This window comes from Amblyomma maculatum, unplaced genomic scaffold, assembly GCF_055883805.1.
Source record: "Amblyomma maculatum isolate TAMU_Amacu unplaced genomic scaffold, ASM5588380v1 scaffold_22, whole genome shotgun sequence".
NCBI lineage: Eukaryota > Metazoa > Arthropoda > Arachnida > Ixodida > Ixodidae > Amblyomma > Amblyomma maculatum.
Window position 1 is genome coordinate 1,190,490 of NW_028146747.1, and position 144,179 is coordinate 1,334,668.

The 144,179-nt window shown below is 47.4% G+C and overlaps 1 non-coding gene across 1 annotated transcript; it reads right to left on the bottom strand.

The window, feature by feature from the left end:
* Positions 1 to 143,851: 143,851 nt before the first annotated feature.
* TRNAT-CGU (transfer RNA threonine (anticodon CGU)) lies at positions 143,852 to 143,924 on the bottom strand. Its single transcript has one exon. It is a non-coding gene; the product is annotated as a tRNA-Thr (tRNA).
* Between the last annotated feature and the right edge of the window lie 255 nt (positions 143,925 to 144,179).

A 144,179-nucleotide genomic window follows, 5' to 3' on the forward strand; every position in this document is an offset into this window, starting at 1 on the left:
CTTCCGGTTTGCTGCCGGTGTGGTGCCGCGGGTCACATTTCCCGCTACTGCAATCGGCGCACATCGTTCCAGAATCCCCCGACGGCACCGAACCGACGCATCGTCCAGCCCTACATCGACAACTGTCGGCCAGCACATCCCTCCTGGAGGGGCCGTTTTCAAAACGAAGGGCTCCACAGCCATTCGCCAGCGTCTGACCTTAGTGTGACACCACCTCAGTCATTTCGTGTGCGCCGCTCCACGTCTCCACGGCGCTGATCTCCACCACCAACGCAGGAAAACTAGCCAGCGCGGCCAATGGAGGTGAGGTCGCTGGACAATGTGCGCTGCTACCTATTATTCCTCCGTCTGTGTGCATGTTAAAGAACAAGGTCAATGTGATTGTTGATGGTTTGCCAACGATGGCGTTGGTAGACACTGGTGCGACAGTTTCAGTAATGAGTTTAGATTTTAAGAACCTTTTGAAGAATAAAGTTATGTTTGTTTGGGACAAAACTGCAAATTTTTATGGAGTAAGTGGAGAGTTATTGTATCCGGTTGGGGTATGCAGCGTTAAAGTTTCCTTGGGGGCACAGTATTTCCGGCGGAGTTTGCAGTACTGCCCCGATCTACACACGACGTAATCTTGGGAATTGACTTCCTGCGTATATGCGGCGCTACAGTTGACTGTCGAACGGCAGAGCTACGTGTTAGCGGTTCTCTTCCTCGTGAACTTTTGGAAGAGGCGTCAAATTATGAAGGCGTTCTGTGTGTGTGTGATGAAGTCGTCATACCGCCACATTCAGCAGTGTGTGTCCAGGTGTCCTTCTCCCGTGCTACTAACGACTCTTTTGAGGCTACTGCGGCGCCTCTTAATTTACAGTGCGTAAAGAAAAATGCGTTAGTGCCTCATTGTTTGGTTCGCGTGAAAGAGGGCCGTACCGAACTGTGGACTATGAATTGCTCATCGGAACCAGTTGTATTTCCAGCGGGCTCCAAACTAACTTCATGTAGCGCAACTCTCCCGAATTGTGTAGCTGTCGTTACTCCTTCCCTAGACAACCCCGCTACTAACTCACCTGCTGACGAAAAGCTTCTTCCAATGATCAGCGCATCGTTGAACACCTCACAGCGACAGATATTGAAGACCCTCTTGTCCCAGCACCTATCCGTCTTTGATCTCGCGCAGTCCGAGGGCTCGCAACGTTTTCCGCTGTCGCGCGCACGCCACAGGATTGACATGGGATCTGCCCATCCGATCCGTCAAAAGCCGTACCGTGTGTCACCATCAGAGCGTAAGATCATCAGCGAGCAAGTCGAAGACATGTTGAACAGGGGCGTAATACAGGAATCCTCCAGTCCTTGGGCTGCTCCCGTGATATTGGTGAAGAAAAAAGACGGAACATGGAGGTTCTGCATTGACTATCGTCGCATCAATTCCACTACTAAAAAGGATATGTATCCTCTCCAACGCATCGACGATGCCATAGATTGCCTTTTCTCTGCGTCTTATTTCTCTTCAGTTGATTTGCGATCGGGGTATTGGCAGATTCCGATGGACCCTGCTGACAAGGGAAAAACTGCATTTGTTACGCCGGGCGGCCTATTTGAATTTAACGTGATGCCCATCGGCCTTTGTAATGCGCCGGCCACATTTGAAAGATTTATGGACACAATACTTCGTGGCCTCAAGTGGGAAATCTGCATGTGCTATTTAGACGATGTTATTTTTGGCCGGACTTTTACTGAACATAACACACGACTCGCTGTTGTTTTAGATTGCCTACAGAAGGCTGGCCTTGTTCTGAATTCCAAAAAGTGCCGTTTTGGTGAACGTCAAGCGCTGGTACTCGGGCATCCCGTCGACCGCGATGGAGTTCGGCCAGATCCACAGAAGACTGCAGCAGTTGCAGCATTCCAACGACCACAGACTCAAAAGGAGCTCCGCAGTTTTCTGGGCCTGTATTCCTTCTTTCGACGATTCATCCCAAGGTTTGCCGACGTCGCCTACTCTCTGACATTCCTTCTACAAAAAGACGCCCCTTTCCGCCAACTAAAGTTTCTGCTTACGTCACATCCCATACTACGGCACTTCAACCCCTCCGCTCCGACTGAAGTCCACACTGATGCAAGTGGGATTCGTGTTGGCGCTGTGCTTGTGCAACGTTCGGCAACAGGCGAGCATGTAATTGCGTATGCAAGCCGTTCCCTCAGCAAACCTGAGCCTAACTACACTGTTACGGAGCAGGAGTGTCTCGCTGTAGTTTTCGCTGTTCAGCGGTTTCGGTGCTACCTATATGGACGCCATTTCACGGTTGTGACGAACCATCATGCCCTGTGTTGGCTTGTCAACCTTCGTGATCCATCTGGTCGTCTGGCACGCTGGGCCCTTCGTCTGCAAGAGCACGAATTCACTGTTTCGTACAAGAGTGGCCGCAAACACGCCGATGCAGACTGTCTTTCACGTCTTCCTCTTCCTACGACCGAATGTGACTCTGGTGATTTCGATCATTACATCGCCTCCGTCGTGCCCGAGTTTCCCGACGCCTCGGCTCTGAGGACTGCGCAGGAGACCGATATAAGCCTCGAGCCCCTGCTCGCGGAGGCGCGGGATTCCACTGCTTCCAGCCCATTTTGTCTCCGTGATGGTCTTTTGTACAAAAAAGGCTTACTCAAGCACTGGTACGAATTTTCTGCTTGTGGTTCCCGAGAGCTACCGCTCGGGCATCTTACGCGCCATGCACGACGACCCCACTTCCGGTCACCTGGGCTCTGCAAGAACGCTCCATCGTGCCCGCGACACGTTTTATTGGCCGAAGATGCGCCAGACGACTGAGCGATATGTGGCGAGCTGCACTGAGTGCCAACGACACAAACGCCCTACGTCCACGCCACTGGGCCTGCTGCATCCTGTGACTCCACCACGTGGCGCATTTGAGAAAATCTGAATCGACCTTATGGGTCCCTTCCCGAAGTCATCCGACGGAAATCGTTGGATCGTGGTTTATGCCGACTATCTCACCCGCTACTGCGAAACGGCAGCTCTTCCTTCAGCCACCGCTCACCACGTGTCCCTGTTCTTGCTCCGTTCTGGGATCCTCCGCCATGGACCTCCGCGAGTGATTATCAGTGACCGAGGTCGCCAGTTTATGGCAGATGTTGTGGAAGAGCTTCTTCGTTTGTGTGCGTCGCATTTTCGGCATTCCACACCATATCACCCTCAAAACAACGGCTTGACGGGGCGCACAAGCCGCACAGACCACAAGCATTGGGATACTACACTGCCCATGCCCAGCTTTCCCGGACACGGGTCTTTAGTTCGGCAAACTGGCACCACGCGGCGTACCACCGTGAACTCCTCCTTTCCCTTTTCTTCTGCCCTTCCCTCTCTCGCCTAAGGGAGGGCACGAGTACCGGCCAGAGCTGCGGGGCTCAGCGGTGGGGCTTTTTTACGTCGCTTCGCAAACGGGAGGGTGGGGAGAATAGAATGAGACTCTGCACCACGCACTTATTTTTTTTTCGCGCCCCCCCTTCTTTTTTTTGGGGCGCTCGACCACCGACCACCACCACCACAGGGGGTGGGGATGCATGGACACGGGGAGACGAAGCTCACGCGCGGGCACCAGTCCCTCGCTTTCTCGCCACTCGCATCGTCGCGCGGTTGCTCGCCGCAGTAGCCTCCACTGTCCGAGCGGAGCAGCGAGGAGTCGAGTCGGCAAGAAGGCTGGCACAAGGACAATCGCGTCAGCGCTGCACTGGCGCGTTGTATGTACCGCCCCAGGCATAATAATATGGAGCATGCCTCGGTGATAAAAACTCTCGCCACGCGTAACCTAGCGAATATTAGGAGGTATACAATTGCATATATTAGTACATGCCGCCGATGCAAACACGGGAAAATTGCGTTTCAAAAGGAATAAAATACAATCAATACCAATTACGGCTAAAAAGTATTCATATTAAATTACAATTACTTCCGATATGTAATTCATTTAGTCTCAGATTACTTTCCAGTTATACATTAAAAACCAAAACGAAAACTAAGTGAACGAAACTGCAACCACTCTCCAGATCGCATTTATTACCACTTTATTTAGGAAAAGCACAGTAGAGGCTTTTAAAACGTGCGTGAGGTGTGGAAAACGGCAGTAAGATATTTTCTGCAACGGCAACAAGCCGCCGAATCCATACTGCGCCGCAATATTAAAAATGCAATGCCAATTCAATAATGACGCTCGATGTCCCAAGAATTCGTCTAATTTCTACTTCTAACTTGAAATTTGGAGCTCACTGTTTCGAATTCCACATCTTGCATACGTTTTTTTTTTCTTCTTCTTTATAATAAGTTTTCCAATGACGCTGCATTATTTATTTCGCATTGATGAACTCACCCCCCACCCAAAAACACACACACATACACCCCTTGTTTTCATTTGTGTGGGTAGTGGCTGTTGGCTCCCCTTTTATGTATCTCATTGCGAGCCCCTCATTGTGCTTTAATTTTCATCGGCACACCATTGCATACAAACAAACCGGTTCTGTCTGGAGCTCCACCTGGAACCGAACTGCCATGACACTTTTCGTTGGGATACTATATGAGCAGTGGGTTATCGTTTAATTTTGCTGCCCTTTATCGTGAACTGCTGGTATCTGAGCGCTGCGCACTACTTTTTTTTTTTGCCAACTTTGAGCCATAGGCCTAGAGTGCTGCGGACCAGGCCGAGCACATAGGGTGTCTGTTTGGAGCACAACCTAGCGAACCAACAAAGAAACGAAACAAGTTGAGTCGCGTACGCGGAACTCCTTCTCAGTACGCCCCGCGAAGATAACCGCAAGGCGAAAAGAGGCGGGAGGGGGAGGGGGGGGGGGTAGAGAACGTAAGCAAACAAACGAAAAACGAACAGACAATTAAGGAAGGAAGAAAAGCGGACGCCACGCACGCGGAGTGCGCGTGAAAAAAAAAAAAAGAAAGAAGTACAGAAGAAACGAAACTGTTTGGGCGGCCATCAGCACACGAAGGGCGCGCGGCGGATGTGTGTGCACACACATTCCTGCGGTGTTCAGGGAGGCGATCATTAGGACACCTTTCAATTTGCTCTACATACTTTTTCCACAATATATCGGTATGCTATATGCCTCTGTGACTTGAAACAAATTGTTGCGAGTTAGCGCTCGTGCGTGTATCCTGTCCTTCCTGGTCCTCACTTATGATTCCATGTCATGTATTACAAGCAAGCCCAAAACTGATAGTCTCAAGAAGGCACCGAGCCCATCCCGGTGCCCCTAACCATTTCATGCTTACATTTACTGTCGATTATGGGAGAGGCAGATAATTGTTGACATCATCGTTCACATAATGTCATAAAAGGCATGGATATAACAGGTAGTCGGATATAAGAAACACCGTTCACCCAAATGAATGGCTGCCATGTGAAATTTATTAATGGGACCTTTGCTTTAACAGACATTCAATGTACAAGACAGTCGGCTATAAAGTACAAGTTAGCCTTGAATTTTGGTATACTCAGTCTCGCTTGTAACAGACATTTTTACATTATGTGCGGCACCATCCATCGCCAGGTTCAGTTACAGCTATAGTGAAAACAAAAAAGAGAGACACGTTTGCGTCATCACGATTAATTACAACTTCAGTAAAAAAAAAAAAAAAAAAAAAAGCAAGTCAGTCGCCTATCAAATGACAACAAGAAGCACCTGCAGTGGGAATGCAAAGTAGATGAGCTCCTCAGGCTTGCCGCGAGGAGCACAAGCACGACCGCACATGCGAGCTTACCGGGAGTGCCGTTGGGTTCTCCAATTATTGGAGCTTCCTATCAGGGATATACCGTAGATATTGTGTCCGCTAGTTAGAAGAATGCAGCGGGAATTGTCAATTACGTTGACTTTCAGTATGAACAACAATCTATCCTAAGAAGGATAGACAACTGCGTATTGGTTCACATTGGAAAGTTACAGCGCAAAAAGACACAAGGCGAAAAGAAGACGGATAGACGTACGCTGACTTGCAACTAAATTTATTGGAAAGAAACGCTTTTTTATACGTCTTTCAAGCGATTACAAGAAGCCTATAGCACTTGCGCGAAGCCCATTGCAAGGGGTCAAAAACGTATCATACGTCATAAACACCGGATGATAGATTTCTGGGGGCTGTTTTCCTCCCATCTCCCGTGAAAACTAAGGCCAAGATTATGAATTATCCAGGAACGACACCTCCTTATCTACTAATACAACCGAAGGCTGGCTTAAACATTGCGACTGTCTTTTTCGGATCAAGTAGGCTTCCATCAGCTCTCTTGTTGTTTTGTCTCGTTGTCGAAATAAAATCTTGTTAGTGTTCGCAACTAAAGGGCGACAGTTTTTTGTTTTCTTTCTCTTTTCATCTTTTACACAATTGCGACAGTTCGTCTTTTATCTTTTTGCGCTCTACCCTTCCAATATTAACAATCTATCCGGTAAATGCGAAGAAAGCGATCAGCTGGTGCTGCTGACGTAGACACACCATTGTGACTAGAAAGCAAGACATTGCCAAGCCAAATAAACAATAAATAAACAAGACAAATAAACTACTCTGGTTGCTATTCCACCATGGCTTCAACTTCACTCAGAAATGCCCTGTTGGCTTTTTATTTATTTTTCATCTCAGTAGCGACATTCAAAAGTTTGTTACTCACAGCCGATGTTAATTATTACCCGTTGACAAACAAGCAAAACTTTCCGAGTGATATTTCCGCTGGTGATGTTTTATAGTTCTGACTGCTTCTAGCACCTTGGTGGTAAGCTGGCTACATTCACAATAACGTGGCGCTTTTTTTTTACTTGAGTTCGTGTAGTATTACGAGACACATAACTTTTTCCGTAGTTAGGAATCGCTAGCTGCGGTGCCACGTCACATCGCGATGGCACTTTGCAATCGCTGCAAACGCAGTTCGCAAATATATAAGAAAGTTGCGAAGTGTGTTCAGTGTGTGGTGGTCCATTAAGGAAAGGCAGTATCTGAATGAAAGCGATAATAACGCTTATGCTAAAAGATATACATTTCCTTTTTGCGCATTTTACCCGTAGGATGCCTAGGTCGAAATAAGGTCTGGTTAGAAAATGGGATTGTATATTCTGCTTATAAGGGACCCTCTGATATTGCAGATAAAAAACCTGCTCCCCAGTGCACGTATCTTATAAAAGGGTTCAACTGTAGTTGTAAGATTTGCAAGAGGAGTCTCCAGGAGGTTGAGAAGTGATGAACCCGGGAAAGAAGGGCCCAGTTACAAACAGTGTGCCATGTCTCTCCACGTAGGGCTGTATATTTTCGTTGTGTAATACCAACTAGCCCAAAAGCGCCACTTTAGTAAACTCAGATTGACGCCCGAGATCAGAAGCCAAATTAAAGTTTATAAAAAGAATTATGCAGTCTATGATGCTGAAAGCAGGGATACCGAATGTTTGGGGAAGCATCTTTGGGTGAAGGAAATGAGGACGTCTAATGGACCAATCTCAAAAAGCATTCAGGGGAGCTGCAGGTTGCCGCTAATATTCTATAATTGCTTTCACCTGCCTTTGCTGTGGCTGAGTGAACTAGCTGTTTTATCGACGTAATGCTAGTACGGGTTTTGTGTCTGGAACTTAACTTATCTGATATTAGCCAACCATCACGGATAGCTGCGCTCTTCACGAATTTTGTGACGGGGTGAGAGACTCCGGTACAAGCTGAAGAAACAACGTTTTGTTAGACGATGTCTCTCGCTTTGTGCACGCTGAGCGTTCGTGAAATGAGCTGCCAGCAGTAACAAAAAAACACTCTCGAAGGTTTTCGTGAACTTTGGCTTTAGCGGAGTGTGGTAGAAACATGATCTTCAAGTTTAAGTACTCAGGTCGCGGAATAGCAGACAAACCAGAGTAAGGATAATCCCCCCCCATAGACACCACACCACTGCTTTCGCAAAAAGCTGCGCAGAGCACGAGTAGGATTATTCCTTAGTTCTTTTACATAGTTGTCAAACAGACACATGTACCATTGCTTGAGTTCGATTGTTCAATTTTAATTTAATTGCTGCAACGACAACATAAGCATGTAAACTTAATTCACTATCCCCGTACGACAGATATTACGTCATTACTCTGTTCCGCTGAAACAAATAATGTCTGTTTAAAATATAAGCTGCACTTTTCATAACTCCAGTGCTGTGTAGTCTTAAATTTACAATACAATGTTTTTCTGAAGTTAACCGCAATGCTGCGTGGTGCTAGAAGTAATTTTGTCACTGTGTCGCCAAGTGTCGTCCGCGGGTCCCTCGTTTGAGGGAAAAGGAGGGGAAACTACTGGGGTCAGAGTACAAATGTCTTTCTTTCCGAGCGCGTCATCTTTCTTCGCCTTCTCTGTGTTTATGAGCGCCTCAACCCTGCCGAGTCGGTCTGTAGATGTTCCGGCCTTGAGCGCGAGAAGCATCCAACAAAGGGGGCGAACAGAAAAAAAAAAAGAAAAAAAAACATAGACGGAAACCTGCAAGCAGTGTTTCGGAATGTAGGCTCGCTGGCAATTGTGCTAGTTTGTTTTCTCGCGGATCCTAACTGTTGGGCGTAACCCTGGTGGGAGGAGGGTTAGTGTTTTCGCAATTTTATTTTTGTCCTTTTTTGTAAAGTGGAGTCTCACATTTCAGCGGGTTCACAGTGGGCGGTGAATTGGCTTCCATTTTCAATATTTAGAATCTTGTTCGAATATTGTTTGTTATGGCTGTCGTTGGTCTCGGTGCCTGTTTGCCTCAGGGTTTGCGCACGTTTTCCGGGGTATGTATTGCGTTCTGGACGAAGTTGGTGCAATGGCTGTACTGCATGGCCGAGAACGATTCCGTCAGTTATATAACGTAGCCCCGACGGACTTCTCTTGAGCTTTGACATTGGTCACCTTACATGAGCTTTTGGTTTTGCGAAGTCTGACAGTATACAAGCTTGAATTCGGCTTTGCATGCACGAGTTGGAATGTTTAGTTGCACATGGTCCTATTTTGAGTAATTCCTGTCATGTTATCGTTATATTGGCAATGTTGTACAGCTTGAAGTGATGGTTGCGTAGTGTTTTGTGAATGTTAGTCGAAGTAACTGTCATGCGAGTGTCATTGAGAACGGAAGCAAGGCGGCAAGGCTCATTGCTGCATCTAGTGCAGTGAGTGTTGTACTGTCTTTAACGACCGTTGCTGTGCTTATTAACACACGAAGAACTTACGAAGTGGAGCATGAGATCATATTCTGCTTGATTGAGAGGGGAAGTGCGTGGTGAATTCTGAATGTGTGCCTTGAGCTTGCTCTCCGCCCTCAACTCTCGCGGTGTGGGTAAAAAGCACTTACACTTGCGGGCGCGCTCATCATTGCCATCAGGCCGGTGCATTCCCAATCTAAAGGGGTCTTATTGCTGACCAACGAGATTCATGTAGTCGCGAAGTGACGGATGCCCATGCTGCTTTCCGAGAAACAAACGGGAAAAATATTAGTGAAAAAGGAAAAAGTAAAGCTTTCTAGTGCGGTGCTGCGAGCTCGGCAGGCACAGGAAAGGCAAACTGAGGCTGCCGGCCTATGTTTGGCCGCCAAGTGGATGTTGGCCCTCTACGTGGATTTTTCGGTGTGGCGCTCAGGGACCGCTTCAGCGGGAAGCTTTCTTCCATTCTGTTCATTATTCGTTACAGCCTGCCCTGCCAGACTCCCTTATACGATGGTTATCGCGCGTAATTTTTCAGGGCTGTCTTTCCTGACAATTACCACGGCGAAAAACCTGCCATTTTCAAGCGTAAGCACCGTAATCTGAACGCAAATACCTCCATAATACAGCTCGTCAGAGTGCTGTTATTACTTAGTGAACTCTACCGGTCTAGTAGATCTCATTACGCCTTAAAAGATGCTACATACAGTCTACATCAAGGATCTTTTTTGGCATTTTTATTGTTAATAATACATAACAACACTATTGCTCACAAAAATTCACGCACAATTCGCTTGTACGCACAAGACTGCATCATGTGCACTCAACGAGTAAAACATTTGCGGCAAACAGTAAACGATCTAGACAGCTTCCACCAATTGACGCGTTATGGGGAAATGGACATCCAATTGAAATAAATGCAAATATACTCAATTGAATAGAAAACGTATACCAAGAAGCTCAACATACGGTTTAAATTCCAATCCTTTGGAAAAAGCTTCCGAATCGAAATTATTGGGCGTGCATACTGAATTATGACATTTCATGAAGAAATAATGTCGAATATTTAACTAGCAAAGCATACAGGATATTGAATTTCTCGGCAAAAAATTTCACACAGCCTGAGCTGTAAAAGAGCTGCTGTACCTCCCACTTAATACGCCAATTCTTAATAGTGTCAGCACAGTGTAACATCCGCGTACGGTAACATTATCAGACTCTTAGAACGCACACAGAACCGTGTAGCCGTTTTTTTCTTTTTTGTTAATGGCTACAATTTTCAACACAACGTTTCAGCAGTGATGGAATCTTTTGGCTGGGAATTTTATAGCACTGCTATTAGTAGGCGGATTTGTTGCGTTTTGATAAAACTGGGATTGATAAAGCTGTGTAGGCTGCTACTAGATCTACCAAGGATTAAACTCCCAGCCAAACTTCTGAAATGCTTTGTTGAAAATTGTAGAACAAAGCCGGTTACGAGGTTTACGCGTTCTAAGATATCTGATAATGTAGCCATACATGAATCCCACACGGCGCTGACATATTCAACAATCGATGTAATATATGTGTGAGGTGCAGCCGATATTTTACATGTAAGGCGGTGTGAAATTTTCATTAAGGTATTCAATACCATGTGTGCTTTGCTAGTTGCATATTCTATATGAGTTCTCCATGAAATGTAGTCTCTAATATACACTCTAGGGCATTTAAATTCGGAAGATTTTTCCAAAACATTGGAATTTAAACAGTATGCCGAGCTTCTTGGATTACGTTTTTTAGTCAGTGGAACATATTTGCATTCATTTCAATTAAGCGTCCATTTCTACGTGATGCGTCATTGGTGATGCTTTCTAGATTGTATAGATCGGTAGAGCTCAGTAAATAACAATAGCACTCTGATGAGTCGTATTATGAAGGCATTTGTTTTCAGCTTACGTTGCTAACGCTTGAAAATGGCGTGGTTTTTCATTGTGGTAATTGTCAGGAAAGACAACTGTAGAAATGACGCGCTGGGACCACCGTTTAAGCGAGTCACGCAGGGCAGGCTGTGAGTAATAATGACGAGAAAAAATGAAACAAAGCTTCCCGCTGAAGATGTATCTGGGCGCCGCGCGAACAAATCCAAGTGGAGAGCCAACATCCACTTGGATACCAAAGATAGGTCGGCATGCAGTCCTCAGTTCGCCTCTTCTGTGCGTCCCGACTGCCAACCACAATGCCCCAGAAAAGTTTGCTTCTTTCTTTTTTCGCCATTACTTTTTCCGTTTCTTGCTAGAAAAGTAGCACGGCCATCGGACACTTTCTTACTGCATGAACCTCACTGGTCAAGAACAAGATACTATTACATTGAGAATACACCGTCTTGCAAAGCCTTTGATTTTGACATTTTTTTCTATGTCGAAAACAGCAGCTGGTGGTTGTTAACCGACTAAGTGCATATAAGTAGTGGCGGTCCATGGCGTGTGAACACTGTAACAGAAGATACGTGAACATGTCATACGGCTACTACAAGTGTCTAATAAGCCTCCCGGCGTGTCAAAGTTCAACATGCTTTTTTTTTTTTTTTGAGAGAGTGCAACTGGATAAAAAAGAAAATAGCAAAGCTCAAGGTTTTTGTCGAATCTTAGCGGCACTGTCCGCTGCAATGAATAGAAGCTATCTTGAAACCAATTAAGAGGTTTCTTTTTTGTTTCGAAAAGAGCCAAATGCACCTTGGCGGAAAGAAAGCAAAATGCAGTTTTATTTTTTTTATCCACAGCAACACATTGGAAGGCTATAAGTGACAGCTTTGAAGATCTTTGAGCAGACTAAAAATTGCAGCTGAACTTCACCTAATTCGGTGCCCAGATCTGGCTCTTTTCGGGAAAAACAAATGCGTTCTTAGTAGGGTCTTTCTATTTTTTCCTTGCTTTTCTTCGCGCTTTAAAATTACAGACAACTCGCTTTGCGAAAACTTTTGCTTGGGAACAATACTGTGTATCTTAGGAAATGACAATTATATAAGAATCGCATATTTGAAGATTCACATTCCTTGAACATTGGATTAAAGCGCTTTTTGAAAAGTAGCTGCCGCTTTCTTGAGTGACATGGACACCAGGCCATCATACAGCCGCAAGAATGGGCGCTCCCGGCTCTCCTCCGCGAGCGCTCTACGGCCCCATGGCCGAAAACAAACTAACCAACACTAACAAAAAGCAAAAAAAAGAGTAGCACGCCCTCCTTACCCTCCCTCCTTCTCCTCCCGCCCATCCTCTCCCAACCCTCTCCAATGTTCCAAGGCGTGAGGAGGGGTGCGTGGTCAAGAGGGGTTGTCCGCAGTGGGAGAAGGAGAAAGGGATTCTAAAGCGCTGGGACTCGAAAGCGGGGGAGATAACGCATCTACAATACTGCATGGGAATAGTGACCTGGGTTTCGACACTTTCTTTTTCGTGCACACCCCTTGATGTTGATGATGAGCGCCTCGCACGTGTCAGTGCTTTTTACTCACGCAGCGCAGGTTCGGGGTGGAGCATGCCCAAGGCACACAGTCAGAATTCTCCATGCAATTACGCTCTCAATCAAGCGGACAATGTCCGCATGCTCCATGTTTTAAATTATCTGCGAGTTAGCAATCATAGCGACGGTCATTAAAGATAGCACGACAGTCGCTGCACTCGCTGCAGATGGATGCAGCAATGAGTCTTGCCGCCTCTCCACCCTCTTGGCACTCTTTCGACTTAGCACTCTTTCACACTCTTGGCACTCTTTCACACCCTCTTGGCACTTATTTCGACTTAGTGCTAGCATTTACAAAACACTACGTAACCAGCACCTCAGGCCTTAGAGCACTGCCAACATGTTGATAACATGAGATGATTATTCAAAATAGAACCGCGTGCATCGAAAACGAGAACTAAACATTCTAACTGTATATGCAAAGCCGAAGTCAAGCTTTGGCAGTGTCGGACTCGCGCAAGACCAGAAGCTCATGAAAGGTGACCAGCGTCAAACTTCAAGAAAATTCCGTCGGGGCTACGTTATATATATGATGGAATCGTTCTCAACCACGCAGTACAGCCATTGCACCAACCTCGTCCAGCACGCACTGCACACCATGCAAGTAGCACGTGCGCAAGCCCTGGGGCAAGAAGGTGAGACCAGCGACAGCCATCACAAACAAAATTCGAACAGTACTCTAGATATTGAAAGTAGCAGCCAACTGAACGCCTACTGTGAGCTTACTGAAGAGCAAGACTCTACAAAAACGAACAAAAGTGAAATAACGAAAACACCGACCCTCGCCCAACAAGTTTACGCCCAACTGTAGGATTCGCTTGAAAACAAACGTGCCCTTCCCAACATGTGCATATTCCGAACCGCTGCTCGCAGGTTTCCCTCTCTCTTTTTTTTTTTTCCGCCCCCTCTGGGGATGCCTCTCGCGCACAAAGCCTGAGCATCTCTAGACCGACCCGGCAGGAACAAGGCGCTCGCAAGCCTAGAAAGACAGCGCGCTCGGAAGAAAAGAGCTTTGTACTCCGACCCAAGTAGCTCCCCCTACTTTTCCCAGAAACAAGGCACCCCCGGACGACACTTGAAGTGAGGGAAAGTTACTTCTTTAGCCTCACGCAGCTTTGGGATTAACTTCACTGTAACCTTGTATTGTAAATTTAGGACTACATACCACTGGAGTCATGAAAAGTGCAGCCTACATTTATACAAGCGACATGCTTTGATTCAGCGGAACATAGTAATGACGTAATGTCGTAGGGGAAAGCTGAATTAAGTTTACATGCTTATGTTGTCATTGGAACCGTTAAATTAAAATTGAACAATTGAACGCAAGCAAGGGTACATGCATCTGTTTGAGAACTATGTAGAAGAACTAAGGAATAATCCTACTCTTGCTCTGTGCAGCTTTTTGCGAAAGCAGTGGTCGCGAGAGACGTCGCTTAACAAAACGTTGTTTCCTCAGCTTGTACCGGAGTGTCTCACTCCCGTCACAAAATTCGTGAAGAGCGTAGCTATCCGTGATGGTTGGTTCATATCAGAAAAGTTAAGTTCCGGACACAAACCTCGTACCAGCATTACGTCGATGAAACAGCTGGGTCACTCAGCCGCAGCAAAGGGAGGCGAAAGCAATTATAAAATCTTAGCGGCAGCCTGCAGCTCCCCTGAATGATTTTTGACATTGGTCCGTTAGACGCTTTTATTGCCTTCACGAAAAGATGCTTCTCCACACACCCGGTATCCCAGCTTTCAGCATCATTGACTGCGTAAATCTTTTAATAAACTTTAATTTGGCTTCTGATCAGGAGTGTAAATCTGAGTTTACTAAGGTGGCGCTTTGGGCTAGTTGGTATTACACAACGAAAATATACAGCCCTACGTGGAGAGACATGTCACACTGTGTGCCACTGCGCCCTTTTTTCCTGGGGTGCATCACTTCTCAACCTCCTGGGGACTCATTTTGCAAATCTTACGACTACAGTTGAACCGTTTTATAAGATACGTGCACTGGGGAGCAGGTTTTTTATCTCCAATATCAGAGGGTCCCTTATAAGCAGAATATACAATCCCATTTTCTAACCAGACCTTATTTCGACCTAGGCATCCTAAGAGTAAAATGCGCAAAAAGGAAATGTATATCCTTTAGCATAGGCGTTATTATCGCTTTCATTCAGATACTGCATTTCCTTAATGGACCACCACACACTGAACACACTTCGCAACTTTCTTATATATTTGCGAACTGCGTTTGCAGCGATTGCAAAGTGCCATCGCGATGTGACGTGGCACCACAGCTAGCGATTCCTAACTATGGAAAAAGTTATGTGTCTCGTAACACTACACGAACTCAAGTAAAAAAAAAAAAGCGCCACGATATTGTGAATGTAGCCAGCTTACCACCAAGGTGCTAGAAGCAGCCGGAACTATAAAACATCATCAGAAGAAATATCACTCTGAAAGTTTTGCATTTTTGTCAAAAGGTAACATCGGCTTTGAGTAACAAACTTGTGAATGTCGCTACTGAGACGAAAAATAAATAAAACACCAACAGGGCATTTCTGAGTGAAGTTCAAACCATGTTTGTATAGCAATCAGAGAACTTTATTTGTCTTGGCTAGAACAGAACCACTTCTGATATGTTGTTTGTTTTGGTCTTGGCTTTGCTATTTCTTGCTTTCTAGACCAATGGTTTGTTTACGTCAGCAGCACCAGCTGATCGCTTCCTTCGCATTTACCGGATAGATTGTAGTTTATACTGAAATGCAACGTATTTTTTTCCCGCAATATTTGTTATTCTATCTAGCGGACACACCATCTACAGTACGTCCTAATAGGCAGCTCCAATAAAAAAAAAATTGCGGTTTAGCTCTAGTTAACCCTAGTTGAATTGCGAAAGCAACGGCGGAAGCTTCTTTCTACATTATTTGCCTATCACGATCTGTAAGTGTAAGGTGCTACAATATTGGGGACGCTTAAGCTCATTCTTTAAGGGTATGAATGAGCTCTTAGTGAGCTCTGAATATCACGTTCGAGGCAGAAATTATCTATTTCTTGGAAAATCAACATTTATGCACTCTGTGTACCGTCGTACAGGTTCCATATCTGCTCTGATGGCGTCCAACAACATTCACGCGCTCCACACAAGGCGAAAGTTCTTACGCCAAAAAAAGTTTTGTACTTGCTATAGAATCAGGTAAAAGCGCAAAAAAAAAACATAGACGGGACACAAGAGCAAGAACACACAACGAGATTTCGGGTAAGTCCGAGCATGTGCAGTGCTCGAAACCCCCCATCCGCGTGGAACAGGGATGCGAACACAGTGTGCGGGTGGCATTCTTCGCTTGTTTTTGTTTCTTGCACATAGTTTTGAATAACGTAATTAGTGCATATATAGTTCTGCGCTTGCTTTTCTTGGTGTTATTCTCCTACTAACCTCTTCAGTTTCTTTTATTTACCATTGACCGCAGCTCATGTGCTTGCGGAGTAAAACAGCAGCTTCTACGGTCGACAAACACATTTTTTTTTCGTGTTTATCCTTCTGTGTAACAGCCGCTTCAGAACCTGTAGCGGTTCCTGAGGCTTTCAGTGCCGTGAGTGAATTGCCGGCGCAGTGACTGTCAGTCACCAATTAAGCTCCTGTTCTAAACAAAGCTTTCCATTGAAAATATACTCTGCTTTCCGCTTGTAAAAAGCGAACGTTTGGACCGGTCCTCTTTGGGTTGTCACGACTGCTACTGAACAAACACAATCTCCCATTGTTCAGCAATAGAGCAAAGATGCAGGCCGGCCGCTCTCTCCAAACGGTCGCACCCTCTTTCTGCCTGACTATTCTTTGCTCTTGTGGGACCCCAGACCTCCGTCACCCGCTTAGTGTGAAGAGGGGGACAGAAAGAGAAAGAAATGGGGAGTCTTCTTACTAAAGAAGCTTCGCTGCCTGTATTTTTTGTGCCCGTTGGCTCTGTGCGGGACCAAGCTTTCGCCACTGACTCCTTTCCGCTGGCCTGCGCCCCTCGTGTGTCCTACAAAGGAAGAAAGCATTTGCAGCCGAGACAGGCAATAAAACTGCCATCTCTTGATTTAAAGCCCAGCTTATTGCTCGCCTGACGAGTCTGAAACATCGGAAGCCCAAGTAAAGAATGTGGGGCCGAAACGTCTGCGCTTGACCTGAAGCTACAGAACTGGTGTACAAACTTCCTCCTTGCAGCTACCAAAAATTCGAGCACGCGACCAGCTGCACGAAGAGGTCGTCTGCATTTCCATAAAGGCCCACTGTCCACCCTCCGGTCGAAAATATTTTTTTCCCCGGTGACTGTGAGACTTCGCCCCTAGAACGCAAGGCCGCAAAATGTTTTTGAAAAGAGTAACTAATAACGCAGTTACAGCCACCGCAATCACCCGATTTTGTCATGCCTCTCTCCTTCCGTTCCCTCGCAAAGGTTTTTCACTCTCCTGCCCGAGGTCGTCTAGCCTCCGCAATACAAATTCCCCTTCCTCCTCCGCGTTTGGCGGGAGGTGGGGCGTGGCTCTCCGCGAGCGCGAAAAAAAAAACGGTCGAGGGAGCGCGCGCCGCTGGATTCAGTCTGGCCGTGGCGAGGGAAAAGCGCGCTGCGAGCTGGCTGCGAGCGGTAGACGCCCATCCTTCTCCCGTCAGTCAGCGAGACGGACCAATGGACGTCGTTCACGGTACGTACGTCATTATCGGGGCCCGTCGGGCCAGCGCAGGAAGCGGTGAAGCTGGCTTCTCAAAGGAGAGCATGAGAGAGCTTTGAATTGTATTTTCGATGCTTTGCGGCGCGCGTGTCGCTGTAGAATTTTGCACAGACTATCTCCGGTACCTGATTGAAACACTGGGCTCCTTTGCCTAAAAGGGCCTTCCCTGGACAGTGGCCCTTTAAGTTCACGAAGGCTATATTAAAAAAAGACACAAAAAAAAAAAACGGAGATGTCTGTCTCCGCAAAGTGGGGTTCGGACACTTGGGCCACTGCGGGCAGGAGAATTGCTTTTTTCTTGGAAGCCTGTATTCGCACATTCTGAGATTCCCTGCTGAACGCATGGTAAAGGGGCTTATCCTCGGGTCTTGGTTTATTCTTTTTTTTTTCACTTTAAAACCCAGCTACGCCTGTCACAGGCACCAGAACAAAGAGCACCATCATCATCATCATCATCATCATCATCAGCCTGATTATACCCACTGCAGGGCGAAGGCCTCTCCCATATTTCTCCACTTAACCCGGTTCTGTGCTAGCTGCATCCACTTGACCCCTGCGAACTTCTTAATCTCATCCGCCCACCTAACTTTCTGCCTCCCCCTGCTACGCTTTCCTTCCCTTGGAATCCAGTTTGTTACCCTCAGCGACCATCGGTTATCCTCTCTTCGCACTACATGTCCTGCCCATGTCCATTTCTTCTTCTTAATTTCCACTAGAATGTCATTAACTTGAGTTATTTCTCTGACCCACTCTGCACGCTTTCTATCTCTTAATGTTACCCCTACCATTTTTCGTTCCATAGCCCTCTGGGTTGTCCTCAACTTAAGTAGAACTCTCTTGGTTAGCCTCCACGTTTCAGCCCCATAGGTGAGTACAGGCAAGATGCAACTGTTGTACACTTTCCTCTTGAGCGATACCGGTAAGTTGCTAGTCATAATCTGCGAGTGCTTGCCAAATGCGCTCCATCCCAATCTTATTCTTCTTGATATTTCCTTTTCATGGTCTGGATCTGCGGTTACTACCTGTCCTAAGTAGACATATTCGCCTACTATTTCCAGTATTTCGCTACCTAATGTAAACTGCTGTTCCTTCCCGAGGCTGTTAAACATTACCTTAGTCTTCTGCATATTGATTTTCAAGCCTACCATTCTACTTTTTCTGTCTAGGTCATCAATCATTATTTGCAGTTCATCCCCCGAGTTGCTTAGCAAGGCAATGTCATCAGCAAATCGCAGATTACTGAGGTATTCTCCATCTACCCTTATCCCTAACTGCTCCCATTCCAAGTCTCTAAATACTTCCTCTAAACAAGCTGTGAATAGTACTGGGGAGATTGTGTCTCCTTGCCTAACACCTTTCTTTATGGGAATTTTATTGCTTTCTTTATGTAGAACTATGGTTGCTGTGCAGCCACTATATATATCTTCCAGCACTTTCACGTACGGCTCGTCTACCCCCTGATTTCGCAATGCCTGCATCACCGCCGAGGTTTCAACTGAGTCAAATGCTTTTTCGTAATCAATGAATGCTATGTATAAGGGCTGGTTATATTCCGAGCATTTTTCTATCACCTGATTGATGGTATGGATATGATCGATAGTAGAGTACCATTTCCGAAACCCTGCTTGATCCTTTGCTTGATTGCAGTCTAAGGTTGTCCTGATTCTATTGGCGATTACCTTAGTAAATACCTTATACGTAACAGACAGTAAGCTGATTGGTCTGTAATTTTTAAGGTCCTTAGAGTCCCCTTTCTTGTGAATGAGGATAATGTTTGCATTCTTCCATGCTTCCGGTACCGTCGATGACACCAGGCACTGCGTATACAGGGTGGCCAGTTTTTCTAGCACGATATCCCCCCCGTCCTTCAGCAAATCTGTAGTTATCTGATCCTCTCCAGCTGATTTCCCCCTTTTCATAGTTTCTAGTGCTTTCTTGACCTCGTCCTTCGTCACTGGTGGAACGTCTGACTGTTTTTCCCTACCGCCAATCTCACTACGGTCCTGACTACTTTGGCTACTGTAGAGATCTGTATAGAACTCCTCGGCTACTTTGACTATCTTGTCCATATTAGTGATGACGTTGCCCGCCTTGTCCCTTATCGCATACATCTGGTTTTTGCCTATGCCCAATTTCTTCTTTACCGCTTTAAGGCTTCCCCCGTTCTTTACAGCATGCTCAATTTTCTCCATGTTATACTTCCTTATATCGGCCACCTTGCGCTTATTGATTAGCTTTGATATCTCGGCCAATTCGATCTGGTCTGTTGGATTGGAAGCTTTCATACTCTGCCGTTTCTTAATCAAATCTTTCGTCTCCTTAGACAGCTTACCGGTATCCTCTTTAACTATCCTACCGCCTACTTCTACTGCGCACTCAGTAATGATATCTCTGAAATTATTGTTCATTGCCTCTAGGGTAATGTCGCCATCCTCAGTTAGAGCTGAAAACCTATTCTGTAGCGAGATTCTGAACTCTTCTGCCCTCCCCCTCACCGCTAATTCGTTGATGGGTTTCTTTCTTACTAATCTATTGCGTTCCTTCTTCAGATTTAGGCTAATTCGGGACCTCACCATCCTATGGTCACTACATCGAACTTTCCCGATTACCTCTACATCCTGCACAATGGCGGGGGTTGAACACATTATGAAGTCGATTTCATTTTTAGTCTCTCCGTTAGGACTTTTCCATGTCCATTTCCGGTTCTTCCGTTTGCTGAAGAAGGTATTCATGATTCGTAAGTTATTGCGCTCTGCAAACTCAACTAGTAACTCCCCCCTGCTATTCCTAGAACCAATGCCATAGTCACCTACTGCCTTGTCTCCTGCCTGTTTTTTCCCTACCTTGGCATTGAAGTCGCCCATTAGTACAGTATACTGCGTCTTTACTTTTCGCATTGCCGATTCTACATCTTCATAGAAGCTTTCAACTGCCTGGTCATCATAACTACATGTAGGTGCATAGGCCTGTACAACCTTCAGTTTATACCGCTTATTAAGCCTAATTACGATGCCTGCAACCCTCTCATTAATGCTATAGAATTCATCTATATTACCCGCTATATACTTATTGACAAGAAAACCTACCCCTAGTTGTCGCCTCTCTGGTAAACCTCGATAACACAGTACATGCCCATCCTTCAATACAGTATATGCCTCATTCGGCCTCCTAACCTCACTAAGCCCTATGACATCCCATTTCATGCCCTCTAGTTCCTCTAACAGCACTGCTAAACTAGCTTCACTAGCAAGGGTTCTAGCATTAAACGTTGCCAGGGTCAGTTTCCAATGGCGGCCTGTCCAGCGGAGCCAGGCTTTCTTAGCACCCCCTGCTGCGTCACAGGTCTGACCGCCGCCGTGGTCAGTTGTTCCGCAGCCGCTGGTGACTGAGGGCCGGGGTATTATGGAGCTTATCATAGGAGGTTGTGGCCAATTACTGCACCAGGGTGGCCAACTCCTGTTCTGGTGAGGGAGTGCGTTGCCGGAGGTGTTCACCGGCATCAGGTCGCACCCCAAACCTGTATATGCAATTCCATCGACACGCGGATTCTTTTTTTTTTTTTTTTTTTTTTTTCATCCGGTGGAGAATTGCGCGGCACCGGGATTTGAACCCCGGTCCTCTTGCATGCGAGGCGGATGTTCTACCGCTACGCCACCGCTGCAACTGCAAGAGGACCGGGGTTCAAATCCCGGTGCCGCGCAATTCTCCACCGGATGAAAAAAAAAAAAAAAAAAAAAGAATCCGCGTGTCGACTGCAACTGCAAGAGCACCATACTGTCGCTTTTTTCTTCCCTGCATCGCCATTCGTTTTGTCAGTTCTATGTGACTGACATGGCTGCCTGACTTGGCCTTCCCGATGACATATTGATGTATGACACCAAGAGTCAGGACAAATGCGCGAAGAGAACGAAGAGTGCAGCGTTCGAGTGCTTTAAGTAGGCACGATTTACTGCCCAGTTTTTATGGGTGGAGAGGGGCGCTTCATGTACACATACGGAGAAACGAAATGGAACGTGGGGCTGAATCGTGCTTTTGGGAGTAGCGAACGTGCAGTGTGTATATTTAGATCCTCTAAAGAAGCATTCTAAGCTACACACGCCTGTCCTCCTTGCTCATAGCGTAGCACAGGGGCGCACTAAATTTGAGACCAAGAAGAAAACTCTCTCTCGTCTGTGCAGTGGATAAATAAACATATACATATATTAGTCTGCAGGGCCGCGCGACACACACACACACACACACTTGCGATGCCGAAAACTAAATATCTAAAGTCAGTGAGACTGCGGAGACGTCTCCGGCGAGGGAAAATACACCAATGAGGTACAGCAGGACTGAAGATATATAGAAGAAAGCACTCCTGTCAGGCAAAAAAGGCGCCAAAACTACGCCCGAGGTTATTTAAGAGGGCCTGAAGTCTTTGTCCGCTTATTCCTGCATGTGATAGTCTGCCGTTCTGTGCCGTTGTTTCTGCACCATCTGGGGGGCTCAAGTCACAACATTCGAAATTCTCAAGGATATTGCTACATTGTCCGACATAAGCTGCATCTGTATAAACCGTGAGCATATTTATATTCAAATTACGTCAACCTTTGCTGACTGATATTCCTTGCTAACTGACGAGAAGTTTGCCTTCCTTTTTTTTTTCTTAAAGCATTGCTTCTTTTATGTGTCCTGTCTGTTGTGAAATGTTTATAGCTACATTCATATTATAGCGACATCTGTAGTGGACTGTTTAGGTTGTATATGTAACAGCAATACATTGTAATGACGCGGTGATTCTGGTTGCACAAATTTTGTTTCGAATTGTTGCGTAGGACAGTGTGTATTAAAATATTTTATGTTCGCACTATATTGCCCTTTTCAAAACGAACTGCCTTTTTTTAGTAAAGCTAGCAGCTAGCGTAACAGGGGCGATGCGGTTGACTGCGACGGCATGGACAGAGACCTATTCCACTGCTTCGAGTGCCTCCTCCAGTAGAACGAAATGTAACTTTCAGAGCTTGAAATGTTTGTAAATCATAATTATGCGCGTTTTATTTACATTAAATAATCTATATGTGCACTCATTTTAAACATGTTCGTTTTATTTGCATGAAAAAGTTTAAAAGTTGTGCGTAAAGAACTTTAATTTTACAAATTTGATTGTGCGGCTAGGTTTCGCTCCGTTTGCAAACGGCGGCCACGTTGGAAAATGTTTTCCGCTAAAACAAGGCCAGGATAATATTCATCACAGTAATACAACCGGCCATAATTTTTTAAAAAGAAATCGACGATGGTCGAGTGCAATGTCTGGATGCGTTGGCTTGGAATGACCCCGTAGACTCTACAATCCGCATTGCGCGCTGAGCCTTGCGGAGGGACCTCATTAAAGAAGCCGTAACTATTAGTGCAATGAAATTACGCAATAAGTTTTTAGTGATTATGAAAGTTGATGTAGAGGATAATATGTGGACTAATTTTAAGAAATACAAAGTATTTTCATTGTTGTTCGAATTTTCCATTGCGCAGCGTTTGTTGAAGTTAGCCCGATCAAAGCACTTAATCGGAAACGTTAGATAGGAGCGCTGGCAGTTTGATAGATAAGTTAACATGAAACATAATGCACATTTCTGTTGCTTTGTAGTAACCTTTTTTTTAGATACGCAAAATAGCAAAAAAAAGTCGTTTTCTTGGGTTGACGTTTCGCTAAATATTTCGCTATAAAAAACAAAAATAAAAATAATTGAGCGGAAATAAAAACATTTTGATATGTAGTCAAACGATTTTATTTACATAACTCAAACGATTTTATTTACATAACTTTAACATTTTATGTCATTCATAAAAACTTAGCCAAACACCAGAGCTAGACCTCGTGGACAATAATTATACCCGGTGCTTATAGAAAACAAAAATGGATTAAAACCAGTTGCAGATATTTTTTTATTTAAACATCAGGAAACATCATATAAAAATTTCGACAAGCCACGCTTTGATCCATCTGATGTGGAATCACCCAACCAAATTTTCTGCGTAACTGCCCACTGCAGGCGCCGTGTTTCATATGCGAGGCGACATCAGGTTGCACATAAAACGGCCCCGGGAAGCTGCATGAATAAATCTATGCCAGATTGACGCAAACCATTTTAATCAGCATAAGTTAGGGTACCTAAAACCGGGAATTATTTTCGATATCTATGCGCGTTACGACGCTATACAGTTTCAAAGTCTGAAAAAAAGGGAAATTTTGGTGCCTTGCCATAGGAAGCAATGCATAATGTTGAGACGCGCTGGGAAGCTCGCATAATAAGAGCACAGAGCTGAAACTTCGGCACAATCTTCGGCTAACTCTATATTATATAAATCCCGGAATCATTTTGCGTACGTGCTTTTGTTCACGTTTTACGTGTTCTTCTGTACCCGTTCCCATTAAGTAACGCGCTCTGTCGCCGCCACCTGCCGGTAGATGGCGTGAGTAGTACATGTCCCAAAAAGCTGGGCATTCGTTTGCATTCAACACTGCAACACATGAGACTACTGGCTACAGCCCGTTCTTCCTGCTATATGCTCGTCCTCCTCGGTATTGTCTAGACAACATTTTTCCTTACTCCGCCCATGACGAACCGTGCATCGCGGAAACTTTTTGTCGAGCCGAAGAAACTCGCCGTCTCACCCGTTTGCGAATTCTCGCTTCGCAAGAGCGTTCAAAAGCTCGGTACGACAGCCGGCATAACTATGTGTTTTACGCCCCTGGAGATTTAGTGTGGCTTTAACGACCTTTTCGAAAGCGTGGTTTAGCCCAGAAAATGTTGGCGCGTTACGCTGGCCCTTACGTTGTGCTTGAAGGCGTCAGTGAAGTGAACTACCAAATAGCACGTATGACAGCAAGTGGTCGTGATTCAGTCAGAACTGAAGTTGCCCATGTCGCCCGGATGAAGCCGTGTCACTCTCGTGGAAACGAATAACTACCTCGCCCGGGGGGCTTCGTCTGCCCAGGGGGAAAATGTAACAGCACAGAAGAAGATGAAGTTTAGAACACAAGTGAAGGAGAAAGACGTTGGAAAAAGACTCTCGTACCGGACGCGCTGCCGTTGACCAGCTGAGCTCCCTACCCTATCGTTTTGTTGTTCTGCGCTCTGACGTCTTACCCGCGTCCTAACAATATATATAATATAAACAAAAAGAAAAATGAATGTTGGCCCTTACGTGACACAGCAAGCGGTGGCATTTAGCAAGAGTTTCTGCCTGCACTTGTGATTGCAGTTGAGGTTTCTGTCTGTTAAGACGACTGAGGAAGGTGCTACGAAAGCTATGTGCTAAAGCCATGTCAATTGATATCAAAGATGTGTATTAACCTCAGACTCAAAATATGCTCTTAGAGTGTGTGCTGTCCTTTTAGAATTTTGCAAAAATAACGGCTAGTGGCCATTTAGAGATTTAAACTTTTTATCTGAATTCATCATATGCCAAATGCTACGATAGCTTTTATCGTCAAAAAGACGGCATTTTCATTGGCCCATGCATTGCGCCTATCCTTAGTGACTTACGTTTAGCTAAATACGGTCGACTATATACTGATGGAAAAATCTTGAGGGATGTAGTGTTGTTTTGTTTTCATATTTGTTGACCGCTACTTATTTATTTTAAACACTAAATACACTAAATTTCACGCACGAACTTCTAGAACCTGGAATGATTCATTTTTTTTTTAGAATTAGAGATGGTATTTTCTGGCGACGACATGTGCTGGTCAAAGAAATGACTACTGCCGGTTCAATCGGCCTATTCGAAACTAATAAAGAGAGACATATGTGAATTCATATTTAAAGAATGCCCTCAAGAAATCGTGTGAGCACCTAGCAGACTACGTTTCGCCCGAAAATCAACTAGACTGATGGCTGCAGGCTGCCCGATTCAGTTATATTTCTAACTGCATCCGTGCTCGGGGAGGAAAAGAAAATGTGGACTTAGCCAGCTTACTGATAACTACAACAAGCAGTGAGACAGCTGTTATTCAGTACATACAGACGTTGTCATATAACCTGAAAAAGATAGCGCAACGTTTTGAGATGCGAGTATCCTTCTCTGCTTTTTGCAAATCGCTTCGGACCTCCACCAGAGTTTCCTCTGGCCTCGTCCTGCCCGGGCATAGTTCACCATCTTTCGGGTGCCAACGTGTGCGCTCTCGCTCCGCCCCGGCGACAAGAGAGCGCCTGGGACGGGCCGTTGCTGCGCCCACACCCCTGTGCGGTGCGGGATCGCAACGCGGCCCGCGAAGGGCCTTCACGTTTCATTGCGCCATTGGGTTTCGGGAGACCCATTGGCACCGCACAGGGGTGTGGGCGCAGCAATGGCCCGTCCCAGGCGCTCTCTTGTCGCCGGGGCGGAGCGAGAGCGCACACGTTGGCACCCGAAAGATGGTGAACTATGCCCGGGCAGGACGAGGCCAGAGGAAACTCTGGTGGAGGTCCGAAGCGATTTGCAAAAAGCAGAGAAGGATACTCGCATCTCAAAACGTTGCGCTATCTTTTTCAGGTTATATGACAACGTCTGTATGTACTGAATAACAGCTGTCTCACTGCTTGTTGCTGGCTAAGTCCACATTTTCGTGACGGAGCCAATTCTCATGAATACAACACGACGCATAAAACCCGATATGTTGACTGCACTGAGGGACTAGTAAATGAGGTTCTTTTGTTTGGAGAAAAGTGTAAATGGGATAAACAGGACGGGGCCTGAATGATAGATAAAGTGGCCATAACAACGATCTAGCTGTACATTTCGCTTTTAATGCCGTGACGGACACGTGGGCCCCATTTTCGTTTTACGCGTTCTTATAGTATTATTATTTCTTCAGAATTAATGAATAACATTCTGTTACATTCTTCCCGACAAAAACTCTAGAGGACAAACGCTGGCTTCGCATTTTCGTGCTCTCTCTCTCTTTCTTCACCGTGCTTCGGCACGCTGGCTTCTCGGCGCCTCGCCTTGTTCGCGCGCCGTCAGTAAGGAGGCATTGGATGGCAACTGCTGTGTTTCTGTCGGTGCTCCTTTTGTGTTTGGCGCGAACGGTAGTTGTGCGACGAGGGCGACGGGCACATGGTCATTATTTCCCTCTTCTAACCTCCCACTGACTTCTTTCACTTCTCTTCCAATCAAGTATATGATGATTATAGTCAGTGCTCTCTGTGCCCCTTCTACTTTCGTCCTCATCCTATGCGCTATTTCATCAAAAAAGTAGACTACACGTTCGATTGTCTTTTGAGACATGAAAGACTTCGTCTTTAAATGATGTTGTTGCACCAGTGAACAATGCGCGACCGATGAGTGTCGTGAGACATCGTTCGAAAAGCAGCATGGCAATGAACGGCGCCATTATTTGCCAATTAAGGCTTCTTTCAGTGGCATTGGGTGTCACACTGTATTACGCATACACAGCCGCGGACCACTTTACGTAGCGGACATTACGAGTACCGGTCGCCACTCATCGGCATGGAACGAAACCACAAAACTGCAAGAAAAAAAAAAAGGGGGCACCAGCAGCAGTGCGCCCGCGCGGTACCCGCGGGAAGATCCCAAGGCAATTGGTTGGTTGTGACACTGACAAAGCAGGGCGGTATTATAGTTGCCTTTTCGCTTTGCGTTTTGGAAAATGTCACCCGGTTCCTACAGACAAGGTTCACTGAACGAGAGAAAACCGGCTTTTCCGCCGTTCCAGCCATCTAGCAGATCTCCATCCATAGAACAAAAGCAAAAGAACCACCTCACTCTCTCTCCAAAAGAACGGCGCACTCCACTCAAAAGACAGCCGAGGGCGAGGACATTATTGCGAATCTTGTGAGAAAGGACAGGAGGTTGCTTTCTCGCATCGCTAAAAGATGGCGCGGAAGTCGTGCCCGCCTGTGACGGAAAGGTTCACTCAACGAGAGAACCAGCAACCAGCTTTCCAAATGATAGGACTGCTCCTCCATGGACTGCTCCGACCGCTCCGGCCGCTTCGGCTCCGACTTTGCGGAGCTATATGGCTCACCCACTCTCTGAAAGGAGCGGCTCCGAAGATCTGGCTCGCTCCGGAACGACCCATTTCTAGAAGAGCGAGCGAAGGTACGATGTTTGCGGCAAACTAGTGCCAGCTGAGTTGCATATGTGCAGTCAACGTTCACTTCATGCATTCTTTAGTGTGATCAGCTGCAACTCAGAAGCGACATTACTTATGGTTAGCGCCTACCCGAACGACCAGCAGTCAGGCAGTTTCAACTTTCAGCTCACTCCTGCAAGACAGGTTCCCCGAGCGAAATTCTTAGCTTCCGTAGCTTTGGCCGCTTTCAGCCTGTGCTATGTGTTACGTTCGTGCGCTGTAGACAGGTTCTCGAGAAATTCGCTTCTTCTTCTACATATTTGCTGTTAGCGTATTTGAGGAGAAGGTTTTCAGGTCTTGGAGCCCCCCAAGCCTGAAACGGTGGTTGTGGAAAATGTGCAGACGTTGCGTCGAGACCACTTCATTGGTTTCCAATTTGTTCGATCAGCGCTGCATAATAAAATAGCAGATGCAATACAGCGCTTTCGTTGTGCGCACGGGCGCATTTGGTTGGGCAGATATGGACATGTCACAGGCGTTTGTTACATGTCACAACGTGGCACCACCGTCTAAATCATGCTTGCGCTCTGGCAATGACGCTTTAAAGCTCGCGTGTCATCGTGTCCGCCGTACTTTATTTCGTGTGGAAGTCTTGTGTTTTTTTTCTTCACTGCAGGCCAGCTACGAACGATGAATCCCTTCGCGTGTAATAAACTAAATAAAGTTCTAGTAAAAATACATTCTGAAAGTGAAGGCAGCGGTGCACTCTTTCAACGGGGGTGGCAAAATAGGGGAAGAGGGCGGAACTATCTTCATCACCTGACTGCTCTTATTTAGGAGCCTATGCCAAAGTTATCATATGTCTTAATGAAAGCAACGTGAGGATATAGTAATCGGGATAAGCCACCGAAACACTGCAAAACATATTTCAAGGGTATAAAAAGTCGGATCCTCGCAATTCCTAGCGAAGCGCGCTCTAAACAGGGACTTTACTTATTAAACATTGAGCTTGGAAATGTTTGCAGTTTGCGTTACGTATATTACTAAGAAACGTTCGGAAGTGTACGTGAATAGGTCAGAAGCACCTCTCTGTTTAGTCGACCTTGAGGCGACCCTGTGTGAACGTGCTGAGGCAGATTCATTACGCGCCGACTTTGAGGAAAGAAAAAAACCACGAAAGAACCAACCGCACGCGATGTGCTTTAGCTGCTTGCAACCCGTCCGATCACTCGCCAGTGGCATCGGATGAGTCTGACTCACTTGGCGCCACAGTTGAATATCAGGTGCATCTGATAAAAATTGAACGGAGGTGCCTTCTTTCAAGGTCCGATGCAAAAGAGACACGGAATATGGTTTGCAATGGCACATTGCGACCAATGAGGGGGTCACGGCTCATTGGCATCCACAGTGAATTACGTGATGGTGAAGGAACGCGGGTAGGTTATATAATTGCGAGAAGGTACACAGGTATAGAAGTTATCGAGGCACCTAACTGGAAGGCTGTAGACCTTAAATGACCGGGTCGCGTAATTTTGATAACAGCTCACGGAGCGTTATATACGTGCGCTCACGTAGCGGTGATGACGCGCGACGTTTGTCGAGTGAAACCCGGAACTTTTACCCTGCTACGGTGCGGAATATTTCAGACATTTTTGACGTCTCGTCTTACAGAACGGCCCTGAAAAGCGACCAACACATCAATCACAATTCAAACCTACCGTTTCGTTATTCTGGTATAGAGCACAGGAACGTATCCAAGACGAACTCGGGCACGCCGCGGTTTATCGGAAGTGGACCGGTCGCACGCGTTGCGCGCAACAACCCAGGTCACTTGGTGAGGCAGTGAGAGTTTTGCTTCTTGCTGGCTTTTACCAGGCCGGCAGGTGACGGCCAGCAGGTTTCGATTGAACAGGTTTTGCATAAAGAGCAAATCAATCAGCCTGAGGACTAGTTTTGTGCAAATGAAATAAACAATGAGCGTGAATTGAAATAACCAAGGCAAGGTTAAAAAAAATTAAGTTTGACATAATACTGCTGGTTTAAGGAAAGTTTTACCACTGTTTAAAGATGGGGCTTCTCGATGAAGAAAAAAAAAAGGCTTTTGTGGCGAAGCTAATAAAAGCTTTTGCAGACGGTAGTAAAAAGTGGATCATATTAGCTAGTAGGGTGGGTACGTTTCTATTCTAACATTTACAATTTTAACTACTACCGATAGGCACCGGGACGAAATCAGAAATTTAATTGCAGCGATCGCCGTCAGCGCTGCAGCCCGTATTTCGTGCTTTCCCAAAGTCAATCCCGCGTTGTGCGAAAGCGACATCAATTAATTAGCATCCGGCGCAGGTTGCACGGGACATTCCACCTCGACAGATTGGGCGGTGGGTCACGTGGTGCTCGCCACTGAGTGACGCACGATTTGAATGGACGTCGACGTCCGCGCGCATCTATTCCGAACTGCACCACGAATGGCCGAGATTTGTTGTGGCAGCGCCGAAGGTAATCGCATTTGAAAAACACTGAGTGCTATCACTAAAAGCCATTTAACATCTCCAATTGAAACCAGGTAACAAGCTCCAACCGTCAAAATTCACTATTAGCTTTTATTTAACAACTTGATTACATAACATTGTTCACCTGTTACCTGACGTCCGCCAACAACAGTCCTTCATTTGCAGAAAAAAATTGCAATAGCTTAGCTCATCTCGGCCAGCCTATATGTAGACATGGTAATTTAATTAATGTTTTCACTAATTTGTAATGTAATGAATTGCTTTTTCGGTTCAGTAATTTAGTAATGCAATGAATTACTTTTTGGTAGTAATTTCACAGCAAAGGTTTTTAATTCATTTCGGAAATATGTTTATTAATGTGCGCCACTTCTCCTTCATTAGACAACAAATTAGAGTGCTGCGAAAGCAGGAGCGACATGCGGCAAGCCGAAGCCAGCTTAACGGATGGGCAAAAGGAGACAGAATTCAGCAGAACAGTGCGTCTGAGTAGCAGGGTGACTTCCCATGCCAACAATTCTCCCAGCAGCAGGATACAAGGCGCCAAGGGAATGCTGAAGGGACAGATGGTGCAAGAAGGCTGGAGTTGAAAACTAGTTGCGAGCGCGGCGCAGTGGCACTCCCTGTTGCGCCGGCTATGACACAGTGGGGCTTGGTTGCACTCGTAACCACGGGACGAGGGAGGATTGGGGTTGGGGGAGATAGGCGGAAGGGTTCATGGCGTGAGCCACAGGGGCTTGAGTATTACTGAGGATTGAGTACAAGATGCCGATGTCGATTCTTGGGACTGCGGAAGCAATAAATAACCTAGCTTCTTCGGGCCTTCAAATGGCGGAGACAGCTCCGGGCAAGCAAGACGCTGGGTTGGCCGGTCACATCACGATCGTTCGACCATGCTTGTGTTTCTGTTTCTTCTTTTTGTTGTTGTTGTCTTGTTTTGGTAATGGAAAGTGCTGAGAAAAGAGGAAAGGAATAGCTCTCTTGGATTGAATTTGGTGGGAAAACGAAAGAATGTATGTGCTTCGCGTCAGGAGAACAAGTTGATGTTTTGTTTACTAGCTTTACTTACTTTTTGCATGGCCAGAAACTAGAAAGTAATTTAAAAGTAATTGAATTACTCAGTATAAGTAATTGTAACGTTCTTCCATTACTTTCTGGGAGCAGTAATGAGTAATGTAATGTAATTACTTTCCTGGATTTTCCGCCGAGTAATTAGTAATGAGATTTAATTCCTTTTCAAAAGTAATTTTGCCATATATGCCTATATGTATATACGGAAAGGTAGGAGCTGGCTTGATTGAGCTCGGTTATTCGATATGTTAGGCAGCACCGGTTAAATAATTGAGACACTATCGTGGTTTTCAATGCGTGTAAAGTATATTTTTGTTCAATGTTGCGCTTTATAGACACGAAAACCGATCGGTGGTCTGTAAAGTAGTTCACCACCGCCTATATGCTGGATACACAGTACTAGACGTGATGATCCCTCTTTGATACCCAAGATCAATGGCGGTTCCTCATTGGGTAGTCTCTACATGAGGATGCGATGGCAAATTGAGGTCGCACTTCATCTTCATACATCTTCTGAGCTTGGAATTGCTCTTGCTGTACCGTTGGATGGTCTTCCCCTTGTAGTTTGGAAGCGATTCGGCGTCATTGCCGAGCTGAGACATTGGCGCCGCCGCTTAGTTCGTAATTTCCACGATGTGATTCAAAAGCGCTACACGCGGACAGAAGACAACAGCACAATAAGACAAGAATCAAGACAAGCGCTCATTTGTCTGTTTTCTCATCTTCAGTCTGTGTGTAGCATGCGCTTTTGAATCACATCGTGGAAAACCAGCTAGCCCCTCAGCTTACCACGTTCTTTCCGCTCTTCAGGCCTCTCTCGCTTAGCCTTCCTTGCTTCATACGCACGTTATCGGGTGACCGCGTACTATGCGATTACCTCTGGATCCGTCACCGCTTCTTCGCATAGCCTCAGAATATGCAGACAAAATGGCACATATACCCACGGCGCGGGATTGGCCAGGGTACATCGCAGATTCTAAATATATATGGTCAAGGGCTGGTGTATTCAAATAAATATGGGTGTTTAACTAGAATTTGAAAAACGTTTACAGTGCTCTTCGTCCACCTCTTCATCTACTGCGCTGAACGGTAGGCAGCAATTGTAGTGGCTTAGGTGAGCTAGACCAGAATCATCACGATTGCGATACTCACGCGTGATGATGATAGTAATGAGCACAACGAAGCGTGACGTCAAGCGCGGGTGCCGCGAGGAGACAGGCGCGGCTCACGGGGCATGCGCAGAAGTAACAAGCGAGGGCCGCCTGAAGTGCGCTGCTGCCTAGCCTAGTGTACATTCGGTACAAAAGCCATCGTTTTACCCCCTAAAGCCTACGTTTTGCGTTGGCCTTCCTTGAAGTACATGATATGTATTTTTCAGTCATGAAAATGCCATGCCTCTTGAACGTGGCCACGTTTTACCCTAGATAATGTCTCAAAGGAGTTAAACCATTTACCATCCTTAATGCACGCACGTAGCAAGTTGTATAGTGAGGTCGTCGCCATGTTCAAGCGGCACCCTTTCATATATAAGAAACCAGACACTACACGTATAGTAGAACTTGCCATCCAAACCCGCTCGCATTTTCTTCCCGAAGTGAAAGAGAGCATTCTTTTCTTTCTCTATTTTTTTTCGGGGAAGGTGTATGGTAGCGGTGCATGGTTAAAGCTGCAAATACTTAACATCAAGCAATGTGAGACTAAATATCAACCGTGCTTCTTGGGCCCTTGTCTTCACACCCTGTTCATTACGCTTCCTTCAATACCCGAAACTGTATTTTTCTATGCGTTTCTATAGCCCACGAGTCACTTGAACCAAGGGCAGCTATTCATCTGGGTCATCACTTTAGCCTGGCGTAAATCACTGAGTCCGCAACGCTACATCCACCCCACTGCCATATCGAGCGTCCGCTGTCGCTTGGTCTGAGAAGGCCTACAATGAAGGATGCTGCAAGATCGTTGCCGAAGGTCGCCGTTCACGAGTGCGCGTATCTCTCATCGCCGCTTGGAAAGCTACCCGGTATTGCATAAGAGCTGCAGCCATGTCGCATCGGATTCGATCGCCTTCCGGATGCCCACACATGCGTCACTCTATCATTCTCTGTCGCGTTCCGCCATGTGTACGATTCTTCCAGCTGCCAAAGTGATACGGCGGAGAGCGGGACGCAATCGGGGTGAGATATATTCGCACTGGACAGTCTGTCTCGCAGGCATCATATCATATGCCGTCGGTTCTCGAGAAACTCCTTCGGAAGATAAAGCGATGCGATAACACACCCTTGAACCGCTTGCGTCACTGGGCGCTGAAGTTGAGGAATAATTTAGTAGAAGAGACCAAATAAGTGGCTAAGGCAACTGATTCTAGTATTTTCTTATAGTAGTTATTCCTTCCCATTTTTTTGTCTTCGTCAGGCCGCCTAGTTGCTCAAAAACAGCTTCGCGCGATCCAAGCAGCGAGAAGCTGCAGGAGGGCATGACTCAGATCGACATTTTGCGTGTTGGTGATTGCGAATAATTCACGATTCTTCACGTCTGTGCCTGATGGCGTTTCATGTAGCTGAGTTTAAATCATTTCACAAAATCAGTCTATAATCTCGAAATAGAACCTCCCGTCCCGAGGCTCACCGCCCGGTTATTGAGCTGGAAAAATAGAAACAAAAACAGACATAAAGACGTTTTCGTGCGCGTCGCAAGGTGGATAGCATGGGACGAATGCCGTAAATCTTGGGTGGACGATCTGATATAAGCTGTGAGACTGGAATAGCTGGCGAACCGGAGTAGAAAAGATTTCATCTGAAGCGCACTGACACGCTGGTCGAATTAAAAAGAAAGTATATAGGGATCGGAACAGATACGGATATGCTTTACTTCAAGCTGACGACAGAGAGGGACAGAAGTCAAGTCACATATTTTCGCTTTTTTAGTTTGATACATCGCCCAAGTAGAATTTATGCACATAAATATGACTTTTACAGAAATGAGAGAAAACGACAACGAAGATAACTGCCTTCATCAACTCCAGAAACCGGGTTTACAGGTCACTTGCTATATAGTGTCACGTAGTGGTGATAAGGCCGTTGACCCCTAAAGAAGACACAGGCTTGATGGTACTGATATTATTTCTTTATTGGGGTGACTTGTGCCCGCAAAAGAACTAAGCAACTGAGCGGCGGCGATAGCAACAAACATGCGGGTCGATCGTCGAACAAAGAATGCCTGTCACACTCCTCAACGCTCAATTTAAAGGCTGCTCAGAATAATATAGATAACGTCGCAAAATGCTACTAGCACAACCTGGAAAATTGTAGAAACATACGCAAGTGATCGGAATCTTCGAGACACATCTCGGCGCATCTTTCGCGACAAAGAAAATGATAACGCGTCGTATCGCGACAACGAGCATGAATAAACACGGGATATAGAATTGATACACGTGCGGGGATCACAGTGATAAGCCCGCATGTCGGCACCTGTAAAAAAACAAATACAATTTTGAAAATTTCGCGGCATTACTCCTTTCTTAAAAAACATCGCGTCGGTTCTAAAATAAGCAAAGCAACTTAAATAGAAACATTACAAAGTCTAAACACAACGGATTTTTTAATGCGCGTAATAAGGCTTCAAACGAACAACATGTACGATTTCTGGACGCGCGCGTCGCCGTTGTGATGCTGTCGTACCGTCGGGAATGACTTCATAGTCCAGTTGTCCGACGCGGCGAAGGATTTTGTATGGCCCAAAGTATCGGCGCAGCCGCTTTTCACTTAGTCCACGGCGGTGAATTGGAGTCCAAACCCACACTTGGTCTCCTGGGTTGTACTCTGCGTGGCGGTGCCGTAAGTTGTATCGTCGGCTGTCGGTGCGCTGTTGGTCTTTAATACGCAGCTGTGCGAGTCATCGGGCTTCCTCTGCACGCTGCAGGTAGGCGGCGACGTCAAGGTTGTCCTTGTTGGTTGCGTGCGGCTGCGTTGCGTCGAGCGTCGTAGTGACGAAGGCCTCTCGATTTTCCTCTAATTAACGCTGTTCTGTACTAGCTGCATCCACCTGACCCCTGTGAATTTGGTAACCTCCTTTACCCATCTAATTTTCTGCCTACCCCTTCGCTTATCTTCCCTTCGAATCAAATTGGTTACACTTGGAGTCCATCGGTTGTACTCTCTTAGCTCTACATGTCCTGCCCATGCCCATTTCTTCTTAATTTCAAATAGAATATCCGTAACTAGGTATTTCTCTGGCAGACTCTGCACGCTTCCTATCTCTTAACGTTATACTTACCATTTTCGCTTCATAGCCGTCTGCGTTGTCCTCCACTTAAGTAGAACACTTTTCGTTAATCTGCATGTTTCAGCCCCATAGGCGAGTACCGCTAGGATGCAATTTTTATACACTTTGCCCTTGAGTGATACCGGTAAGCTGTTAGTCATAATATTTCAGTAGCTTCCAAATGCGCTTCATCCCAATCTCATTCTAGTTATTTCCCTTTCGAGGTCCGCGGATCTGTGGTCACTACCTGTCATAAGTATATATATATATATATATATATATATATATATATATATATATATATATATATATATATATATATATATTCGCCTACCACTTCCAGCGCTTCACTACTTATTTTCATCTGCTGTTCTTCTCCCAGGCTTAGTCTTCTGCATTTTAATTTTTAGGTCTACCCTTCTACTTGACCTGTCCAGATTATTTATCATTAGTTGCAATTCGTCGCCTGAGTTACTTAACAAGGTAATGTCATTAGGGAATCGCAGATTACTGAGATATTCTCCATCGGCCCTGATGTCCAACTGCTCCTATTCTAAGTCTTTGAATACACCCTATAAGAAAGCTGTAAATAGATCTGGGGAGATCGTGTATCCTTGCCCAACACCTTTTTAACTAGAATTTTATCACAAATTTCTTGATACAGAACTATGGTTTCTGTGCAGCCACTATAGATACTTCCCAGTACTTTCACGTATGGCCCACATATAGGACACATTCATCGGCACTGCCGTACACCACGTTGCGAAGATTGTCGGCGTTTCGGCCACACAGCGGAGGAGTGTGTGGTTGCATACGCGGACAAGCTTCGGCACCGAGTACGGCCTCCTGACGATGCATGGGAGCACATCATGGACGCCTCTGAGATAATTGATGCGACCGGGCACCTTCCTGTCGCCGTTGTGGCTGAGTCTTCAAATGTCACTCCATAAGCTACTGAGAAAGAAAATAATGCTCATGCGTACGAGGGTAAAGTGAACAACTCAGCGTCTCAGTCCTTGGACGAGATGCCGTGTCAAGCTTCTGACAAGGAGCCAACCGCCGACGAGCTACCACTCGAGCGCATCCGCGGATATTGTGACCCCTATAGCCGTTGCTGCACAACAACGTCCAGACCAGTGCCCGGTTCCTGTGGCTGACGGGCTCGCTGCTGTCGATGAGCCAGTCTTGAAACGCCGTGCATCATGTGCCTCCGAATTCAGAGAGGAGGACGATCAACCTGGCAACAAGAATCGCCGTCGCGGTCTAGCATCGAAGCATAAAGGGAAGTGCCGGCGTTCGCGGTCGAGGAGGCCTGGCGGTGGTTCGGAGGTGGCTTCGCCGTCTTCCGAAAGGCAAATGGAATTCTAGTCAAAACTATGTGCGGTCAACATGGCGGTCTCTGAAGAGATAGTGCTTGCAACTCTCAATCTACGGGGTCTTAGGTCTTGCCAGAGACAGATGCAACTTCTCCGACTTTTGCAAAGCAGGCGTCTAGATATCGTGGCAGTCCAAGAGACTAAGATATAGAGCGAAGAGGAGACCGTGAGGGCTTTACAGTCCTTTTTTGGCAGATTTTAATGCCATCGTTGCGCTGCTGTGGGCTTGTCGGCATGTTGTTTTCTGTTTCTGCGAAACAAACTGCCTTGCTGCGGCCTAATTTATAATATCGCCGCCGAGAGCCGGTTGATATGTGGCGATCTTCTATTCTTTTAGGAAGCCATGAAAAAATAACTGAAAAAATTGTGAGGCAATAACCTCACATTTTCTCACACAATCTCACTTCACTCACATAAGAAATCACACACAGATCGCATATAATTGCATAAGATCTCATTGTTTCTTGCACATTATCATAAATTATGCGAAATATTTTATGATAATGATGTCCACCGTATGAGAGTCTATGCGATTTGTTGAGATTTTGTGAGGTTATTGCTCGGTAGAACTTTTGGTTTTTCAGTATACGGTTGCAGCGGAGGCAGAGAGGTGGTCGGCCAGGTATCAAAACGAGGCTCTGCACTCCACACACAGTTAGCTGATGTGGAACGTTACCAACGCTAACCCCTTCGACAAGAGCCAAAGTCACATCTCGGCTGAGCGTCATCTGTTCCATATGTCGGTAACTTTCTAGTTTTTCCTCGAAATCGAGGTGGCTTTGTCATAAGCTTGTAGAGCCTCACGAATCCAAGCGTCCAGGCAGCCAGAGAAGTTTCACCTTTACCTCTTTTGGCTCCGGATCCACAACAACCCAGCGACGGTTCTTAACCAATAAATCTGCACATGAGACTATAGTTTTACTTTAGAGTGTGCCGATTTACATGTAACCATCCAGACTTGCGAAAATTGAAATTGTCCGATAAAGCTTATTTCTTCCAAATCCACCACATTCCGAACGGCAGTCTCTGAAGTCTTGGGCACGGCGGTAGGGGCTGCCGGTGAGGTCAGCATGCAGAAATGCAAAGTCGACGATAAGCTCACATGTTGGGAAAAGGGGAAGGACAACACGGTAATCATTACTGCTGGCATTAACCTGAGCAGCACCCGTCCAGAGGCCGATTGAACCTTTGTAGCGGAGAGCATCGTGAAACGCTATCACACGTTATGGCGTCTTCGTCGTTCTCCGTGCCACGCCCCGGATCGTGAAACGCTTTTCATAATTCCCCTTGTCTACCGTGGGGAGGTTAGCGCGATTCCGCGAGTGACAGATACTGCACCTTTTTTTTCCTGTAAACGAATTATAGAACACCGGTGAACAATTAAGGACCTAATGAATGAATATTGGAACAAAGATGAACTTCCGCAGATGTGGAAACACGCGAAGGCTGTCTATATTCCTAAACTCAAAAACAAACTAAGCATAGTGAACTTAAGCCCCATATCTCTTAAGTCATGCTTAGGTATCTTATGGAACATGTGATTCTGAATAGGCTTCAGAACTACGCAGAAGGGAATGACTATACTGACCAGCTCAGTGATTGGCTTCTGAAGTCAACTCTCCACTCACAAAGTAATGCTTGAGTTTGCTTAATAGATCCCCTAACAAAACCGGCACCAAAGTAATTCTTGCCTTGGATCTGAAAAAGCTTTCGACAATGTCTCGCACGAAGCCATTCTCCAAAACCTCAACATCAATGCGGGGAGCAAAACCTTTAATTACATTCGTTCCTTTCTCTCGGGAAGGAATGCGGAGCCAAGTATCGCAGAACTTAGATCGGACAAATTAGCAATAGGAGGCAGAGGAACTCCACAATGATCAGTCCTCTCCCCTTTTTATTCAATCTATGACTGATAGGTCTGAGGACAGTTAGAGAGGATACCGGTAAGCTGTCTAAGGAGACAAAAGACTTGATTAAGAAACGCCAGAGAATGAAAGCTTCCAATCCAACAGACCGAATCGAATTGGCCGAGATATCAAAGCTAATCAATAAGCGCAAGGTGGCCGATATAAGGAAGTATAACATGGAGAAAATTGAGCATGCTAGCTGTAAAGTTCGGGGGAAGCCTTAAAGCGGTAAATAAGAAATTGGGCATAGGCAAAAGCCAGATGTATGCGATAAGGGACAAGGCGGGCAACGTCATCACGAATATGGATAAGATAGTCAAAGTAGCCGAGGAGTTCTATACAAATCTCTACAGTAGCCAAAGTAGTCAGGGCCGTAATGAGATTAGCGGTAGGGAAAAACATTCAGACGTTCCACCAGTGACGAAGGACGAGGTCAAGAAAGCATTAGAAACTATGAAAAGGGGGAAATCAGCTGGAGAGGATCAGATAACTACGGATTTGCTGAAGGACGGGGGGGGGGGAGATATCGTGTTAGAAAAACTGGCCACCTTGTATACGCAGTGCCTGGTGTCACCGACGGTACCGAAACCATGGAAGAATACAAACATTATCCTCATTCACAAGAAAGGGGACTTTAAGGACCTTAAAAATTACAGACCAATCAGCTTACTGTCTGTTACGTATAAGGTATTTACTAAGGTAATCGCTAATAGAATCAGGACAACCTTAGACTTCAATCAAACAAAGAATCAAGCAGGGTTTGGAAACGGTACTCTACTATCGATCATATCCATACCATCAATCAGGTGATAGAAAGATGCTCGGAATATAACCAGCCCTTATACATAGCATTCATTGATTACGAAAAAGCGTTTGACTCAGTTGAAACCTCGGCGGTGATGCAGGCATTGCGAAATCAGGGGGTAGACCAGCCGTACGTGAAAGTGCTGGAAGATCCCAGGTAGCACAGAATGTGGGGCCCTAGTAGGTCCGATGTAGGCAAGTGGGGCTGGGGCAACCATCATAAAACCTGCATCGGTCCCCGATGGGGCAAAAGTGGGCAAGTCCCATTTGGGCTTGCCCCTGCTCCTCCTGCATGGGTCCCATAGCGGCGTATCTTGGGCTAATGCAGAGCACATTCCTGCATCCAGACCACAAGGGTCCCTTGCCGGATATTTGAGGGCAATCCAACCTAAATGTGGGCTTTTTATGGCAAAGCCCTCATAGATCCGAAGTGAGGCCACCCCCATTAAATCTTTGTGGGACCAACATTGGCCGTAGTGGGGCAAGAAAACGGACATACCCACATGCTGCCCCAATCGGCCCCTTGTAGGTTACTTGAGGGCAGGTGAAATATGAATAAAAGCTCAATTTGGGCAAGCCCTCGCGAAGCCCAAATGAGGCAGCTTTAGCTAAACCGCTTTAAGTCGCACATAGTCTGTAATGGGGCTGGAAGGCGGGCGTGCCCGCATGGTACCAAAATCGGTCCTTTGTGGGGACTTTGAAGGCCCGTGCAACAGCAGGTGGGCTCTTAGTTCAAAAACAACGTCCAGCCCAATTGGGGCTGCCCACATAAGACTGCTTTATATCCCACATGGGTCGTAATGGGGCTGGAAGGCGGGAGGGCCCGCATGATACCAAAATTGGTCCCTTGTGGGGAATTTGAAGGCACGTGCAAGAGCAAGTGGGCTTTAGGTTCAAAACCAACACCCAGCCCATTGGGGCTGCCCACACACAAACCTGCTGTAGGTCCCACATCGGCCTTAATGGGGCTAGAAGGCGTGCGTGCAATTGCGTAATCATTGTTTCCAACCTTTTTTTTTGCATTAGATGTTGCCCTAAATTACTATTATAGATGATTTGTGACAGTTGTTGCTATGTTTAGTCGATTAGAAATTTACATGGCTTTAGTTCTCGCGCTCATGCAAATTGCGCTACAAATACTAAAACAAACTGATTGCTAGCTGTTGCCTCGTATGTGGTTGCTTTCGACAGCCTCCAACTCCCAGCTCAATATTACTGTTCAACACACATCTCCATAGCCTGAACAAGATGTACATGGAGTCATTTCGGCTAGATCAATATTATGAATTATTGCAGAATGTAATATTGTGGCTGTTTAGAAAGTGCAGAGATGTATAAAATAATTACTTATTTGTGGGCATAAATATTGATTCGGAAAACTTGGACTCGGGCTTTCCATCAATTTCCTGCGTCGGACCCCTATGAGAATTATGTGGGCAAGCACAAGTGTGGCTAGCGCTATAGAACCCGCATTGGTCCTATGTCATTATCTGAGGGGCTAACTGAAATTTAAAAAAAATGTTCCTCCAAACCGGCTGCCCAAATCGGTCCAAAGTAGGACCATTGCGGGGAGTTTGCGGCATGTGCCCTTTTAACAATGCCGGAAAAATGTGGGCAGCCCCGCAAGGGCTGCCTGAATCGGCCCCTAGGGGGCCCATTGGGGCTTTGTCGACAGCCCCCTTCGGGCCTACGTCGGCCCCTCTTGCAGCACCCACATTGAGCCCACCGGGGCTGTCTTGCATTGCCTACATCGGGCCCACCGGGGCCCACCCTTCATCGCCCACTTTGTGCTACCTGGGGATATATACAGTGGCTGCACAGCAACCATAGTTCTGCATAAAGAAAGTAACAAAATTCCCATAAAGAAAGGTGTTAGGCAAGGAGACACAATCTCCCCAGTACTATTCACAGCTTGCTTAGAGGAAGTATTCAGACTTGGAATGGGAGCAGTTAAGGATAAGGGTAGATGGAGAATACCTCAGTAATCTTCGATTTGCTGATGACATTGCCTTGCTAAGCAACTCAGGAGGAACTGCAAATAATGATTGACGACCTAGACAGGAAAAGTAGAAAGGTAAGCTTGAAAATCAATATGCAGAAGACTAGGGTAATGTTCAACAGCCTCGGGAAAGAACAGCAGTTTACATTAGGTAGCGAAGTACTGGAAGTAGTAGGCGAATATGTCTACTTAGGACAGGTAGTAACCGCAGATCCGGACCATGAAAAGGAAATAATAAGAAGAATAAGATTGGGATGGAGCGCATTTGGCAAGCACTCTCAGATTATGACTAGCAGCTTACCGGTATCGCTCAAGAGGAAAGTACACAACAGTTGCATCTTGCCTGTACTCACCTATGGGGCTGAAACGTTGAGGCTAACCAAGAGAGTTCTACTTAAGTTGAGGACAACTCAGAGGGCTATGGAACGAAAAATGGTAGGGGTAACATTAAGAGATAGGAAGCGTGCAGAGTGGGTCAGAGAAATAACTCAAGTTACCGACATTCTAGTGGAAATTAAGAAGAAGAAATGGACATGGGCAGGACATGTAGTGCGAAGAGAGGATAACTGATGGTCGCTGAGGGTAACAAACTGGATTCCAAGGGAAGGAAAGCGTAGCAGGGGGCGGCAGAAAGTTAGGTGGGCGGATGAGATTAAGAAGTTCGCAGGGGTCAAGTGGATGCAGCTAGCACAGAACCGGGTTAAGTGGAGAAATATGGGAGAGGCCTTCGCCCTGCAGTGGGTATAGTCAGGCTGATGATGATGATGATGATGATGATGATGATGATGATGATGATGATGATGATGATGATGATGATGATGATGGAGTAACAGCAAGGAAGAGAGGAATGAAAGAGGCTGACGTTTGTCCTCTTATCCATGCATTGGCAGCTTGGCACCAGCGACGACAGCTTGCGAGGCACGCTTAACCCGCTCCCCTGCTTCCTTCTGCAGATCACTTTTGCCGAGCTGCACGACCTGCCCGACATACGCCGGCGTAACACCGGGTTTCGTCCAGCAAGATCATCGACGGAACAACGTAAACCAGCGCCAGGAGACAATTAGTCAGCGGCCCACGTGATCTTCAGTCCTGGTTCCTGCGGAAGCACCGTTGCCTATATAAGAAGCATTCACTGCGCGGCCTGGTCACTTGCCAGCAGCGACGACAGCTTGCGAGACACGCCTAACGCGCTCCCCTCTTTCCTTCTGCAGGTTAGTGTTGGTGCTCGTAAAGTTTTCTGAATCTTTCCTTTGTCATCGCTGCTGCCAAGTGCAAGTGTGCTAATATTTTTGTATTTGCTAGAATGGTTAAAGATATTGCAAAACTAAAAGAGGAATTCCGTAACGAGCTCGCGAAGCTTAGAGAGGAATTTCAGAAAGAAGTGAAAACATTAGCTGAATCTGCAGAACAACGATCGAAAATCAGGAGCTTAACTCCCGATGCGCTTCGTTAGAAAGGAAGTCTCGAGAACTTGAGTTACGACTTGTTCAATGTGAACAATATTCCTGAAACCACAACCTCGAAATTCAAGGTGTTCCTGAACATGAGGATGAAAATGTCAGTGAGATTCTGACAAAACTTGGTGATGCAGTCAAAGAGCCGATTACAGACGTAGATGTTGAGACTTGCCACCGAGTTCCTACTCGAAACTCCGGAAAATCTAACATTGTTGTTCGATTCAAGTCCAAAGCCAAGCGTGATCGTGTGCTGCAGAAATCAAAAAAGTTGCGGCTGACTACGGAGGATGTTGGACTGGATGACAAGACTTCAATCTATGTCAATGAACACCTAACGCCCGAAAACAAACTTCTTGGAGCTGCAGTAGCAAAGAAAAAAGAACTTGACTGGAAATACGTGTGGACGTAAAATGGGGCTATTTATGCACGCAAAACTGAGGAATCCAATGTCATTCGTCTGTATTTGCAGGATTATCTGTCAAAAATGGCGTAGTAAGTGCTTATGCTCAACAGACACATCTGATCCCGATCCTTAGACTAATATGGAAGAGACAACACTTTTTACACCATGCGAGTTCAACCGTTGTCCAAGAAACAAAGAGCGCGGTAAATATTTACATATGCTACACTTAAACATGCAGTGCGCTTTAAATAAAATGGATCAACTGACCACTTTTTTGTCGAGTCTTAAATGCACCTTTGACGTAATCATGATGTCTGAAACATTGTATCGCTTTGACAGTGACATTTCTCGAATTCCGAGACACCAGACTTTCATTCTTAACTGAAGCTCGAAACGTGGTGGGGGCGTTGCCCTTCTAATAAAAGAAAGCTACTCGTGCCATATCTTATCAGAACACTGTCTGAGCGACCAGAACATTGAGATGCTTACGGTTCATTCTGGCCGTCAATCCTTTACTGTTGTTTACCGCCCACCGAAAAGCAGTATAAACGAGTTCCTTCGGGTTTTTGAAAGAGAAATCAATTTCTTGTCTGATAATTTCTTATCTTGTATAGGAGGTGATTTTAATATAGACATGGGTGCCAACAGTTCTGCGCAACAAGAACTCACGATATATTGCTTCAAGCTGCTGGCTTCTAGAACGTCATAAATAGGCCAACGCGCATAACGGCTACGTCTTCTAGCGTTATCAACCTTTTTATCACGAATTATAATGTGCCTCTTACCGCCGGGCGTTTCGCAGTAGACATCGGAGACCATCTGCCTATTTTCCTACGCATTGATACAAAATCCCGCTTAACACATAGCTTTAATCCCTGTCGGCAGCTTATTTCACAGAAAAACCTTGAAACATTTAGGTGCCGTATAGAGCAAACAAACTGGGAACCTGTTTTTTTAAGCACTGACTCGGATGTTGCCTATAGAGCTTTCTTGCGGATATTTTTACCAATCTATCATGATTGTTTTCCTACTATTGAAGCAAAAGTGCCGAAAAACGCTCGCAAGCCGTGGATGTCCCCACGACTTCTGCGGCTTGTAAAGAAGAAGCACCGAATGTTCGCTAAATTTATTAGCACGAAGGATACAGCACTACTAGCGCGCTTTAAAGCATTTCGGAACTTTTTGAACAAAGAGATCAGGACAGCTAGGACGACTTACCACAATAACCTCTTTGATAAGGAACTATCTAATAATCCTAAAGAAAAATGTAGGCGCCTTAATCAACTTTTAAATAGAATAACTCATCCCAATAGCATAAAAAGCTTAACAGTCGATGGTATTGACCTAAATGGGCGTCCTTTGGCCAATGCTTTTAACGAATCTTTTACTGCAGTCGGGAGTCGATCTCACTGCCCTGACTTCTCTAAATTTCTGGGCGATAGAGTTTTGCAATCTCTCTTTTTTGAGCCGACAGATGAAAATGAGGTGTACTGTATTTTAAAAAACCTCAAAAATACGACAAGCTTGGATTCTTGCGATCTCCAAAGTCGCCCAATAAAATATGTCTTGCCTTTAATAGTTCCATGTTAAACGCACATATATAACACTGCGCTAATTACAGCAAATTTTCCTGCTGATATGAAACTTGCAGTAATCTTCAAAAAGGGAGACGGAAATAGTTTGAGTAATTACAGACCAATATCTGGCTTACCTTTCTTCTCCAAGGGACTAGAACGCATAATTCATTCTCGAACGTATAATTTCCTTCTAAAACACTCTATTATAAATGACTGCCAATATGGGTTTACCAAACATAGGTCCACGGAGCGTGCCTTACTTGATCAAAAAGAATATATATTAGGCAACATAGAATCCCAGAAGCTTACTCTTGGAATTTTTGTAGACTTCAGTAAGGCGCTTGATACACTAAATCATAATACCCTCTTTGCTAAACTCGAACATTGTGGTATACGTGACCATGTCCTCAACCTTCTCAAGTCATATATGTGCTCACGATCCCAATATGTTGTTATCAACAATTGTCCTGATGTGCTACAAATTTCGAATGGCGGGCCACAGGGCAGTCTTCTGGGTCCTATACTCTTTAACGTATATATTAATGATATTGTTAATATAAGCAACGAGATAAAATTTATTATTTACGCTGACGACACCAGCTTATTCTGCTCCTCTACTGATATTAATCAACTAACAAACTCTGCGAACAAGGTGCTCGCTTCTTTGAAGGAAAGGTCATGCTTAAATTCTTTGAGGGTAAACAAAGAAAAAACAAAGGCAATAATATTTCATGCTAAGGGCAAGCTAGCAGGGAATGCGCCACCTATATTTTTCGGCGGCTCAAAAGTCGAATACGTCCAATCATTCACATCACTTGGCATAGATTTTACACCCACAATGTCATGGGATACTCAGATAAACAAAGTCTGCACTAAGCTTTCTAAATTCATATGCATTATCTCTCGTAATAAATATATTCTACCAACGAAAACGAAGCTTGACCTCTACTATGCATTCTTTTTCTCCTGCTTAGGATACTGCTATTTGGTGTGGGGAAATACCACTATGTCCAATTTGCAAAAGCTTTTTGTTCTGCAGAAGAAAATGCTACGCGTTATAACAAATTCCTCCTATGACGCCCCAACCCGTCCCATACGGATTAAATACAAAATAATTTCGGTACTTAAGCTGTTCGAGTACAGGTTTGGTTGTTTTTATACATACCGCACGAAATGACCCATTTTTGTCCCGCATTGTACAGCTGGTGCCACACAACACGCCCTATGCTACAAGAAACCCTGAAATGTTTGAGGTACCCAGATGTAGAACAAACTATGGTTTTGCTATGTTGAAATATATACTGCCAATGTGTTTGAATACTTTTCTTTACAGCAACATGAACAAAATGACTTTTTCTTTCCTCCGAGAAATGTTCACTGATTAGGTTGTATTGATAAGGAATGCGTCTATCGAGAATTCATTTTTAGTTTTTCCTTGTCATTGTATAACTTTTTTTTCTGTTTCAATGCCCTGTCTCATTTTGTAACGCGTGAATTGTTCATTTTATATCGCACAAACTGCCGCTGCTGTTCATCGTCGACCTTAAGGGTGGCGAAGCCCGTCAAGCGGTCATTGCGAACTGCTTTTTTTTCGTCACCCGCGCTTTTTGTACGACAAAAGCGGAATAAACATTCATTCATTCATTTGTACTAAGTCGGTTCACATACTCAGTCCCTTATCTCCGCCTCATTCAATCGGACAAAGAGAAATTAGACAGACTCATTAGAAGCACCTACAAGGCTGGGGTCTACCCAAAAACCCTTCAACCGAAACACTACCCTCACTTGAGATACACAACACTGTAGAGGAGCTGATCACAGCACATGAGACAGCACAGCTACAAACACTAACGAACTCTAAAGAAGGCAGAGAAATTCTCAATCGCATGGGAATTAATGTCGAACCACTAGCCAACCACCCACGCCCACTACCAATAGGAGTGCGCGACAACATTATCTCCAAACATTTGCCCAGAAACATGCATCACTCCTTCCATGAAGGCAGGAGGAAAGCTAGAGCTAAGGCCCTAAACAGAAAATACCTAAATCATGATGGGGTGGTGTACACTGACGCCTCGGACTACAATATGGCTGAAGGTGCATTTGTCATCTGTGTAATCCAGTAACGTCAGTAAATGCGTATTAGCCGCTTCAGTCAAAGTCCGCTATTCGGACCAAGCGGAAGAAGTCGCAATCGCCTTAGCTATCGCAACAACAGATGCGGACATAATTGTCAGCGATTCAAAAACTGCCCTACGTAACTTCTCACGTGGCGGAATATCAAATACTGCCAGAAACATTCCCGCGGATATCAGACTGAACAGAGAGATAGAACTCGTATGGGCACCCGCCCACGCATGGAACCGAGGCAATGAGGCTGCTCATTAACACGCTCGAGGTTTTGTCGGCCGAGCGGTCAGACCTAATGCCGAGAAACTTGAATTGGAAGTATTGCTCACTTACAGCGACCTTACACAACACTTCAAACTTTATAGGACAGTATACCACCACCACAAAAAATCTCTAACAAGACAACAAGAAATGGTTTGGAGGAAACTACAAGCTAACTCCTTCCCCAACCCTGCGGTTTACGACACATATTTCCGACCAGCATAAGCTCATCCTGCACTAGGTGCGGAAAGAAAGCCGACCTTAATCATATCCTATGGGATTGTATGGGATTGCTGAGAGGGAGTAGAGGGAATTTATTTTTTTTCCACACACATAGGTACTTGTATATACACACACACACACGCACTGTAGTACATACATGGGAGGACAACGAAAGGTGCGATACTAGCAACAATCACATATTAATAGTTATTGCGTTTTCATCAATACCTACAGAATACAAGCTCAAAAGGAATTGCAATGAGAAACTTGACAGATGAGTAATCTTATATGGTAATACACTTTCTCATGATTCGAGGTACGTAACCAAGTGGGGGGGGGGGGGGGGGGTTAGTATGGCAAAGCTGGCATAACAAGCCCGCCGTCCCGAACGACGAAGGAACGGATGGGCCAGCGCTGCAGAAACCACGCCTTCCATCTCTGTCCAGTTGATCAGAGAGACACTTCCACAATAGAAGACGCAGTCGCTGCAGCGCTGGGTACATGGCCCCGGCTGGTTGTCTACGGACTTCAGCAAGGCAACGACTCTTCCACAGCACAAAATATACGCAGGCGACTACTAGCCCCGGAAAACTTCCGCGTGATGGCCTGGCGCTAGGGCCACCGTGCACTAACATCCTTCTCACTAAGCGCCACATGACCAGCGCGACTGGGCATTCAAAGAATGCGCGCCTCATGTTTTCCGTGCGGCCGCAGTTTGGGCATTGGTCATTCGGCGCGACATGTCACATTACGAGGCGTTCTCGCGTGGGTAACACGCCCGATCGCCGGCGCCACTCGAAATCGCGGACCTCGGAAGGCACACGGCTCACCGCCCACCGACGCCACTTTTTGACGGCCGCGCGGAGCTGGTCGTCGCGGTTTAGACGCGAGGAGGCAACCATCTCGCTAACTTGCATTGTGGGCACCTCAAAAATATTGAGGTCAGGCAGGTCGCTGTCGACGGCTGTCTTAAAGCCTGCTACCGTTTGGTAGAACCTGTGAGGCCTTTCGGTCTGTGGGCCCAGGTGCCGGTCTGCAGTAAAGGCCCGGCGAGCTGTTTTCAGCCAGTACTGTAACAGGGAGCGCCCCGGGTACAGCAGATCATTGAGCAGCGTGGCGACCAGTTTCGACGCGAGCACTCGGCCCACTGTGTTGACGCATGGCAGCCCGATGCCTCCCCTTTCCGCCTCCCAAGGCTCTCCCTCACTCGAATCCTGGGAAAAGTTCTGCGTAACGCGAGCCCCGATATACAATTGGACGCCGTAAACCGCGCTCAGGAAGTCGCCACAAGTCACCAGCTAATAGCCACTTAGCGCTTGCACTAAGACCCAGCAATACTACTCCCGACAACAATGTTTCTCTCTCTCTGATGCATTCAATGAAATGCTGGTTGTTGTTGCACCTGTTGCGACTGTAGAAAAAAGGAAACGAAAATGCAGGGGCCTGGTACTGGCTCTGTAGCTGAGCCACCTGATTTATTATTTTATTTATAGGAAGGGAAAGGCGCCGTAACTGGCTCACTTGTTTTCTGTGGACACCGCAACCGCGCCGTAAGGGAAGGAAGGAATGTGGGAGTGAAAGTGGAAAGAGAGAAAGAGGAGCCATAGTGGAGGGCTTCGACCACCTGGGGATCTTTGACGTGCACTGACATCGCACAGCACACGGACGCCTCTTCGTTTCGCCTCCATCGAAACGCAGCCGCCGAGGTCGGGTTCGAACCCGGGTACTCCGGCACAGTAGTCGGGCGTCTTACCACTGCACCACCCCGGCGGGGCAGCCGCCTGATTGATTTATAGGAAGGGAAAGGCGCGGTAACTGTCTCACTTGTTTTATTGTGGACACCTCAACCGCACCGTAAGGGAAGGAAGGAAGGTGGGAGTGAAAGTAGAAAGAGAGAGAGAGGAGCCGTAGTGGAGGGCTTCGGAGTAATTTCAACCACCTCGGGATCTTTAACGTGCGCTGACATCGCACAGCACACGGACGCCCCTTCGTTTCGCCTCCATCGAAACGCAGCCGCCGAGGTCGGGTTCGAACCCGGGTACTCCGGCACAGTATAGTCGGGCGTCTTACCACTGCACCACCCCGGCGGGGCAGCCACCAGATTTATTTATAGGAAAGGAAAAACGTGGTAACTGTCTCACTTGTTTTCTGGGGACACCGCAACCGCGCCGTAAGGGAAGGAAGGAAGGTGGGAGTGAAAGTGGAAAGAGAGAAAGAGGAGCCGTAGTGAAGGGCTACGGAGTAATTTCGACCACCTGGGGATCTTTAACGTGCGCTGACATCGCACAGCACACGGACGCCTCGTCGTTTCGCCTCCATCGAAACGCAGCCGCCGAGGGGCGCGGCGTAGCTGAGCGGTTAGCGCCGAACGTTACTACGGAGGAAGCAGTAGCGAGTTCGGGCAGCCGCCTCCGCTGCCTTTTTTATTTATAGAAAGGGAAAGGCGCGGGAACTGTCGCACTTGTTTTCTGTGGACACCTCAACCGCGCCGTAAGGGAAGGGAGGAGAGTGAAAGTGGAAAGAGAGAAAGAGGAGCCGTAGTGAAGGGCTACGGAGTAATTTCGACCACCTGGGGATCTTTAACATGCCTCCGCTGCCTCTAGCAGACAAAGAGAAAATAGAGAAGAAAGAAAAGAGGGAGAGAAAGACACGCGCCGCAACAGCCGCCGTCCACCACCGAAGCGGTGGTGGGTGCAATAACGGCCTACAACAGATAAAACTTCGGTGTCAGGCTAGCCCCCGCCGCAGGCGGTGGTGACCTACCTATCCAAGGTGGCTGGGGCAGGTAGGTCACCGCCGTTAGCGCCGGGGGCTGTCCTGCCAGTGCTGCCACCAAAGTTTTGTCTGCTGTGGGCCGTCGTTGCACCCGTTACCGCTTCGGTGGTGGATAGCGGCTGTTGTTGCGGCGCGCGTCTTTCTTTTCCTCTGCCTTTTCTTTCCTCTATTTTCTCTTCTGTCTGAACGAGGCAGCGGAGGTGGCTCAGCTACGGAGCCAGTAGCTGGCCCGTGCATTTTCGTTTCCTTCTTCCTACAGCCACAACAATAACAGCCCCATCCGTGCAACGCCTTTCATTTGCTGCTTCCTCGAACGTCACACCACACAGCAAACAGAAGCAGACCCAGATGTCTAGGACTCCCGACCCGCAACGCCGACTCCGCTACCTCGTCATCAAGTCCATACCAATCAAAGGAGTCGCCTACGACATCTACTTCTACCAAGCAGCCCCGGAGGACTACGCCCGTGGCGTAGTCCATGGCGTCCTTCTCAACCACTCATACGAAGACAACAAGCAAACGGAAATAAACTTGAGCAAAAAGTAGAAGAAAGAGACGTGACGACAGGACAGGGCTTTTGCCTAGAAAATCGATTTTATTCACTGAGGTTTTAGCCTTTTGGCTGTTTTATCGGTTTTAATTAGGATCTTGGTCTAGGCTAGTTGGTTCATAACTATCATGAAATAAACGCGACGCGAAGAAACAAGACACAGGAAGAAGACACATATTAGACGGGACTGGCGCTGACTACCAACTTTATTGCATGTAAGTACAACCGAAGCACGTTTTATATCTGCCACAAAGGACCACGCGCGTACAGTCACCTTCTGCAGAGTGAATACATTAATCAGACACAATATCACTACACTTCACCGATGGGGATACAATATCAATACACATACAATATGTATGGCAATGAAGTTGGTGGTCAGCGCCAGTCCCGCCTTGTATGTGTCTTCTTCCTGTGTCTTGTTTCTTCGCGCTGTGTTTATTTCGTGACAGTTATGAACCAACTAGCCCAGACCAAGATCCTAATTGAACGTATTTCTTCTACTTTTGACTCTTTTTTTCTGTCATCAGTCGAAGCAAGATTCTGCCATAACATTGGTCAACCTGATTGCAGTAACCACCTGCCAGGCGAGAGTGCTGTCATACTGCCTCAAGAGACGGTAACACCACTGGAGGTTAAAGCAATTTTTCGTGGATTGGAGCCTTCCTGGGGCCATGCGAAAGGTGTGTGCAATGTCCTTAAATCAGAAGTTTGGCGACAAGTAAAACTGTATCTGGACGATGTGTCGTCCATGATCTGTGTGCTGGACATGGTTACGATCGATGTTTCCTGGACTTCAAGCGTCTGGCGGCTCAAAGCACCGAGTTTTTGTGGCAGAGAGCGCACCTCAGCCTCCCTGCTCGAAACACGATGAGAAGCGTGCAGCAGAGCCAGCTCACCATCCTCAGAGACGCCAGGCTTCCAGAGGACATCCAGAAAGTCCTACAAAAAGGACCGGAGTACTGTTACGAGCCCGTCTCTACTCGTCCCCAGTTGTTGGGTATGGTTAGAGAGGTGGCCAACCGGTCTCGTCCTCAGGACAAGGAATGGCTCATCGCAGACGGAGTGGACACTGTCATCAAAACCGTGAGTCATAGCCAAAATCTACGTCCCCCCATCAGGAAACTTGCTAACTTTCTGGAAGAAAACAGTCTAACTGTGCTGGAAGCTGACAAAGAAGGTGGTTTTGTTGTTATGCCGATTGATGTTTTTTGAGAAAAAACGCGGGCGGCTGTACAGAAAAATTTCAAGTCTGTAAAGCCTCGTGAAGCAAGAAAAAAAGCGGTTACGCTACGCCTGTTGAAAGAATACAATTTGGAATCGCTTGTAAAAAAGTGGACAAGGAAAAGTGTAAATGCCTGGAAATGTTTTTCACAGGCAAAACGCATAAGTCTGGATGCCCGCTAAGAACCATAGTTTCGGAAAAAGGCACGTGGCAGGACCATCTTGACCATTATCTCCGTGACAATTTGATGTTGTGTTGTGTTGTCTGGCTGGATCTGATCGGTATCAAGTATGCAGCTCGATCGAAGTGGTTGCAAGGGGCCGCGACGGCATTTCTCATTGACGTCGAGGACCTTTTTTACTCTATACTCCATGAAGGCTTGTTCAAAGCCGTGCTCCAAAGGGTAGACGAAATTGGCCCCATGGACTTCCAGAACTCTACCGGAATAAGCCAGGACAGGTTTTTAGGCCTTCTTGAGTTCTATCTGCATTCCACGGTTGTGTCGTACAACGAACAGTTGCTGTTACAAAAGTCAGGAATCTGCATTGGTTCGTCTGTCGCTCCAGTGCTCTCAGATATTTTTTTGACAGCCATGGATAAGAATGTACAAGAAAGCCTAAATGATAAGGGCATTATAAAGATCTATCGTTATGTGGATGATTACCTAGTTGTTATAGACTGTTCCGCGGCCAGCACTATGCTTCAAAAAGTCTGTGACGTTGTTAAAGTGTTTAAAACCTGTTCAGGTGGCCTGAACTTCACGTGGGAGATACCTAATGGAAACCGTATAAAGTTTCTCGATCTTTTGCTTGTGTTTAATGGCGCCCATGTGTGCTGGTCATACAATGTGAGATCGAAGAAAGGTTTGCTGCCTTGTGACAGGGCGCATTCGAAGCTAGTTAAGCGGGCAGTGGTCACCGGTACGCTTCGGGCTGCCCTCAGTAGGAGTTGCGAGTACTTGGCTGAGTGTAGCCTTAATCGCCAGATTAAAAGACTGCACTCGCCTGGCTATTCGCCATCTCTTATTTCAGGATTGTGCGAAGCGCTGTTACACAAGGTTAAGCAAAGTGAAAGGAAACCTAAGGAAAAGAAACCTGTGGCAGTTGTTCCATACATACATAAACAGTCACATAATAGCAAGAGGGTAGCGGGAAGGTACGGTGTGAATGTTGTATTTTCTGCCCCTAATAAGTTGGAAAAATTAGTCCCGATGATGAACCGATAGAGAAGGACGCGTTGTGACGTGAAACGTGTAACGCAGTACACCGAAGGCCGAGTAGTAGTAGTGTACCAGATCCCACTAACGTGCGGCAAAGTCTACATTGGCCAGACGGGGCGATGTTTTAACGAAAGAGCTGCAGAACACGCCCTGAACGTAAAAAATAAAACTGGGAGCCACATGGCACAGCGCTGTAATCAAACCGACCATCAATGTCGGCCTTTGTTATCCGATACAAAATTTCTCGCAACTGCAAGAAGCAAAATAGAAAGAGGGTGATTGAAGATTTTTTCATTGAAAAGACTGTGGACGCGTGCATCAGCACCCCTTCAATTTCCCTTCAGGTGAAAGAAGTGACTTTCTTGGAGAGTGCTAGCAGCCTGCGTTTTAATTTCGACTAGGCATTTCGACTAGGCATTGTATGGCATTTTTGTTTTCATGTGCCTGTCTTTGTCATTTAATTCTTACTGTTTGTTTAGGTGTCTTGTGGTGCATTCATTAAAAGCACGGTTTCGTCATAAGTTTTTTTTTGTCACCCGTTTGTTTTTGCTTCATCTGTTAATGGTTTTAGCTGTTTAGCCGTATTAATTTTTAGCAGTTTACTGGCCTTTTGCCTGAAAGTGTTGTTTTTTGACTCATTGCACGCAGCATTTTTATATTTTATCTTATTTTATTTATGTCACCCGTTTGTCTTTGCTTCATCTGTTAATCGTTTTAGCTGTTTAGCCGTGTTAATTGTTTGGCATTGGTTACTGTTTTATATTTTGTTTCTTTATTTTAGCATTTGACTGGCTATCTGCATGACAATGATGCTGTCCTTACTTTTTAAATACTTTTTAAATTTTTAGCAATTGACTGGCCTTTTGCCTGAAAGTGTTGTTTTAGACTCATTAAACGCACCAATTTTTTTTTAAATGTCAGATCGTCATGTCTATGATTGTCGTGATTCCTGAATATTTTTTTAACGTTACATTCCTGGACCTGCTTTTAGGGGCAGATGCAGTTTCTTTCACACCGTACGTTGTCGCCTATCTGATATTGTATGTGTGTTGATATTGTATTCCCATCGGTGAAGTGTAGTGATATTGTATCTGATTAACGTATTCGCTTTGCAAAAGGTGATTGTACCCACGTGGTCCTTTCTGGCCGATATAAAACGTGCTTCGGCTGTCCGTCTTGTATGTGTCTTCTTCCTGTGTCTTGTTTCTTCGCGTTGTGTTTACTTTATGATAGCTATCGGTTTTAGTTTGCGAATGCACGTTTTACTTTGTTTTTAGGTCTGACTTGGCTTTGCCATAGAAATGCGTTGTTACGTGTGCTTGTCTATTTGTGCGTTTGTGTGTGTATCTGTATATTGTGTGTGTATATTGTTTGCGCGCATTGTCTTGCATGTTTATGTGTCTGTCTTCATTAGCTGGTATAATCTTCCTTCATCCTTCGTCCTTCTTAGTACTACAAACAATATTTGATCTCAGTGATAAACAGATGAGATTTAGCAATTTTTTGTCCTGCTTGGTAGTGGATCTTTACCGGTTGTATGCTCACGTGTTTATTCTTGGATCGCTGTGATATGATTTCCCTTTTCTATACATGTAGTTACAGTTTCCCAAATAAAACCAGTTGGAAGTTTGCGCTCTGTCCGGTCGTCACGTCTCTTTCTTCTTCTACGTTTTGCGCAAGTTTATTTCCTTTTGCTAATATGGAACCAACTCGCCCAGAAGAAAGTACTTATTGAAGGCATCAAGGACCACCTCATCACGACCAGAACCCTTCTCATTCTTGACATTCGACGCATGTACTCGACAGAGTCCATAATTATCCTCTTTTCGAAACCCACCGCCGGACACCAACCGGTAAAATGGGTACAAGCGTCCCCCGGCCCGGCGCCCGGCTCTCTCAGGGGTGTGCGTTTGGAAGAGGCTCTGCTAACCCTGCTGTGCTCCTTAGAGGGCTTAAAGTTTCGAACAACTAATGACCTGCAAAGGTCTGGTTCTCACAGGTCGGGTAGGGCAGCAGTCGCAAGGGCCACATAATGGGCTGTTGCCGCGCAAGGCGGACTTATTGTTGTCCGATGGCGGAACGAATCACTGCCACATCGGCGCAACTATTTGGGCCGTGACCCCTTTTCCCAAGCCTAAGCACATCTGCTACTCATCTGTGCTGTATAGGTGCAACCTGTTCAAAAAGAAGATCGAGCCCTGCTGGACCTACAGCGCACTCGGTCACTGCGCGAATGTATACCCGGATTCTAAGCAACGCTGCTGCCGCGGCTGCGACCAAGGCCCCCTGTGGACCACTCCTGCACGCCTCAGTGTAAGCTCTGCTACAAAGCACACTTGACGGCGGACAGAGCCTGCAAGCCACGTTTTCGCACCCCATACCTCGTTAAAAAAGGTACTGAAATGCCAAGCGAGCCGCAGATGCAAGCATCAGTGATGCTGCCATCAATCATACTGCACTCCAACACCACAGCCGTTCTTCTACCCACAAGCCGCAGGCCCTGCGTCTCACCCTGGAGTCCTTCCCTGTGCTGCAGCTTACCACAGCGAAACAGCCCTGTAAACCTAGCAATCGCAAGCCCCGGTCCCGTTCGTGGACCAGAACAAGGCAACTACAGCCTCCAGTCCCCCCTAGAACGTCTGTCCAGGCACCCGACCACCGCACCAGTGAGTTGAGCTAGGCAAGTGCATTCTCCCATGACTCCGCCAACCAACATACATTATGCGGCCAACACCACAGTGGGAACGACTGCTGCGGATCCGCGCACAGCTCGTCCCCCTAAAAACCAATGGTTGAGCTGCATTCCATCCAGCAGGCCAAACTTCCACCCCTAACTCGGTGCCAACGGCCCTGGCCGCTCCTACCTCTACTGTCACCTCCCCCTACTAATGAACCGCTGGCCAAGAAGCGGGCCGCAACTTCTACTAACTCTCCGACTTCACCAACCTCGCCCGAGGGAACCCCAGCCCAACCCCTCCATTCGAACAATTCGCAGAGGCAAGAATTCAAGCAGTGGTCCTGACGGCCATTCAGGCCTTCACTCCAGAATTCTCTAACCTCACTACCCGTCTCGATAAATTCGATCGCCAAATAGACGCGCGACCTAAAGCGCTAGAGACCGGCAAAGTGACAGCCGGTGTTACCGTGCGGTCAAAAAAGAAACAAAGGCCAAGATGCATACCCCTCTAACCCCTCCACGACAAACGATACCTTCAGTGATGGCGAGTCCACGCACTAGCCTCACCATCTGGCAGTAGAACTGTCGAGGCGTTTGCTCCAAACGAGGTCAGGTTCATCAGTTCCTAGTTAGGGAACTGGTGAAGCGAGATCCCTCCAATCCCCTCACTCTAACTACATGCCCATCATCCCTGTTTCTCCTACACCTCCTCGGGTGGCATTTCTGGTACGCCGTGCTATCACTACCATCTCTAACCAATTGCACGTTCCGGACGTAGATAATCTCCTGATTGAACTCGTGCCGCACTTTACTCGCGGTAATTGTCTCTTCATCCTCAAGATATACAGCCATCCAAAACGCTTGCGGCAGGACTTCGATCGAATATGCACGCTCTCCAAGCGCGGCGCACACAGATTCTCCCTCCTAACTGTACGGAATCTGAACACCCCACACATGGCCTGCGGCTACAACCAACACCCAAGGGGCGCAGTGTACGGCTTGCCGCATAGCAGGCCGCTTTTTTCCTACTCACAGACCCTACCACCCCTACTCGTACTGGGAATAGTGTCTGCTCAGACACTACTCACGACCTTACATTCACCATTCGCCGCCCTCATGTTGCGTGATGTAACATCAAAGAGAATCTCGGTAGTGATCACTACATAATTGAAATCCTCCCGCAAGCAGGCCCTACACGCAGACCCTCTCGCGGGGCTGCCATTACGAAGTGGGACTCGCTTCCCATTTTCAGAGCAGCCCGCACTCTAGACATCATCTTAGACATTACTGCTTGATCCGACCAACTTCAGCGCAACATCCTTGCCGTGACGCACCCCCTTCCAGAGGACTGCCCTGTAGAGGCAACGGATTCCCATGTTCTGCGCCTCTGGGAAGCCAAGGCGAGTCTTGAGTGGAGGTGGCGGCGCCAGCGCAAGAATAGAACACTTAGACGCCGGCTGGCACGGCTCAACAAGGAGATTGAGACGCATACTGCGACTTTCGCCGAAATTGCGGGAATCCTTCTGTAACAGGCTGGACGGCGGCATGAGCGAAAGAGAGAGAGAACTTTTATTCGTCCAACAGAGTGACTATCCCGCTCTTCAGGGGTTATACCCGGAAGGTGGGACAGTCGCCTTAGTTGCAGGCCAGTAGTTCTCGGACTCCGGCGGCATCTTCGGGCAGTTGAACAATTTCTCTTTAGGCTCTTGGGTCTGAGCTTCGCAGAAGGGTCTCCCAGGTGTCTTTAGTTATATTTTTAGCCCGGCCTGGTGACATTACACATTCCCATATTATATGATCTAGAGACCAGGTTCCTTACATAATGAACATAGGTCTGATCGTATTTCTGGCCATATATGGTTGACAAGAACTGGGTTCGGCTATGTATGTGTTTGTAGCTTTCTCCATGCTACTGCTTCCTCTTTGCCTAACGTGGGGTCTGATGGTGGTAGGACCCTCCTGTTCAGTCTGTAGTGGATTGTTATTTCACAATAGTCAATCGGGTCCTCGTGTTTGCCTTGCTCCGGTGGCACTCCTCCAGCCCGATGTGTGAGATCTCGGGCTAGTTTGTGTGCTGCCTCGTTTCCGGGCACGCCTGCGTGGGCTGGCGTCCAAACAAGGGTGACGTCTCTTTCTATTCGCTTTTGAATGAGGATTCTACCCGCGATTTATGCTGTTACTCTAGCGGTGTAGCTCCTGATTGTGCTTTTGCTGTCACTGGCTATGCATTTTGCCTCGGTCTGAGCTAGAGCCAGTGCTATTGCAGCCTCTTCCGCTGTCTGTATTGATTTTGTTTTTATAGACGCTGCTTTAACCATTTCTCGCTTGCAATTGAGTACGACTGCATTCATTTTTCCTTTTCCGCAGTATGCAGCGTCTACATTTGCAATTCTACCTGGATTTTCCGTCTCGAATCTCTGTGTCTGTGTTTCGGCCCTTTTCTCTCGTCTTTGCTTATTATATTCAGAGTGCATGTTCTTTGGTAATGGGGGGATATGGATCCGTTTTCGGACCTCCACTCTCATTTCCTCTGTCGCGTCCCAGTATTCCTTCGGTTGTATATCTATTTCCCTCAATATGTTCCTTCCACCCTTAGTTTTCCCTAGCCTTCTTTGTTGTGTAGCTAGTGTTGCCTCAATTATTTCATCTAAGGTGTTGTGTATTCCCAGCATCATTAGCCTGTCCTTGGAGGTATCTTCCGGGAGGTGTAGTGCTCGTTTAATGCACTTTCTGATCATGCTATCGATCCTGTCTTTTTCGGGTTTTTTCAGGTCTATGTATGGCGTGGCATACCCGACCCTGCTTATTACGAAAGCTTGTAAGAGCCTTAATAGGTTATTTTCCTTAAGGCCTCATTTTGTCTTAGCTATTCTCCTTATAAGGTTTGTCGTTTGTATGACCTGTCCTTCCAGTTTCTTTATCGTTTCTGCGTTGTACCCGTTCTTTTGGAGGATCATTCCCAGCACCCTCATTTGCTCGACTTTCGGGACTGCTTGTCCCTCCACTTCTATATTTGCGTCCACTTGTTCTTTCTGCCTTAGGTGTTTCGGATTGTACATAAACAACTCCGATTTTTCTGAGGAACATTTCATGCCCCTCTCTTTTGCATATTGTACAGTTTTGTTTGCCGCCTCTTGCAATTTTTGCTCGATTTCAGCATTGCTGCCTTTCTTTGTCCAAATGGTTATGTCATCCGCATATAGGCTGAATTTTATGCCTTCTATTTTCTTTAGCTTTTCTGGAGGTCCAGGCATGGATATATGGTGAAAAGTGTGGGCACTAGCGCCGCTCTTTGTGTTGTGCCCCTGCTCCCCAGTTCGAATATCTGAGATTCTATCCCCTGGGATCTTATTTTTGCTTTTCTGTCTGTAAGAAAATTTCTTAAATATTCATACATCCTTTCCCCTGTGTTTAGTTCCGTGAGGCCCTGCAGAATAGCATCGTGTTTTACGCTGTCAAATGCCTTCTTCAGGTCCAATCCTAAGATAACTTTGCCATCTTTTGATCTTGATTTTACTATATCATGGTGTATCCTCAGCATAATATCTTGCGTACTAAGAGCCTGCCCCAAACTTGGAATCTGTTCAACCATCTCACGGATTCGACTAAGTCCAATACACACCAGGGGCACAACCTCGTCAAGCTTATACACACATTTGCGGCCTCTCCGTACGAACTCCTCGGGGAGGTTCGTAAGCTCTACTTTCCCGCATATCCCTCCACAGAACACCCCGACTATACAGGCTTACCTAACGACCTCCTAGACCAATCCATCACCGAGGCTGTAGTCAGGGCAGACTTTCAGCGCCTCAACATGTCCTCAGCTCCCGGCCTCGAAGGAGCGCATAACAAGGCACTCCACAACATTGATTCCCCTTCCATCACAGCCTGGACCTGCCACCTATTGGAACATCTCTGAGGGACCACCCGGCACCCGTGGATACCAAGTCTTGGCAAGTCAACGCCCAGCTTCCGAATTTTTCGGACGTTTTACCCGGACCAAGTGACGGAGGGAGCTAGGCCTAACGCTCAGGCCTTGCTCGGCCCCGTGCCGACGGACTCCGTGAGCAAGTCCGAGACCTTGCGTACCCCGAAGATGCATTACCCCGTCGAAGGGGAAGACATAACGCCAGAGGAGCTAAAAAACGGAGAATGGGAGCCCGTTCTCCGCCTTCAAGATTGCGCCAGACGAAACAAAGCGCTAACAGCCACGTCGATGAAGCTAGGCTTAGCCGGGTCAGGCCGACGGGAAGTCGAACTCCGACACTACAGCCAAAAAGAAGCGAGGACCATTCGTCACTAAAAAATGGGTACCATCCCTGAGACTACCAATGAACGACTACAAAATCGTGTGTCGACCGAGAAATTGGGACCTGAGCAGCGTCGCCCCACGTGCCCTAGAGCGTTCCATATGGGCGGTAGCGAACGTGGCGCCATTGGAGGCACAAGACGTGGACACTACACGTGTAAACATTGTGAACAGCACGTTCACTGTAAGCACACCGAACCGCCAAAGAGCATCAGCTTACGCCGATATGAAAGTCCTCAAGCTTGAAGGGCATGGCAAGCAAGTGGCGTCGTACGTCACGGCGCCGGACGACTAAATTAGAGGAGTAATCTACCGAGCGTACGATGGATCCTCGCCTGATGAAGTCCGAGAAGGCTTCCTGAGGAGAAACAAGGACATCAGCATCGTCGACGCAAGACGACTAGGCAAGTCAAGAGCCCTCCAGATTACTTTCAAAGGGAACAAGATTCCAAGACAAGTATACTACTGGAACACAGTATTTTGCCTGTTCCCATACCGAGAGCAAGTGGAAAGTTGCTACAACTGTCGCAAGGTCGGCCACAGGGCTAACGTCTGCTACCAACCAAAGGCAAACTTATGCCGCCACTGCGGTAATGACCACCCGATACCTCCAGGAGAGGAACCTTTAACATGCATTCCAGACTGCATAGTGTGCCATGGGGCGCATCATACTGGGAGCCGCAACTGCGAACATCGTCATGTGATCCGGAAACAAGCGAACAAGCAAAGCGACAACGCGGGGCGACGCCACGCGGAACATCAACCAAGGGACAGAAAGAGGTCCTCGAGCCGGACGAGACACGACAGCAAGCCCCGAAACCGATCCAGCTCCTTCCCGCCGCTACCGAACAAGGAAGGGGGCAGGTGTAACAGCAAAGAAAGAAGCTCGAGCCGCAGAAGAAGCGGAGACAAGCCCGATAATAAGGTGAGCTAGCCGGATACGGCCTCCCATACTAACAATACTCAAGAGAAGGAACTACGGAAACAGATACAGGCACGCGATGATAAAATTGAGAAACTAGAAAAAGAGATGGCGGAGCTCCGCCAATTAGTTAGGAATACTAGGGCGCTAGAACACCCAATAACTAAGGAGACGCGAGCCCCGCCACCGGTGCCGCCGGAAGGGGTGGTAGCCATGGAAACGGACGCTAGAGCCCCGATCAAAAGGCCACCTCCCCCGAGAGGAGAGGAGAACAGTAAACGTGTAGCAGAAGCCTCAGAAACTGATATGCCGCAGCCCACGAGAGCCCCGGACAAACTCAGGATCGATGTAAATGCACTCAAAGAAAGGGTGGACACCATGGAGGTTAAAGTAGACACCCTCTCGGCTAGGGTGGACACACTCACTAATAGGATTGATGCCTTAACCAACGAATTCAGGGTGTTCCAAAATCAAGTAACGATGTTGTTCCAACAAATGATGGAAAAACTAAGCGCAATGGAAGCACGTCTTCCTCCGTTGCCTGGTCAGCAGCCGATACACACAATTGCTACGCATCATCATGGCCCACAGAAAGCAAATTGAAGTGTGGCAGTGGAACTGCAGAGGCTTAGTGAGGGATCTTGACAAAATTTCTTCCATCTACCACTCCTTATATGCGGATGACATCACCATCTGGGTCAATACCGGCAACCATGGCGAAATAGAATCCAAACTTCAGCTGGCCGCTGACACTGTTGCTACGCATGCAAGCAGTTGGTCTAAGCTGCTCGGCAGCTAAATCCTAGCTCATAGTCATGGACCTAAAAGAACGCAACCCCCTAATATTCAAGTCACATTAAACGACACCCCCATCCGCAGGGTCAATAGAATCAAAATTTTAGGTCTCAGTATTTCTGACAACGGCTCCAACGCCGAGACCATAAAATTAGTTCGTGCTGCCATTTTGAATGCAGCCTCACTGATTAAGCGTATCGCCAATCGCCATCGCGGCATGAGGGAAGCAGACACACGTCGCCTCATTCAAGCATTTTGCCTATGCAGGATCACCTACTCCATCCCTTACCTCTACCTCACACCCACGGAGACCGAACAACTCAACAGATCTATCCGCAGAGCTTACAAAAGCGCTCTCCTCCTCCGTAAATCAACGCCTACGGAAAGACTACTTCAACTAGGGGTTCACAACACCTTAGGAGAGCTGGTAGAAGCTCACCTCATTAGTCAGTACCACAGACTCTCACATACCGAAACCGGCCAAATTCTTCTGCGCCGATTCGGGATAAACCCACCCGGTCATACCTCGGCCACGCGCAATCCTCCCACCGCTGTTAGCAACAATCTTTACATTCCGCCTCTTCCCAAAAATACCCACCCGGAGCCTAATCGTGAGAGACGGAAAGCTAGAGCCAAGCCTTTGCACAAGCACTACCCTCCTGGCGCTCCGGCAGTTTACGTAGACGCGGCCGAATATTCAAACCGACCAGCTTTCGCATTAACCGTCGTGGATGGATTCCACAACACGATAGTCAGTGCGTCCATTCCAAATTTGCAGGATTCCCTGCAAGCTGAAGAAGCAGCAATTGCTTTAGCAATCACACACTCCTCTGCTGAGTATATCTTCTCAGACTCCAAAACAGCAATTAGTAATTATGCCCAGCGCAAAATCCACTTCCCGGCCGCAAACATTCTAGCATCATCCCCTCCACCGAATCACCTCATCACCCTCCTCTGGGTCCCTGCGCACAGCGAACACCCAGGCAACACGGCCGCTCACTCCCAAGCCCGAGCCACGGCCGCTCGATAGAAGCGCACTAGGTGCGGCCTGCTACGTCGCCCGAAACCGGCGGGAGGCGCATACTTCCCGTCGCTCCCGCCGTGGCGCCACCGTTCGGGGAAAGCCGCGCGCGGAGAGCTGCGCCTGGCTGCGCTTTCAGGAAGGTGTCGGCGAGGTAGAAGCCTTTTATTTTAAGGTTATAAGAGCTCCGCTTCAACAATTTGGCAACACGAATTAGTATATACTGTTACGTCTAGTATGACCATGTCAAAACTTAGCGCTTGCCCGGCAAGGATGTATACTGGAGTGTACCCCGAAAAAAAAAATGTGACGGCAGTTTAAGGCCACTGGATTGGAGAGCTCGCATTACCATGATGTTGCATTCGGATCAAATTGTTTGTCACATGAAAAAGTAATGCATAACCACTTAATTAACTATGTCGTGAATTCCGTGTGTCATTTTTATACCATTTACTCATTTCTGCATACAGCTTTTATACACAAATTCATGCCAATCTGTTCTAAGTTGACAGCGCTATCCAATAAAAAAATGTCCTACTATGAGCAACCTCTGTCAAAATGCGACATGTAACCAACCTTTCTATCTCATTCTGACAAATGTTACTGTGGAAATATGAAGATGTTTATTAGGTTAAATCTAGATGATAACCTGGGACCTTCGACTCAGTTGGAGACCTTAAACTTTGTAGGCCAGAACGCTATCCGTCGTGGCTTCCCGCATTTTGCATGACCGAGCTAAGCGCGCTTCATAGAGCCGGTCAGCCTCAAGGTGCTACGTATATGTGCCGAAAGCTTTTATTACTATTTTTATTGGCTGCTCGTAAACCCATACAATTTTTCTGGTTTTTAATTTTCAATGGAAGAACGCGCACCGAGTGTTCCTGTTGTGAAACTCTTAGCTGCGATCACAAGAATGTTCACGCTTTAGTTCGCGACTGCAGCCGAGATTCAGCGAGCAGCAGAGTACCCTTATTAAATGGCCACACAAAAAAAGGAAGAAAATTAGCAATCCCAGATGGAAAACCTTTCTTGAGAGAGGTTTATGCCATAACCGTAAACGTCGCTCTACTGTTGAGTTCACATTTCCAGCCCAGCTCGCTATCAGTGGGTGCAGCAACTTAAAGATATCTTGCATAGCGCCTCAGCATGGACACGATCATTGTTTTCATAGATGAGCTGCAGGTACTGTGTACAGTGAGAAAAAATGATGAAATCAAAAGTGTACACAGCTTGCTACTGCGCCGGACCTTTTCAGGCTTCATCATCCGGTTAATGAAAGTGCTCGTAAGCTGACAAAGCTTGACTACTTCCTTTGCGGGGTACATCAAGCCTCAATTGTCCTTGGTTTTCATTAACCTGTAACTGGTCCAGTTGACTCATATTTCCTGCAACAGGCTCTTGCACGACGGACGTGTCGTCTCAAAATCATTACAAATATCGCATAAATTAAGCAACAACCTGGTAGTGATAAACAAAACTTGTGGTTCTTAAATCTCCTTGCAGAGCCTCGTTGGAGTAGCCGCACTTTGCTACCTGCTTATTCACCGTATCCTGTAATTGCTGCCTCTGTCGCATATCATTAAAATGCAGCCTTAAGCCACCGCATTATATGAAACAGCACCCTACACATAACTATACAAAGCCCCTCTTTACCGAAGCCGTACGAACATGCCCTATAGGAGTATAGTGTGCCTGACTTGGGATCCAAGGGTCCCACTTTCAATAATTCCCATTTCACCCTTACATCTTATTGACTCTATCTGGTTTGACAGCTCCCGCCACATTTAACATGTCACGTGTTCTCATTGCGCCAAAGGTGTCTGGCCATATCACCAACTAAAGTGCCTCTTACCAAAGAGGTATTTTTCCGACTTTCCGCCGACAGAGCGGGCGCCGGATTTTCTGTGGAACGAATGTGGCTTTTCCTTTTATCGCATCGGCTCAGACAGTCTCAAGAGTGTAAACAAATGTTGAATGCACAGGCTCCTTTGCTTGCAAGGCCACTCAGACTAGCGCGGCAAAATTTAGAACAAATTGCATGCATATATAAAAAAAAAAAACTTCGTACCTTTTTCTGATATGTCCTCGCAACATAACCTGCGAGAAAAGCTTCTGGTGCTACCTCATCGTGTTTATCTGCCTCACAACACATCGTTAAAAAACCTAGTTCACTGGCGAGCTCCCTGGTAACTAAATAGGTTAAACAACGTGATGGGAACACAGGAAAAGAGGACGATACAACTAGCGCGGTTGTGCCGTCCTCTTTTCCTGTGTTCCCGTCACGTTGTTTGCACTGTTAACCTATAATTAATCACCAACACGTCCAATCTGCTGTCCCTTGTAGCAAATTCAACGGCAGCTGATAGGGCATTATGCTTCAGCATCTGGACTTTTTTACCTCAGCGGCGCTTTCATTTCAGAGGAAGCGAGTGCATTTCAACTCCTCGCGGCTGCCTTTGCCTGAAGCGAGCGCAGCAGATAAAATTAGAGTGTCTCTTAGATGACTCTTAAAAGGAAGACGGCGAAAGCCTACCCTTCTCCTATCATTTGCCTCTCATCGTTTGCCACAGTTCATCAATTTCAAGTCGTCGTTTGATATATTGGTCGTTTCCCAGTCATGATGAGTCTGCCTGCGTAGTCATTGTAGCCCTTACCACTCATAACTAAGCAGGTTACTCCTTTAGAATCAGCAGTGGTCATTACATGTCGTCGTTTCACATATTGGTCATTTCGTAGTAATTAGCAGTAATGATTGGTCAAGCCTAGCTATTATAGTGATTACCACACATCGCTAAGCACTTTTACTCATTTCTAATCAATTGCGGTCATTACATGCCGTAGTTTGATATACTGGTCATTACAAATCATTTTAGTCATTATTAAACATTATTAGTCATTAGCATTAGTCATTACCTCAATCAATGTCTATTTATAACTTTTATTAACTGCCTAACGCCATCAATCATTTTTATTCTTAATCTCCCGATCTCCCTCCTTGCACGTCCGCTTTTGCGACTGACAGACCTGTACACAGATGCGACCCCCAGATTACAGGCACAGCTTCTGTGCACATATTTTCGTTCCATGAGCCTAGAACGGCTTTCGCCTTAAAAACCAAGCGCATCCCGTCTCAACGTTAACCTGCTTGCACACGCGCACAGAAAAAAGTTTGCATTTACCACGCAGACACGAGGCGAACGCTTCCAGAAAGGAAGCAAACCGCGCGCTCAGAGCAGGCGACCCCGGCGGCGATGTGTCCCCGAACAGCGGCGCCCTCAGCAGAAATAGCGGGCGCAACTGTAAACTTCCCAAGGACGCGCTTGCCCATTGACGGCGGCGCGACGCAGCAGGCCGCACCCAGTGCGCTTCCATCGAGCGGCCGTGCCCGAGCACTCGTCAACCGGGCTGAGAGCGACCTGGTGCCTTGTCTCGCAGTGCCAGAGATCGGCTTCTTAACTACCACGACGTCACCGTATTTTATAGAAATTCCCGCCTGATGTACACTCCTCCGCATAAATCTCTTCCCAAAAGCGGCCAGGCTTTCTGGCGCAGACTGCAGACGGGCACAGTCATGACCCCTTTCCTTCTCTCTTTTATAAACCGTGGCGAAACCTCTCCTCACTGCCACTTGTGTCTTAGCACCAGAGCCGACTTTACTCACGTCTTCCTGAACTGCCCGAACAAACCCAAGCCCCCGTGGCAAGGGCCAAGACATCAGGAGCGATGGGAGGCTGCTTTGCGCAGCTCGCTGCCGGAGGTACAGCTTCTGACAGTGAGCTGGGCCCGAGGGGTCGCCGAAGCTCAAAAGTGCCCGGCCATCTAGAGCGGCCTGAAGGCCCATCGTCGTCCTGCTCCGTCACTTCCCTTTACCCCCTGTAAGGCCGCGATGGCCCTTTCTTTAATGTTTCGGCGCGCGCGCCGCAGAAAACGGCGATGGAATGGTCTCCTCCAAGCTACGAGAAGCGACACGACCGATTACGTCATCTCGGCCACCGCGCTGCGCCCCGTCACCCTCGTCGCCATGCGCGGAGTCAAGCGTGCATTCCCGCGCACGGTCCCGGCCCTCCTCCTCGCTTCGCGCGGGAGGGCCGCGCGTGCTGACCATGTTCAAGAAACTTCTAGGCCTCTCCAGAAGGCCAAGGGGGAAGGCATAGCTTTGGCAGCGCTAAGCTGTTTTCCGTTCCTCCTCCGCGTCTAGAAGGTTCAGAGCTGGCTATTTAAGAGCGCGCTGCGCAGTTACTGACGGTTCTGGTTCTGATTCGATTCTCGCTCGGAGAAGACAGCGTAGCAGGCAGGCCCCGACTGAGAAGTCGGTAAAAAGAGCGATGCGCTCAGTTTGATGTTAGTTTTTAGCTCAGTCTCTTTTGTAAAGTGTGTCGCCTCTTTGTCTCGTGTAACTAAGTTTTCTGTACCCTGTGCTTCGTGTTCTTGTTATATAAAGTTAATTTTCGTTTTCTTACGGCAAGCTCGTCGGCCTTCGTCTCAGCGTGTTTTGTGTGTGAACTACACGTCGCCTGCCGAACCGAGGAGCACCTTGGAGAGGTGCGGAAGAAGAGACAAGAAGAACATTTGACGTTTTACTCCCCCCTCACTTGGTTCTTTTTTGAATCATTAAAGTTGCTACCTACCTACCTTCCACCGTAAGCGGGGGAACTTGCAGCTCCACACACAAAACCTACAGCGTCCACTAGAGGTTATTGCTCTACAAGAAGCTGGTGGTGCCGTAAAACTTCCGGGCTACAAAGCGTTCCTACCACAAGCATACGACGCCGGTACCGTCACGGGTGCGTTCACTGCAACGCTGGTGCAGCGCAATGTCACTGAAATACAGCACAATATTGACAGCTCCAAGGAAAACTACATTCTGCTCGAGATAGTGCCAAAACGTTGAGATGACAAAAATCTCTTTATTCTAAATCTATACAGCCCACCGAGAGATAGAGGAACAGGTAATCCGGAGCTACTGTTCAGAAGCCTAAGGTTGGCGTCCAAAGCGCAGCTTCTAGTTGTCAGAGACATCAATTCTCCGCATCCGGAATGGGGATACGTTAAAGCCAGCCAAAAAGGCAACATAGTATGGCAAGCGATAAAGAACATGGGTCTTTCCGTGTCAAACAACCCACAGGAATACACGAGGCTAGGCAATAGCATCAGCGTCGACACGTCACCGGACCTCACCCTTACTAGGAATATCATGGGAGCCGAATGGGTAAACTAAGGTCACACAATAGGTAGTGACCACTATATTTAGCCACCACCTTCGAAACGGCTAAGCACAAAACAATAATCAGGAAGACACATATTACGTATTGGGGTAAATTCAGGGACCTAAGAGAGCAAACAGCCGAAACAGAAGTCACGAATCTCGATGATTGGATCGAGTCACTTAAAAAGGATATTAAGCAAACCACATCGGAGCTGCCGATAGAACAGGAGGGCCAAATCTCCGACTCGCGGCTACTCCATTTGTGGGAAGCCCACCTCAGCCTGCAAAAGGGACTGAGGAAGCACTAACACCTAAGACCTCTAAGGAAACGTATAGCGAAATTAGAAAGACAGAAGCCTACACACTAGAGCTTCAAGAAAAGCAGTGGGGTCAGATATGTGACCGCATGAATGGACAACTAGGATGTAAAAAAACGTGACAAATGCTCAGACATCTACTAGATCCGACACAGACAAAATCGACGCATAAAAATCAGCTCGCTAGACTGATCCATAAATACGAGGGCACCACGGAAGAGTTCCTGCAAGAACTACAGGATCGATATCTCAGCAAGGCCTCTTGGGCTCCACTGCCAGATTACCGAGGACTCCCAAATCCAGAGCTAGATTCAGAAATAACGGACGCAGAGGTTCGCTTCGCCATGAGACAGCTCCGCACCACGTCCGCGGCAGGCCCGGACTGGGTCACAAACAAAGCATTAAGGAATTTAGATGCAAAATCAGTAGAGGCAATCACGGAGCTCATGAATAAGTACTGGAACAATGGTGAAATCCCTCAAGCCTGGAGGCATGCAATGATTACTTTTATTCCCAAACCAGGCAAGAAACTAGATATCGCCAATTTGCACCCAATATCGCTCACTTCCTGCGTAGGCAAGCTCATGGAGCATGTGATCCTAAACAGACTGCAGGAGTACGCAGAGGACAAAGAGATCTTGCCAATAACTATGCTAGGCTTCAGAGCTAATTTATCTACACAGGATGTCATGATTCAGCTCCAAGCAGACGTCATAGACACTGGGAAATGCACGGGCACCAAAGCAGTGCTAGGGCTAGACCTCACCAAGGCCTTCCATAACGTGGCACACGAAGCCATTCTCGAGAACCTCTCAGACATTAACCCAGGAGAAAAAAACCACCCGATACATTCGCTCATTTCTCAGCCATAGGTCCGCGATAATTAAAATAGGCGAAATAGAGTCATTACCTTTTCGGCTAGGGGGTACAGGGACACCGCAAGGATCAGTACTGTCACCATTTCTCTTCAATGTCTCCCTCATAAAGCTTCCGCCCCGACTGGAAGCCATTCCTAGGCTGAGACATGCATTCTAAGCAGATGAAATCACACTCTGGACCACCAACGGGAATGACGGTCAGATAGAGGAAACGTTGCAACGCGCGGTAGACACTATCGCAGAGCTCGCAGGTCATTCAGGGCTATCATGTTCACACTCAAAATCAGAGCTACTGGTCATCAGACCCAAACCCAGGGGTCCCGGTTCCAGGAGCCAAGCGCCCCCAACCCTGCTTAACTTGTGCGTGGGGGGACTTCCAATCAAGGAGGTGTAGTCAATAAGGATCTTAGGGCTGTATCCACAAGCTAACAGGAAAAACAAATAAACCCTGCAAAAGCTGAAAACATCAGTTAATATGTCAGTTGGGCTAATCAGAAGAATTGCTAACCGTAGGAGAGGAGTCAAAGAAAAAGACCTCTGTAGGATAGTGCACATTCTGTCAGGACAGTGCAAGTCCTGAACAGGATGGTGTATGCGCTACCATACCTAAAACTAGATGCTGCGGAGAAAGGCAAAGCCGAGGCAATAATTAGGCAAGCATGCAAAGCACTACACATCGACAGAAAGACTCATGGGACTGGTAATACATAATCCACTAGAGGAGCTCAAGGAGGCTCACTTCACAATGCAAAAAGAACGGCTTAAGCGCACTAATGCAGACAGAGCCATACTGGAGCGCCTAGGTATAGACGTGGAACTTCCACCTGAGGACACGAAAACACAGCTACCCAAACTCCTTCGCAAGCGACTGACGATCAAACCACTACCAAAGAATATGCACCCTTCTTACCACGAAGGAAGGAGGAAAGCTAGGGCAATAGCTGTACACGAAAAATACGCAACGAACGAAGGAGCTGTCTATGTTGACACGGCAGAATACGCGACAAGAGGAGCGCTCGCACTGGCGGTGGTGGACGTGCACGGGCGGCTGCAGGCATCAGGGTCGGCAGTGACAAAATCTTCGGAAACCGCGGAAGAGGCAGCTGTGGCACTAGCCATAGCTAGCACCGACGCGGATGCAATCTTCTCCGATTCTAAATTTGCTGTCCGTAGCTTTGCGGGGGGGGGGGGGGGCAAAATCTCAACTGCAGCGCAGAAAATACTGAAATTGACCAGGCAACCATACCGAGAAATTGAGGTGATATGGGTGCCGGCTCGCTCGGGGAATCCGGGAAAAGAGGCGGCCCACAACATGGCTCGAGGTTTCGTCAACCGAGTCGGTGGGTCCTTTGTATCCATGGGTTACTCCAAAGAGGGGCTGGCATCTTTTTACGATATCACAAGGCATTACAGATTGGAACGCCGCAAATTCCCACCACCTGACAAAACGTTGGATAAGGCAGAGGAGACCGCTTGGATGAGATTCCAGACGAGATCCTTTCTTAGCCCTTACTTATTAGCAAAATTGTACCCGGATGACTTTAACCCCGCGTGCAGGTTCTGTGGCGAAACAGCCACGTATGATCACATACTATGGTAATGTAAAGAAGAACCTCCACCGGAAAATCTAGTACAAATTCCTTCTCTTGAGCGATGGGAGGCCGTTCTGGTCAGCTCGGACCCGGGCATTCAAGCCTTGGCCACCGAGTGGGCCACTAAGGTCGCCGCCAGCCATGGACTGGAGGCCATCTAGAGCGGACCGTCTGCATCTGAAGTTTGACGAATAAATGTTTTCAAATCCAATCAACCAACTATTTCAACGAATGCTGGCTGCGCGGCGCCCTCCCACCTTAGTGGAAGGATGCCAAGGTAGTCTTCGTTCCCAAATCCGGCAAACCTCTTCACCTTACCAATCTACGTCCCATTTCTCTTATGTCCTGTGTGGGCAAGCTCATGGAGCATGTTCACCAGACCCGGCTCAGCCGATATCTGGAGAACAGCAACCTCATGTCTTTGTGCATGTTTGACTTCCGCCCAGGCTTGTCCACTCAGGACGTGTTTCTACAATTGAGACATCACATTCTTGGCTCCCTACGGGTGACACCAAGACTATCCTCGGCGTCGACCTAACTAAAGCATTTGACATTACCCATGCAGTCATCCTAGAACGCCTCCACGCCCTTCACGTAGGCTCGCGAATCTACTACACCCGCGACTTCCTCTCCGAAGGCACAGCCACTCACCCTGGGCAACCACCAGCTTTCCGGTGTCGCTCTGGAAGCGCGGGGGACGTCTCAGGGTGCTGTTCTGTCTCCTACCCTCTTCAATATAGCCCTTCTTCAACTTCCCCACCAACTCGCCCATGTCCCCGACACACATTTGAGCTTATACGCAGACGTCACTGTCTGGACTAACCGAGGCAATGATGGCGACATGGAACACAACTTACAATCTGCCCTCAACATAATCGACTCGTACGTTCGCGCGCGCGGCCTAGCCTGCTCCCATTCCAAGTCAGAACTCTTCCTCTACCGCCCCAGGCCGCATGACCTTACCAGACCACCCATTTCACTCACGCTAGGTCATCACCCCATTCCTCTAATCTCCAAGATTCGCATCTTGGGCGTCATCATTCACGCCCACGGTGCGCTTGGAGATACCATCCAAGCTGTCTGGGCCCAAACCCAGTAAGCAACTCATCTCATCCGGCGCATGACGAACGGGCGCGCGGTTCTGAGAGAACGGAACACACTTCGCCTCACACAAGCCTACATCACGAGCCGCACTGCGTGCGCATTCCCCTACCTCCATTTAGATCAAAAGGATTGGGACCGCATCAACGCGCTCCTCAGGAGCTGCACAAAGGTCGCCCTCCGTCTACCCCCAGCACCTCTACTACCTGGTTTCTCAACCTCGGTACGCACAACACGTTTCAGGAGCTGGCATAAGCCATCCTAACAGCACAGCTGACTCGACTGTCGGATACCGCGGTAGGCCGCACTCTGCTCTCTCAGCTAGGCGACCCTGATCATCCATCCCGTCCAGGGGGACCCCTTACCTCTAGACCTACGTTCCCATCTCATCACTCCTCTTATCCCCAAGCACATGCACACCGAACACGTTTGGGAACGCAGGGTAGCCCGCGCCAAAGCCCTGTACAAGGAGTACAGCGACAGTTCTGAAGTAGCCTATGAGGACGTGACAGAGTATTTGTCAGGCTCACGCATGGTACTCGCCGTCGCTAACAATCAGCCCCGATGACTCGCATCAGGCTCTATCACCACAGACTCCTCCGAAATTGCAGAGGAGGCAGACATATCCCTCCACAGAACACTCCGATTATACAGGCTTACCTAACGACATCCTAGACCAACCCATCACCGAGGCTGTAGTCAGGGCAGACTTTCAGCTCCTCAACACGTCCTCAGCTCCCGGCCCCGAAGGGGCGCATAACAATGCACTCCACAACCTTGATTCCCTTCCTTGACTCACTCCACAACCTTGATTCCTTCTCACCTCCACCTCTGCTACCTAAATTCTCCGACTCAAAATCAGCTCTACCCAATTTCGCCAATGGCTTGTCATTCCGCACCGTAAATCGGCTTTTACGCTCTTTGTATCCCACACAGCTTGTAACCCAGCACACGCAGGCCTCCCGGGTAACGATGAGGTCCACTCCCTCGCGCGGGGTCTCACTTTCTGATCAGGAGTCGGATCCCCTACGCCAGCCCAGGACCGTCTGCTTACCGTCAGAGATATTTTACCTGCTAACGAGATAGTCGGTGTGTTTATGCACCGCCGGCTCCTTCCCTAACCCTAACCAAGGCCTCCCACTGGCGTCGACTTCAGACACGTACTGCTCCATATTCTATTCTCCTTCATGCCCGATACTCAGACAGTTCATGTCCTTCTGTAAGCTCTATGCAAACCGGGAGACTTTCTGCACTGTTAATGTTAGTAAAAGAAGTGGTACCCCAAAATAAAAAGCAATAATTAATAAAAGAAGAAAACAAAGCATTTTACAACAGTTGATTGGTGCGATTTCGCATGAAATACCTCACTCGACACAAAATACCGACAACCCCCGACCCTTTGCTTACCGTCATTTCGGCGTTATAATTCCCCCGTAAATTGCCTTTGGAAATGACACCTACAATTTTGACCGCTCGAACAACTCGAATAAAGGACGAACACATCCTTAAAAAGTGACGGGATGCAAGCAAGCTTGTTCGGAGGTTTGTAGATCACGACTTTAGTTTTTTCAGTATTTATATTGATTGAGTTGCTTTTCGCCCATTATAGAAGTGAATGTAAACCAGATCCGCAAAGTGTGTGGCTCTGAAGAATAAATATGTGTCATCTGCGTAAATAACAGACTGGATTATTGCTTTAACTGACGTCATTGACATAGAGGAGAAACAGCAGTGGGCCCAGATAATACCTTGAAAACGCCCAAAAAAATCCGCCCTAAATCCGATTAAATTTTGTTCATGTTTACATACTGCATTCGAGAACCGAAATAGATAAGAATCATACGAAAAAACTCTCCGCGAAAACCATATAGGGCTCGAACTTAGCTAACATTCGCTCAAATGTTTTTCAGAAATCATTGAGTATACCGAGAGTAAGAAGATATCCTGCGCAAATGACTCTAAAATCAGTGCTTTCTGTGTTAGTCGTACGGTTTCTGTCGGAAATTGTTCCCTGAAACCATGCGGACTGGACGTTATTATGTTATTTTGTTGCAAAAAACACGTTCGTATGAATAGGATCTTTTCAAAACACATCGAAAAAAGAAATCAGGGATAATGGATATGGGGCGATAGTGTGAAAGGCTATTTTTGTCTCTACCTTTATGAGTAGCCACGACGTTTGCTATCTGCATTCTTTTGGGGAGCATTGCATGTTCAATGCAACAATTAAAACATAATCAAACGCTAGACAAATTACATCAGCTACATGTTTCACTTCTGAGAAGGTGATATCATCAACTTCAAGAGCCTTGCTATAACAGAAAGCCAAGAGACAGTTTTTGATTTCATTACTGTCAGTCGGTGACAGGAAAGCAATATAAATACATATGATCCTATGCATTTCACAAACATAAAACAATCATTTCCTGGCGCATGAAACATAAAGTAATCGTTCAAATAACTCACTATTTTTTCCTCCTCACTAGCTCACTGTTAGATAAGTTTTCTACCATATCATTAACGAATATAGCCTGACTTAAAACGCTTGATGTTTCGCCGCACAAGATGGCTCCTTTTCAATAACCCTTTGTTGAACAGTTTTTGCATGTACCAGGCGCCATGTGCTGCAATTCGACATTTATCGAGCCGCAGTATACAGCGGTTTACATAGCTTGAATCGACTAGTTGGGCCGCACACTCGGCTGCCCCACGGGTGAGGGCCGGGATACGAATATTGAGTTGGCAGTTGTGCTTCCGCCGGCGCCAACGGATGTAAAGGCTATGCCAAACCTCCCAGAGGTGCGGGAGGGGCTGTCGACCGCCGTCGTTGCCTCTGAGATTCGAACTCGTTGTTTAACCGTACGAAGTGGGGACACCTAATGTTGAAACCAAGATTCATAACCTTGTTGGGTTAGGGTTAGTGTGCTCCAAGTGAAAGCGAGTCCAGTCTGGGAGTGCATGTTTTCTGTGTGAGCGTGTGTGAAGTTACGTGCGAAGTGTTCTGAGGAGGATGCAGTGGTCGCTACCTCGAGTTTCCTCGGTGTTGTGCCAATCCGCATATAGTAATATTTTGGTAAATGTGAGGTCCGGGCATGTATCCCGTGTTACGAGTTACCAATCGCGGGGGAGTCAGCAGGATCCGCTTGAAGGGATAGGTCCAACGTGGAGATAAACTCCGCTAGCTTTCGTCCTCGTTTCTCTGCTTTGCGGTAGTCCCAGAGAGGACTGAAGGCATTGAAGTCCCCAACTGTGATTAGGAGTGGTTGTGAAAAACTTTTGACATGAAGGTCAAAAGTGAAGACAATTATACAGCAGCGTTCCGGGCGGCCTTAGGGCTGCCTTTTCTGACGTGCAGGTTGTGCCTAGTCACGACTTTCTCTGCCCTAGACACCAGCCGAGGTTGAGTATCCGGCACGGGGCTAGACAAAGCAGCTTTTCACTGTTGCGGACAGGTCAGTTCATAATCCAGGGCTGCTCCTTACTGAATCCAGAGCGCGGAGACATGCGCTTTCTGCTGGATGCATATTCTTCATCAACATCAACCGAACAATACCCAGTGTAGGGCGACGGCACCTCCAGTATTCCTACAATTAACCCGGGCCTTTGCTAGCTGCATCCAATTTACCGCTGCGAACATTTTAACCTCATCCGCCCACTTAACGTCTTGCCGCCTCCTGCTACGTTTTCCTTCCCTTGGTATAAATTTGGTACCATCGGTTATCCTCTCTGTCCTGTCCTGTATGTCCTGTCCATGCCATTTCTTCATAATTTTCACGAGAATGCCCGTAGCATGAGTTATTTCTCTAACCCACCTGCACGCGTCTTATCTCCTAACTTTACATCGGCCATTTTTCGTCCCATAGCCCTCTGCGTTGTCCTCAACTTAAGTAGAACCCTCTTGGTTAGCCTCCACGTCTCAGCCCGTAGGTGAGTACAGGTAAGGTTTACTAAGTATCGCTAATAGAATCGACAACCTTACACTTCAGTCAAGCAAAAGATCAAGCAGGTTTTCGGAAAGTGTACTCTACTATTGATAAAATCCATACAAGTGATAGATAAATTCACAGAATATAGCCACCCATTACACGTAGCATTCATTCATTACAAAAAAGCGTTTGACTGAGTAGAAACGTCGGCAGTTACGCAGTCATTGCGGCAGCAGGGCTTAGACGAGCCGGGTGTGAAAGTACTGAAAGATACTGCTGCACAACATCCTCGGTTCCGCATAAAGTAACAATGTTCTCATGAAGAAAGGTGTTAGGCAAAATGACGCGGTCTTCCAGTACTATTCAGACCTTGTTGAGGTATTCAGAGACTTGGAATTGGAGCAGGTAAGGATTACAGTTAGGGATTGAGGGCTGATTGAGAATACTTCAGTAATCTTCGATTAGCTGATGACATTTCCTTGCTAAGTAACTCATGGGATAAACTGCAAAGAATCAGTGATGACCTAGATAGGAAACGCAGGTAGATGGACTTGAAAATTATTATGCAGAAAACTAAGGTAATGTTGAACAGCCTCTGGAAAGAATAGCATATTCTTGGGCAGAGGAATAACGGTTAGACGGATGAGACATGGAAAGGGATGGGCAGTGTTAGGCCGCTACCCTATTACTGGTTCTGGGCCAGGAATATCTGTTGCTTTAGTCACGAAAGACGCCCCATAATTGAGGAAGTATCCGTTGTTCTGTCTCCTCCCTTGGGTTCGTCTCCCTTGCGCTTACGTTTCTTCCTTACAAGCATTCGTGTCCTGTTGCTGGAAGTTTTCTGGTGTCACCTGAGCTAGAGATGGCACTGCGTCTTTTCTCTTTTTTTTCTTTTTGCAGCAGCAGCGAACTCCTGCAGCGAAAATTCAGGCGATCGCTTTCTTGCTATAGGTGCGGAACGTTCAACTTGTCGCTTTTGTGAGGGGGTATAAAGGAAGAAATGATGTTTCCTGCCGGATAACCTTCACGTACGTGTCCACTGCGTGGGTGCGGAACTGATTTTTCTCTTCAAAGTAGCCTTCTCTACATGACCCCAACGCAAGCGTGTCGGGTAGGGGGGAGCCGGTTGTCGGGCTGAGCCAGCCCGACCCGTCCGGGTTTATATGAGCTCGTTTTGTCGGGCAGAGATCGCTGTTACACCGTATGTCGAGTAAGCGAACCAGAGGCGCAGACGGGAGAGGAGGAAGAGGAGGAATTCTCAGCCGAACAGCTCACGCTCCCATTCCTGACCAGCAAGGAGGCAAAAGAGGAAGAGCCGGCCTGATGCGTATATGTCCTTCGCCCACCGGATAGGGTCGAGCCAACCCACCCTCCGCAGTCGGGCTGGCGGGACCCGACCCGATGGTTGTCTAGCTCGACCCTTAGCGTATATATGAGCCCGACAGCCGATTTTCAGCCTGACAGGCTCATCCGACCCGACTTTGTCGGTCTCATGTAAACCCCCTGAATGACAACTAACAATTTAGATATCGTTAAGCCATTGCTCATTTGTAAATGGGAAACGGCAGAGCCTGCCCAAGCCCTTTGGCCAGAGAGGTCTCCCACCCGCGCAATAGAAAAACGAAAACTACTTCCCAACGCAACCCTTTTTGTCTGCACGTGTCCGGTTTCCCCTTCTGTTGGTAAGTCCCGGCGGCAAGCAGGACGAAACAAGTTTGAGGAATTTCATGGGACACGGAAATGTGGAAAGGGAGACGGCGTGGGGATAAAAGTGGAAAGGAGACATTGAAGCAGAAGGGAGAGGGCGCGGGCTCTCTCACCAAAGAAAGTAACAGTTTCATTTATTTTGAATGGCTTCATTTTGTGAGCAGGGCTCTGGCTTCGAGGCAGTGCCCGCCCTGCTTGACCTTTTTTGTTTGATTACCTGACACAAGTGGGAGGCCACCAAAATGTCCGCCCATACCTCTTTGTCTACCGAAGACTTAAAACGTGACGGCACCCGAAGAGAAGCCAGTCTGTGTTGAGACTCGGTGATTAGCACGTAAGTCTGCAAGTGCCTAGGTTTTAACTGAAATGCTCAGTTGATAAGAAAGGCTTTGTAGTCAGTATCTCTGTGTGGGATTGTTTTCTAATTAGTTACAGTTGATGTTTTTGTCTGTGTTATGTTGCATTTTTAACCTGCAGTTTACCGCTCTATTTTTGTATTTACTGTGAATATATTTCTCCATCTTGTGCATCATTGTCGAATCAGCACGTTTGGAGGTATTAAAATACTTCACAAAGAACGATTGTCCTAAGAAGGTTACTGGCACTGAGGTGGGAAGACGGGTAAGAGGGGAGTGCTCAAGAGTAGCGAGTAAAACCCCTGAATAAACTAAAAGGAGCGGCACCTCCTCTCTCTTCCTCCGGCACTGCTGCTCCTCCCCCCCTCGCATTTCTCCCATGGCTCCCCTTGTGTGGTGCATGGCTAGCAGACGCTCTCTGGAGCAGGCGCTGGCAAAGGCGCCGACGCCCGGTCTCACCAGAGCGTTTCAACTTGTATTTTGTGTCAATGTGTTCACGTTAACATATTACTAGCTGCTAAAATGTGAATACAGAAAGTCAAAAGATAAAATGGTTTCAGGTGACAGTGTGTTGCACCATACGTACGGGATTTCGCAGCCGGTTCAACTCGTCCTTAACTCCGTGCGTCTGTCGTTCGTCAGCCAAACTGCGCGACATGCTTTAAAAAAACTTTGTACCTAGGCGGCAGAGGAGAACAATTTATCAACAGCCTGTGTATATAGTTTATTTGCAGCCTTGAGAGGCTGGTGAGCCGCCGCTAAACTTGAAAAGGGTGGCAGCAGCTGTCATCCAAGTGTTTTTCAATACTTCTGCGGATCTATCAGCGCTTGCACGCGTGTCGTGTGAAACTGAGAACTAGCAAACCAGCAAAAGCAAAGAAAGGAATAGCGGTTTACGTTAGGTAGCGAGGTAGTTTGAAGTTTGAAGTTAGCTTTATTTCCTGCATGAATACAAAGAACATTTGCAGGCAGTGCTTGGACCCATAGCCGAAGGCTAGTTGTGGGTCCAAGGATGAAAAGTGCATATTCACAAGCAGTCGTCATGAAGGTATTAGGTTAGGAAGGCTACTATATAATACTATAATTAAAAAAATCTAGGATACCATTTACAGATACAGGGCACTACTAAAAGTGGAATAGCACATAAAAGTAGCAGGGATAACGCAGAAACAATACCATTGCTTATACAAATGATCACATCGCAGATACAATTAGATGCAATAACCGAGAGCAAAAACAAATAAGAAAACTTATATAAATATATATATATAAGTACCGTCTTTGCCAAAATGTTTTGCTTCTCGCATGTATTGTAAAGCCAACATCGATTCCCATAGCGTCACAACTTCTTGATACGTGAGGACAGGAGCTCGCCTTTACTTTGCGCAGCTTAACAGCGTCAGAAGTGGTAGGAATTTTCTGCTACCCGTCTGAGAAGCGGAACACGCAGCCTGGTTACTTTTGGCAAAGACGGTACATCTAATATGGAGGACAATCTTCGGCAATTCACAACATTAACTGGTACTGGAAGTAGTAGAATATGTCTACTTGAGATAGCTAGTAACCCCAGATCGGGACAATGAAAGGGAAATAACTAGGAGAATAAAATAGGTATGGGTGGCAGTTGTTAAGTACTAGCAGATTATGACTAGCAGCTTACCGGTATCGCTCAAGAAGAAGGTATACAACAGTTGCATCTTATCTGTACTGACCTATGGGGCTGAAACGTGAAGGCTAACAAAGAGGGCTCTACTTAGGTTGAGGACAAAGCCGAGGGCTATGGAACGTAAAATGGTAGGGGTAACATCAAGAGATAGGAAACATGCAGAGTGGGTGAGAGAAATAACTCAAGTTACTGACATTCTAGTGGAAATCAAGAAGAAGAAATGGGTATGGGCAGGACATGTAGTGCGAAGAGAGGATAACCGATGGTCGCTTAGGGTAACAAACTGAATTCCAAGGGAAGGAAAGCGTAGCAGGGGGCGGCAGAAAGTTGGGTGGGTGGATGGGGTTAGGAATTTAGCAAGGGTGAAGTCGAAGCAGCTAGCACAGGACCGGGGAATTTAATTCGTAATTTTAACTTGCACCGTTGAGTCATACTTGCCTGACACGTTCCTTGCGGACACATCGAGTATCTCGGAAATCGTCTTCACCGCTTTGTAACTCGACAACAACTGCGGTCGCTTTAAAGCACCTTCCAAAGTTGTTTTTGTTTTCTGTTTTGCTAACATCTCGGGCACGTTCGGCCAAATGCAGGGCAGCTTCTTTCCGCGTGTGTGTCATCGCAGTTTCGGCACACATAATGCGTCGATTGTCCCCGGTTTAGGAGATAGCGCTAGCACTGCCGACAGGATGCACTTGGTGTTCTTGGTTCCACATTTCCTGGTGAGTTACTGGTGCTTCAGATGCTTTACAGGCTTGTTCTGCCTTCTGCAGGAGGGTTTGACTCACAAATACAATTTGGTCCCTCACCACTGATTTCGTCAAACCGCAAAAGTTGCAAGCAAGTGCTCGATTTTGCAGGTCTCGCAGGAAATACTCCACTGATTCTCCTGCGGCGTGGGTTCTGCTTCTGAATATGTGCTGCTCATGAACCGCATTGGTCTGTGCAAAGGTATACTTACCAAATTGTTTTTTTTTCTTTTACTACCGGGGCATAGTCTTTCCTTTCACCTTCAAATATGAAGGTGTAGACATCAATGGTCTCGGCGGAAGTGGCGTTTAAAGAAGCGCTGTTTTCTTAGACCTCGTCAGCCTCTGATGCTGTCAAGAACCTTTTAACCCTCTCTTTGAAGACTTGCATCTTCCTGTACAGGTCGCCTGTTGTACGAAACGGCGCCGGTGGATTGAGCAAATCCATTTCGCTCCACTTGATCCTTGGTCTCCATGCTTGTTAAAGCAGTATATTGCCTTGCTAATCACTTTAGTCACCATGTATCGAGTAGACGACCAATCGTGTGTCACTTGCTGGCGAAAGTGAATCACGCAGTGTTCGTTTAGCACTGATTCTATACACGATATGCATAGGAGGGTAATGTCCTTTCTACTTGGTGGCGTATCTTGCCACGAAAACAGCGCGCTACATACTGCGCCCATTACGACGCAGAGCAAGATCCAGAGGCAGACGCTGGTGTGATGGGTAACGCAGCTATCCGCTGCGCAGGGGCTCGCAGTCGAGCGCCGCTGCGCGGCGCTCGACTGCGCCACCTCGGTGGGGTAGTTACTTGAATATAGCGGACGTGTGAGAAGAGAGATTAAGAATGAGAACGATTGATGGTAATAGGAAATGAATAAAGGATATAAATATGCCTAGATTGAGTAAATGACTAATGCTAATGCTAATAATGATGATTAATAATGACTAATACTATTTCTCATGACAAATGTGCCAAACTACGACTTGAAATAATCGCAGCTGATTGGAAATGAGTAAAAATGCTTAGTGGTGATAGCTACAATGCCTAACCATGGCTCATCATGTCTACAAAGCTACCAATGGTGAAAAAACGACTTGAAATGGCCGTAACTGATTAGAAATGAGTAAAACGACTAGGCACCACTCATCGTGACTTCTGATGACTACGAAACGACCAATATTCTAAACGATGACTTGTAATCCCGAGTGATTGGAAATGAGTAAAAATCCTTAGCTGTGAGTGGTAAGCACTACAATGACTAGGCATGACTCATCACTACGAAACTTTCGATGACTACGCTTCCGCCGCTCTTCCACCTTTGGTACGCAGTTCGCAACTGTTGCCCTGGGTGATCGGCGCATGACGCAGCTGCATTTAGAAATACCTTCGTTATTCATAACACCGTGTGTGCAGTGGCCTCCTACTTGGGCCGCAACAGCGCGTTCAAGCATCGTCCGGTGCATTGTCTGTATACCGTCGCGCCGCGCCTCCCGCAAGCTGTCAGCAACAATACTGCAACGGCGGATATCCCTTGATTCAGAGTGCACAGTGAAATAGTTTTTCTCTTATATAATGAGCCTGACATAAAGCCACATCAAAACTCACCTCTTCATAAGGATCGCTGACTCATACTCAATGGCTGGAAGGTGTGAAAAAAAGCAAGCTTCTGTTCTTGACTTCATAGCAGCTGCCGCTTGTGCAGTGCGGCAGCTAGAAACAAACTCATATCCATGCCTTTCGATACACAAGATGCATCCGACCATATCAGGGGAGCATGTACCTGGTGCGGACCAAAACCCATACTTTATTACGCTAAAGAGACCTGTCAGAAAATTGAAGTAGTGGCAATAATCCCCAATTCCGCACCGAGCAGTGGGAGGCTGCGCGTTGTCTAGCGGGCAATCAGAAGACCACCTTTGACTTCTTAAACAGGCCAACTAGGCAGCAAAGGTCGCGGGAGTCTTGAAATGAGGACCCAGCCACGAAAACTCAATATTGATTTTTTGGAATTACAAAGTTTCTCTCTCTCAATGGCTAGACAATTTACTATAGCGCTGGTCAATTCCAAAACACCGTTTGTTGTAGCGGCCAAGGCGCCGTCGTCGCGGCCTAGTGTCTTTACTTTCATGAGGTTGCTGAGTCGGGCTCTTTTTCGTTATTTTCCACTAAACACGCAGCTGCAAGGACTCAACGGGGCAGCAGTAGTGCTGCATGTACCGTCAGCTTCTCCTCGAAAGCTGCGTAATGCCGTCCGACGCCACTCTAGACCCTGCTTTGGTTACTTGGAGCTGTTTAAAACGGAGCTGTTTAAAACACGGACCTTGCGTTTTTCCTCCATCGAAACGCAGCCATCGCGGTGGGGTTCGAATCGAGTACTCCGGGTCAGTAACTGAGCGTCTTATTAGGACGAAAGCTTTGCTAGACTATGTTGGCACTAATGGTGTCCACAAAACGTGGAAGCAAAATTTACCACGTGATATTGTCATGTACTTTCCATGGTCCTGTATTGGAAGAAGAGGAGGCTTGGCGGAGAGCAGGTTGGGTGCTTGAAACGCTGGCACTGGAGGCAGCTGGCCACATAACGTTGAGTAGTTTGACGCATCTTCGGCCAATAAAAACGTTCCTTAGTCCTGTGCAATGTCCTGGCGAAACCCAAGTGTCCAGCTGTGGCATCGTCGTGCATTAGCCGAAGACCCTGACACCTAAGACTTGTAGAAACTACCAGAAAAAGCCGCGCACCTACTGACGAGTAGTTCTTCTTGTATAGTAGACCGTCACGAATGCAGAATGAGGGCGAAGGGTTCCGGGAACTTGCTGCATCAAAAAGCGGTGCCAACTCCTTGTCGTTCTGCTGCGCAATTTTGAATTCACCAACATCGGGGAAGCTTGGAGAGATGGCAGCTATATATTCGTCCAAGATCTCATGGTCGCAATCAGTAGTTTCAAGCGGCAACCGTTACAGGCAGTCAGCATCGCCGTGCTTACGACCACTCTTAAAAGACACAGTAAAATTGAATTCTTGCAAGCGCAAAGCCCACCGCGCAAGGCGTTCACAGCGGTCACGAAGGTTTACAAGCCGACATAAGGAATGATGGTCCGTCACAATTTTAAATGCACATCCATAAAGATATGACCTAAACCGTTGCACACCGAAAACAACAGCCAAACATTCCTGTTCAGTCACTGTGTAATTACGCTCAGCCTTGCTCAAAGAACGGCTTGCATATGCAACCACATTTTCATTGCCATTGTGGCGCTGTACGAGCACAGCACCAACTTCAACTGCGCTGGGGTCAGTGTGAAGTTCTGTTGGAGCTGATGGGCAGAATTGGCGTAGTACAGGCCCAGATGTCAAAATAAATTTTAAGTGGCGAAAGGCGGAGTCACAATCGGCAGTCCACTTGAAAGGTACATCTTTTTGCAGAAGACAAGTAAGGGGATATGCTAGGTCAGCAAACTACGGAACAAAACGCCGAAAATAGGAGCAAAGTCCCAAAAAACTCCTCAGCTGTTTTAACAATTTCGGCGGTTTAAAACAAGTGACAGCTTCGATCTTTTTCGGATCAGGACTGATTCCACCCTTGTCTACGAGATGTCCAAGTACCACAGTCTGACGTTCTCCAAAACGACATTTCTTGGAATTGAGTACCAGACCAGCTTTCTCAATGCACTCCAAGACAATCTCTAATCGACTGTTGTGTTCACGAAAAGTAGTCCCGAGTATCACTACATCGTCCAAATAACACATACAAATGTGCCACTTCAGTCAGCGCAAAACTGTATCCATGAATCTTTCGAACGTGGCTGGAGCGTTACATAATAAAAACGGCATCACATTATATTCATACAGCCCATCTGGGGTGATGAATGCTGTCTTTTCTTTATCTTCCGGGTGCACGGGAATCTGCCAATAGCCTGGTCGCAGGTCAACTGAGGAAAAATAGGAGGTAGAATGTAAACAATCAATGGCGTCATCAATACGTGGCATGGGAAACACGTCCTTCTTGGTAACAGTATTCAGCCGTCGATAATCAACACAAAATCGCCATGTGCAGTCTTTCTTTTTAACTAGTATCACAGGGGCAGCCCACGGACTAAACGATTCCTGAATGGTGCCCTTATGCAGCATATCATGAACTTGTTCTTCGATTGTTTGTCGCTCTGATGGGGATACACGATAAGGCTTCTGACGGATTGGTTCAGCAGTCCCAGTATTGATTCGGTGTTGAGTACGGGAAATAGGAATCCGTGGTGGTGAGTCCCGAGAGAAATCGAAAGCCGCATTATGTTTGGACAGAACTTCTACTAAACTGTAACGGTCACTTGTTGGCAGGGGCTTGTTAATCATGGCAAGAAATTTGGTCTTATCTACTTCTGAGCATGCGGTAGGCTGGGAATTGGCTGTGCTAGGCACTGCCAGTGATTTAATAGCATCTTCGTCAAAGTTGGCAAGTTTTAGACCACGTGGCAATACAATAGGTTCGTTAGAACAATTAGTCATCCACAAAGAAGATTGGCCGTTCATGACTAAGATGACGCAGCGGGGAATAAGAATACTTTTCTTCACGCAGTTGAGGGTGAGTGGTTCAACCACAGCATCGAACTCAGCACTGGCACAGCTTGAACTAATAACTTGTATAAACTCTGCTGACATTGCTGGAATAACTATGTCGTCCGAAACTGAAGGCGTGTTGGGATTGGTCCGCGAATTTTCGCACAAAGTAGATTCAATTCGAGTGCTCACAGAAATGTCTCCGTTGCGAAAGTCTAGAGTGGCCCCACATTCTTCCAGACAATCGTGTCCAAGAATTACGTCATGCGTTGCTCAAGCAACTACTGCGAATTCAGTTCGGAATGTGTGGCCGGCGATAACAAGATTCACGGAACAGACTCCAAGTAGGTTAAGCGGTTCGCCACCAACACCACACAATGTCGCCGCACTATCCCAACCTAACATAATTTTGCGACCAAGGCCGTTTTTAAAAGCGAGGCTTATTCGCTTCTCGTTTCTCTTCTTCATACAGACCCACACCTCCTCTCACAAACCAGATGCCCTCATGCAGCTTTCCGAAACCTCCATTCCTCCACATCGTGCCTAGTACCTACATCTCCATCTTCACGCTCACCCCTAAGCACCTTGACGAGTTCACTTCACTTCACTGATCTCATGGGGGTATTACATAAGGGGTGGAAAAACAAAAACTATTGATTTTAAGGATCATGTGATATTATTGAAATGGATACATAAATTGTTTAGAAAACTTGATGGACAGGTGATGGCAGCTGCGTTGTGGAAAAGGCCGTTCCAGTCCGTTGCAGTGCGAAGACACTTAGGATGGGGAAAAGGTGACGGTGCGGGCCCGTTGACGATGTACTTGGAGCGAATGGCCGGTGCGATGAGATATGCGGGTTGGGGGAGGGGGGGGGGGGGGGGGGGGGGGCGGGGTGATGTAGGCAGGTTGGCAAAGTGAAGTGTTAAAAAACTTGAGAAACAGACAAAGGGAGGCAACGCGACGACGATGAGCAAGAGTTGTCAGACCTGATTGTCGTTAGGTGACGATACACTGATGTCGTATGAGTAAGCGGAATGAATGAACCTCGATCGTGGCGTGATTTTGAACTAATTCGAGGTGATGAGAAAAATCCCAGTGACCGGTTGTTGGATGTGATGATGTTTGTTACGGGTGTGCGCCAGGAGAGGTTCTGGCACAAGGTGACGCCCAAGTACTTGTATGAATGTACAAATTCTAGGGGAATGTTAGCAACCGGGATGAAGGAGAATTAGCCAGTCATCACACCAGGCATGCATGCTGTTATCCTTTTGGAGCAGCGCTTGATCAGACGTGTAAGTAATTGTATGATAAATGACGCAGTCATCGAAAAACAGTCGAATATTACAAGCCAGTGTCGATTTTAAGTCGTTATATAGAATAAGAAATAGAGCTATACACAGTGCCCTGGGAGACACCTGAAGTAACCAGGGGTATGGTCATTAGGTCATTAACGAGGACGAATTAGTGAGGAATTCTTAGATCCATGATAAGACATTAGGATGCAGATTGAGAGACGATAAATTTAGCAGTAAATGCTTGTGGGTTACCTTGTCAAATGAATTTGGGAAGTCTAGAAAGATAGCGTCAGTCTGTGAATTTAGCTCGAGATTAGTATGCAAGTCATGAATGAAGATGGGTAATTGCGTTTTGCATGACAAACCTTGGCGAAACCCGTGTTGTGAACGACGAAAGAAGCTATTACTGTCAAGGTTTCGAGTAGATGACGTATTCCATCATTTCACATGGCACGCTGGTTAATGAGATTGGACAATACTTTAGTGGAATATCCTTTTTTACCTGATTTAAAGAAGGGAATGACCTCTCTCACCTTCCAGTCGTCCTGTATGCATCCTGTAGAAAGTGACTCCGAGAACAATAAGCACAAGTACACTGCGAATATGTCGTTAGAATTGGGCAATAGTTTAGAGGTAATTTCGTCTATGCTAGTTCATGATGAAATTTTTGTCTTGCTAACCCGTTCCAGATTCCAGGACCTGATCTCATCGCTGCATCCCTTCCAGAAGTTGATCTATCCCCATATCTCTTATTCTATCATTTATTTTCCTTATATACATTAATGACCTGCGCAGTGGCCTCTCTTCTAATGTCCGCCTATTTGCCGACGATTGTGTTATTTATCGTTCCATACATAACCCTACTGACAATTTGGCTCATCAGGCCGATCTGGCAAAAGTGAAGGAATGATGTCGAAATTAGTTAATGACCCTTAATGTTAACAAAACGGCCCTAATTGCATTCCAGAGACGCTAGCGTTATTCGTCGCACAACTACTTACTAAATGGTACTACTATCTCCTCGGTATCTTCTTGAAAACATTTAGATGTCACAATTTCCAGTGATCGTGTATGGCATTCTCACACTGCATTCGTTATTGACGATGCTAACCACACATTGGCTTCCTTCAACGTAGCCTAGATCAGGCCTCTTCTGTAAAACATCTAGCTTATATACCTCTTGTAGACCCAAATTGGAGCACGCTTGCGCATTGTGGGACCCGCATCTTCAAAGCCTGATATCTACCTATGAATTTTTTCCAAAACCATGCCGCTAGATTTATCTTCTCTGACTATTCTCGCAATATCAGTGTCACTAATCTAATAGCTAATGCTGGTCTCCCAAGCTTGCAAGCGTGCCGTAAAATATCTAGACTGTTTATTTCATACATTTTATCGTGCCTTATCACCTAGCACAGCAGTCATCAGTCCGATTCATCGGACATCCAGAAGTATCAGCCACGCCTTGGCCGTTTACCCCTCACATGCTCGAACGACAACACACCTCAACTCATTTTTTCTGTAAGGACTGCCATCGACTGGAACGATCTTACCGCTGACATCGTCGTTCATTCTAACCCAAGCCATTTCAAAACCGCCATTGAACAATTTTCCTGTTAATCGTGATAATCTTGTCAAGCCTACACCTGCACTCCTGGGGTCTTTTGAGGTATTGAAAATAAATAAATAAAATTTACCAGTTCTTTTCTGCTCATTCATTTATACCCGACACCTGGCGTCAGCCACACGTTACTCCCAACCACAAGTGCCCTGAAAAGCCTACAAGTGAGACCTCAAGTTACCACCCAGTGGCTGTCACGTCAGTTCTTTGCAGGACTTTCGAGAGACTTTTGAAAAGTGCCATCATGACCTTCTTGGAGGAAAATCACATCATCTCCACATCCCAGCACGGCTTCCGCCCAGGCCGCAGCTGCTCTGCAGCCCTAGCCACACTCACGCACATTGTGAGCAATAGCCTAGACAGCTGCATTTCTGTTGACTTGTTGCAACTCGATTTCACCAACGCACCAACCGTGCTCTCCTCATCAAGAAGGCAGCACAGGTCGGCGTGCGCGGTGCAGTTCCACTGTGGACTGCTCGTATTGTAATGAATTATAGCCATCATGTCGTCTATCACGGCTCAATACCCGAACGCTACTCCATGCTTTTTGGGGTCCCACAGACTTCCATCCTTAGCCCAACCCTTTTTCTATTTATATCAACGACATTCCGCAGTATCTCGACAGTCGCTCATACAATATGCGGATGACACGTCTATCAACTCCCGTACTGCCGCTCCTATTTGCTCTGCCCGGCTCCGAGTCAATCTTCAAGAAATCATCCAATGGGCCTCTCTTAATAACCTTCAACTGAGCGACACAAAGTGCGGTGTGATGCGTTTCCAAGCCAGCAAGAGCACATTTACGCCTACCTACAACATGTACGGAATTGCAATTTAAACTGTGCAATCCGTTACGATCCCCTGCATCATCTTGGCCCCAGACTTTGACTTTTCGCTTCACATCTGCCAGGTCGGGGCGGCAGCGTGACAGGTCCTGTCACGAGATTGTCACGAGACGCGAAGCCCTGCAGGCGAGAGGCCTTCCGATCGTTATACATTGCCCTCGTCCTCCGTTGTCTCGAGTTTCGCGCATCCATATATAGTTAGAGAGGATACCGGTAAGCTGTCTAAGAAGACGAAAGGTTTGATTAAGAAGCGCCAGAGTATGAAAGCTTCCAATCCAACTGACCAGATAGAATTGGCCAAGATATCAAAGCTAATCAACAAGCGCAAGGTGGCCGATATAAGGAAGTATAACATGGAGAAAATTGAGCATGCTGTAAAGAACGGGGGAAGCCTTAAAGCAGTAAAGAAGAAATTGGGCATAGGCAAAAACCAGATGTAAGCGATAAGGGACAAGGCGGGCAACGTCATCGCTAATATGGACAACATAGTCAAAGTAGCCGAGGAGTCCTATACAGACCTCTACAGTAGCCAAAGTAGTCAGGACCGTAATGAGATTGGCGGTAGGGAAAAACAGTCAGACGTTCCACCAGTGACGAAGGACGAGGTCAAGAAAGCACTAGAAACTATGAAAAGGGGGAAATCAGCTGGAGAGGATCAGATAACTACAGATTTGCTAAAGGACGGGGGGGATATCGTGCTAGAAAAACTGGCCACCCTGTATACGCACTGCCTGGTGTCATCGACGGTACCGGAACCATGGAAGAATGCAAACATTATCCTCATTCGCAAGAAAGGGGACTCTAAGGACCTTAAAAATTACAGACCAATCAGCTTACTGTCTGTTACGTATAAGGTATTTACTAAGGTAATCGCTAATAGAATCAGGACAACTTTGGACTGCAATCAAGCAAAGGATCAAGCAGGGTTTCGGAAACGGTACTCTACTATCGATCATATCCATACCATCAATCATGTGATAGAAAAATGCTCGGAATATAACCAGCCCTTATACATAGCATTCATTGATTACGAAAAAGCATTTGACTCGGTTGAAACCTCGGCGGTGATGCAGGCATTGCGAAATCAGGGGGTAGACGAGCCGTACGTGAAAGTGCTGGAATATATATATAGTGGCTGCACAGCAACCATAGTTCCGCATAAAGAAAGTAACAAAATTCCCATAAAGAAAGGTGTTAGGCAAGGAGACACGATCTCCCCAGTACTTTTCACAGCTTGTTTAGAGGAAGTATTCAGAGACTCGGAATGGGAGCAGTTAGGGATAAGGGTAGATGGAGAATGCCTCAGTAATCTGCGATTTGCTGATGACATTGCCTTGCTAAGCAACTCGGGGGATGAACTGCAAATAATTATTGATTACCTAGACAGGAAAAGTAGAAAGGTAGGCTTGAAAATCAATATGCAGAAGAATAAGGTAACGTTCAACAGCCTCGGGAAGGAACAGCAGTTTACATTAGGTAGCGAAATACTGGAAGTAGTAGGCGAATATGTCTACTTAGGACAGGTAGTAACCGCAGATCCGGACCATGAAAAGGAAATAACAAGAAGAATAAAATTGGGGTGGAGCGCATTTGGCAAGCACTCGCAAATTATGACTAGCAGCTTATGGTATCGCTCAAGAGGAAAGTATACAACAGTTGCATCTTGCCTGTTCTCACCTATGGGGCTGAAACGTGGAGGCTAACCAAGAGAGTTCTACTTAAGTTGAGGACAACCCAGAGGGCTATGGAACGAAAAATGGTAGGGTTAACATTAAGAGATAGAAAGCGTACAGAGTGGGTAAGAGAAATAACTCAAGTTACCGACATTCTAGTGGAAATTAAGAAGAAGAAATGGACATGGGCAGGACATGTAGTGCGAAGAGAGGATAACCGATGGTCGCTGTGGGTAATAAACTGGATTCCAAGGGAAGGAAAGCTTAGCAGGGGGCGGCAGAAAGTTAGGTGGGCGGATGAGATTAAGAGGTTTGCAGGGGTCACGTGGATGCAGCTAGCACAGAACCGGGTTAAGTGGAGAAATATGGGAGAGGCCTTCGCCCTGCAGTGGGTATAATCAGGCTGATGATGATGATGATAACGTCCCCATCAAGGGAACCCCATAGAACGACTTGAAAGCGTACAGAGAGCCACAATCCCCTTGTGTGCTCGGCTTGGCCAGTAGCGCGATCTCCAGTCAAGTTGCGCATTAAGGCTAAAAAACTAGGGTGGCGGACACTCGAGCACCGCCGGCGAGTGGCTCTCCTTGGGGTCCTCTGCTCAGCTCTTCACTCGATGGAAGTTACCTTCACTCTGCCATTTGGTGCAACAAGCGCACCGGGCAGCCCGAGCCCATCCACGCCTATAGTGCCCGCAACAAAATTCTGTTCTGGTGGCAATACCCGACTTTCTGTCGTCTCCAGACCCAGCCGACGCATCTCCCCGTTGACTGTGCGGAGTCACGGGAATTGCGCCGTGCCCTGGACAGACACCTGAACTGATATGTGTGTGCGTGTGCCTGTGTGCGTGATACGTCCGTCCGTCCTACCTCCCTTTCCGCGTAATTGACTGACCGGAGCGCGGCGTATGGGTTTTCACCTTTCAGCTCAGTCCCGCACGCTGCTCTACACTCTTCTCTCTCGTTTTATTATTTCTTCCTTTCTTGCCCCTTTTTTCTGAGTAAAAATGATTAATAATAATAATAATTATTATTATTATTATTATTAAGATGGTGGAATTAGTGGCACATAACCAGTATGCCACGTCATTGTTATAGTCGTGCGAGTTATTGTAGTTTAATTCATAGTCCCAGTCGTGAGTCGCGATCTAGGAATCATTACCAAAGACACGGTTAAGAGTTTGTTATGCAAGTGATGAATCATAGGCATGACTTGTGGGTAGCAGAAAGTGCTGAGTAATGGCTGCCACAACTGCGTCTCAAAATGCTGTCATGAGCCTCAAACTTGTCTCACAAAGACTGCTATCGTGTGTCACGGTTGCCGCGTTACTTGAGAGTATCACGTGACAAGGTCACGTGACAGTCAAGTTCCATGAAAATCTCACGTGGCTAAGAGAACGCCCCGCGACAGGAGCGACGGTGTGCCGTCCAATCACACACTTGTAGGAGGGAGAAGTTCAACAAAGGCATGCCAAGGAAAGGAAATTTCCATTGTGCGACTCGAGACTTGGCATTGCTATATCTACAGTGGTTTCGAATTTGATTTTTTTATTTTTGGCCGCTTTCCGCCTTGATCGAAAATCAGAAACGAGATACATTGAGAGTGCGTTTCGCTGGGTGATAGTGCGCGGAAAAAACGAGTTCACAAAACCGTTATCAAGTGTAAAGTGGGCTCTGGGTTGTGAATACGTCTGTTCATTTGATTTTCCAGCCAGGTCTCGGCTTCCGCCCTGACAGGAAGTAGCGTTACGATCCATGGCCCGGCCCTTCTAGAGTAACTCTAAGCCCTTCCATCGTTTGCTTTTAGCAGACGATGGCAACCATCAATCATGACTCAGTTCTTTCACGCTGGCACGAAAGCATAACATTCATCTTTTGGTGTAATGATAGATAAGAGGCGCAATGAATCGGTGCTTTTCACGAACGGAGCGTGGCATTCGAAGCGTTTCACAAAACTCAGTTTGGCAGGTTTTGCTTTCCAATGCTGCTCGCGAAGTTCTTACATGGGAGCAGCTCAGCGCCCGAAAGCAAACAAAGGTGTTTGCAAAAGCATTTAAAATAATTTTTAGCCGCTCCAGCAAGCATCAGTTTACTTTTGACGCATTCAGAACTGCGCGCTGCAAAAGGAACGCGAAACTGGCGAATAATTTCTGGACAGCATGAAACAAACAATCCGTTCTCGGAGCTCTGGATGCTTCCGGGTGTAGTACAATTCAAGCCAAGAAAGCGATGATGCAAGATTTAAACGTCTCACAGCTGCTTAGAGATTAGCTACGGAGCTGGTGTGCACTGTTTAGCGTACTACATCATCTGTAAAAACGCGGAAAGTACTTCGAACGCGCTAGGAGACCGTATAACCCGGGAGCTGTAGTGGTCAGCGGGGCTTCTGGGCTTCCCGAGGAAAATCGAACGCAGGACACCTGTCAGCAAGCATCCGGGACTGCGCGGGAATGAAAATCGAAGGTACCCTGCGGAGGTAAACCAGCATTAGATCGTGCTTGTACATCAATGACATGAACCCTATAGTCTTCCCAAGATTCTGCTGCTCTGTAATGTCGAAATTTTGTTTGCAATCATGATAGATGAGGAAAAATTTAGCCTTCGTTATGAACTTTATGTAAAACGAAATGGTTTTCTTTAGGCCAATGGTTTTCTAGTGCACGTTAAAGAACTCCAGGTGGTAGATATTTTCCGGAGTTTTTTTCCATACGACGTCTCTCACAACCTAAGTAGCTTTGGGAAGTTAAACCAAATAAATCAAAGCAAGCCAGTCTGGTTAACTTAGTTCATGTCCTTTTTTTTTTTTTTATCAAGTAAGCGTCACATGGAGCAGACTCATATTGAAGCTCTGATCGCACACGCAAGCACCTGAACATGTGAAGGGACTGTCTCTAATTTGTAACGAAGAAAAACCAATTTTCGAGAGGCTAATGCGGATTTTTCTTTTCACTGTGGTTTGGTTTAAAGGGGTTGAGACACCTTGTTTTTCGTTAGCGCGTTCTTTGTTTCAAACGTCGCGTATTGTTTCAGGGAGCATGATGCACAACGTAGGAATCATATATGTCCGATGAATAATTTATTATTGGATGTTTATACTCAGTGATTTCGGGTTAGGTTTCTGAGCGCGCGGGGTGGCCATGACGTCACAGCTAGGGAAGCAACACACCGGCTTGATTACGGGGGGACCAATTGTAGGGACGCAATCTGCTATTCATTGTCTGCTCTCGCATCGACGCACCAAGCCAAGCAACAGTTATGTCAGACTCGGATTCCGATGAAAGTGTGTCGCCTTCGGAATACGAAGATATCGGCGCCTTTTTGAACAAGGACGGAGGTGTAAATGCAATTGAGAATCCTGAGAATCATTTTCGCTTCCATCCGCTCGCCAACGATGACGACGGCGAAGCGATGGATGCTCAACAAGTTCAACGCAGAGGCAACACGAGGAGACGACACTGTAAGTTGCAAATGGTCCATTCAGTGTGCATTATACGGCAAACTTGTACCGCTACGCGCTGGACTAGCCTATCGATTACTCGCCTAGCATTCGCTCTATCGCGCTAACGCTGGCCTGATGCTACGGTTATGAATTTTGGACACAAATCTGACAGCCGCCTCTATCACTGCAAGTTTCCTATTTCCGACAATTACAAATGGCGCGATCGATGCTTACTTGACGTTACTTCGTCCATAGCCGTCGTGTCGCAGGAATTGTCACGGATCGCTACCAACTTCAACAATGCATTGCACAAAATTTCAAATACACGCCAGCATTAGCTACCGGTACGATATCCCTATTGCAAAAACCAGTGCCGCTGGGTCCCAGCGCCCAAGTGTCATACCTGATTATGGGTCCAGTATGACGCTGGAGACTGGGCGTACTGGGACGCGGCATACTGGCACGCGCCATACTGGTAAAACTGGTCACCCGGAGAACAAAAACGTCTCGGATAAAAAATAAAAGCTAAAAAGTAACGGAGCATCTCAACTATATATTAACAAACGCTAAAAAAATTGACCGAAACTAGCACACAGCAGCACAAGTACGCTTCGAACTCGGTACCTCTTACTCAGAAGCTGTCTACGCTAACCACTTGGCCATGCCGAGAACTGAGAACTGTTGAAACATTTCTGCATCATAAGTCATAATCGCATTTATAAGGTTGGTACGTCATATTTCGAAGCGTACAGGCCCCCATTGCTGCCGCTCTAACAAATACAACGTCTTGACCATTGGAGCTTGCTGCCTGCTCTCACACCTTGCCACTAATGTTCTGGATGTCTATGCGCACTATTTTGTACATTGGAATTCTTTTAACATGTCTACTTTGGCATCGCTTGCAAATTTACCAGCGCCGGCGCTTCGGTGGTGCTCTGCTACCATGGGCGTAATTTTCGCTGAATACAGAGCTGTAGCACAAACCTTCAAGGAAGAAAGTGCGACCAAGCTTCAATACCGGCAAGCGCAGCAGCGACGACACTATTTTGCTTGTAACTAAATCTTATTTGTATGCAAATATTTCGGGAAGCGATGCGATGACCGAGGGCTCGGCTAATTTATACGCAAAGCAACAAGGAGCTCAAAAGCTTGAGAAACATGCAAAATATCATGCAATACAAGCGCTGTATGTTGTTTTTTTTCTTTCATGGGCCTATCGCTCGGTAAACTACTCTCTTCCTTGTTTTATTTTTTCCTTTCTGCTGTTTATACTGGGCCGCGGTACAGGTTACGCTCGCTAATGCGTAGGCCCTGTTTGGAGCCTGCGATTGAGCCCGCATTGAACATTTTGCCAGTAATCATTGTGTTAGAGTGCCCTCAAGGTCAGCTGTGAAGTTTGATATGCAGGGTAACCCACATTATTCAATTCCAGTTTTAGTTGTACGAGATAGTGTGTCATGAAATATCGGAGGCGCGGCGATCGTGGTCTCTCTCTAAACGCTCGAAACGACCTATTGAATCATGGAAACTGTTGAAAAAAAAGATACCGCCTTTGTTTTCTTGCAGGTGCGCAACGACTTCGCAGCAAAAAGCGCTTACTTGAACTCTATTTCTCATTTGCGCCCCGATGGTTGATTGCGAGTACGCTGTTGCCATGTTGGCCCCTGAAGGATGCTCTCGACGCCGCGGGCCTCACCGGCCAGTGCGACCGACAGCTCACCATACGTCACTTTTTGAGCTATGACGTCGATCCGTCCGTGTTTCGATTCCCGAGTTCATACGTCACAAACTGTTGCGCTAGCGATGGGATTCGATTAAGACAAAGAGCATTTGAAATTCTTTGCAGCCGAATTAAAATTATTTAAAAACATTTATAGCGTATGATACTTCGCTGAGAGTGTCCTTGCATACAGGAGTAACCAGCAGTAGGCTTTCCATACCTTCAGAACATGGTGTCCCAGCTCCTTTAAGTTACATATGATCTGGCTATCTCTCGCTGTGTGAATTCCCTCACGCGAGAAAAAAGGTGCTCGCAGGTGAAATTGTTAAGCAGTCGCCGAGAAGGAAATACTGTTGCTTGGATTCTTTCGAGAAAGACTGACTTCAACTGCCATCTCCGACCCAACTTTTCCGACGTCACTCGCAACACCGCCTTTCATGCCTATTTTCCCGGCCATTCGTTTTTTTCATTTATCGCCTGCTCTTAGCAACTAAAAGTGGACGCCTAAGAACCAAGGACGTACTCATGAACACCGCAGTGTTTAGAAGCCTTTCCGAACCTTAATTACTTGAAAAATACGTCCGATTTTAGTGATAAGGCATTATTAGAGGCCAATTCAAGCACACCAATCATTAAGCAGCCCCAAGCTTAAACACCTTGGTATCTTATCTTAGACATGTTTTTTTCCGGTGCCACGCATCAAGTCAGTCGGTCTCGGTGTCACGCCTCGATGAGCAGCTACAGCCAATGCACTGAGCCTCGAATGCGACCTACTAATGAGAAAGGATGACCGTGGACGTTTTCGATGACCTCCAGCAGATGTTCAGTCTCTTGTAAGAGATACTATAGACATCCAAAGACATCATCCGCGAAGAGTAAACATCCGTCAATCAGCACTGTGTCGGGTGCCGCTGAATATCTATTTGCCAACTTCCCCTTAACTCTTCCTTTCTTTGCACGAGGTGCAGTTGATATAAAAGCATAATTACTGCTAGGAAAATGGTCATTCTGTTGTTTATTCTAAACACACCTGCATCAAGGACGCGACATTTTCTTTTCTTTTTTCACGCCGGAAGCCGTTAAATACCGGGTTTCTACAAGTAGTGTGGCCTCTAATGGTGGTTCTGCGGCTCCACGTAGGGTGTCGATGCTGGGACAATTAATAGGCGCTGCTATCCTAGAGACGTCACTCGGGGCGAATGGCTTCGTTCGAGCTTGGTTGCCGTACGTGTTTGAAGAGGTTAGATTTGCAAGCATTTAACCGAAGAAAATTATGCAAGTTACACTTTCTGAGCTGTGACCATTACGGTGGAAGCCGTTAAGAGAAGCCCCCCTTCCCCTTTGTAATGTAAGCGAAGTCTGCCGTAAGTGTTGCAATTTTAAAAATACCCAAGCCAAGGCAAACCGAGCCAAGGAGAGAAGAAGAAAAAGATATGACAATGAAATTGCCCCATTCAGCCCAAAAGGAAATGTCGAAGGGACTCCTTACTTCAGGTGCTCATTGGATTGAGCTGCAGCCTTGGACCTGTCACAGACGTCTTTTTTGACATCAAGGCTGCTTTTGACTGTTTTTCGCCAAGCCATGTATGTAGCCTTGGACAGCCATTTCTTCGAAGGCAATCTGTGCAAGTGGTTTGGGGCACTATTCAAAACAGCAAAAGATCATTGTGAGTGCCTCAAATGGTCCAACGTTGTTTCAAGTATTAGCGCTTATGAACGTCTCCTCTTCAATGGCAGTACAGTGTGCCTTCTAGAAACCTTAAGACAGCGGAAAATTGGGCGAGTTGGTTGACATACATACTGAAGAATTTGCGCGTAGACACAAGGACAAGTGAGGAGAACAAGGAAGAGCGCTTCAAAATTCCCTATCAGAAAAGCAGACGGAAGTCCGACTTACGCGCTTAGCTCCAGTGTTGCGCATATGGAAGGCTTTCATAATACCGCGCACAAGTTGATCCTTGCGCCTAAATTTATTGTTGTTTTATCGAAGAGTGGTTTTGATTTTTTTTATCATCCATACCGCACGTGCGGCAATTCTTAGGGAGCGTTCGTCTTTGTTTTGCTCACTTATCCTCGTGTCTGCGCGCAAACTTTTCAGTATGCTTCCAGAAACCTTTTACTCGTTGGAGATGGTATAGGAAGAACCGGTATTAGCTCCCCCAACTACACGGGTTTTAAAAAGTAGGGCCATGGAGCTATAGCTACAGGCTCATCATGTCGATGCCTTTAATCTGAAAATTTGTGGTGCCGTGATTCTTCTTTCACGGAGTATTTTCGGCGTGTATCCACGCACTAATATCACGTGTATTCAAAAACTAATATCACACTACTATTTCGGCGCAGTCGAAACAGTGCAGCATATTTTGTCAGAATGCCTCGTTAATACGGGCCCTATTAATATAGGTGACTCGAATTATGGACATATTTGCTATCAAATGTGTAAATAACTTAAGGGATGATCATTTTCCTACGTGGCTTCGCGATTTCCTGTGCGAAGTTTCTGAGCCGATGCACCTTTCAATTTTCCGTATTGCAAGAATCGCATATGCGCAACACCATTCTACAAAAAGCTGGACTTTCACCGAGTAATGACTCTCATTTCCACTTATGGACAACAAACAACATTTATGCACGCAGTTTATGTGACTTCTTGCACATGGCAGCATTCCACACATTCCTGTGATGCTATACCACCACCTTTTATGCCGTGTGGCAAACTCAGCGCTATGAATAAATAAATAAATAAATAAGAATCGCTGGGAAAAAAACTCCTTCTGCTACTTGAGTAAAGCTAGATTAGTCGATTTCAGCCGACAGATCATTATAAGTTAAAGGCGTCAAAACAACACGCACAAACACAAGAAAAGAACGGGACAGAGCGCCACTCACAACTGATTTATTGTGCAGGAAAAAGTACATATATATCACTGCCGGCACATGCGCAGGGAACACATTCAGCATTATGTCATATAAGATAAGCTATGCTCAAGAAACGCTTTCTCTGCATTGTACAGATTGATCGATGTGTCACTGACACACAACTTACCTTTCTTTCCGATATAAAATGCTTCAATTAGCTCTCTGGCCATCGTATTGCCACTCCTTGCAAGAATCCGCTCATCAGAAACACATGGTTCACAAGTGCCTGAAGGGCAGGATCTGATATGTTTCGGAACATTAGGGCCATCTTTATTTTGCTCTACGTTACGTTCATGTTCCAGGGGTTGTGTATGAAGTTCCTCTCTCTTGCGGTGCTCCTACATCGGGCAAACCGGGCGATGTGTTAATGAGCGCATCCGGGAACATGAAGGTAACGTAGAGAAAAATAAAGATGGCCCTAATATATATATATACTTGTTGCTGTTATATATATATATATATATATATATATATATATATATATATATATATATATATATATATATATATATATATATATATATATATATATATATATAACGGAAGAACCGGAAATGGACATGGAAAAGTCCTAACGGAGAGACTAAAAATGAAATCGACTTCATAATGTGTTCAACCCCCGCCATTGTGCAGGATGTAGAGGTAATCGGGAAAGTGCGATGCAGTGACCACAGGATGGTGAGGTCCCGAATTAGGCTAAATCTGAAGAAGGAACGCAACAGATTAGTAAGAAAGAAACCCATCAACGAATTAGCGGTGAGGGGGAGGGCACAAGAGTTCAGGATCTCGGTACAGAATAGGTTTTCAGCTCTAACTGAGGATGACGACATTACCCTAGAGGCAAGGAACAATAATTTCAGAGATCATTACTGAGTGCGCGGTAGAAGTAGGCGGTAGGATAGTTATAGAGGATACCGGTAAGCTGTCTAAGGAGACGAACGATTTGATTAAGAAACGCCAGAGTATGAAAGCTTCCAATCCAACAGACCAGATCGAATTGGCCGAGATATCAAAGCTAATCAATAAGCGCAAGGTGGCCGATATAAGGAAGTATAACATGGAGAAAATTGAGCATGCTGTAAAGAACGGGGGAGGCCTTAAAGCGGTAAAAAAGAAATTGGGCATAGGCAAAAACCAGATGTATGCGCTAAGGGATAAGGCCGGCAACATCATCACTAACATGGACAAGATAGTCAAAGTAGCCGAGGAGTTCTATACAGATCTCTACAGTAGCCAAAGTAGTCAGGACCATAATGAGATTGGCGGTAAGGAAAAACAGTCAGACGTTCCACCAGTGACGAAGGACGAGGTCAAGAAAGCACTAGAAACTATGAAAAGGGGGAAATCAGCTGGAGAGGATCAGATAACTACAGATTTGCTAAAGGACGGGGGGGATAGCGTGATAGAAAAACTGGCCACCCTGTATACGCAGTGCCTGGTGTCATCGACGGTACCGGAACCATGGAAGAATGCAAACATTATCCTCATTCACAAGAAAGGGGACTCTAAAGACCTTAAAAATTACAGACCAATCAGCTTACTGTCTGTTACGTATAAGGTATTTACTAAGGTAATCGCTAATAGAATGAGGACAACCTTAGACTGCAATCAAGCAAAGGATCAAGCAGGGTTTCGGAAACGGTACTCTACTATCGATCATATCCATACCATCAATCAGGTGATAGAAAAATGCTCGGAATATAACCAGCCCTTATACATAGCATTCATTGATTACGAAAAAGCATTTGACTTAGTTGAAACCTCAGCAGTGATGCAGGCATTGCGAAATCAGGGGGTAGACGAGCCGTACGTGAAAGTGCTGGAAGATATATATAGTGGCTGCACAGCAACCATAGTTCTGCATAAAGAAAGTAACAAAATTCCCATAAAGAGAGGTGTTAGGCAAGGAGACACAATCTCCCCAGTACTATTCACAGCTTGTTTAGAGGAAGTATTCAGAGACTTGGAATGGGAGCAGTTAGGGATAAGGGTAGATGGAGAATACCTCAGTAATCTGCGATTTGCTGATGACATTGCCTTGCTAAGCAATGCGGGGGATGAACTGCAAATAATGATTGATGACCTAGACAGGAAAAGTAGAAAGGTAGGCTTGAAAATCAATATGCAGAAGACTAAGGTAATGTTCGACAGCCTCGGGAAGGAACAGCACTTTACATTAGGTAGCGAAATACTGGAAGTAGTAGGCGAATATGTCTACTTAGGACAGGTAGTAACCGCAGATCCGGACTATGAAAAGGAAATAACAAGAAGAATAAGATTGGGATGGAGCGCATTTGGCAAGCACTCGCAGATTATGACTAGCAGCTTACCGGTATCGCTCAAAAGGAAAGTATACAACAGTTGCATCTTGCCTGTACTCACCTATGGGGCTGAAACGTGGAGGCTAACCAAGAGAGTTCTACTTAAGTTGAGGACAACCCAGAGGGCTATGGAACGAAAAATGGTAGGGGTAACATTAAGAGATAGAAAGCGTGCAGAGTGGGTCAGGGAAATAACTCAACTTACCGACATTCTAGTGGAAATAAAGAAGAAGAAACGGACATGGGCAGGACATGTAGTGCGAAGAGAGGATAACCGATGGTCGCTGAGGGTAACAACCTGGATTCCAAGGGAAGGAAAGCGTAGCAGGGGGCGGCAGAAAGTTAGGTGGGCGGATGAGATTAAGAAGTTCGCAGGGGTCAAGTGGATGCAGCTAGCACAGAACCGGGTTAAGTGGAGAAATATGGGAGAGGCCTTCGCTCTGCAGTGGGTATAATCAGGCTGATGATGATGATGATGATGATGATGATGATGATGATGATATATGTATATATATATATAACGCACGGGGGGTTTATTTACAGGGATCGGTCCAAACAGGACTGCGGCGAAGCGTACAAACGTCCCTCTGCCCTTGTTCTTCTTCTTCACCGATCTACCCGACCGTTCTTCATCTTCCGTCGACGTTCTACGAAGGCGCGTGGCAATGTATATATATATATATATATATATATATATATATATATATATATATATATATATATATATATATATATATATATATATAGATATAGATATACCGGGTGTCCCAGCTAACTTGAACCAAGGGTTACAAAATAATATATTTGAGGTAGGTCAGTGAAACCGGTTGCATACAACTGCCAGCCTGCTTGCGCACTACAGGCAATTTTTTGTTTTGCAATTAGTTAATTGGCTAATTATGTTAATTTTTCTATTTTAATAAATATTCACCTTAGACCAAAAATGTGAATTGGAAAGTTGTAGAGCACCTTCAGAAACCCCCATTCCATTAATTGCGATAAAGAATGTCTCACGTGTATCTTTTTTTCCGGGCTCAAAAGAAAGCCCGCGAAATACAAATAATACCACGTGACTAGCGCATTTGAGCGCAGCGATCGTGGTGCTCTCAGTCGTGGTTTGAGCGAACGAAATCAGCTGCGGCCGTGACCCGATGGTCCCGTTGCAGCGGCAGGCAGAAATGTTGGCGATGGTTGGAGCGAGCTCGAGCTCGCCCGTCGTCCCCGCGATCTTGGCCAGGCCTGTGCACCGCAGCAGCCTACATCACGACAGGCGGATGACGATAAAACCGGCAAATGAAGGTGCAGCGCTAATTTTAGTCGAGTCAGATGTCATCTCGCCCCTTTACCCAAGCCTGTATGCGCAGATTCAGTGGCTGATACCTTATCGCTCATCCGTTTGCCGTAAAGTTCGCTGATGGGAGAGAAGGAGAGTTTGTTAGAATACCGGTGCTGTCGGCTCGCCGCTCTCGGTGCTACTTGCACCATCACGTGGGCCGGCTGTCGGACGCGGGCGAAGAAGCCATCGCAAGCATATCGGCCTGCCGCTTTAGAGGGGCAAAGGAGACACGGCCACAGCTAATTTCGTTCGCTCAAACCACGACTGAGAGCACCACAATCGCGGCGCACAAATGCGCTAGTCACGTGGTATTATTTGTATTTCGCGGGCTTTGGTTAGAGCCCAGAAAAAAATATACACGTGAGACTTTCTTTATCGCAATTAATGGAATGGGGGTTTCTGAACGTGCTCTACAAGTTTCCAATTCACATGTTTGGTCTAAAGTCGATATTTAATCAATTAGAAAAATTAACATAATTAGCTAATTAAGTAATTGCAAAACAAAAAATCGCCTGTAGTGCGCAAGTAGGCTGGCAGTTGAATGCAATTGGTTTCACTGACCTACCTCAAATGTATTATTTTGTATCCCTTGGTTCAAGTTAGTTGGGACACCCGGTATATATATATATATATATATATATATATATATATTGTAACGTAACGTTACAGAGAAGGCGCTCTGGCACTCTGGCACCGAAGAACACCAACAGCCAGTCAAGGCAGCACAAAAGCGCAGCACCGTTTCGCTTCGTCGTCTTCTCCGAATCGCCGGTTCAAATCTTCGTCGTCTATGAATGGCATGTGTCATTGCCCCCCTTTTTGGCAGCATCGCCTCGATGCTGCAAATGCTGCTTGATGCGATGAGCTGACCATCAGTCTCAAGAATAGTCAGCGGGGCGATCGTGGTAGGGTTTCATCCGGACGACGTGTACAACATCAGTGAACTTGCGTCGTCTGCGGCTTGAGGGATCTTGGGTCGCGGATTCAACTTCGTAAGTAACGTCGCTGAGGCGGCGGAGGACACGATATGGGCCGAAGTACCGGCGCAGCAATTTTTCAGACAGCCCACGATGACGAACGGGCGTCCAAATCCAGACATAGTCTCCAGGCTCGTAGGTAGCGAAGCGCCGTCCCTTGTTGTAACGGTCAGCGTCTAGTTGCTGTTGTAGGTATATGCGCTGCCTTGCCAGCTGCCGTGCTTCTTCCGCACGCTGGGTAAAACTAGCGATGTCCAGGTCAAGCTCATCTTCGTCGTCGGTGTATACGGGCAGCATTGTATCCAGTGGAGTGGTCACTCGACGGCCGAACACAAGCTCGAAGGGTGTGAGCCGCGTCGTCTCCTGAAGTGCCGTATTATATGCGAACGTGGCATATGGGAGGATTTGATCCCAGGTCTTATGCTCTATATCCACGTACATAGACAGCATGTCGGCCAGGGTTCGGTTTAGCCGTTCCACCAAGCCATTAGTCTGCGGGTGGTATGCCGTGGCCCGTCTATGACTAGTGTGTGTAAGGTTCAGTACAGCCTTAGTCAGGCGGGCCGTAAAAGCTGCCCCGCGATCGGTAATGATAACAGCCGGAGCGCCAGACGCAACACGATGTCGTGGACAAAAAACTCTGCGACTTCGGTGGCAGTTCCATTTGTGAGCGACGCGGTCTCAGCATATCGGGTCAAGTAGTCTGTCGCGACAACAATCCAACGCTTTCCATTACTTGACTTCGGGAAAGGACCAAGAAGATCCATCCCCACTTGTTGGAAAGGAGTTTTCGGTGGAGCGATCGGCTGAAGAAATCCAGCTGGTTTCACGGGTGGAGTCTTTCGGCGTTGACAATCACGGCAGGTTTTTACGTAAGATCGCACTGAAGGTAATAATTTCGGCCAATAGTATTTCTCCCGAATTCTTGCAAGCGTACGACTAACTCCCAAGTGGCCGGAGGACGGTTCGTCGTGACAAGCGCTTAAGATGTCAGGCCGTAGGTGCGTAGGCACTACGAGTAGAAATGTCTCTTTGGATCTTTCAAAATTGCGCTTGTAGAGAACTCCACTTCGTAAAGCGTATGACTGCAAGCCACGACGAAAAACAAGCGGTACTCTACCACCGCGTCCTTCCAGATAATCGATGAGCGGCGCCAGTTCCGAGTCCTTGCGTTGAAGGTCAGCCATATGGGATTGGGTAATGGCCCCAATAAAGGGAAAATCGTCGGCGTTTTCCACTGCAGTGGAGTCCAATGGCGCGCGTGACAAGCAATCAGCATCTTGGTGTTTATGTCCCGACTTATACACAACAGTGACGTCATACTCTTGAAGACGCAGGCTCCAACGAGCTAAGCGTCCAGACGGGTCTTTAAGGCTTGCCAGCCAGCACAAGGAATGATGGTCGCTGACAATACGGAAGGGTCGTCCATACAAATATGGTCGAAACTTGCTGATGGCCCAGATTACCGCAAGGCACTCCTTCTCCGTTGTCGAATAGTTCGCCTCTGATCGTGAGAGTGTTCGGCTCGCGTAGGCGATAACCCGTTCTATTCCGCCTTGCCACTGAATGAGTACCGCGCCGAGGCCAACGTTGCTGGCATCAGTATGTACGTCTGTTGCGGCGTCTTCATCGAAATGGGCGAGAATTGGGGGTTTGTGTAGCCGGCTTCTAAGCTCCTGGAAGGCTTGCTCTTGATCGTCTCCCCACAGGAAGGGTATGTCATCTCTGGTTAGTGCTGTCAGTGGTTCAGCTATCTTAGAAAAATCTTTGACGAAGCGTCGATAGTACGAACAAAGACCTAGAAATCGTCGAAGTGCCTTTTTGTCGGTGGGACGTGGAAAATTTGACACTGCGGTAGTCTTCTCGGGATCAGGGAGAACGCCCTGTGCACTGACAACATGGCCGAGGAAGCGTAGTTCTTTGAAAGCAAAGTGGCATTTCTCAGGCTTGATCGTTAGTTGCGCGCCTTTGAGTGCTTGAAGCACGATGCGCAACCTGTCCAAGTGTTGCTCGAAAGTAGGCGAGAAAATAACAACATCATCTAAGTACACCAAGCACGACTGCCACTTGAGACCTGATAAAACCGTGTCCATCATACGTTGGAACGTGGCCGGCGCAGAGCAAAGACCAAACGGAAGCACCTTAAACTCGTATAGGCCGTCGGGCGTCACAAATGCAGTCTTCTCTCTGTCTCTCTGATCCACTTCGATTTGCCAGTATCCGCTTTTGAGGTCTAATGAGGAGAAGTACCTGGCATCGCGTAGTCGGTCGAGGGCATCATCAATCCTGGGCAGCGGATAGACGTCCTTTTTGGTCACGTTATTTAACTTTCGGTAATCGACACAGAATCTCAAGGTGCCATCTTTCTTTTTGACAAGGACCACTGGCGACGCCCATGGGCTCGTCGAAGGCTGGATCACGTCGTCCGCAAGCATTTCATCCACTTGCGTTTTAATGGCGTCACGTTCCTTAGGAGAAACCCGGTACGGGCGCTGGCATACCGGTAACGTGGTCTCATCGGTGATGATGCGGTGCTTGGCGACAGGAGTACGACCGACCTTCGAGCCTGTGGCGAAGCAGTCTGCGAAATCGCTCAGAAGAGCCGAGAGAAGATTCCTTTGATCGGGCCTCAAGTCGGAGCTAATTTTAACGGTTTGCAGAGCATGACAAGGTGCGGCCTCTTCTTTAGGGTTCGTTCCGGCGGTGCATAATTGAGGTAAGGCAGTAACATCGTGAAGGACGGCAACAGCCGTGTCCTTGGCGAGATGCCGCATCTCCTTAGCAAAATTTGTCAGGAGGACAGTAGCACAACTGTTCTGGAGTTGTACGAGTCCTCGAGCAACGGCTAATTCCTTCTCGAGGAGTAGCGGAAGGTGCCCATCGGCGATGCCCTCGTAATCGTGGAACAAATCATGCTTTACAACAACCAGCACACTAGAACGTGCCGGAACCCTCACGTCATCGTCGACTATACGCAAAACGTTCAGATCCGGATCTTCGTTTTCAATGCGCGCCACGGCTCGTTTCGTCGAAAAAGAAACACGCGCTTCTTTCAGGTCAATGACAGCGCCGTTGGTCTGCAGGAAGTCTAGACCAAGGATCAAGTCTTTCGAACACTCAGGAAGCACGATAAATTCTCCGACATACACAAAACCACGGATGCCGACCCGCGCTGTGCACTTGCCTGCAGGTTCAATCAAGTGACTTCCCGCCGTACGAATTTTCGGGCCGGACCAGTTTGTCAAAACTTTCTTCAATTCTCGGGCGAGACCACGGCTCATTACAGAATAATCGGCACCAGTGTCGAGTAACGCGGTGATATCCACTCCATAAATCGTTACACACAAATCGGAGGTAGTATGCCGGATGCTGTCGCTACCTGACACAAGTGAAATCTCGTCGGGTCGGCCTGACGATGACGGAGGATCTTCACATTTCCCGACATCAGCGACCCTGCCTCCGAAGGCCGCTGGTATTAGTTTTCCCGGCCAGGGCTGGGAGAGCGGCGTCGGGAAGAGTGGGGACTTGTGGAACGGTTGCTCGTCGGGGACGTAGACCGACGCTCTTGGTAACCGGATGTGACGGGGTACTGTCGCGCTGCAAGGTCGCTTGCAATCTCAGTAGGCCGTTCTGCATTCCGAGGGTAGAGGCCCTCCGAGGCGAAACCCCGCATGTTGACGCGGCGGTACGGGCATGCCCGGTATAGGTGACTGGCTTCACCGCAATGATAGCACAGGGGCCGACGATCCCGGGACTGCCATACTCGACTTCTACGGAGTGGCTGGTAGATTGCCGGAGGGGAGTAGCGAGGCTGCATGCGGCTCCATGCGGGGTGCTCCATGCGGGGACCCTGCGGCTCCATTGCTGGAGCTGCGGCGTTGATACTATGGTCTGGCGGGGGAGCCTTACTCAGGACGGACGCGTAGGTGGGCCTCGCGTCAAACGTCTGGTGAGGAACGCGCTGCTGGGGAACAACGTCAGCAACTTGCTGAGCTGCCATACGCACCTCGTCCCGGACGACTTCAGCCAATGAAGGAAAAGATGCTGTGTTGCAAGGCATCCGGAGCGCTTGCAGTTCCTCCCGCACGACAGAACGGATGAGATTGCGTAGTGAGTCCATGTCACTGCCGACATGTACAGGGGGTGCGTCGGACCTAATGATGTTCACGTCACGGTTGTACTGACGGGCTCGGTGTTGCAGCGTTGTCTCCATGGTCGCTGCCTCGCTGAGAAACTCCGCCACTGTGCGTGGTGGACTGCGCACCAGTCCCGCGAAAAGTTCTTGTTTAACGCCCCGCATCAGGTGACGCAGCTTCTTATCTTCTGACATTTGTGGGTCTGCACGGTTGAAAAGGCGTGTCATGTCCTCAAAGAACATACGCACACTCTCGTTCTGGCGCTGAATGCGCGAGTGTAGCGCAGCTTCCGCTCGCTCCCGGCGGTCGGCGCTAGGAAACGTGGCTTTGAAATCACGACAGAAGGCTGCCCAGGATGGGAAGGAAGCCTCATGGTTTTCAAACCATGTCCGTGCAGACTCTTCAATAGCGAAGAACACGTTGTGGAGCTTACGCTCATCAGTCCACCCGTTGTAACGAGCAACTCGCTCGTAGTTCTCAAGCCAGTCCTCGGCGTCCTCGAACACGTCGCCATGAAAAGAGGGGGGTGTTCGCGGCTGATGACACAGAATGTGGGTGGGAAGCCTGCTCTCAGATGTCATTGCAGCAGGTTCTACGGCCGTCTGAGGGTGCGTCGTCCTGGTAGCGGCCGGAAGGGGTCCAAATTCAGGGGGCTCTCCACGTAGGCGGCGGCCGAGGCGTTGATGTACGGGGGTAAGCTCCGTATTGACAGGTTGATTATGCAGGACTGGATCGATACCTGGCTATTCCTCCACCAGATTTGTAACGTAACGTTACAGAGAAGGCGCTCTGGCACTCTAGCACCGAAGAACACCAACAGCCAGTCAAGGCAGCACAAAAGCGCAGCACCGTTTCGCTTCGTCGTCTTCTCCGAATCGCCGGTTCAAATCTTCGTCGTCTATGAATGGCATGTGTCAATATATATATATATATATATATATATATATATATATATATATATATATATATATATATATATATATATATATATATATGAAGGAAAGAAGCCAACAGTCAGCGAGGCCAAGGAAAGCGTTGGGGATGGTATGTTTATGTCATTTTTTTTTTAATGTTTACTTCGATAACCACAGAAATTAGTAATGTAATCTGTTTAGGGGAAAGATAATTAGACACAAAGTAGAAGAAAAAACAACGTGCCGATGGTGGGATCCGAACCCACGACCTCCGAATAACGCGTCCGGTGCTCTACCAACTGAGCTACATCGGCCGCTGTCCCCCCTGCTACTTTCTTGGGTATTTATGTTGTCTGTATACGAACCTTGAGAGTGTTCACCAGCGCCGCCCTCAGCCATAGCGGCGGACGTGGGACGTCCTTTGTTACCGCCAGCGTCACGTAGAACGTGATCAAGAGCGAGGGCGAAAGCTGTGCTAGAACCCTCTTACGCTACCTATGGCTTCAAGACTGCCAGAACCGAGACCCCCGTAAGCTACAAGCAGATCAATCAAGGGGAAATGAGGGTGCTCGTTATAATACATGAAGGAAAGAAGCCAGCAGTCAGCGAGGCCAAGGAAAGCGTTGGGGATGGTATGTTTATGTCATTTTTTTTAATGTTTACTTCGATAACCACAGAAATTAGTAATGTAATCTGTTTAGGGGAAAGATAATTAGACACAAAGTAGAAGAAAAAACAACGTGCCGATGGTGGGATCCGAACCCACGACCTCCGAATAACGCGTCCGGTGCTCTACCAACTGAGCTACATCGGCCGCTGTCCCCCCTGCTACATTCTTGGGTATTTATGTTGTCTGTATACGAACCTTGAGAGTGTTCACCAGCGCCGCCCTCAGCCATAGCGGCGGACGTGGGACGTCCTTTGTTACCGCCAGCGTCACGTAGAACGTGATCAAGAGCGAGGGCGAAAGCTGTGGAAGAGCACCGGACGCGATATTCGGAGGTCGTGGGTTCGGTCCCCACCGTCGGCACGTTGTTTTTTCTTCTACTTTGTATTTAATTATCTTTCCCCTAAGCAGATTACATTACTCATTTCTGTGATTATCCAAGTAAAAATTAAAAAAAAAAGACATAAAACATAATCCCCAATGCTTTCCTTGGCCTCGCCGACTGTTGGTTTCTTTCTTTCGTGTATTATAACGAGCACCCTCATTTCCCCTTCATTTATCTGCTTGTAGCTTACGGGGGTCTCGGTTCTGGCAGTCTTGAAGCCATAGGTAGCGTAAGAGGGTTCTAGCACAGCTTTCGCCCTCGCTCTTGATCACGTTCTACGTGACGCTGGCGGTAACACAGGACGTTCCACGTCCGCCGCTATGGTTGAGGGTGGCGCTGGTGAACACTCTCAAGGTTCGTATACAGACAACATTAATACCTGAGAAAGTAGCAGGGGGGACAGCGGCCGATGTAGCTCAGTTGGAAGAGCACCGGACGCGATATTCGGAGGTCGTGGGTTCGGTCCCCATTGTCGGCACGTTGTTTTTTCTTCTACTTTGTATTTAATTATCTTTCCCCTAAGCAGATTACATTACTCATTTCTGTGATTATCCAAGTAAAAATTAAAAAAAAAAAAGACATAAAACATAATCCCCAATGCTTTCCTTGGCCTCGCCGACTGTTGGTTTCTTTCTTTCGTGTATTATAACGAGCACCCTCATTTCCCCTTCATTTATCTGCTTGTAGCTTACGGGGGTCTCGGTTCTGGCAGTCTTGAAGCCATAGGTAGCGTAAGAGGGTTCTAGCACAGCTTTCGCCCTCGCTCTTGATCACGTTCTACGTGACGCTGGCGGTAACACAGGACGTTCCACGTCCGCCGCTATGGTTGAGGGTGGCGCTGGTGAACACTCTCAAGGTTCGTATACAGACAACATTAATACCTGAGAAAGTAGCAGGGGGGACAGCGGCCGATGTAGCTCAGTTGGAAGAGCACCGGACGCGATATTCGGAGGTCGTGGGTTTGGTCCCCACCGTCGGCACGTTGTTTTTTCTTCTACTTTGTATTTAATTATCTTTCCCCTAAGCAGATTACATTACTCATTTCTGTGATTATCCAAGTAAAAATTAAAAAAAAAAAAAAAGACATAAAACATAATCCCCAATGCTTTCCTTGGCCTCGCCGACTGTTGGTTTCTTTCTTTCGTGTATTATAACGAGCACCCTCATTTCTCCTTCATTTATCTGCTTGTAGCTTACGGGGGTCTCGGTTCTGGCAGTCTTGAAGCCATAGGTAGCGTAAGAGGGTTCTAGCACAGCTTTCGCCCTCGCTCTTGATCACGTTCTACGTGACGCTGGCGGTAACACAGGACGTTCCACGTCCGCCGCTATGGTTGAGGGTGGCGCTGGTGAACACTCTCAAGGTTCGTATACAGACAACATTAATACCTGAGAAAGTAGCAGGGGGGACAGCGGCCGATGTAGCTCAGTTGGAAGAGCACCGGACGCGATATTCGGAGGTCGTGGGTTCGGTCCCCACCGTCGGCACGTTGTTTTTTCTTCTACTTTGTATTTAATTATCTTTCCCCTAAGCAGATTACATTACTCATTTCTGTGATTATCCAAGTAAAAATTAAAAAAAAAAGACATAAAACATAATCCCCAATGCTTTCCTTGGCCTCGCCGACTGTTGGTTTCTTTCTTTCGCGTATTAAAACGAGCACCCTCATTTCCCCTTCATTTATCTGCTTGTAGCTTACGGGGGTCTCGGTTCTGGCAGTCTTGAAGCCATAGGTAGCGTAAGAGGGTTCTAGCACAGCTTTCGCCCTCGCTCTTGATCACGTTCTACGTGACGCTGGCGGTAACACAGGACGTTCCACGTCCGCCGCTATGGTTGAGGGTGGCGCTGGTGAACACTCTCAAGGTTCGTATACAGACAACATTAATACCTGAGAAAGTAGCAGGGGGGACAGCGGCCGATGTAGCTCAGTTGGAAGAGCACCGGACGCGATATTCGGAGGTCGTGGGTTCGGTCCCCACCGTCGGCACGTTGTTTTTTCTTCTACTTTGTATTTAATTATCTTTCCCCTAAGCAGATTACATTACTCATTTCTGTGATTATCCAAGTAAAAATTAAAAAAAAAAAGACATAAAACATAATCCCCAATGCTTTCCTTGGCCTCGCCGACTGTTGGTTTCTTTCTTTCGTATATATATATATATATATATATATATATATATATATATATATATATATATATATATATATATATATAAATATATATATATATATATATATATATATATATATATATATATATATATATATATATATATATATATATATATATAAATATATATATATATATATATATATATATATATATATATATATATATATATATATATATATATATATATATATATATATGTATATATATATATACATACATATATATATTGTAGGAGAAGGTTTAATTTACACGGTGTGACGTCGGCGTCGAGGTCGGCGAGGAAGCGGGGGGATTCAGACCGGCACGATTATCTGCGCGACACCAATTCCACCGACTGCTTCTTCGTCAACGCCCAGCGAAGCGGTCCATCTTCTTCTTCACAATGCCCCCCAGGGAAAAAGGAGCCATCCTGGCGACTTAAGGGGACAAAGATACAATGGGGTTGTAGAACGGCTTAAGGCGCTGCACATGTACAGTCTCGCGGCAACGGCGTCGGAAATCGGAAGATGGTGTAAGCGGCTCAACAACGTAATTCACTGGTGAAGTGTGCTCGACGACACGGTAGAGCTCATGATACTTCGAGATCAGTTTTGTTGAGAGGCCGGGGCTGCCGGATGGAACCCATAGCCACACGAGTGAGCCGGGCTCGAAGTGTGGTGCATTCTTCTGATCGATGCAATGGCGATATTTTTGGCGCCACTGAGAGTCGGTCGTGAACGTCCGGGCAATCTGGCGGCATTCTTCTGCGTGCTGTGCAGCTTCGGTCACTGTAGTACATTCTGATGGGTCAGGATTGTAGGGGAGGACAGTATCAAGGGGAGCAGAGTGATGCCTTCCGTTAAGCCAAAAGAACGGAGAGAAACCCGTGCTGTATTGCGTAGCAGTGTTGTACGCGTAGTTGATATAAGGAAGTATGTGGTTGTGTGGTTGGATCCGACGTACTTCGCGAGCATGTCACCGAGGGTGTGATTAAATTGTTAAGTAAGGCCGTTTGTTTGCGGGTGGTAGACGGTGCAAGTGCGATGAATGATTTCGCACTGAGCGAGCATTGCTTGAACGACGTCAGATAAGAAAGCACGACCTCTGTCGCTGAGCAATTCACGAGGAGCACCGTGGCGGAGAATGAAGTTCTTCAATAAAAAACTGGCAACATCTCAGGCTGTGGCAGCTGGGAGCGCGGCGGTTTCGGCATATCGCGTCAGGTGGTCGACGGCGACAATGACCCAGCGATTGCCACCAGCTATGTACGGAAGAGGGCCATAGGGTCAATTCCAATGCGGTCGAAGGGGTTAAGCGGACATGTGAGAGGCTGCAACTGACCAGCCGAACGGTGAGAGGCAGGTTTGCGGCGTTGGCAAGTCAAGCACGATCGAACGTACCTAAGAACCGAGTTGTACATACCGCGCCAATAGTAGCGAAGACGGATTCGAGTGTACGTCTTGAAAACTCCGGTGTGACCACACTGCGGATCGACGTGAAAAGCTGTACATATTTGAGTCCGTAGATGGCGCGGAATCGCGAGGAGCCATTTCCGTCCACCTGAGTTGTAGTTGCGCCGGTAAAGGAGGTGATCCCGAATCTCATAGTGGGAAGCTGGACGGCGAAAGGCGCGTGAAGGGGTAATCGCTGAATTATTGGAAAGGTAGTCAATAAGAGATGCGATCCATGGATCCTTTCGTTGTTCGGTGGGCATGTCACTGACGTCGATCGAAGGCTCCGCGGAGTCCAAGATGAAAAGGCTCGCAAGGTCGACAGGAAGCGGCGAGCGCGACAAAGCGTCGGCATCTTTGTTTGCGGCGAGATCGGTAAATAACACGGATGTCATATTCTTGCAGACGAAGAGCTCCTCGTGCCAAGCGACCGGCGGGGTCCTTAAGCGATGAAAGTCAGCATAGGGCATGATGGTCTGTGACTACATCAAAAGAACGCCCGTAAAGGTAAGGGCGAAACTTTGTGAGTGCCCATATGGCCAAGCACTCCTTTTCCATTACATACTAGTTCGCTTCGGCTTTCGTGAGAGTACGGCTGGCGTAGGCGACTACGTATTCACCGAAGCCAGAGGGGCGCTGAGCAAGCACGGCGCCGAGACCGACACCACTGGCGTCTGCGTGCACTTCGGAGGGCGCCTGAGGGTCAAAATGACGCAGGATGGGCGAGGCTGTGAGGATGCGGCACAAGGTGTTGTAAGCGTCGTCGCAAGCTGGTGATCACAGCGAAATATTTGTGTTATTGCCAAGGAGCTCAGTTAGTGGGACGACAATGGAAGCGAAGTTCCGTACAAAACGCACAGTGTGAGCACAGGCCCAAAAAGCTCCTTAGTTGCTTTATGGTAGTAGGCTTCGGAAACTCAGTCACAGCTCGAGGTTTGGCGGGATCAAGACGTAAATCCTCCTTGGACACAACGTGGCCTAAAATGGTCAGCTCACGAGCAGCAAGAGGCCACTTCTACAAATTGAGCTGTCAAGACCTGCTTTAGGCGAGAGAGGTGGGTCGCAAAGTCCAGCGGGAACAGCACGATGTCGTCGAGGTAACAGAGGCACGTCTTGCACTTCAGGACACGCAGTATAGTATCCATCATACACTAGAATGTAGCAGGGGCATTATAGAGACCGAAAGGCATGACGGTAAATTAAAAAAAGGCCATCGGGGGTAACAAATGCGATTTAGGGCGATCTTCCACAGCCATGGCCACCAACCAGTAACCGAATCATAAATCGAGCGAAGAAAAAGTTTAGCCCCTTGTAAATAGTCCAATGCATCATCTATACGCGGAAGGGGGTAGACGTCTTTTCTCGTGATTTTGTTTAGGCGGCGGTGGTCAACGCAGAAGCGAATATAACCGTCTTTCTTTCGCACCAAGACAACAGGGGAGGACCAGGGACTGTTAGTAGGCTCAATCACTCCATTCTGAAGCATAGTGTTAACTTGGGCTTCAGTAACTCGGCGCTCGGTGGCAGACACTCGATAACGGCGCTAACGCAAAGAAGCATTGGAACCGGTGTCAATGTGGTGAGCAATAGTTGATGTGCGGCTCAAAGCAGGCTGATGAGAGTCGAATGAAGAGCGGAACTGATGAAGCAGTGCGAGGAGTTCAGAGCGTTGAGGGCCAGGAAGACTGGCATCGATGGAGCGAAGAAAAACGTCGGCAGAAGACTGGTCCAGCGCAAGAACAGGCGGTGTGAGTGCAGCCAAGTCAGCGGGCTGCGAAGAGGGTGGTGCGTCACCAGTGAGAATATAATCAATGAGCTGGATGGTACCGAGGCATTCACCGCGACGCAAGGATACGAGAAATGAGAGCGGATTAGAAAACCCGAGCGCGGTGAGGCCAGCAGATATAGTAAGTACGGCATAAGGCAGAGGAAGATTTTTGCGCTTTAGAGAGGTAGGCGATGGGGTGAAAAGTACATCAGTACTGCGGAAAAAAGCCCGAGCTGTGGGCACAAGAACAGAAGAGCACGCAGGGAGATCCGTATCTTCGGCAACGAGGACTTTTGGAAGAGGAACGTCCGGCGACGGTTCGTCTAGCGCAAAAACCTCCCGTTCGGCACGAGCACAGTTGATCACCACATTATGGGGCGGCAGAAAATCCCAACCCAAGATAAGATCAAGAAAGCAGGAAGGCGAAACGACGAACTCTATTGCGTATACAACTTCTTGAATGATGATTTTAGCTGTGACATCGCTATAGGCTCTACAGGCGTGCATAATGAGACTCCTGAAATTAGTGTCGTCACTTTGCGCAATGAACGGCAAAGACTTGCAGCCATGGTAGGAGCAGAAGCGTCGGTGTCGACCAGAGCCAATACTACAACGCCCTCAACAGAAACTTCAAGAAGATTTGCAGGAGATTCGTGAGGCCTTTGACAGTTCACTCGTTGCGCAGTTCTCGCCTCCGGAACTGCTGCATTCAGTTTTCCTCTTGAGCAAGATTGGGACGCCGTCACAGAGGAGACGCGGCGAAGTTGAGCGGCGAGGAAAATAGGTAGCACGGTCATTTCCGACAGAACTTGCAGATTGATCGGCGCCTGCGTACTCATTTCAGGGTGGCGGCCAGGAAGCTGACATTCGGCGCGGCAGAAAATTGTTAGGAGCGCGATTTCGGCAGTACCTGGCAATATGGCCAGCAAATCCACGGTAGTAACAGATGGGACGGTTATCACTGGTTCGCCAAGGATTGCGTATCTGCGGATGAGGTGGAACCAATGGCTGTGGGGCATGAACAATTCCTGAGCAGGCCCTGGAGGCGTAGCGTACATCAAAGGGTAGCTAGCTGGCCTTGGTCGGGCAGCGACGGCAGCGTACGTCAGTGGTGCGACAGAAGCGGTGGCGCATGTGATTGGTGTAGAAACAGGGACATCGGCGTATGCGAGGGGCTCCACGGCCAGCGCGGTCTGAGGCATGGGCGCTGGCCGAGGGACAGGTGGAAGGGCCTCCGCCACGCGGCCGGCGATAACCTGTCGAAGAGGTACTAAATTGCGGGACAGCTCGCAGTTTGTGGACAGCAGAGATATTTGACGAGCAACTTGCTCCCGAACGAAGTCTTTGAGCTGCTGGAGCAGCGAGGAAGTCTCAGATGTAGCGGAGAGGCCAGAAAGTGACACCACAGACGCGGAAGGCTGTCGTTGGAAGATGCGCTGCTTGCGCAACTCATCGTGGCTCTAGCAGAGGTTGACGACTTGAGCAACAGTTGTCAAATCCCGGGAGTTTAACATTTGAAAGGCGTCATATTCGATGCCCTTCAGGATGTGCTTAATCTTTTGTGGCTCGGACATCTGAGCGTTTACGCGACTGCATAGGTGGAGCACATCTTCAATATAGCTAGTAAATGTCTCGCCGAGCCACTGTGTCCGATCCTGCAGTCATTGTTCGACGCGGAGCTTTCGTACAGCTGGACGACCAAACACGGTGGTAAGGCTCGCCTTGAACGAGTCCCAATTTGTGATATCGGTCTCGTGTTTACGATACCACAGGTTAGCAGCTCCGGTCAAATAAAAGATAACGTTTGTTAACTTTGTGGCGTTGTCCCACTTATTGTACGAACTCACTCGCTCGTATGAAGCAAGCCAGTCGTCACAGTAGGCGTTGTCAGTCCCACTAAAGATCGCAGGATCTCGCTGGCGTAAAGTGCCTGAACAGACGACCGGCGGGGGTCATGGGGGGCGGTTGGTGGGCGTTCGTCTTCGGCCATGCGAATTGCCGGTGGCGTACGGGTGCGAAGCTCCAACGTGAGGCAAGGATATCAAGCCGCACTTGCACCAAATGTAGGAGAAGGTTTAATTTGCACGGTGAGGACGGCGTCGAGGTCGGCAAGGAAGCGGGGCGATTCAGACCGCACGATGATCTGCGCGACAGCAAGTCCATCTACTGCGAAGCAGCCCATCTTCTTCTTCTTCACCATATATATATATATATATATATATATATGGTAACGTTATATATATATATAACGTGTATATATATATGGTAACGGTAACGTATATATATATATATATATATATATGTGTGTGTGTGTGTGTGTGTGCGTGTGTGTGTGTGTGTGTGTGTGTGTGTGTGTGTGTGTGTGTGTGCGTGTGTGTGTGTGTGTGTGTGTGTGTGTGTGTGTGTGTGTGTGTGTGTGTGTGTGTGTGTGTGTGTGTGTGTGTGTGTGTGTGTGTGTGTGTGTGTGTGTGTGTGTGTGTGTGTGTGTGTGTGTGTGTGTGTGTGTGTGTGTGTGTGTGTGTGTGTGTGTGTGTGTGTGTGTGTGTGTGTGTGTGTGTGTGTGTGTGTGTGTGTGTGTGTGTGTGTGTGTGTGTGTGTGTGTGTGTGTGTGTGTGTGTGTGTGTGTGTGTGTGTGTGTGTGTGTGTGTGTGTGTGTGTGTGTGTGTGTGTGTGTACAGTACATCGATGGAAGAAGATGAACCGTCGAACGATCAGTAGAGGAAGAAGCAGAACAAGGGTCTGTAGGACGTTTGTAGTCGCGGTCCTGCTTCCATCAGTCCGTCTGTAAATAAACTCCCTGTGCGTACTAAGCATGTAATAGTTGTGGTGGGGGTGTTGGGTGTCGACCACGGAACGTTTAATCTATCGAAGGAGTCGTAGACTCGCTGGCTTGCCACCAATGACATTGGACATGACCGAAGACGGCAATATACCGAGCAACTGGGACCATCGACGGCGAACGACTGACCACACTATCGAGAGCCCCGGATATTTATGGGAAAACCTGAGGGTGATGTTGAAGAGGGACTCAAACACCATGAAAGGGTGAGCAAATATAATCGCTGGAACGCGGCTACTAAACTGGCTAATGTTGTGTTCTTCCTTGCTGCAACTGCCTTCGACTGGCTTGACAATCATGAGGATTCACTAACTACACGGGCTAGCTTTACAAGCGAGATAAAGAAAATTTTTGGGGACGAACCTTCCAAGAAGAAGCGTTGTTGTGATCGGACGAGCGGCAACAAAAGATCGAGACGGGAAGCATGCGCCACTCACCCCTCTATTGTGATCGGGCGAGCTGCCCTCCTAAGCAAGAGCGGGGGAATCATCTGGCGATGAGCGCCCAACCTCGGCGCCGGTGAGACGCTATGGCACCTGGCGCCGGCCGGCTGGAGGTAACAGTTCGTCACGCTGTGGCAATTACGGGTCCCGCCAGCAAGTCGATGGACGGACAATGGAGTGGAACCGACCGAATTCCGGTCCGTTAAATTGTCGAGCCTCGCTACGAAGAGCGGGCGTGCATTCTTTCCTTTCTTCCCATGGTGAGCCACGGGGACAGCTTCGGCTAACTTGGTCTCGCTGAATGCAGCCCGGCGACGATGGGACCGATGTCTCAGCCCAGGTGCAATCCGGCACGGAGACAAGCGGCTGACGCCATCTACGCCGTCTAGACGGCCACCTCCTCACCCTCAAACCAGTACCTGTTAGAGGGACGTGTCAACAAATGCAAGCAGTGTTGGTGTGTGTTTGTGTGTGAGAATGCGGGAGAGTGAGGTGACAGAGACACTCCCTCACAAACTGCCCTGCCTTTCCATCTCGGGGACATAGGGGATCAGCCCTATAAACCGGACAAGTATGTGTCCTGGATCGGTAAAACGGAGACTGTTGCTCCAGTCAGTCTCCTACTAAAACACTACCATGTAAATTTTGTTACATAAAAGTTTTCCCATCTCCCTTCAAAGTGCGGATTCGAGCCGCGTCGTGTTTACTCCTGCCCCGATGAACCAACCGGACCTTGAACACGCAGCCTGGGTCACGACAGCGTGCAGAACAGACATTGCTTCACCGGGCGCAAGTACCCGGAGAAACTTGCACTGCATACATCGAGGCTATTTTAAGATATGCAAGCTAGTGAATCACAGTATGCACGAAGAAGATAAAGTCGAACACCTCCTAAAAGGAATAGCGGGAGATGTTTATAATTTTCTGATTAGCAAAGAGAGCCTGAACACCACCGCCGACGTTAGAAAACACTGCAGAACATTTGAAGTTCTCAGGCTGCGTCTAATCACTCCTAAATTCAGAAGGCTGGACAATGTAACCTCCGTAGCTAGTGTTGACGCATGTTCTCCACTTCCAATTGCTGATACGAAACGGGAAATTGTGCGTGAGGAACTGTCGAGGTCCAGGGACACCATCTGCCGTGAAGATTATCTATGGTACAGCGTGCACCACAGGCAGATGTCGCCGCCCTTTCCACTCCGTGGGTACAACCCAGAGGCGCTTCGAATATATGGACGATCGTAACAACTCTGACCAAAGTTATGTCGACCAGCCGACGGGAAGGAGATCCGCCTACCCTAGAGACGTGGTTCGTCAGCAGCGAGAGCCTGGCTACAACCAACATCGCGACTTAGTTAGTCAGGACTCTTATGCTGATGGCTGGCCCCCTCTCCATGTGTGTTACAGGTGTGGCATTGTACGGCACATCGCTAGATAATGCCGCCGCCGCTTCCCTGCTCAAGACTAAAGAACACATTGGAAAGGTTTATTGACGGTGTGAGAACAATTTCTCTTGTGGAGCTACAGTTTCTGTTATAAGTTTAGTTTTAGGAACCGTTTAAGTAGGAAAGTAATGTTTAGTGGTGGTGAACCTTCGGTTTCACTTGGTGTGTGTGCTTCAGATATTGCTGTTGGTGGTCTAAAGTTTAGAACAGAATTCGCAGTGCTGCCTCGGTCAGCGCATGATGTGATTCTGAGGATTGATTTCTGCAAGAGTGTGGCGCTACTTTAGACTGTCGTACGGGAGAGATTCATTTGAATTCTTCACTACTTTCGGCTCTTGTGGATGATTCGACACCTGAGTTTGGAGCATTTGCGGTGGAAGAAGACACAACTGTACCATCTTTATCAGTATCATTCGTGCGGGTTTTCTCTATCCGCATCAACGTGAATCGTTTGAAGCTGTAGTAGAACCAACATTCACCTGCCCTAAGAAGAGTATATTCGTGGCTTGTTGCGTCGTTCCCGTGACTACACGCCGCGCTGAGCTGTGGACAGTCAACCACTCTGAAGTGCCAGCTGAGTTACCACGAGGCCTAAAACACACCCGCTTCGAGGAAGGTGTCTCATGTTCCGTCGCGGCGTTAAACAGCTCTGTCACAGAGCAGCATGTACAACCAGTCATGGAGAGCGAAGTTCAGGCAATGATTAATAAGTCTCTTTCAACATCCGATCGTCGCATTCTAAAGGAACTGCTTCTGAAGCACGTGACAGTGTTCAGCTTTGCCAAGGATGACTCAACACCGCTGCCTACCAGTTGTATTCATCACACAATCAACACCGGGTCCGCACCTCCCAAACGCCAGAAGCTCTATCGAGTCTCAGCAGCTAAACGTAAGGTAATCGATGATTAAGTTCAAGAGATGCTAAAGCGCGGAATTATTCAAGAATCTTCTATTCTTTGGGCAGCTCCAGTCATCCTTGTTAGAAAGATGGTAGATGGAGGTTTTGTGTTGACTACCGGCCGTTGCTTAAATACAAAGAAAGATGTCTACCCACTTCCACGTATAGATGACGCAATAGACTCTGCACTCAGCTTCATACTCTTCTTCTATTGACCTGAAATCAGGCTACTGGCAAATTTTCGTGCACACTGCAGATAAAAAGAAAACGGCATCCGTAACACCAGACAGACTTTATGAATTCAATGTTATGCCTTTTGGATTATGTAATGCGCCTGCCACATTCGAGCGGTTCATGGATACAATCCTGCGTAAACTTAAGTAGCAAATTTGTGTATGTTATTTGGACGACGTTGTAATTTTTGACTAAACATTTAGTGAGCACAACAGCCGTCTGGACATCGTGCTTGATTGCATGGAACGAGCTGGACTTAAACTGAATTCGAAGAAGTGTCATTTAGGGGATAGTGAAACAATTGTTCCTGGTCACTTAGTTGACAAAGAAGGTGTTCGATCAGATCCAAAGAAAATTGAAGCTGTCAAAAGTTTTAAGGTGCCTCGATCAGTAAAAGAGCTGCAGAGCTTTTTGGGTTTAAGCAGATATCGCTTACCCACTCAAGTGTCTGCTGCATAAAGATGCACCCTTCAATCGGACCAACGAGTATGACGCACCTTTCCGTCATGACAAATTTCTTTTGACCTCGGGCCCCATCCTATGCCACTTCTGCCCATTAGCTCTAAAGTACACACTGATGCATGTGGTATCGGTATCGGCGCTGTACTTATACAACGCCATTGCCACGATCAGCACGTCAACGAAAAGACCAAGCAATAACCTCTTTCTTTGATTTCGCCAAAGATCCTATGAAGAACACTTTTAGCATTCGCGAAGGATTGCTTTACTAGAACAATTTCGCCTCTGGGGGAGCACGCATGCTTCTTGCCGTTCACAGTTTTATAAATGATGCTTGATTACGCCACGTCTGGTCACATAGAAGTGACCCGAACACTCCACCGCACACAGTAGCGATTTTACTGGCCGAAGATGTGTTCAACGATCTAGCGATATGTAGCCAGCTGTTTGCGATGCAGCTGTCGACTTCAAGTCCACCGGGCAAACTGCGGCCGGTCACACCTCCAACAGCCCCATTTGAGCAAGTTGGCATTGACCTTGTTGGACATTTCCCACGGTCATCTAAAGGAAACCGAAGGATTCTTGTGTGCGTGTATATTTTAACCCGCTATTGTGACACAGCCGCGATACCATCCGCTACTGCGTCTGAAGTATCTGATTTCTTACTTCGGTTCGTCATTCGTCGGCACGGCCCTTCCGCAGTCATCATTAGTGACCGTGGATGCCAATCCACACCGAACATAGTCGAATAACTTCTTTGCCTCAGCGCCTGCAGTTTTCCCCACTCCACACTACACAATCCCCAAACTAACAGTGTGGCAGAGCCCACTAATCGGACGCTTACCGCCATGTTGGCTAAGTACGTCACTGCAGATCATAAGGACTGGGATGGCGTCCTACTGTTCATTACTCATGCATACAACACAACGAAACATGAGACAACAGGCTACCGCCCCTTCTACCTTCTCTATGCTAGCTCGCCTCGCTGTGGCCTCGACACTATACTGCCATTTTTCATACATGATGAACCTTATCTTGCTACTACGCTCTGCAGAGCTGAAGAAGCTCGCAGGCTTGCCAGTGTTCGAATTTTATCTATGCAAGAGCGTTCTAAGAACCGCTACGGCACTCGACACCAACAAGTTTCTTATGTTCCTGGTGACATTTTGGGGTTGTGGACACCTCTACGTAAATGTGGACTGTCAGTTTCTTGCCCAATGGAAGTAATGTGCTGCAGTTAACGATGTTACCTCCGTCCTTCACTAAAACCAGTAGAATAGAAAACGATGACACCGCAGAAGAACAGAGACAAGTATGCTGTACTGAAGACTAAATTATTGCTCTAAATTCGTCGCACCTTCTTCCCTTCTTTTGCAACCAATCTCTGCACAGGAAGCTCACTTTCTTCTTCGATACGAATACAAAAAGCGTGTTGGCACAATGCTCACTCCCAGTATTCCAGACTTGTAAAATATTTCGAGTCAGCTTATCTTTGTTCTTTTTCAGTGCGCGCACATTATGAAGGTCGGTTGAGTTTTTGTTCTTTCCATTTTTCGCAGTCTTTTCATCGCAATATGTGTGTAGTTTTCGCCGACATTGCTGTGGCGTGCTCTCTTGCACTATCGTTGACCCACCTTCCCGTAGTTGCGTAGTCTGTCCCTGACAATGGGACCTCCTCCTGGATACTTACCGAGGTGCACAGCAAGGTGATTAGAGTCAGTGCCTTTGCACTACCCATGTCGGAGAAACGCTACCTTGTCCACATTGTTTTCTGTGGGCGAATATGGTACCCTCGCACATGTAACGCATCCATCTCTAAGAATTTTGCGTTCCCTTCAGTCTTTTGTAAGTTCATTTTTTTTTTGGACAGGTCACACGGAACTAGTATGCCGTGCGGCACTCGGCTAGCCACGTTCGAATGGTAGGTTTGCCTTCCCTTCTTTGTCAGTCTGCTGTCGGCTGCTGGCTCTACGCTATTTTCTTCGTTTGCTGCAGAGAAGTGTGAGGGAGCTTGTCCATGACATACCACTCAACAGGGGACCTCAAGCTTTCCGGATGCCTGTTTTTTATTCCTGTATGTTGGCATTTCGTCGCCATGCACGCCATGTGAGCCCTGACTTAGACATTTCGGCGAACAGAGCAGTGGAGTCAATGGGAACGTTACTACTTTCGCTGGTGCCTGCGGAACGTAGGCGAAGGGCTGATTCCACATTTTGGTTACCACTCACATCGTCGTTTCTACCAGGGCATTGACGTGACTTTATGTGGCTTTTGGAGTGGGGTGTTTTGCCTACACGACATCGGCTGCAACGATGGGGCATTGTGCGGACAGCGCAGTGCCCAAACTGCCCACTTAAAGAATCCAATCGTCACATGGCCCAGTAATGCGTCATTGCTCGTGTTTTTTGGAGGGCAGTTCATACCGGTATCAGAAGTCTAGGTATTTAAATGTGGATTTAATAGTTGGTTTGAACGTCTAGCGCTGCCAGTAATTCGGGCACAGCAGGGTCGAATTGCCAGCCGCAGGGCACAGCTTTAGCACGAGAGATGGGCGCCGGAAACAAGCGATGGTGATGGCGATGCCGCACCGTTTTCCGTTCTTTGTCTTGTTTACATTTCCCCCACGTGAAGAAGTCGCCATCCTGGCGACTCAGGGAGAAGAGACGACCAGAGGGTTGTAATATGGCTTGAGGCGGCTAACGTGGACAACCTCGCGGCCGCGACGGCGGTGGTTGGAAGAAGGGGTGACTGGCTCGATGACGTAGTTCACAGGGTATGTGCGTTCCAAGACGCGATAAGGTCCGTGGTATTTGGTGTCTAGTTTGTTGGTGGCAGGAACGCATAGCCAAACGAAGCTGTCGGCCAGGAACGTGGGAGCAGGGGTATCGGTATCATGCTGATGATAGCCTTGAGTGTTGGAGGTAAACGTGCGAGCTAGCTGACGGTATTCCTCGGCCTTCTGTACAATATCTGACAAAGCACTGTACTCAGAGGCATCTGTATGGTATGGCAAAATTGTGTCCAGAGTACAAGGTGGTTCACGGCCGTATAAGAGAAAGAAGGGCGAAAAACCAGTTGTTTCTTGGGTGGCAGTGTTGTACGCGAACGTTACGAAAGGCAGTACCTGGTCCCAGTTGGAGCTACCAGATTCAGATGTAACATACATTGCGAGCATGTCCCCAAGCGTATGGTTGAAGCGCTCCGTGAGGTCCTTTGTTTGCGGGAGGTACGCAGTTGTAGCCCGATGTATCGATTTACAAGACAACAGGAGCTCTTAGACTCTTCGGAAAGAAAAACACGACCTCTATCACTCAGTAGCTCGCGAGGGGCGCCGTGTCGAAGAATGAAGTGGTGCAGAAGAAAATGGGCTACCTCTCGGGCTGTCGCCGCGGGAAGTGCAGCAGTCTTGGCGTATTGGGTCAGGTGGTCGACGGCGACGATGACCCATCGATTGCCAGCGGCACTGCATGCGAGAAATCTTGCGTTGTTGACAGGCGGTACAAGAGCGAATGTAGCGACGTACGAAATTGTACATTCCCCGCCAGTAGTACCTCTGACGAATTCGGTCATAGGTTTTGAGGACGCCGGCATGAGCGCTTTGCGGGTCAGTGTGATGGTGGGCACAAACCTCGGAGCGGAGGTGGCGCGGAATGACAAGAAGCCACGTTCTGCCGTCTGAGTTGTAGTTCCTTCGGTAGAGAAGGCCGTCCCGAATGGCGAAATGGGAGGCCTGTCGGCGGAGCGCCCGAGGATGCGTAGCCGCGGAAGTAGTGCCAATGATGTCTAGCAGGTTAGAAACCCAAGGATCTTGTCGTTGCTCGAAAGGCATATCCTCAATGGTGAGTGCTGACAAGGATGCTTGAGGAGGGGACGATGAGTTAGGTGAGCGCACCGGTGACCGAGAAAGAGCGTCGGCGTCAGAGTGCTTGCGGCCAGAGCGGTACACTACACGGATGTCGTATTCTTGAAGCCTGAGAGCCCAGCGCCCGAGACGGCCAGACGGATCCTTGAGAGACGCGAGCCAGCAGAGAGCGTGATGATCTGTAACTACCTCGAAGGAGTGGCCGTATAAGTAAGGGTGGAACTTCGTTACAGCCCACACGATTGCTAAGCACTCCTTTTCGGTAACGGAGTAGTTGGACTCGGCTTTGGTGAGAGCACGGCTTGCGTAGGCGACAACGTATTCGGAAAAGCCAGGCTTGCGCTGGGCGAGGCCGGCGCCGAGGCTGACACCACTGGCATCAGTGTGAAGTTCTGTAGGTGCAGTAGGGTCGTAATGGCGAAGGATTGGTGGTGACGTCAGAACATTGCGCAGTGTCGCGAATACATCATCGCAGGCTGGCGACCAAGAGGAGAGGTTAGGGGTGCCTTTCAAGAGCTGTGTAGGGGGAGCTATGATGGTTGCGAAATTCCGAACAAAACGACGAAAGAACGAGCAGAGGCCCACGAAGCTTCGCAGTTGTTTCAAAGTGGTCCGTTTCAGAAAGTCAGCGACGGCGCGCAGCTTCTCAGGATCAGTCAGAGCTCCATCTTTACGCACAACATGTCCGAGTATTGTGAGCTGGCGGGCACCAAAGCGGCACTTTTTGAGGTTCAGTTGAAGACCGGCGCGGGTTAGGCAGGTGAAGACCTGGCGAAGTCGAGTAAGGTAGGTTGGGAAGTCGGTTGAAAAGACGACATCATCGAGGTAGCATAAACAGATGTTCCATCTCAGGCCGCGCAGTACAGTGTGCATCATTCTTTCAAATGTGGCTGGGGCGTTACAGAGTCCGAATGGCATAACATTAAATTCATATAGTCCGTCTGGAGTAATAAAGGCGGTCTTAGGACGATCCGCTTCTGCCATGGGCACCTGCCAATACCCGGAGCGTAAATCGAGTGAGGAAAAGAATTCTGCGCCTTGCAAGCAGTCTGGGGCATCGTCGATTCGTGGGAGGGGGTACACATCACGACGAGTGATTTTGTTGAGGCGGCGATAATCAACACAAAATCGTATGGAGCCATCCTTCTTTTTAACTAGGACCACAGGAGACGACCATGGGCTACAGGATTCTCTAATTACTCCACGTTGGAGCATGTCATCGAATTGTTGGGCAATAACACGGCGCTCAGTCGCGGACACACGATACGGCCGCTGATGGATAGGTGGATGAGCGTCAGTGTCGATGAGGTGGGAAACGGTCGTCGTGCGGAACAAGGAAGATTGCGGGATGTCGAAGGAGGAGCGGAATTGGTGTAGAAGGTCAAGAAGTTGCTCGCGGTGGTGCGGCTCTAGAGCGCTGTCCACAGAGTGGTCAAAAAGGTCCCGCTGTAGCGGATCGGAAGCCACGCGAGTTGGGGTCAAGGCGTCAACCTGGTAAACAGGGAATGACACATCATCAAAGGCGAACAGAAGGTCGACGCGCTCGATGCGGCCGAGGCACTCCCCTTCGATCAACATAGCGGGAGACGCAAGAGGATTGGCTACCAGAAGTGTGCTAGCGCCGTTTTTCATGTCAAGGACGTCAAACGGCAGTGGTAAGTGGCGGCGGCGGCAGACAACGTTAGAGGGCACAAAGAGGACTGTCGCGGTGGTGGTAAAAGAGGCAGTGAGGGGAACCAGAACAGCGCTAACGGGTGGGATGGTTGTGTCATGAGCTACGAGGAGTTTGGTCGCAAAACGAGGACACGGCTCGTGGAGCAAGGCATCAGACGATGCATCACTCGATTCAATGAGCTCTACTTGAGGACTGGCGCAGTCAATGATAGCATAATGCTGGGACAGGAAATCCCAGCCGAGAATGACGTCATGAGAACATGTGGGGAGAACGACGAATTCGATGATGTACAAGGCTGCAGCAATGACGACGCGAGCAGTGCAGATAGCTGTCGGCTGCATACTGTGAGCGGATGCGGTACGAAGCGATAGTCCCTCGAGAGGCGTAGTCACCTTTCGGATGGAGCGGCAGAATTTTTGGCTGATAACTAATACAGCGGCACCGGTGTCGACGAGCGCAAGAGTATGAACACCTTCAACGATGACAGAAATAACATTCGCGGGAATAAGAAGAGGAGTTTGAAATTCTGTCGAATACGCAGTTCGTGCCTCGCGAACTGCGGCGGTTAGTTTTCCGGCTGGGTAGCGGGTCGTCGGCGCATTGGCGAAATGGAGCGGCGACGTGGTGATGGCGAACGACGAGGGAGGAAGTCCGGAGGATCAGGGGGTGCTGTTGGAGGACCCAATGGGAATGGGAACTGGGGGGCCAAATAAGGTGGCGCAGGCCGTGCAGCAAAGGCCATATTTATTCGGCGCCGGCAGTAGCGTGTAGTGTGCCCAAGGATACCGCAGTGGTAGCAAATAGGCCTGTTGTCTGAAGTGCGCCACGGAGATCGTGTCGGAAGCAAGGGGGGAGCAAAAGCTGTTGGTGCCGACCGCATGGCGGGCGAAGCATAGGCATAAGCTGGCTCAGGTGGTGGACTTGAAGTGACTTCGGCATAAGTGTGACGCAATCCTTGAGGAGGAGCCGGCGCGAATGCTAGAGCGTAGCTCAGTGGCGCAACGCCGGACGATGAAACTGTGGGCGTGGGAACTGCATTGAGGGTGCGACCGGAGCTGATTGAGGAGCAGGATTAGGGAGGACTTCAGATACATGCTGCTGGATTGCACGGCGAAGCTCCGGAACAAGGTCAGTTGTTGACGACTCCTTAACACAAGGCTGCAGGGACAGTTGTCGCGCGACCTCCTGGCGTACAAAAGCCTTGATGTCTTCAGAGAGGCTAGATGACTCCCTCTCTACAGCTAGTCCAGAGAATTATGTATGAGGCTGGCGAATCAAAACACGCTCCTTCCGGAGCTCGTCGTAGCTTTGACAGAGGTCGTAGAGCATGTTGAAAGCGCCGTCATCAACTCCTGTGAGGACATGACGTATTTTAACGGCCTCCGTCATGGTCGGGTCAACGCGACAACACATATCAACATTGTCCTCAATGTAACTGGTGAACGTTTCACCGGGCAGCTGCAGTCGCGACCGAAGACGCTGTTCCGCGCGGAGATTTCGGATGGCGGGGCGGCCAAAGGCATCAGAAAATTTCGTCTTGAAATTCGCCCAGGTGGTAAAGTCCGACTCGTGGTTTCGAAACCACAGATTAGCGACGTCGCTCAAGTAAAACATGACATTATTGAGCTTACGATTGTCGTCCCAGTTATTGTGATGGCTGACCCGTTCGTAAGTGGTCAGCCAATCGTCGACGTCGTCATCGCTGCTTCCACTGAAGGTAGCGGGGTCCCGTTGACGAAGCGCACCTGTGCAGGTGACGGGCGTAGGTAGGTGCAATGAAGTCGGCTCCGTCATTGGGGTAGTCAACGTTCTGCTGCGAAGTTCCAGGGCGAGATGGGTACAGGGAACCTCAGATTGACCTCCATCAAGTAAAATGTGGATGTAATAGTTGGTTTGAACGTCTAGCGCAGCCAGTAATTCGGGCACAGCAGGGTCGAGCTGCCAGCCGCAGGGCACAGCTTTAGCACGAGAGATAGGCGCCGGAGACAAGCGATGGTGATGGCGATGCCGTAGCGTTTTCCGTTCTTTGTCTTCTTTACAGTATGAACATATTTCAGGTCAATGGTAGATGTCCTCGCGATCGCTTTGCACGATTGCTGATTGTAGCTGGCGCTTTCGCGTTATTGTGCAATCGCTGTGAGGCTGTCGCATCGAGCCGGAGCCGACGGGCACTTTTCCCCGTCCTTGCGCGTCGACGAAAGGCAATCGTAAGCTTTCTGGCTGAAGAACTTTTCTACCTTGGGTCGCGAGAGTACTTTCGCCAATGGTCTTGCCCTTTTGTTTCCGTGTCGGATGGACGTGTCCGGGTGGTTTTTAACCCACCTTGATAATTGTGATATAATGTAAATATTTATGTCAGTTCAGTTCAGTTCAGTCGCACAGTCGTGTCCGACTCTTCGTGACCCTATGGACCATGTCACGCCACGCTTTCCGGTCTCTCACTATCTTCCAAACACCACATAACTTTATCTGCAGTGCCTCGAGGATGCCATCTAACCATCGCGTTCGCTGCCTACCCCTTCTCCGGCGACCCTCAACCTTTCAAAACATGAAATCTTTCTCCACCGACTCCACTCTTCTCATCAGATGACCAAAGTAGCTGAGCTTTCACTTAAGCATTTGACCATCCAATGAGCAGTCAGGGTTTATGGTCGACAATATCGACTGATTTGATCTTCTGGCAGTCCAAGGAACTCTCAAGAGTCTTCGCCAGCACCACAATTCAAACGCGTCAATTCTTCGGTGGTCAGCCTTTTTTACAGTCCAACTCTCGCATCCATACATCACAACTGGAAAAACCATAGCACGAGTTATACGGATCTTGGTTGGCAGACTAATGTCTCTGCACTTTACTAGGCGGTCAAGACTAACCATTGCTTTCTTTCCCAGAAGCAGGCGTCTCCTAATTTCATGGCTGCAGTCTCCTTCCGAGGTAATCTTGGAGCCCAAGAAGAGAAAATCTGTCACAGCTTCCACTTCTTGTCCCTTGATGCTCCAGAACTTGATAGGGCTAGACGCCATGATCTTTGTCTTTTTAATGTTCAGTTTAAGCCCAAACTTCTCACTCTCTTCTTGTACGCGCATCAGAAGTCTCTTGAGTTCCACTTCACTTTCTGCCATTAAAGTGGTATCATCCGCATATCTAAGGTTGTTGATACGTTTTCCAGCAATCTTCACTCCAGCTGAAGACTTGTCCAGACCGCCCTTCCTCATGATGCACTCTGCATATAGATTAAATAGGCAGGGCGACAGTATGCAGCCTTGCCTCACTCCTTTCTCAATCGGAAACCAATCAGTAAGACCATGCCCAGTTCGGACTGTGGCCTCTTGCCCTTCATACAGGTTCCTGAGGAGACAGATGAGGTGAATTGAAACTCCCATCTCTTGGAGAGCTTGCCCCATTCTGCTGTGATCTACGCAGTCAAACGCTTTTGTATAATCAATAAAGCAGAAGTAGATGGGTTTCTGGAACTCTCTTGCTTTTTCCATGATCCAGCGAAAGTTGGCAATTTGGTCTCTAGTTCCTCTGCCCTTGCGAAACCCAGCTTGCACGTCCGGAAGCTCCCGATCCACATACTGTTGCAGCCTACCTTGGAGGATTTTCAACATCACCTTGCTAGCATGCGAAATAAGCGCGATCGTGCGGTAGTTGTAACAATCTTTGGCACTGCCTTTCTTTGGAATGGGGATGTAAACTGACCTCCTCCAATCCTGTGGCCACTGCAGGGTTGTCCAAATCTTCTGACATAATGTATGCAGAATGTTAACAGCGTCATAGTTGAGGTTTTGAAGCAACTCAGCTGGAATGACATCAATTCCGCTAGCTTTGTTCTTTTGCAAGGCTGGCTAAGGCCCATTCAACTTCACTCTTCAGGATGCCCGGCTCGAGATCAGTAATCATAACCGTCTTATGTTGGGTTTGCACATTCGGGTCCTTCTTGTACAGTTCTTCTGTGTATTCCTGCCCCCTCTTCTTTATCTCTAAGGCTTCAGTGAGGTCCTTGCCTCGTTTGTCTTTTATCACGCCCAGCTTAGCACAGAAGCTTCCTTTGATATCTTTGATTGTCTTATATAGAGCTCCAGTGTTCCTTGGCGGTTGTCTTCAACTGCTTGGCACTGTATGTTCAGGAAGGCATTCTTATCTCTCCTTGCTATTTTATGAAAATCCGGTTTGAGAACTTTGTATTTTTCTCTCTCCCCCATAACGTTTGCCATCCTCCTTTCCTCAGCTATTTTCAAAGCCTCTTCAGACAACCAGTTTGCTTTCTTGCATTTCTTTTGCTTTGGAACTACCTTAGTAGCAACTTCTTGTATTATATCACGAACATCAGTCCACATCTCTTCGGGCTCTCTGTCTTATAGATCTAATTCCTGAAATCGATTCCTCACTTCCACAGCATATTCTAATGGGATTTGATCCAGATCATACCTGAAAGGTCTTCTAGTTTTCTGCGTTTTCCTCAATCTAAGCTTAATTTTGGCAACAAGAAGCTGATGATCGGTGCCACAATCGGCCCGAGGCCTTGTTTTTACTGCTTGTATAGTGCTTCTCCATCTCTGCCGGCAAAGAATATAATCGATCTGATTCCTGTACAGACCGTCCGGTGAAGTCCATGTGGTGGTGGTGGTGGTGACAAACGTTTATTGAATCAAAAAGGGGTAGATGTATGCATCGGCCGGATCTATGAACACCCAGCCCTTACAGATACAGGGTGGGGTCCCTAGTACGGGACCCCAGTGGCGTCGGCCCCTGCCCGGGCGCACTCGACCAAGGCCTTTTGGGCCTGCAGGTCATAGCAGCCGAGCAGGGTCGCCTCCCAGTCCTCCCGAGTGGGGTTGGGGTGAGGAGGAATAGCTGGGTTGGATGGGCAAGCCCACACCATGTGGTAGATGTCCGAAGACTTCTTCGCACAGTGCGGACAACTGCCCGTGAAGGAGGGATTAAAATGTTTTAGTGCTGCCGGGCACAGCAGAGTGTTGGTATAAAGACGGAGTAGAAGCCGCTCCTCCGTCTTAGATAGACCTTTACTTGGGCGAGGGTAAAGGCTATGACAAGATTGATAATAAAGAACAATGTCTTTAAAAGAATACGCGGGTTCGAATTCGAGATCCTTATCTAGGGGGTCGAGATGGGAAGCCCGGAAAGAGAGCGCACGGGCGTCGGCGTCGGCTGCCTCATTCCCCTCGAGACCCATATGAGCAGGAGCCCATACTATTTTCCGGTAAGCGGGGTCCCGGGTGTAGGTGCAATTTTGATGTAGTCGGTAGGCTAGGTATGGCGCCCAGCCTTGCTCGACGTTCCGACAGGCCCCTCGCGAGTCGGAGATAATTGTTTTAGAATCAGTGTGGGTAGCTGCCAGCGCAATGGCGACCTCCTCCGCGTGGGTTATGTCACGGGCGCGAAATGTAAGCCCGTTAACAGTTTTAGACTGGTGGACCACTGCAGCCATGTACCATCCCCCATGGTGGGGGCCGGAGGCGTCCACGTAGTAAATGCCGGGTTTCGACCCATAATAACGGCCCAGGGCTTCCACCCGCGCCAGGCGCCGGCCATTGTGGTCTTCACGTGTCATGTTTTTAGGAAGAGGGCGTACGTGGAGGGCGCATCTCCACTCGAAAGGGAGGCGTACATGATCTTCCATAAGGGTGGTATGTTGGATGTGTAGCCGGGCAAGGAGGCGGCGACCTGACAGTGTCTTAGAAAGACGTGTGTATTGGTTGGTTAAGTGAGCCTCTCGGATCTCACTTAACGTATTCACCATGCCCAGGCCCAGTAGACGCTGGTTGGAGGTGTTCACGGGGAGATCGAGGGCTCTCTTAAAAATTTTTTGCGCAGGACGACTTCGAGTGCATCCTCGTCTTGTTTCCGAAGGTGGAGGTAATTCGACTGGTCATGAATGCATGCGCCAGCCGCAAGGCGTCTTTGCACCGCAACCCCCCCACGTTTGTTAGAAACCCGGCGGACCATGCGGCCCACCTGGTCCCCCACCTTACGGAGTTTCGCCAAGGTAGTGTCCGACCGTCTATGTTGATGAATAAAGAGCCCCAGTACCCGGACTTCTGTGCGTTCAGGAATTGATCCCGTCTCTAAAAAGAGCTCAATTTTGGCCGTACACTTTGGTGAGGGGCGTATGCGTACAAATTCAGATTTTTGAGGGGAGCATGTGTACAGGCGCCTCTTGTGCTGTTGAAAATGAGTATTCGCTATGGTCAATTTGTTTTCTAGACAAAACTCTACTAGCCTCTGCCCAGCTTCATTTAGTTCACCAAGACCGAACTTGCCTGTAATTCCGGATATTTCTTCACTCCCGACCTTAGCATTCCAGTCTCCTATGAGAAAAACGACGTCTCATGATGGGGTGCGGTCTACAAGGCATTGTAGGTCCGCATAAAATCTCTCAACGTCAGCTCCTTCAGTAGTAGTGGTCGATGCATAGACTTGGATAAATGTTATGTTGAAAGGGTGACCTTGGATCCGAAGTGAAATCTTTCGGTCGTGTTTGGGGTTGTACCCTAGCACTGCTTTGCCCATTCCCCATTCCTTCTCTTGGATTCGTGCCCACAATAAAAGACATAATGGTCGCCGGAGTCGAATTCTCCCATTCCGGTCCACTTGAGTTCGCTGATACCCAAGGTACCAATGTTCAATCTGTCCATTTCTCGCTTGACGACATCCAGTTTACCTTGCGTCATAGATTTTACATTCCATGTTGCTATGTGATATATCTCCTTGCAACATCGGACTTTCCGGTAGCTTCCCGACTCATCCACAACTGAGCGTCCTTTTGGCTTTAGCCCAGCCGCTTCATTCGTCCTGGAGCTACTAGGAATCGCCCTTTGTTCATCCCCAGTAACATGTGGGACGCCTTCCAACCTGGGGGGGCTCATCTTCCGGCGCCATATCATTAATGGTATTGTGACTGGCCATAGGGTTTTCTTGGCAGGAAATACTGGGTGGGTTGCCATTACCTTCTCCAGTGAATCACATTTTGTCAGAACTCTCTGCCGTGACCTGTCTATCTTGGGTGGCCCTACACAGCAGAGCTCACGACTTCATCGAGTTTCGCAAGCCCCTCCGCCACGACAAAGCAGTGATCCATGAAGGGGATCACTCCTAAATAGATAGCAACACACATGTGCATCCAAACATGTCGAATGGACATGTATTCAGTGGTTTTTAACACACCTTGGTACCTGCAATATAATGCAAATATATGTTTGCATTATATATAGGTATTATATTATATGGGTAGCGACGTGAACACCTTTACGTCCTCTCAAAGGTGTTCACGGCCCTACCCACGTGTGCAATAGATACTGTGCATGCGATTGCTGTATATGTTTATATCTATTTTATTTGGCAAATTATTCTACAGTGTCAATACCTTCATGTACATTGCCATTCAATTTGTATATATCGTGATCGTGAACTGCCAAATTTTATTCTGTGTGTAAGTACTGATTTGTGAGGTATTTGTTCGTTACGATGTATTTCATGTGCACTTTCCTTTGTTGTTAATCATGTGCATTTCCTGTTTTGGTTAGTTGTCGCCGCGTATGTGAATGTCTAATGTCTAACCTCCAATAAAACTTTTTCTAAACACATGGGACCTCCTCCTGGATACTTACTGAGTGTATAATTATGTTTGCGAAAAAAAAATAAACTCTTTCCTTTCCGTCCTTTTTCTTCCTTCTTTCCTTCCTTCGTTCCTTCCTTCCTTCCTTCCATCCTTCCTTCCTTCCTTCCTTCCTTCCTTCCTTCCTTCCTTCCGTTGATTAGCATGAAGCCACTGAGATAAATTCTGAAGCCACCTATTTGCGGTCGCACTAAGGGATGGTAAGCCATCCGAAAAAAGAAATCGTATATTCCGCTTAGAGAATACTATAGAGAGTGTTTTACGTACAGGGTGTCTCAGCTAACTCTTAATTTACATATCACATTTATTGTCTAAAAGCAATATCCAGTAATTTAGAAAAAGATCCCCAGGTGGTCTAAATTACTCCGTAGCCCTCCACTACGGCTCCTCTTTCTCTCTATCTACTTTCACTCCCGCTTTCCTGCCTTATCTTACAGTGCGGGTCAGGTGTCCACAGAAACAAGAGTAACAGATACTGCGCCTTTCCCTTCCTTTGAACCAAATATAGAAAAATATAATAATTACTAATATATTAATTGCAAAACAAAAAAGACCTGTGGTGTGCAAGACGACTGGGAGCTATATGAAACTTATGTCAGACCTACCGCAAAGGTTTTATTTTTAACCCTTAGTTAAAGTTAACTAAGACACCCTGTATAAGAGGAATATTATAGGCCTTAGAATGGAGCCAGTGCGAGACAGTGAATTTACAGAGCCTGCATCAGATAACACATTGTTTTCTGTAACACAGTGCTTAGAATTTGATAGATAACTGCGTAACGGTTGAAGTGGAACGCCTTTCATGGCATAATGGGGTAATTTGGTGCATGAAGATTTGTGCTTTATAGCGTCAAATTTCTTTCTAATGCTTAAAACGGTACCTATGATCTTGTTGCTCAATATAGTTGACAATTTTTTCTTCAATATATAGCAGCGCAAAATTAGTGGATTTACCTTTCTGAATATATTGACACTGTTATTGTGCTTATTTAGACGCTTACTAAATCTTGTGTTAAAGGTACCGAACACCGAGCAAAATATGCAATGGGATTACGGCGGTAATGAAAATATCTTGCCTCGTTTGGTGTAGATCGAGAGCTACAGTATCCAAGAAACGAGCGATTGTAATTTTAACTTGAGACTGAAAGTCGGATGAAAACAATTAGTGTCGACTCTTGCGACGAAACTTCGTAATTATGACTCTCGTAAACACGTCTTATAAAAATATCACTGGTTTTCTTATGTGGACAGTGTTCTCTTTTCGTTGAAGAGTGCTCGCGGTGTTTTATTATATTTTGCGTACTCTCCGCTGCGGCTTTCAGCAAAAACCGGCCTCCTTTCGCATCGCCTATGATGTGCTTTTAGCGTTTGTACTTGAACCACAATGTTTTGGATTTTTTGAGGAAGCGGTGACTGTGGCCCAGTGAAGCTTCTGTCGATGATACGTACGTTCCTGTGCCGTAAAACCTTTTGGTGTAGAAACTGACCTTGACGCTAAAAGATACCTAATTACTATCTGGTGGGTGAAATTATATCAGCCATCGGTTCATCACTCTTGCCAACGCGCAATTGTCATCGCTATTGCTACTCATGGTTTCCAGCATCGGACTACATAAAAACGGGCGCATGCACTGATCGAAAAATCCCCGATAACGAAATGCAGTGTTCTGTCCCTTTAAAAACAATAGCAGGATTGATTTTGGCCTATAGTTACCTATATATCATTCAGAGCTCCTCATTTCTGTGAAACGCCCATGGTTTCTATCTTCATTTTTTTTGTAGCAAAAACGCGTCACAAGCACTAGATTATTTAAACGAGAGAGCACTATAAATATGAGATCTGCTACAGCATTGATTGGTGGTGCCCTAATTCTGCCAACGCAGACTTATAGCTGTTCTCCCTATCGCTAATTATGCTGGGAATTCATACGGGACTAACAGGCTTTGAGTGCTAACATCCAGCCGAGCGAACTTTGTAATGGCTCCAGTAATTTCTCTTTTACTCTTGTCTCGGTGGTCTCTCGTATTGAAACTTAGCCGCAAAACTGCTGCTTCCCTCTTCTGATTCTGTTGTTTAAGCTGTTCCTCTTGAATACGGAGAGTTATTAGGGGAAGCGACGATGAGCCACACGGCGGCTTTGCTACAGGGGCACGACTCTCTCTCTCTCTCTCTCTCCATCTGTTAACGTTTCTTTTCCGTCTCGCCTGCCAGGGATCTTGATCGGAAAAGCGGTGGTAGGTCCCCTCCCTCTTCTCCTTTCTCATCGCTCTCGTCTTGAAGGGAGAGGGCATCGTTATCGAAACGTATAACCTCTGACCCTAAATTATAGTGGTCAGGGAGACGAGAGCGATTGGCAGGAAAGGGTGCCCGCTGTAAAGAAGCTGTTCTTCACGGCGGCATAATTGACCTACACTGCCAAAGCTCATCCGCGTCAGGAGACGTCTCCGCGCTAGATTCCGCTTTCTTGACGGCTGGCGGACTTTTCCATCTCTGCGCCATCACAGCGAGTGCTTTGGCATGTAGAGCACTGCAGGCTTTATCGTCTTACGTGGTTCGTTTTCTTTGCCATCATCTCTCGCTCTCTCTCTCTCTCTCTCTCTCTCTCTCTATATATATATATATATATATATATATATATATATATATATATATATATATATATATATATATATATATATGTGTGTGTGTACTGTAAGGAAGAAGATGATACAGCGCCGACACTAACGACGACGATGACGCCGATCAGCTGGCGCGCGCACTGAGAGCTCGGACTGTCTTGTTCGGAGGAGACTGTGCTTCCCAGGTAGCACAGAATGTGGGGCCCCAGTAGGTCCGATGTAGGCAATTGGGGCTGGGGCAACCATCAGAAAACCTGCATCGGTCCCCAATGGGGCAAATGTGGGCAAGCCCCATTTCGGCTTGCCTCTGTTCCTTCTGCATGGGTCCCCTAGCGACGTTGCTCGGGCTAATGCAGAGCACATTCCTGCATCCAGACCGCAAGGGTCCTTTGTCGGATATTTAAGGACAATACAACCTAAATGTGGGCTCTTTATGGCAAAGCCCTCATAGATCCGAAATGAGGCCGCCCCCATAAAATCTTTGTGGGACCTACATCGGCCGTAGTGGGGCAAAAAAAATGGACATGCCCACATGCTGCCCCAATCAGCCCCTTGTAGGTTACTTGAGGGCAGGTGAAATATAAACGAGAGGTCAATTTGGGCAAGCCCTCGTGAAGCCCAAATGAGGCTGCCTTAGCTAAACCGCATTAGGTCCCACATAGGCTGTAATGGGGCTGGAAGGCGGGCGTGCCCGCATGGTACCAAAATTAGTCCCTTGTGGGAAATTTGAAGGCACGTGCAACCGCAGGTGGGTTCTAGGTTCAGAAACAACACCCAGCCCAATTGGGGCTGCCTGCACAAAACTGCTTTATACCCCACATGGGTCGTAATGGGGCTGGAAGGCGGGCAGGCCTGCATGATACCAAAATCGATCCCTAATGGGGAATTGGAAGGCACGTGCAACCGCAAGTGGGCTTTAGGTTAAAAAACAACACCCAGCGCAATTGGGGCTCCCCCCACAAAATCACTGTAGGTCCCACATCGGCCGCAATGGGGCTAGAAAGCGTGCGTGCAATTGTGCAATGATTCTTTCCAATATTAGATGTTGCCCTGTATTACTATTATAGATGATTTGTATAACAGGTGTTGCCATGTTTAGTCGGTTAGAAATATTACGTGGCTTTAGTTCTCTCGCTCATGCAAATTGCGCTAAAAATACAAAACATATTCATTGCTAACTTTTGCTCCTAATGTGGTCGCTGTGCACAGCCTGCAACACTCAGCACAAAATTACTGTTCAGAACACACATCACCATAGCCTGAACGAGATGTACACGAAGTCATTTAGGCTAGATTAGTGTTAAGAATTATTGCAAAATTTATTATTGTGGCTATTTAGAAAGAGCAGACATGCATAAAGTAAATACTTAATTATGTGCACAAATAATTATTGGGAAAACCTGGACAATGGCTTCCCATCAATTTCCTGCATCGGACCCCTATGAGAATAATGTGGGCAAGCCCACGTGCGGCTTGCGCTATAGAGCCGGCATCGGTTCTATATGTCATTATCTGATGGGCTAACCGAAATAAAAATATAAATATTACCAGAGCGGCTGCCCGAATCTGTCCACAGTAGGACCATCGAGGGAGTTGGCGGGATGTGCCCTCTTGGCAATGCGGGAAAAATGTGGGCAGCCCCCCAAGGGCTTCCTGCATCGGTCCCTAGTGGGGCCCATCGGGGCTTTGTCGACAGCCCCCTTCAGGCCTACGTCGGCCCCTCTTGCAGCCCCCACATTGAGCCCACCGGGGCTATCCTGCATAGCCTACATCGGACCCACCAGGGGCCCCCATTCATAGCCCATTTTGTGCTACCTGGGTTCGCTCTACGATCGTCTTGTGTCACCGGTCGCCGTCTCCTGTCCTCCGAATAACCCCCAATAAACCCCTCTTCATTTGGTGGAGGTGCGGGGTGCGACTCTTAAATGATCACCGTGGAGCTCCGCAGCCGTACGACACCTATGGCGACAAACGAGGTAGGCCAACAGCCAGTGGCAGCCCCTTCGCAGTCCATCTCATGCTCCGGTGCCATTCGGCAGCCAGACGCCGCAGTTTTCAGCGAGCAGGGCGACCACAACATTGAAGATTGGTTGGCCTCGTACGAGCGGGTGAGTCGTCATAACATCGTATGAAGATCAACAACGTCATCTTCTACCTGAGTGACGTTTCCAACCTACGGTTTCGAAATCATGAGGCCGACATGCCAACTTAGGCTACTTCAAGGCAAAGTTCACGGACGTTTTCGTTCGTCCCACAGTGCGGGAACTACGCGCTGAAGAAGCCTTGCGCGTACGAGTTCAGCATGAAGGGGAAACCTTCACAAACTACATTGAAGACGTCGTGGATTTATGCAAGCGTGTCGACCGGTCTATGGATGAAGCTTCCAAGAAGGGCTGTGGGCAAAGAGCCCAATCACCGTGGCCTCAGTATACAATCTTTGTCAAAGTTTCGACGAAATGCTCAAGCAACGCCTCTGCACTCGTCGCTCTCCCGCACCTACTGCGTCCATCTCTGGCCTGGCTGTGAGCAGCGACCTTTTTGGCTCATATCAAAGATTTCGTTAGAGATGAGGTCTCCCGGCAGCTTCCGTCGTCTACAGCCGAGCTACTTACCTCTACGATCCGACACACCATTACGCAGGAGGCTGCCGATGCACTTCCCAGTTCGGGCAAGCCAGCGCCTGTGGACCCTGTTCCACTGCAGCCCATACCTCTTGCTGCACCATTGAGTTACAACCCCTCTGTGGTCGCGCCGCCTCTACCTGTACCAGTACAAATGCCTCCCACATATGCAGACGTTACCGCCCGCCCTCCGTCGTCACAGCCCTTTGCGTACATGCCGAATATGGCGCCACCGACCGTCGCTCCACGGTTCCGATCAACGACGCCTCCCTGCAATCCTTGGCGCACGAATGACAACCGGCCTATCTGCTATGCCTGCGATATTCCGGGCCACGTCGCCCGCCTGTGCCATCGTACTCTGCGTTCTGCCTCTGCATGCACTACGACTGACTGCAATTATCAGTACGACACTTTGCGCCCACCTTCGGTGACATCTCCAGGGCAGCCGCACAGCTCATCGGGCCGATTGCACCCTCTCGCCGTCCCCTCGCCGTCGGTCCTTGTCGCCAATGCGGCGTCGCAGCGTGACACAAGACTCGGAAAACTAGCAGCCGCAATTCCTGGGGCACGAACTGCGCATATTTCGCCTACCACAAGTCCTCGTCTGTTTCCGCCGAACGTTCTCGAAGTTTTTGTCGACGGTATTCGTGCCCTTGCACTCGTCTATACCGGGGCCACTCTGTCAGTGATTAGCGAAAGTGTTTGCCGCTCGCTTCATAAAGTCACCACCCCGGCTTTTGGACTCTCTCTCCGCACCGCCAGCGCCGATTCCGTTCGTCCGTCTGCTGCTTGCACAGCGCGTGTAGTTATCGCGGACGTCTTATACATCGTCCAGTTTTTAGTGCTTGCGTCATGTTGGGATTTCCTTTCCCGCCCCAATGCTGTTATTGACTATATATATATACTTACTACGTAAGAAGGGTTCTTGGCTAGTTGGCTTTCTGCCACTATAACTGTCTCAGTTAGCGCAAAGCACACACGGTATAAAAAAAAGGACCATACAGGAAGATATATGGGCGCTACTCACAACCGATTTATGCAGGAAACGAAATATATTCGCGGACGTGAGCACGCACCTTTCAAAGGACCTTGCAAACGAGTACGCAGGAAATTGCCAGACAAGATGCGAAAGAAAATTTAGGTTTGTTTTCCAGAGAGCAAGGGAAATGCCACTTACAGAGTATTTAACCGTATAAAGAATGCCCCCAATGCCTTGCGAGAGCTTTTTTGCCCGCATCTGTATGGTATTCTTACACAACGGAAACGCGGTGTACAATCGGTGGAAGCAGTGTAATGGTAAAACAGGTGCATCCGCACATTATTATTAGCGAGATGTTTTGCGTGCTGTCTGAGTCGCTCATTATAACACATCGTCCGGTCTGGCCGATGTACGAGTTGCCATAGCACAGGGATACTGTGCACACAACATTAGCGGCACAGTCAACAACACCAATGTTCGTGTTTTTTTTTCTTACAGTATTGCTTTCTGCTAGCGCAAGTGATGCAACGACTCAGTCGAGGAAAAGCGGGTGCTTAGAATGCTTTTCTTTTTTTTTTTTTCAGCATCAAGACGCGTAAACCGGATGCCCCGTCTCGGCTCACTGTGAACAAAGATGGCCTGTGGTTTCTTTATATCAGCAGGGGCCTGCTAAATTGTTTTGAAGGGCCTCGGGCTAAGAGACCTCGTCCATACAAAAAGTTCAAAGTACGTCCTTGTTTTATTTGAGAATAATAAAGGCATAGGTTTCGCTTGCTCTTAAAAGAACAATCTTACCTACGTAAAATGGTAGGTGTAGCTATAAGATATAGAAGGTATAGAAAGAGTTGAGAGTGGGACAGAGAAATAACTTATGCCAATGAAATTCTAGTTGAAATTATCAATAAGTCGAAATGGGCATAGGAAGTGCATGTAGCCCAAAGTGAGGATAACCGATGGTCGCTAAGAGTATAATCAATTGGATTCTAAAGGAAGGAAAACGTAGCAGGGGCGGCAGAAAGTTATGTGGGCGGATGAGGTTTAAGAAGTTCGCAGGGGTCAAGTGGATGCAGCTAGCACAGAACCGGGTTAAGTGGAGAAATATGGGAGAGGCCTTCGCCCTGCAGTGGGTAGAGTCACTCTGATGATGATGATGATGACATTTTACAAAAGAACTCTCCTGGTCAGTGCACATCGACAAAACTGGTCGTTAGCTTTCGTTATTGCGACGAAAACTTAATGGCGCTACCCAGAATGTAAAACTGAGGGCTTACAAAACGACTGTGTTCCCTCTTTTCACGTATGGTACTCATACCTGGAAGCCATACACTCAACAAAGCATGATGGATTGAAGCGAGTACAAAATAAGGCACCGAGGTTTATTTTTAGCTCATACGCTAGAACCCTGTCAGTAATCGAGCTGTGGTCACGACTCTCAAACAGAAAATGCAACTTAATATCGTTCCGATGTTATGCAATATATTTTCATAATACATAGAACGCTCTTTAGACGATTGTTTTATCAATTTTAACAATAAATAGGTCCTTAAACTCCTTCTTTATATGGACGACCTAATTACTTTGAAGAATCACAGCTGCTTTTGAAAATGTACAAATTGTTTACTACCAAAACCTAGAACTATTTATGGTAAATTCAGAGCTAATTTCTCTGCCTCATTTTTGTGGAATTCATTACCATTTAGTACAAAGCAATCGTCTAACATTGACGCTTTCAAGTGTAGTTTTCCTACATTTCTGCTATCGCTCTAAATATTTTTTTCATTCATAAGAAATACTTATCACACATTCAATTGTTCTCCTCTGTTTTACATTTATATAACACGTTCTCAAATTATGTTCCGTTTATAGTTACGCCATCCTGCATTTCCTCGTGTTCTACATTTATATTACATGACTACTCAAGTTTTCACCCGCTGTTGTTTGTATGTAATCATTTTTGTTTTGCATGCTTGTAGCAGGAGGTCCCCCGTGCAGCCATTGGCTTTGGGACCTCCTCCTGTATTTACGAAAATGTTTGTATTCATTCATTGCTCGTTGAATAAACTCTGATTCTGATGCCGTCAAGGGTGTGGTGTAAACTACTAAACAATGCGGCAAAAGGCTAGAATCTTTACTTTTGACCTTGCTGAGAAAGGAATGCTTTTTTTTATGTTTGCGCATAAAATTCAGCAAACGGCACGCGTGCTGGACGTATACCCCTCGTGCGCAGAAATAGCATTGCAGCCCGACTCAGCCCAGTCTAAAATAGTAAGGAAAGACTAGCAATACTTTGCTTGGAATCTACACTCTGGAGACCACGTGTTCGTGAAAAAGGAGAATGTTTTTATCACAATCATGGAAGCCTGTTTTCTTCTAACTTCCCTGGGTCGATCGCTGTGGCAACAGCGATCCTGGAGAAAATGGAGGAGGCCGGCGCACGCATGTATGCGGCGAATTGTCCGAATGGAGTCTGAGATGATTCCGTATACGCCCAACGCCTTCCCCAAGTTGAAAGATATGGCTAATAGGTTTAACGTTCTGATCGTCTTTTATGCTCCAAAGAAGCTTGGAGCCGTCGCATCACTTTCGATAACCGAAAGAGATGCTGTAAGAAGAAGCATGAAACACGTTTTGTTGACTGTGTCGACGTCGTGTACGAGATACCCTAGTCATTCGGCCAGTCGTACACTGACCAGACCGGACGCTGCATTAATGTCCGATTCTGAAAACACGCAAAGGATCTGGCTAATAATGCGCTCGCGCGCCTAGTACATTAATGCATTGCTCACGCCGATTGTACAACGCCTTTCTGTTGCTCGAGAAATGTAGGAAGAAGTAAACAAAAGACCAGTCTAGAGACAGTGACGTCTTTCCTTTCCTCAGCTGAAAAGAGGGACAAGATTGTGTCAGCAACCCTAGCTCTTTAAAACGCAGAGCAATTTTTATTTTATTTTTTTCCACACCTGGTCTGCTAACTTCTTGCGTGCTGGCTTCCAAGATGTCTTGCAATCTTGCAAGGTGATAAGTGCACAAGTCTATGAAAAAAAAAATATATATATATATATATATATATATATATATATATATATATATATATATATATATATATATATATATATATATATATATATATATATATATATATATATATATATATATATATATAAGGAGGGGGTTGAAGCTCGAATGGGTCCGGTAGGGCATAAACTTATAGGAGGTGACACACGGTGGAAAAAACAACACTTTAATCCGACGTTTCGGCCGGGGTCCGGCCTTTGTCAAGGAATGTAGGAACGCAGTGCGCTACATTCCTTGACAAAGGCCGGACCCCGGCCGAAACGTCGGATTAAAGTGTTGTTTTTTCCACCGTGTGTCACCTCCTATAAGTTTATATATATATATATATATATATATATATAAAGGAAAGAAGCCACCAGTCGGCGAGGCCAAGGAAAGCGTTGGGGATGGTACTTTGTCTTTTTTTTTTAATGTTTACTTGGATAATCACAGAAATTAGTAATGTAATCTGTTAAGGGGAAAGATAATTAGACACAAAGTAGAAGAAAAAACAACGTGCCGATGGTGGGATCCGAACCCACGACCTCCGAATAACGAGTCCGGTGCTCTTCCAACTGAGCTACATCGGCCGCTGTCCCCCCTGCTACTTTCTTGGGTATTTATGTTGTCTGTATACGGACCTTGAGAGTGTTCACCAGCGCGAGAGTGTTCACCAGGGTGGCGCTGGTGAACACTCTCAAGGTCCGTATACAGACAACATAAATACCCAAGAAAGTAGCAGGGGGGACAGCGGCCGATTTAGCTCAGTTGGAAGAGCACCGGACTCGTTATTCGGAGGTCGTGGGTTCGGATCCCACCATCGGCACGTTGTTTTTTCTTCTACT